The 144,179-nt window shown below is 47.8% G+C and overlaps 1 protein-coding gene and 2 long non-coding RNA genes across 5 annotated transcripts in view; 1 reads left to right on the top strand and 2 right to left on the bottom strand.

Moving 5' to 3' along the window:
* KCTD16 (potassium channel tetramerization domain containing 16) overlaps positions 1 to 51,138 on the top strand; it is a 60,462-nt gene extending 9,324 nt beyond the window's left edge. For both annotated transcript variants that reach the window (XM_048057335.2, XM_013175794.3), the window contains exon 3: positions 50,556 to 51,138. In XM_048057335.2, the coding sequence (XP_047913292.1) occupies positions 50,556 to 51,007 (452 nt within the window). In that variant the 3' untranslated portion in view covers positions 51,008 to 51,138. The remainder of the gene's footprint in view (positions 1 to 50,555) is intronic.
* On the bottom strand, positions 4,043 to 10,300 carry LOC106032735 (uncharacterized). Its single transcript, XR_001205015.3, has 3 exons — positions 10,211 to 10,300; positions 4,807 to 5,049; positions 4,043 to 4,209 (listed from the first exon to the last, which is right to left on the bottom strand). It is a non-coding gene; the product is annotated as an uncharacterized lncRNA (long non-coding RNA).
* Positions 51,139 to 78,732: 27,594 nt separating the features above from the next.
* LOC106032656 (uncharacterized) lies at positions 78,733 to 143,400 on the bottom strand. Of its 2 annotated transcripts, none has more exons than XR_010834968.1 (5): positions 143,344 to 143,400; positions 94,738 to 94,968; positions 92,616 to 92,833; positions 85,554 to 85,647; positions 78,733 to 84,225 (listed from the first exon to the last, which is right to left on the bottom strand). It is a non-coding gene; the product is annotated as an uncharacterized lncRNA (long non-coding RNA). The 2 variants fall into 2 exon arrangements; XR_010834969.1 differs by having other exon boundaries at positions 78,733 to 84,213.
* Positions 143,401 to 144,179: the final 779 nt, after the last annotated feature.

The following is a 144,179-nucleotide window of genomic DNA, read 5'->3' as shown; positions in this document are numbered from 1 at the left end:
GGCTGTTTTTTATTTTGGTGCTATTGGCCCTTACTAAAGCCTTCCTAAGAACTTTGGACTTTTCTTTTGGAGTGAATGGCCTTTGGTTTTATCTCTGCTAGTAGTGGCAAATGAAATAGGGAGTGAGCAGCATACTGGACATCAGAGTACTGTGTAGGCTGTTTTCCTTAATTTTCTCAAATTATCTTGTTACATTAGTTTTCTAATAATATATTTTTTTTTAAGTGAGAAGCCTGGAATTGTGATAATACTTTTTACATTTCGATAGCTGGTTATGAGCATTGTTGAAATAGCCATAAATATAAACTGTTCAATTAGAGTGTGATCCCATTGACCGCTTTGTATCGACTACCAGTCATGTAAAATACCTTCCCGTCCGTAAGCCGGGTGTTGGTGCGAGCACTCTACAGCTGTAATAACTGGATGGGCTTAGGAAGCTGGTTCATAAATTACTGGCGTTAAAATTTTTTTAGTACTTGTTCTGAATCTACTAACAGTGATTAGCAATTTATAGGAGCTCATTGATTAGCTGCTAAGGCAGCTAAAATATTCCCTTACCCAAAATGCAGTGAAGAAACCCCTGGCTGCCTTGGTTTGTAATCCACGGTGAAAACCTCACGTAGAAATGACTTGGTTGAACAAGTGCTGGGTCTGGCTGGCTACCAGGAGTTGTGATCACTGGCCTGTGCCTCGAGGGGCTGGGTGTCCTGGCGCCTCGACATCCCCGCTGCCTCCTCGGGGCCCTACGGAGAGCCCTGAGCTCACCGCAGCGCCGAGCCCCCAGGGAGGCAATTCCCCTGCAGTGAGTGCGTATTTCTCCAGAGAGCAGTTGGGGCGCCTGGAAAATTGCTGTTCGAGTCCTCCCCTTTCTTAGGACCCTTGTTCCCTTTATGATGTGAAACCATTCCCAGGCACATCGGCCTCATGCACCCCCTGACTGCCCCGGCTCTGACCGCAGCCTGGCACCTGCCTGGCCTCGCGGTGGGGAGTCGCAGCCGCTGCCAGCCTGCAGAGCACCGCCTGCTTTAAGCCCGCGTCTGAAAACCCCTCCAGGCCTGCTCCAGACACGGGGGTTTTCCCAACGGTTGGTTGGGAAAAAAAAAAGTACAGCAGCCCCAAATCTTCCATTTCAAACACAAGCGTGAATCCGAGTTTTGGTCTGCGTTCCCAGCCCAGAAGTACTCCAGAGGGAAGAGCTGCACGAAGGCGCTGCCCCCGGCCTGAGCTCCGACTGCACGTGGGGATGGGGCTGCAGCGCTTCTGCTCCCGCACCCGTCTTCGTCCAGGGCCTGAGAGCCAAACCGAAAGAAAAAGTTCTCTGTCTCTGCATATTTTGGAGGAATCTTATTTTAAGAACTTCAGACTGAATTTCCATCAAACTGAATCAGAATATATTTTTACACCAGAATTAAATCAGGCTGAAATAGAACCCAGTGGAACATGCTGGTTTTGGCTGAATTTTGCACTTTAAATATTCTCAAGGCCAAAAACTCAGGGCAAAGCTTGAGGGAGCATGCCATCAGAGAGCTTGAAAATATGTTTATTTATGCTCCTACGAAGAGCTGATTTTTTCTCAGCTCAGGTTTTTCACTTGTAGCATGGGGAAGTTGAACATTTTGTTCCATATAGGAACAGAAGGATTACAGAGGCTAAGCTCAAGCCTGGAAAAAGAAGGCCTTTTACAAATTTACTGTTTGCATACTCGTATGAGAATTCGACTACTGATCTTCAGTTAAACTAAATGTAACACCTGTATTGGTAATGGATGCTTTCATATCGAATGAGAATTTTCTCTTGCAGTCTTTGCCTTAGTGTGGTGTCATATGGCAACCGAGCGTAGGCTGGGCATCAAAGCAGAAGGCGGGGGCTGCTGAAAAAATTGGGATGCTTCATTGAAAACCTAAAGTCTCCGTGCTTCTAACACGCAGACATCAGTAAGGAGGAATTTGATGAATAGCTTTCTTTGGGTTTCTCTCTTAGTTATTAGGTCATCAAAGCCTATGCAGGGAACTGGTCATCAAGTGGGTGCCTGGTTGTTGTTGTTTAGCACAACATTGCAGTATAAATGTGGAAAAAAGGTTTACCCCTAGTTTATAAGCAAATCTTCCTTAAAAATGAAGACCTTCTTGTAGAATTAAGGGTGGGAATTGTGTTTCTGAATTAATGGCCCAATACAGATCAGTTGTAATATTTTTATGCATGAGTAGTACTATATAAGATTTTTTCCATTATTTTTAATATGTAGTGTTATTTGATATATTGATAGATAGAAGAGTAAATACAAAGACCTCAGGTTAATTGCAAAATCTTTGATGAGCTCAGTAAGGATGCAGCAGGTGCAACAGCTGAAGGACCAAGCATTTCTGCAGGGCATTATCCCTGTCTGGCTCCTTTCCACTGACAAAAGTGGTTGCTCCCATGCAGCTTGGCTAATTTGAAGGCTTGTTATGGGAGATCTCATTGTTTCACACAGTAAATTTATTCAGTGTACTTAAGTACAGCTGTGCTTTCTTGATAGGTCAGTATCTGAAAGATATCACTGACAACTTCTTGAAGGTGGGTTGCTTTAGTCTCATTAATTTTATCAGGACATGCTGTAGCCTGAAAGCTTTTTTGTCTGATTTACCTCTGCCATCCCTGGCATTTCGGGATAGAATGACTTTCTCTCGATCCTGCCATTGTCTCTTAAACCCTTGAAAGGTTAGAGGTTCTGCACCCATAGCTTGATTAAACTTTTTCATTCTTTTAGATGTTTAACCTAAACCATGTGCAGGCCCCAGGTGCTGTTACTTGCCCAGGTGAAGTCACAGTTATCAAGGTGTAAAGGCATGTGTTTCCTAGCTGGGAGGGAGTTGTTCCTGGGTGTGCTTGATTTCATTCATTTGTGAGCATTCAGGAGAACAAATCCTGTATTCTCTCAAGTCAATGCACTTATATTACCTGAGGAATAATTCATTCCCTTCTTCCAAGGCAGAGTCTGCAGATAGAAAGCTGGTCTCCCTTATTTTAAGTAGACAAAGAATATTTAAATAAGGAGGCTGATGAAAATGCTTCCACAAGTAAAGATTTGATTAAAGAGTCGGTTGCTTTGAAGAGTCCCCCAGGTGGAGGCAGAAGCCACAGTCTGTTGCAAAGGGTTTGAAAGGTCAGTGCCCGTTGGGTCTGTGGGCAGAGCTGCCACACCTTGGCGAGATCCCCACCACCGGGAAGAGGCCAGGCTCCTGCTCCCTGTGCTCCTTGCTGATTCCCCCGGGGGGCTTCTGCCAAGGCCATGGCACCTCTGCCAGCCCAGACAAAGATCATGGAGTCATTAAGGTCTGGATGTAAACAGGCAGAAGCCACTGCTCCCATAGCATCCACATCTGCTGCAGCAGAACTGGATTTTGTTCCTTTTCTTTCCAACCAGGACCTCATACTGTTCAGCTATTTCTTCTTTTGGGCTTAGCATTACAGATGAAACAAGCTGAACGGATGCAATGCTACACATCCACATCCTGCAAAGAGATGAGTTTGTGGAAACTCAATCCAAGCTGACAGATTCAAACCCCTGTGGGTTTTGAAGCCAAATCCTGGATCTAAATATCTTCTCCTTTGGGAAAAATTACTGCACGAAAACATGGCAATTCAAAAACAGAAAGATAAAAACAAGATAAAAAAAGTCATCTGCTTTGTCTCGAGAAACGTGACATCCATATCTCTTCAGATTCTGAAAATCTCAGCCTTCAAGGAAAATAGTGAAACTTGCCTGGGGGAATGGGGCAGAAGGGCACGAAGCAGTGGCTGGATGGGGTCAGCTCACCCACCTGTCTGCGCGATGTGCCGAGAGGTCGGCTGCCTCCTGGGCTGCCGCATGCGGCCGGTGGCAGCGCCTGCACATCCCCGGGGGCTCCCGCTGTAGGATGCGGTGCAGGATGCGTCCTGGTCCTCTGCGAGCAGGGAACGTCCCCCTGCGGGCTGAGCGCCACAGGGAAGGGAGCAGGGGCTGCGCATGGTGCTTCATGCTGGCACAGCCCGGGGCCTAAAGCTGCAGGAGTCCACATGTAGAAACCTGTGCTGGTGGCTTCGATACAAACCACATCGTACTCGAAGCACACCTAAACACGGCCGTAGGTTTTCTTCGTGAGCAGGCAGTCGACTTGCAGGCTGGGAGAGGAGAGGAGAGGAAGCCTTCCCTCAAACCATTTGAGTTGCTGCCTCCTTGCTGCGCACCTGCTCACGAAAATGCAGCGGAAACCGATCGTTTTCTGGATGAAAGCTAAAAGCTACATGTCAGACAGTAAATAAATAATTACACTGAACTATTGCACATGGATTTCTTTGAGGCACAGAACTTAATTAAATTTCATGAACATGCTTATATAGTGCCATTGATCAGGAAAAAATGTTTGCGTGTTATGTCTTTAAGATTTATTCACTTGTCAGTATTTTGCCTTCCTTCCCTCTCCTGCCTCAGTTTCTTTCATTTTACATCATTTAGAGTGGAAAAGGAACACATTTCCAGTTCTCTTGCTTGAAGAAATTGATCCTAGGACGTACAGAACATGATGTATGGCTTGTAACTATAGAATACTGCTAAGCAAAAAAAAAAATCACTGAAGAAGGCTTGACAGATACTATATTAATTTCCACTTTTCAGTGGATTTTTTCCCCACTAGAACCAATAAAAATTATGCAAAGGCTTTCACCAGCCTCCCTAGGACTAATTAGTTAAAAGATGGTGTAAATCTTGCTTGGCTCATTTGTCAAAAGAAGGTTTTTTTTAGACACTTCACAAAATGTACATTTGCCATCAAATTCAAACTCAACCTGCATTCGCAGTGCCAGCCGATCTGGGTCTTGCTGGGATCCCTTTGGTGCATCACAGGGGCAGACACAGGTACGAGAGGTGGCTGCGGCGGATGCCTGGCAGGTAGCGAGCTCCGAGCCACGACGAGCAGCGCTGCGCGGCGCCGGCTGGCTTGGACCCTCTCAGGGCGGTGATGGATCTCTCCCCTGGAAGGGCTTCACCGAGGCAGCAAGCTCCGCAGGATGGCAAATGCACTGCTGGCACTGCGAACAAATTACATTCCGTGAGAATCCAGAGGCTTTTTTCTGTTTGCTTTTTAGCCTTCAATTCCTGCCCAAATCACCTGGTTACGCTGCGGCTGCGAGGGCGGCTCCCCGGGTCCCACCGCCCACCCGTGCCTGCCCACCCCGTGCCAGGGGCAGCAGCAAGCAACCCATTTCGTTTTGCTCCCAGTTGGCTGCTTTTAGGTCCCCTGTCTCATTAAAGCATGGCAGCGAGTTGTTGGTAAATGAGGAGGCTGCTGTCCTTGCTAACGTAATTGTGGTTTGGCATATTGGTACAGTATTAAAATTCCAACTGAACAGATGGTGTCAGGATTTTAACTTATGCTTATGAAATGCAGATGGTCCACATAGTGAACTTGTTCGCTAGCTATTTTTATTTTTAACAGGTTAAGAACAAATTACTTTAGGCTATTATTATTGCTCTCCTTGTCATTTTTTTCTTTTCTGTGTGTGCATGCACACGTGCCCATGTTCTCATCTCTTTTCCTTGTAACTTTAGATCAAAAACATCTACTTCTGCCTGAAACTCCTCTTTCTGTGTACTGGCCGTTTCCTTCCCAGTGGCCCTTCTGATTCCCCCTGGGCCTGGTGCTGCGCTCCCTGCGACCCGCGGGAAGGGGAAGGAGCGTGGCTCCGAGCACAGCCGGTGCCCTGGCTCCGCTCAGCCTCTGCCCCTCAGCAAACCACTTTACACCTACCACGCAGCACTGATTTTCATGCAAAGATATCAGTGCTTTGCATGAAGCACCTGTGTGCATTTTCCATACAATTTCTCTGGCCTCGTGTCCCATAATCCAGAGAAGGGCTTCTGCACATGTTGAAGGCCAGCCCCCGGTGTGCCAGCCTTTATTCTGCTTTGGCTTCACGTCTGCTGGGGACCAATGCTGGCAGCACATTCTCAGCAGGGCGAGGTTTGACACAGCTCCCTGATTTCCCTGCTCAGCGGGGGTTTGTTGTGCGCTGCTGACAGCTCCCTCCTGCCTGACCCTTTCCTGTCGGGCTCAGGGCATCGTGCTGCCGCCTGGTCCCCACAGGCAGGCACGGGTGCCAGCTGTGGGATGGCAACGAGGAGCGGGGCAGAGGCTCTGCTGCACAGGGTCTTCTCAGCCCCCAAATGCTCTCCTGACAGAGTCCATGTTTACATTCCTCTTCCCACCCCAGCTTACTATTCCTCAGCCTCTTCCCTCCTCGGGATCATTTGTGCAGTATTCTCATCATCCCCAGCATGAAACAAAGCTGTTGCTCTGGCTGACTTTTGAGCTGGGGACAGCTTCAACTGCCCTGTCTAACCCATGCCCTGTCCTCAGACTGGTCACTGGGAAGTTGGCACTGGTCTGTGGTGTTGGAGTTTCATGTAGAGCCCAATCCACAAAGCAGGAGAGTCCCAGCACCTCCTGGTTTTGAAATGAGCTGCAGGCAGGTGAGATCTCTCAGCTGAGGAAAGCAACACATCCCAAGGGTTAACTCGGTGAGCAAACATCTGCAGGCTTACTGCTAACAAGAGAATGCATTTCTGAGGTCTGGCTGTGGCCAAGTGACTGGACCAGCAAAAATAAATCTTGGTCTATTACCTGTCCTTGATGCATTTCACATTTACATCCTGGCAATAACAGCTGCAGAGAAGGTTTCCACGAAAAGACAACGCAAACATATGGCATAAGGGCAAAGACGATAGTTGCAGGTGTAGGTATAATCAGGTTCATTTATCCTCCCTCATGCCTGCTGCCATTGCTCATTCCTCTTGCATGCAAACAAGCCCCAGGCACTCGTTAGGGCCCACAGTGTTCAGAAGATGCTGTTCCCATCCCAAAAGGCAGTGGCGGTGCCCAGGGTGTGGGGTCCCTTCCCCTTCGTCCTGCTCCCGGGGTGCTGCAGGGGCAAGTGCCCAGGCTCATCCCTGCAGGGCAGCCATGCTGACGTGCAGAGGGCTCTCGGGGATCTCCCAGAGCACAAAAAAATCATAACCTCCCACCCATTACTGATAATTAGTATTTTCCATAATTATCCCGGTTAAGATGACATTGACTGAGCAGCCTGCACAGTAGCCAGGGGTGTTTAAGCTAATTTGTGTTTTCTGGGAGCACTGGGGAGGAGCGGCTGTGCAGCACCGTTAGAGCAGGCAAGGGCATACGGCACCACTCCTGCTCCACAGCTCCGGCAGGTGCTGAAGTACTAATGGGGATGGGATGAGTTATGAATATTTCATGAAAAACCATTACAAGACTGTATATGAGAGCAACTTGACATCACTGCAGCCTCACAGCTGCTTCCTTACTGTAGCCAGCATGTTTTTCCCCTTGTTACGGGGTCTGGAGAGGGCCAGCGGCAGAGTGAGGACACCGTGCAGTGACACACCTGGCCACCTTCTCCCCCAGAAGGGGAAATGTTTGAAAGTTTGTGTTGCTGCTTCTGAGTGGGGAGATTAAGGAGCTCGGGACTGTTAACATCTTGCTCTTCACATCACATTTGAAACATTGCCTTCAGAGACCAAACTGCTGTGGGATGTGAAGGATGCCTCCCCCTTCCCACCAAGCCTGGCTTTGGCTCAGGTCTTGCAGCAGGATGCGGCCCTTTGGGAGCTGCGTGGTCCCAGCTGGTGCTGGCAGCCACAGCCCCAGACCCCCAGGAGCCTCCTCACACTGTTTCCTTTTCACACTGCAGAGACCTGCTCTTCGTGAAGCTGCCAGGCAGCTTCATGTGCTCCTTGCAGCGCTCATTTCACAGGCAGGAGCCATCTCCTAGCTTTCCCTCGGGCCACTGAGGCTCCTGCCTCTGTATTTAGGGTCCTTCTGTCTGGGGGAAAAGCCATCACTTGACCCTGACTGCTGCTTGGCAGGGGCCCCATAGGCAATGGCAGTGCTCAGGCTACAAAACCGAGCATGTCCAACAGTCCACCCCTAACACAGATGCTCCTGGCACATTTATTCTTCAAGCCTAGGACAAGCAGTGAGCAATCCACACGCAGATCTTCCCATGCTCCACTCCACCTACATCTCGAGGGCTCAAAAATCAAACTGCTCCCTGAGATCCGTGTCAGCACAACTGCTTACACTCTATAGCCATGAATTAAAAAACAAACAGGAGACATCCCACAACTGAATTCAGGTATCATATTCTGGGTGTCCACTATACTGCTTTGTATAACAAACCATCGCCTCGGGGAGAAGGATTTTGCTGCACCTGGATTTCATCAGTCTGAATTATGGTCTTCCAGGGCTGTGCTTCCATCCTGTGCTGCTCATGAGCAATTGGCACAGGGAAATGCTGCATGGAGGAACCCAGAAAAAGAACCAGTGATTAAGACATTTGAAAGTTGTGTCCTGGCTTTGAATATATTCCAAAACAGTGAAATAAGTAAAATATTACCTAGAATGTATTTGTTCAGCTGTGGTGACAAGTTTAGTTACATACTGTAATTTTTGTTTGCAGATGCAGCTTCTACAGAGCCATGGCTATAGAACAGATTAAGCATTGTTTGAAAAAGTGATCAGAGGTTTTGTTTGCAATCACGCTGTAGCCCTCCTCTAAATATGGGAAGCATTTTAAATTGGTTTGTATTGATAATGACACTATAATGCCTTTTCTTGCTTGTTCAGATTGTCATTGTTTTAATGTGCTTATTCCCAAGAGATGAAGTAACTGAAGAGAACAGATTAAGTTAAACCTTAAAAAATGTTTTGTTAGGAAAAAATATTTCCTTTAAAACTGCTTTGCATAAGGTTATTGGATATTTGATCATTTGTGTTTCTAACTGTTTATGTAAACAGTGTTCATTGCTAGAACATTGTTATCAATTTTCCGGCTGCGATACCCTAAGTCCAAATTCATAAATATGCATGACTGAAGTCAGGGATATTTCAACAGCCTTTCCAGAAAGGCTGTTCCCTTCTGTGTCCTTTCCTCCTGGGGAGCTGTGGGACCGAGGCAGGAGACAGTGCAGGAAGGGCAGGTGCCTGAGCCCTGCCGCTCATCTCTCTCCCTTTCCCTGTGGGGCTCTGGGGAAGCCAGTTCATCACCTCCAGGGCTGAGAGGAGGTAGCCTGGAGGCTATAGACCTTTCCAGACATTGCATTTTTAATCTGAAGCATTTTCCTGTACTCCTAGCTGAAAATGCAAACCAGGAGATGCCTGTATGTATGTCAGAGTACTCATCCATATTTTTGCCTGTCATCGTATGCTCCATCGTGTTCAGCACTGACTTGGCGTACAGTGACACAGCCACTTCTGAAGGACACGTCAGCTTTGACAAATGCACAAAGACACAGCTTGCCAGGAGCTGTTTGGATGTACAGCATTCACACCCTTACTGAACTGTCCTGACCACGTCCACCTGGATCCAGCCTTGTACAAAGCAACGCCCTTCTGTAGGGCAGGAACACATCCCGTATGCTCCCAAAGGAAGCCGCTTCCACCTGACTGATCCTTGCTCAGCAGCTGCTGGCATCTACTAATCTCAAGGCCCTCAGTAAGAGCACAGAAATCTCTTAATAGTTTTAGAGTCAGAGAGGTTGCTGTGTCCATTCACTAGTACTGGGAAATTGAGAGTTTAACTGCATTTCAGTGTCCTTCAATTATTTTTAGCCTGAATACCTGAAGCTTTATTTTGTGTGCATTGCAGACCCTGGGAGCACTCAGAGCTTTTCTTGCACTCCTGACCCAGAGCCCAGCGCTTGCTGCCACAGCCACACAGGCAAGGGCTGAGGCAGCCGCAGGGACAGGCAGGAGGGTGCCCAGGGCAGCGGCTGTGGTGCTGCTCACCCCCCCGGGAGGCTTTGGGCTCAGGCCCAGGGCAGCACTACACTATCTGTGCTCGTGACAGTCTCAGAAGTGCCAAACAAGGTCTGTACTCGCTTATATCTTACAAGCTTACCAGAAATACAGAGCTAGCTTCTACAAAGGAGAGGAGAAGAAGGGTTTCCCTGTGCTTAGAGCCATTACTTCAGTGCAGAATAACACAGACCCTGCGTTGGCTCCCTGCTTTCTCCTTAACAAGTTACCATCAAGCATTAAAGACCACCCCATGCACTTTCTCTGGTGCATCAGTGGTTACTGATAATAGGAAATACAGAAACAAGTTAGATGGATCTTTGAAAGGACACAGAACAGCCGCTTTCATTTGATACCCCATGGAACTTACTTACAAGAGCAAGCAGAGGACCTCCATCACCAGGGACAACAGCTTCCTCCTGCTAGCTGAGCGGGCAACACTTCCTCCTGCTAGCTGACCTCCTCCAAAAAGCCAGAGCCCTCGGAGCCTGTGCTTATAAAACAGGTGCCTCGTGAAGCAGCTGTATTGTCTTTGCCATGATTAAAGAGCCCTTACTAGTAACCTAGCCCCCAGATGGAAGCTCACAGGTGTTTTCTGCAACCCCAGGGTCAACACTTGTTCTTAAAAATAAATCCTGAATCCTCCAAACCGACAACTACCCTATCTCTAGACAGGTGGATGAGCATAAACATCAGCTGTCACAAAGTGCTAAGAAAAATTACAAGAGTTGGCAGTGTTGGTACATATGCGATTCTTTGTTTATGTTTATTGCAATAAAGAAGATGATAAAAATCCCACATAACCAATATTTCAGCTGATCAAAAACTGGTTTATTTGTTCATTTTTATTGATGCTCTGATCTCTGGTGAGAAAATAATTGGCTGAAGAAACAGAAGCCTACTCCTTTTAAAACCACTGACAGCTTTGTTCGGTGGAAGCAGTAGGTGACCCCATGTAGAATAAACAAACAAATATTCTTACTTATGTACCAATTATGTGTTAGATCATTTAAGTTCCAAACTATCTAGTTTGCTTTTCACTAATTATGTGCTGTCTCTTTGCATATGTCTGCACTTGGCTAATTGAAGTTTTTTTAAACTTTTGATTGCACTGTAAAATATCTGCAGGTTTGCAGGGCTGTGGGCTGCAAGCTCTGCTGGGAAAGCACGCTTGTTCGAAAGCAGTACACACACACGTGTATATATTTGGCTTACAAATCTCTCTGTCGTGCATAGGATAAGAATGTTCCATGTTTTAGCAAACCTCAGGCTGGGAGAGGACAGCCAAAGGGCTGAACCTGAGCTCTTTAGTTTGTCTTTCAGCACAAAAGAAGTCTGCATTCGCAGCGGTTGCAGTGCAGGGGGCCAGCAGTGGTGCGCAGTGAGCGGCTCTCACGGGTGTGTGCTGGCATCCCCTGGAGAGGGCAAAAGCGGCGTGAGTCACTGGGAGCCGGTGAAGTTGTGTGAACTGATTGGAACATTGTCGGCAGCGAGTCGTCTTCTAAAAATAAGCATCTTGTTTTCCTAAAGTCATTTATTTTTGATAAATGCCTCAGCCTTGCATTTGTTTAGTACCAGGACAGTGTTCCTGCATTCCACCGGCGTTGTCTTAGTTGCAAGTTACTCCGGGTACCTAGAAAGAGCCGACTTTAACCACATTGAGGTTGGAAAAGCCCTCCAAGATCATCTGGTCCAACCGTCCCCCTACCACCTACATCACCCACTAAACACTGTCCCCAAGCACCACATCCAACCTCTCCTTGAACACCCCCAGGGACGGTGACTCCACCACCTCCCTGGGCAACCCGTCCCAACGCCTGACTGCTCTTTCTGAGCAGAAATGTCTCCTCATTTCCCACCTGAACCTCCCCTGGCACAACTTGAGGCCATTCCCTCTAGTCCTATCGCTGGTTATCTGCGAGGAGAGGCTGACCTCTGCTCATTGCAGAGAGCAGCGAGCTCTGCCCTGAGCCTCCTCTTCCCCAGCCCAAACCCCCCCGTTCCCTCAGCCGCTCCTCACAGGACTTGTGCTCCAGGCCCTTCACCAGCTTCGGAGCCCTTCTCTGGACACAGTCATCCACAAGCGTTTGAGGCCCTCCACCTGCTGCTAGTAATGAGTCTGTTTTCATCTTTTTATTGAAATCAGGCTCTATTGCCACTGGTAGCTCCGTGTGTTCTCTGTGCCGTGGCTGCGGCCCGGGGAGCCCGGCCGGCCGCCGCGCGGGGCAGCCCCGCGGCTCGGTGGGGGCGCGCAGGGGGCAGGCGGGCTGCGGGGCCAGGCCGGGCTGCCCCAGGGCTTCACGTGTTGTACGTGCGATCGGGGCTCGTCTGCTCTAAATGTAAGCTCAATTGCAGTGTTGTGGTAGGGACTAGATCTGCTGTCTGTGTTCTCATAACCTAGAAGTGCGAGTTAACTTCATGTAACTCTTAAATTTCGGTGGATGAAATTTCAGTGGAGGAAATAAGCGACAGTGCTTAAGTAAGAACATAATGAGTCTGAACAGAGTAGAAATTTGACTTTCTGTTAAGGTAGTCCAGAGCCATGTACAAATTTATTTTTTCAATAAGAAAATCTAATCAAAGCTGTGGTTTCTTTGCTGCTATTGCAAGAAGAAGAAAGAGCTTGTTTCAACATCAGCTTGGAGGGGTTTTTATACTTAAGAGTGAGCTCAGACTGATGATCAGAAAAGCAAACTCTTTCCCTGGCTTTTCAAGCTGTGCTGCTGGTGCTGATGGATGCAAGAAGACGTGCTGCTGTCCTGCTCCCCCGGCCCAGGGTGCAGAGGATGGGACGGGACGGGACGGGACGGGATGGGATGGGATGGGATGGGATGGGATGGGACGGGATGGGATGGGACGGGATGGGATGGGGGGATGGGACGGGATGGGGGATGGGATGGGATGGGATGGGATGGGATGGGATGGGATGGGACAGGACGGGATGGGAGGTACGAGCAGCACAGGCTGGGCTCCGCAGCCTCCCCTGCGCCATCCCACGTCTCACCACTGCCTGCCCAGCTCCCGGCTTTCCCTGCTAGCCTCGTCTTCAGTGAGGCTCTTTCAAGCAAAGTCCAGCAAATCTCATCTAGCTCCAAAAAGTAGTTTTGACTTTGACTTAGCAAACTGGCAGCTCTCATTCCCCTCAAATGTAAGCATTGCTCAGATAACACAATTCACATGAAAAGATTTCTTGAAATTCTTTAAGTGCACATTAAAATGCAAATCGTTCTTCTTATTAAAGATTTCTGGAAGTTCTCTGACAACACATTTAAATGCAAATCACTGAAACGTAGACTCAATATTAAAATCCAAACAATTATTTGATCCACAGGATGAAATTAAAATGGGACCCTGTTGTATATCTCTGCAGAACCAGGGCCGCGGAGGCAGCTCTGGATGGGGCAGCGTGGTGTTTGGGGGTGCCGGGGGGGCTGGGCATGTCATTGCCACTGCAGCCCCGTGCCCGCCACCCTGTCCCTGCGAGGGGCCCGCAGGGATGCACAGGGCCGGGCTCACTTGGTGCGGGCACCTGGTACAGATCGGGACTGGTGGAATGACAAAGCCTGGCTGGAAGCTATAATGGTGTCCCAGAGGGCATCAAGTCCTCCTCGCATCCAGTTTGGACCCAGATGTCACCAACACAAATGTGCACATGGGGAGCAAGGGCAGAGGTCTCGAACCCAGCCCACGGACACTCAGACTCTTGAATATCCCAGAAATAGATCTGGGAGTGGGAGACAGCAGAACGCATGAATAACTTACCCTTAGTAAGTAAGAAGCTATATCTAGATTTCTGAATTCTCCCCCAAATTATGCACTCTGAGGTTAAAACCCTGCCCCCAGCCAAATTGATGGTAATGATTTGATGGAGTTTTAATGGGAGTACTCTAAGGCCAGCTCTAAAAGTGCCTGGTGTTATGGGATGCAGCTCAGCTGAATACGTCGGAGCTGGTTTTATTTTAAAGTATGATAATCCATTAGGAACAACATGCTTTAAATATCTTTAAAACTGAATGAGGTCGTTTTTTTTTCTTTTGCTCTGCTGTGCTTATTAAGATCCTTCAGAAAGACTTGAGAGGAGCAAAAGGTGCTTTTCCGTCGCTGCCCCCTGAATTTATTTAGCTGCTTCCCCTTGGGCTGAGCTTTCACTGGGAGAGAAGTCAGCACAGGATTGCTCCCACCTGAATTTGTCAGGTCCATTTTCATTAGTGGCTGGTGTACTGCTGGCACTTGGAAGCTTATCCCTGCACCCCCCATTTTTGGGGGGGGATTCTTCTCTTGAGTTGAATACCCCACAAACAAGCTTTGCCAACACCCAGGGTTTATTTATTTGGGGTGTTTGTATTTGAGAGATCTGAAGCTCTGCTTTTCTTTGGCTCTTTTATGTTATTTCATGTGCTAATCAGGGCTTTTAAACTCAGCTCTATCAGTCAAATACTTCTTGATGATGATGAGCAAAACCAAGCAGTTTAACTGCTGAGTGGATCATCAGTGAATTTTAATTGTAAGGGAAAAAGTGGTTTTTTTCATGTCTTAACTACGATTATTTAAAAGAAAAAAAAAAAAACAACAGGATCGTGATATTGGACCGTCTTATAAGCGAAATTGAATCCAAAGTAGAAAAACAAATGTCGCTGTTCCCCCACTCCTCCATGCACTGTTTGTGTTGCGTGGGAATAAACGTCATGCCCAAATAATTCTGAGTGACACACGAGGACAAAATGTGCTGTAGCTGGTATCTGTGTTTGAAAGGAAAGAACGGGAAGCCCTTCGGGTCGTGCTATTCCTCTGTTACTCATCTCTGCCCCGTCCTGCATTGGGGTTACTTTTTGTTGGGAAAAACTGAAAATCGGATAAAAACCTTCTTCTGTCACTGTTCGTGTGCAGGTGGGTGGGTGCCTCAACGGAGGGGGGTGAAATCAGTGTTCAGAGAGGAATCCTTGTTTCTCTCGTGTGGAACCACACTGCGATGCCCCGTTTGGGTGTGGGGCTGGGGGAGGACGGGCAGCGGGGCTGGGCGGGCTTCACAGGGGCCCGCAGCCCCGCACCTCCACGCAGAGGGGCACGGGCACTGCAGGTGTCACCGTCATCATCATCATCATCGTCATCGTGGTGCACGCCGTCTGCCTTGTGCCCTGGCCCCGGCACCCTCCCCCCGGGGGCCCCCGGGGGCCGTGCGCCCATCCCCGGTGCCTCGTGGCTGCGTGGTGGGGAGCCGGTGATGGGTGGCAAAAAGGCAGAGCGGGGTTCTTCTGAGCCGAGGGGGAAGAGCTTCTGCTGCTGACCGCGGGCGCTGAAATCCCTGACGTGTGCTCTTTGTTGTGGGCTTACGGAGCCTGGAAAATCGGGGAATTGGCAATCCCTCAGCATAATACATGTGAGCTGCAGCACGCAGTACAAATTATGCTGGAAAAATGATATTATTTTTGAGCCATTTATCCGTGGGTTTCATGGCTAAGTTGGTGCTTTCCCATTCAGAAAAAATCAGGAATGTGGAAGTGCCTGTCCTCTGCTGTGCTCACATCTGTGTGGAAAGCATCTGCTTTATCCTGAGCCCATCCCTTAACCTTGTTCTTCTCCCAGCTCAGATCCCCATGTTCTGGTTCAGTACTGGAGATGCGTTTTGTTGGTGTTGGGAGGTCACAGACAGGTCCCAGGAGCGGTCACCTCTCGGGGTGGGTCTTGTTTTCGGAGCTCATCCCAGGGAGCAGGGCTGCTCACAGCCCCTCTGCTCTGCTACGGGCCTTGGATCTGACCCCCAGCCTCCAGCCCGCCTTCGTCCCGGGACAGGAAAGGCATCTCCCAGACAGAGATCACCCAGCCCACTCCAGCTGCCCCGGAAAGACGGCCCAAACACACCTTTACTGGGCCCAGAGCAGTAGCCAATATCTAACAGGAGCTCTTTAAAGCTGCTTTCTGGGCTCTGGGGAAAAGTCCTAAAGAAACAGTTTGTAGGAAATGTATTGGAAAATTAACTTCATGTTCATCAACACATCATTAACAATTTTCTCACCCTAACAATCAAAATTTCCATGACTGTTTCCATCTTGGAAAAGGTGAACCCGGTGCACCAGGCAGTATGTTCTCCCATCACTTGCTTGCGGCACTGCTGGTCCCAGGGAGCTGCAGCCTTCCTAATGAGCGGGGACAGCAGAGAAAAGGCACCTGGCACATCTGTGAGCATGTTTACGGCACAAAGCCCCAAAACATTCAGTCTTAAAAATGATTTTCTTTCCTTTTTTTTTTTTTTTTAAGAAACAGAAACCGATGCCATTTGTGAATCCCTTTTGCAATTCTCATTTTGCTTTCCTTCTCCTTCCCCCTCTCCTTGGCCACCCAGTGCAGCGTATGATCTCCTCTTTGTTTTTTGACGTCTCCTTTCATTCTGTGTCAGATTTCTGTGCTGCACGAAGAACATCCTTTTCTTTGGATGCTGGCCTCTGAATGCTAAAGGTGCCAAAGCTTAGTTTTCCTTTTACTTGCATGGGATAAATGCGAAGACAACCCCCCCCAATTTTTGATGAGTCCTAAGTGAGTTATCTTACAGCCTGCCATTCTCTTTGTTGCTTCCTATGAATAGTGACAGCCAGAATTAGCAGATAACTTGGCTGATGGTCCCCAGAGCAAAACTACTGAAGGCTGGCAGGCTGGGTGTTCATAGGGATAAATGTGGGCTGCGGAGCTGGCTTCCCAAATCGGTCCCTGCCCGCAGGTGTCAGGACGAGAGGCTGCTCCCCGGCTCTCCATGGGGTCACCCCTCCATGCGCTGTGGCTCTGAGCCACAAACTCTGTCACAGGCAGGAGGAGCGAGGTCAGGCAGCAGCTTATGTTCCTGGAGACAGGGCTTGCAGGGTGGCACAGCAAGTGACACCTGGGGGTGTCACCTCCCCCAGGGCCCTGTCAGAACAGTAGGACGGTAAAATAGCCAGAAAGTCCTGCAGTTACGGGGAGGAGAATTTTGCTTGCATGGAAACAGATGAGATTTCCTCTTCCATTACCGGGATAAAGGACTGGCAAGGCATAGATATAGCCGGGGTGGGGGGCCGCAGGGATACCCAAGAAGATGAAGATCCCAGAGCGAGAACGCAAGTATGATCGTGATGGTGACTACGACGATGGGGAAAAGTGCATGGTGAACGCAGCGAGAGGACAAGTTCAGTTCTCAGCTGGCCCTGAGGCGCTGACCTCCGCGGGGATGGAGGGAGGTGAGGTTTTCGTTTGAACTGAAGGGAAAGTGTCTGGAGCTGGAAGGTGCATCCGTGAATCATCAACACAGAATTCGTAATTAAAGATGTGTTGGTGGAGGAAATTATGCAGAGGCAAACGAGAAGCAAAGGCAAGCCAGGCAGTTTGCTGAGAACTGCACAGAAAATTAATGAAGGTGTTGAAGAGGATTCTTCAAATGCCAGGCTGCAGGAGAGATCTCATGTAAATGTGTGGCGTTCAGGGGAGCGGCGAGAAGCCGCCTGCATCCCTGTGTCAGCAGGGCTGCCGGCCGGGCATCCGCTCCTGCGGCGGGTCAGGAGGCTCCGGGGGGCAGCCTGGGGGCTGGGGCTGAGGCTGGCGATGGTCTGGGGTGGAAGCGAAGCTTCCTTCTGCGGCACTGCCTGGGGACCCGCATGCTCCCGGTGCAGGTCGCTTTGCCACCCACGTTTTAAATGTGCCGGCTGGGGCAGGGTGTTTGGGGGGCTGGGGCCCCGCGGTGGGGCTGGGGGCGGCTGCATGGGTGCTGCGGGGCTGGGGCTGCCCTGGGCCACCAGGGAGAGGCTGGGACGCGCGGTTCTCTCGCTCCACAGATGGCGTGCCGGGCAGTCCAGGTCGATACCATCAAGGTGAACATGTCCTCTGGTTAACAGCCGGGGAAATGTTTTTCCGTTTCTTTCTGTTTTTATTTGCATTTATAACCCTAGCAAGTGTTCAGGACAAATGGATCTAAAAAAAAATCAATGCCTGTAAGCTGTTATTGTAGAAAGGCCACAGGCATCGCAGTAGACCTTATGCTTATAAAGTCTTTGAGGATCTCAGCAGACTTGTGATAAGGTCTCTTAAATTTCTTACATGTTTTTTGCATGCATACCACGCCGTTCAGCCCTTCGGTTCCCTCCTTGGCTCCCGCTATCCGACATCCCAGCTCTCAGCCAGGAGCGAGGCCAGGATGCGCAGCCTGCACTGGCCTCTGGGGTCCCCGTGCCCTGCAAGCGCTGTGCCAGGTGAGCACCGAGGTCGGGTTTTGGGAAGCGCAGACCTGGTGCCACGGTGCTGCTGCAGACACCCGTGGGAGCAGCAAAGCCCAGCGCCCCGGGTGGGCGCTGCCCCTGCCTTCATCCCACCAAACCGCTGCTGCGGCACCTCCAGGCTCCCCCCCGGCAGGGGGGAGCCGTGTGTGCCCCCTGCTTGCCCATCCCCAGCACTCTCTAGACTTGGTTTACTGGTGAGATTTTAAATCGAATGATATAAATAACCTATAATTCATATCTGTGTACATAAATTCTTCTCTTACAGGGTAGTAGTGATAGTGTAAAGTTATTTTATCACTCGTTTGGACATAAAGTTCAGAGCAAACTAATCAGGAAAACTGATGTTGCCAGTGAAAAGCTGTACGGGTGTGGGTGTAATGTACAAACCGGGGAAAACAGTGGAACAGAGGGAAGATTCCTTGGCCCTGAGTCAGCACTGGGGCAACAGTTCTGGTGTTGGACGTTGTGCTTGGCCCTGGGGCAAGCCCTTGCCTTTAGCAGGGCTGAACGCCTGGGTTGTGCTGGCAGCAGGCAGTAGGTTTGTTCCAAGGCCTGGAAGCAGCTCCTGCACAAATCACACCAAGGGCTTCAGGTGGGGTCACTTTGTGTCTGTACCTGTGTAACTGAAACTGAACCTGTCCCGGGCCGGGGCGCTGCGCCCCGCGGGGTGTGCGGGGTGTACGCGAGCATCCGGCAGCTCTGTGGGGCTGCTGCAAGGCCCTGAGTGCTCCGGTGGCTCGCACGCCCCGGCCAGCCCCTGGCGGTCTGCGGGGATGCCCAATTAGGCTGATGAGCTTATTTCCATCTGCGGTCGGTGCAGTTATGTTTATGACTGCCATAATTACATGCACAAGCTATCTGTTCCCATAGCATTGATCATCAAGCCCTAAAATGAGAGCAGGTTTTCTTAAACCTCTTTTCTGTTTAAAAGAGTTGATTTAATTCTTGTCCCTGCTTGCAGAAATTGGTACTATATACATGATGAGCATGAACAATATATGCATATATTGCCCATGGGAAACATTGTAGGGAATGGTGATGCTAGGATGTATGTGTGAGAGCTGAAAGAAGCTGCAGAGATGTAAAAATGTGCTCCATCAAGTGCAATTCATCCCAGGATGAGGTGGGTATGTGCGCCTAATGGGATTCTCTGTTGGACACCTTTGTTACAGGACGATGGTTGCATTATTGTGCTGCTGTTTCCTTGCTCATCACGCCTGCTGCACCAGGGCCGTGCCAGCTTTTTGGGCTGCCTCTCCTCCATAAAGTCCCTGCCCTGAGATCATCCTTCAGCACCTGGCTCGGGGACTGGGGGCTTTGGGCGCTGTGGCTGTGCACGGGCAGATGTTTCAAGGCAGTCTGCAGTATATCTGTATATCTCTGTGTATCTCCTGGTTCCCACCAGCCTTTTAGTGTTTCCATTTTTATGAACGCTGATACCTCCCTGCTCACAGGGAAAAAGTGCCTTCTGGGGAAAGGCGGGTGGAGGGCTGTGGGGCAGCAGCTTGCACTCAGGGATGTGATTGCTCCTTTTCTACACCGCTGTTGTTTGGAGGCAAAAGATCCCGCCGTAAGCCAGTGTTCTTCATCTATAACCTGCCGAGTACAAGAGTGGCTTTGTAGTTCTCAGAATGCCTCCTGCCGGGGCAGTTGGCAGCACCAGGCCTTGAATCTCCACGAGTGACCTCGACAAGCACCCGGGTCCGTAGTGCGGAGCGGAGGGCACCCTGCCCGTGCCTCCTGGTTCAGCTTTGTCTCCCCTCTCGGCACAGGGAGCAGGACGCGGCGAGGGGCTGCAGCGTGCTGCTGGAGGCGTTCGGTGAGCGGGAGGGCAGCTCTCCTGCATGGGCCGCAGCAGGAGGCCATGGGCGAGGGCGGAGATGTACAAGTGGCTCCGCAGGCAACAGCAGGTAAAAGCGGCCTTGTAGGGAGAGCTGGGTACCTTGTTTGTGCTCTGCGCTCATTTATTGATTTCATCCACCCACCTGCTTTATAGCAGTGAGGTGCTTGCTTTTGCTTGTAGAGAAGTGTTGGCACGGATTTAGGCTTGAAGCAGGAGGCCTGGAGCGCTTTAACAGCTGCACCCGGGGTACGCCGAGGGGGTCTGGCCCCGCGGTGAGTGCTGCTGGCGGCGGGGGAGCTCCCCAGCAGCGCTGCCATCGCCGCCTGCTTTTGCTCCTGCTGCTTTTGGGGGAAAGCAAGACAGTCCGGTTCCTATGGAACTGCTCCAAAATGGTACGTTTGTGTACATGCAAGCCCTTTCTCAATGAGACCGCAGGAAATAACCAGCACAGGGACCGGTGCAGGGCGTGGGAGAAGCAGCACTGGGTGGGTGCAGACCTGTGCAGCCCTGGCACGTTACGGGAGTTTTTCACCCGGTTTCCATTTCAGTGACAGCGGCGTGCCTGGGCTGCGCCGCCTCTGCCTGCGGAGCTGCAAGCGGGGGTTCGTAGGTTTAGTTTCTGTTTGTGTTTGGATACACATCAGTAAATATTTTTCCTTTTGAATAGATGCTCCAAGTCAATTTGTTTGGATCGCAGTTTTAGGTTATAATTTCAAGATCTGCTGCCGCCAGTGGGGAGGTGCTGACCGTGGAGGGAGCTGGGCTGGGCGTCGGAGCCGTGGGAGCTGGGAGCAGCTCCGGGGCAGGGCACTGCCTGTCTGTGTGTCCGTGCCGCCTGCTTTTTGGGTCACCCTGACAGCACTGTGGCTGTGTGCAGCTTGTATAGATGTCTCGCAGCTGGTCCGTAGCCCCACACGTGGGGTCCGTACACCCAGCCTGCACGGTGCCAATCTGGCACGCAGAGCCAAGGCACTCTTTATTTCACAGCTGTGCAAATTTGGGTGCCCGGTGGAAAACCCACAAAGCCAGCATGGCTAGCAAAAGATACCAATGTTATTTATACAGCACAGCTCCGTCAGCACCTCTGTGTCAGTGCCCATTGCTCTGGGTCTCCAGCTGGTAATTACGGGCTCTGTAGGGTGGGCTCTGGTCAGAGCAGGCTGGGCCGGGCAGCGGGCGGTGCAGCCCCCAGGTCCCCTCGTAACGCCCGGTCAGCCACAAATAGCGACCTTCCTGCTGCTGCTGGGGAAGAACTTGCTTCGTTTTACTGCAAGCGTGTGACCGTGGTTCCAGTCAGCCTAACGAGTCCGTGGTCATAACTCATTTTCCTTACTTTCCGTGCTTTTTCAACTGTAGAGTTACATAATGTAATTATCTTGTATTTTCATTTGATGACCCTGTTTTATTAGTTATGGTGTGCTAATTACTCTGCCTCTGTGTTGATAATTACTTCGTATTATGATAATAGGTTAAAGATCACAAATTACACATAGCACCTCATCTTACGAGCCGTTATTAACTTGTTCTGTAGCCCACTGAAGACTTTAAACTCAGTTTAAAGCTCCCATTGCCTGCGTAGAGATAATGTTGTAGCTGTGATAAATGCGATAAAATCCTCATCTCCATGCCCCTTCAGATTTCTCTGCAAATGCCTAATTATTCCTCTCCACAACTAGACCCACTCTGATCTTGCTCGCTCTGAAATAAAAAGCCAGTCTATTACGCTGTTTTAAAAAGGACGGCAGCGACCCATCCGGGGGTGCTGGGGCCAGGCGCGGGAGGAGCGTGGCGGGGCCGGGGATGCTGCTGCCCCCGTCCTGACGCTGTGCCCGGGGGTGCTCGGCTTCCCCGCCTCGCCCCGGGAGCCGTGGGCACCCGCTGGGGCCTCGCAGCTTGTGCTTTCACTGCAGCACAGCCTCGGTGGTCTGCAGAAGTGGGTCCCTGGTACGAGAGAAGGAAACGTGTCCTCACAAACGTCATCACAGCAATCGGTGAGAAGACCTTGCCAAACATTTTCTGATGGCTTCTTTGACTGTCAAAAATGGAGCAGAGGAAAATTGCACAATCCCATTTACCTTCCACATTTAATTCTCATAGCTAAACTTCTGAATTTCTCTAAGTTTGGGTTAAAAAAATAAAAAAAAGGCAGTGTCACTATTTAAGGTTAGTTTCTTCTTAAACCGTGACTGCCCAGGAGAGCACAGACCTGCCCAGGAAGCTGCTTTGGTCTCTCCCTGAACTTACAGCATACTTGCACTCTGTCGTTTAAACCAAGATCAGTATCTCAGCTTCTGACAGATGCAAATGCACTTAAATTCTCTCTCCTGAATTTCACAAGCTTAGAAAGACTAAAAATACGATGTATAAGACAGAAAACAATTACCAAAATGTATGTATAATTACTGAATATATAGCACCAGAAATAGGAAACAAAAGAAAAAGCTGTTAATAATTGGGAAGGGATTAATTAATCTGGATAAAATTAGTTAAGCAGACATTAAATGTTTTACTCAGAGTATATGCTGTCTTATTTCTTCTACGTGGAAATGTTCCTTGTTGTATTTGCGCATGCTACCTTGAGATTTGTATTAATTTCAGTTTTCATTAACTACCTGTAATTGAATAATCTTGTGGTATAGTATGTTCCCATTTCTGTAAAACTTGAATATGGGGAGGAGATCGGTCCTCAGGAAGCAGTGAGGGAAGAGGCGCAGAGCTCGGCGCAGCCCTGGGCTGGCTGTGCCCCGCGGGGCCCAGCGGGTGCCGATGGTCGGCACCGCCGGTGCTGCTGCATCCAGCGCTTGTGACCGGGCCGGGACCGAGCGGTCAGGAGAGCTAAAAACACAAAATGCAGCCGCAAGGAAGGGCAAGCCAGGGCTGTTTGACACAGCAGCAAGCGTGTCCGCCTGCGCTATGCTGGTTTTTGTTTTTAGTTAATGTCTTCTGTTGGGATATGCGCTAGTTTATCACGAGCGGCGGAGCATTTAGCATTTGCCCTCCTAAATCACTTTGTCAGTGTTTGTAATTCAAGCTAGTAAAATAGATGTGAAATCTTCCGTGGTAGACCTCACAGGGCCATAAAATGTGGGAGGTTTCGTTAGATTTAATTAATAACGTGCAATGGTCCCCGTCGGACTCCTTCCTCGCAGTTCACCAGCTGCCTCCCTTGCCACGCTCGCCGAGGCGATGCCGTCCTCGGAGCAGAGGCTGATTTTGCTAAGGCTGGCTCAGGGTGTGCGAATGCGCTGGGGAAGGGGATGCTTGGCAAAAGCGGATCGTAGCCTGGTCCCGGTGAAGCAGGACGGCCCCGCGGGACGGGGCCGAGTGCCGGCAGCGCGGCGCTGCCTTCGTCCTGCTGGAACATGGTCCTGCGAGGACGGAGCGAGTGCCGGAGGGTTGTGGTAGGATCTGAACAACAAGGTGTGAGAGGGAGCTTGAGAACAAAGGGGAATTGATCAGAGACCAAAATAGGAGGCGTTTTGCCTTTTTGATATTGATTTCGCTAAGGCTGTATCAAGTGGAGCTGGTATTATGTAAGGCGAAGAATTCAGAAAACAGTTCTGGCTGATTGGCTTAGAAGTAAGGCAGCCTCTCATGTAGGCAAAAAACTCAGTAGCTAATGCAGCAAGGTCTTCTTCTATTTCAACAAGTAATGCATTTTTGTTTAAATAAAGGAAAGAATAGACTATTTATTGCTATTCAGAAATCTGAATGCCATTAGCAGCTGTGTAAATTAGTGTATCTTCATTGACTTCAGCAGAAATAAGCCGATTCATCTCTTCCGAGAGACTGGTTAGATGGGACTTAATTTCTTTTTGAGCTGATATATTTATTAGTAATTATTTGTAGGGTTCAGACAGTACCCATCAAATGTTTGCTTACTAGTCTGCACAACAGTCTTTCTAGGTAAAGCCGGTTATTGCGTGTATATAAATCTAGGAAAGCGGACACAAATGTGGACGTGACCTTTGTATTTAGCCAAAGGTGCGTTGTGGAAGGCGCGGCTGCAAGAAGAGCTGCGACGGTGCTGAGCCGCGGCCGGCTGCCTGCGGGCCAGGGAGGCAGCGCCGTGCTTCACCTGGAAGGCTCCGGGTTCAGCTCCGGGAGTGCTCGTGGGATGGACCTCAAAGATTCAAGATACTGGGTTGATTTGGAACATAAGCACCAAATGGACTTTATTTTTAAATCGTATGTGATAAAATGTGCATAAAGGAAATGTTATCTGGTGCAAATTGAAAGACCCGTGGTGTTTCTGCCAGTGCGGTTGCGAGGATGTCCCGTGCGTTGCATGTTGTATATAAACTTTCAGGAAATGGGCAGGGACAGAAGTAGGAAGTGCTGTGGAAAGTGAAAGCAACTCCCCTTGCTTGTTATTGAAAGGCGAGACGCTGAACCTCACTTACTATTTCTTGTTTCCAAGTGGGTTTTAGCCTCAGAAAACTGTCAGAGTCATTCTGGAAAAGGAAACGTGCTTTTTATTAGTCTTTCCTCCTTCTAAATTTTTTTATTTGGTTATTTTTATTTTTAGACACTCCTGGTTCTTAGCAAACGTATGGAGGGCTCCCTGCCACTGCCCCTGGGCTCGTGGCTTGCAGCAGAGCAAAGGGCTGCGAACGCCCTGCTGCCAAGCTGCCGTACCGAAATCCCATCCACCTATCGTGCCTTCGTGCTGTACGTCCAGCACTCGCTCCCCGTGTTGGTGGGGTCTGTTTTTCTGAATGTTGGTACAGGAAAGAGATGTGGGAGGCAGGCGGCCTTTATTCTAGGTAACTCCTTAGGCAAAATGACTCCCAAGAATGGCCTCCTGCGGTGCTGGGAGGCGTGCACACTGCAGCAGTGCTTGTTAAATTGTTTGCCCTTTGCTAGGTTGGGCAGCCTGAGATCTCTGCAGGGCTGGCTTTTCCCTTGAGTTTGGGATCTTGGGAGCGTCATAGGCAGAAATGACAAAACTAGACACATACAGGTGGATGTTGGGTATTATTTTCCATTTTATTGTTATTGTATTAAATGCTGCTACTGTAGAAACAAATGTGTTGTGCAATAATTTGGTCGAGAGCCAAGAACAGCATCTGCATTTGCGTTCTGTGAATTAGAAAGCAATCTGTTGCTAGAGGGAAGCTTGTGTATTCATTTCTAGCTCAATGTACTCCTGAGATATTTCACAGAAAATCCAGTGTGTCTAAGGCCTTTCCTTCCTTATGCCTGAGATAAAAATGACCATACAGGTGCGCTCTGAAAAGAGCAATTCATAGCTTCTTGTGTCACTTCCCATTCTTGCTCTGGAGAAACATCTGTTCTGAGATGGTTCTGGGGAAAACCAGATTTTTGTATGAAGCTTTTATTTTTAAAACTAAATGCTTGGATTGCTTTATCTTTCTGTTCAGAAAAGGGCAAAATTTTTCTTAGATTCTTTCTGACAGGTGTAATATACCCCGCGGTGCAATAAGATCAGATCTGTGCTGTTTGCAACCAGCGCTAAGGTTTTTGTTGCGACTGAGAGGATGATGACGGTGGGCGGTTTGGCCTGGGGCCATTCTCCTGGCTGTTTGTTTCAGTCTGTGCTGGGGGGACATGAGGAAAGTTTGAAGTTCTTAGGACTGAACTGTATTCCCAGCCTGCTGCAAACTGGGGTCACCTCTCACCTGGTACTGCAGGAAAGGGAACTTGGGGTGATGCTGAGGTGCAGCCCCTACGTGGCCCGGATTAGCTCTTCACGTTGTGAGCATCCTCAAGCACCTTCCCTGAACGTGGTCTAGATTTTGTTGTGTGGCAATATAAAAGTTGTGATAATCCAAGTGATGAGACGAGGGGAAATGGCCTCAAGTTACACCAGGGGAAGTTTAGGTTAGGTATTAGGAGCAATTTCTTACTGAAAGCGTTGTGCTGCGTTGGAACAGGCTGCCCAGGAAGCGGTTGGGTCACCATCCCTGGAGGTTTTCAAGAAACGTGTAGATTTAGAACTTAGCAGCATGGTTTAGCGGTGGACATTCGTACTAGGTTAAAGGCTGGACTGGATGATCTCAGAGGCCTTTTCTGACCTAAATGATTCTGTGAAAAATAAGCTGTTCTGAGCAGGTTTGCATCGAAAGCTTTAAGTACATCTGCGATGGTCTGCAGGAGAAATTACGCTGCAATTGCCCTGCGGACACCCGCCTGTACGCTGCTGGGGCTCGTGGGCCAGTAGTGCCACGAGCCCGGGCGGCGTTCGGGCACACACAACGCTCCCTGCGGCCGGGAAGCACCGCGCGGTAGTGGTGTGCCCGCAGCGTGCTCTTTTCCTTGTGGGCACCTCAAAGTGCTGTGATGACGACAGCCCTGTAAAGCACGCTCAGACTGTGCTCCCACGAGGGCAACACCTGAGTTCATATGTAAGCGTCTGTACTTTGGAAAATGACAATGGGTGTCTGAACCTGTAAATAGTAGCTGGGACGGCGAGTGCTGTGGTAGCGGGTTTTATAGGCGGTCTGTGCTGGAGTAATACTGTACGTGACCTAGATACGAGGATGGCAAGTGGGGACCTAAAAATGATGCCCATTTTCGTTCTGCCCTGGAATAAAATCTGTGGTGACGACTCTTCCCACCGAGCCTCAAGCTGCCGTGGCTGTAACTTACAGCATTGCTGGCCACGTCGGTCCCGAGACGGCAATTTCGGGCTGCCTTGATTAAAGCGCTGGGAAGCTGGGAGCTGCTGCTCGCTCTGATGTAACCGAACCACAGATGTGTACGCAGAGTAGTTTTTCCTCCCACTCTTTCAACTAAAATAAGCAAACCATTGCAAGTGACTGAATTCAGTGGAGCAAAAGGAACGGCATAACAAAGGGGAGCGGTACCCAGCGAAAGGCAGCCGGAGGCTGTGGGCACCTCTTAAATCGTGTCTCTTCTGTGTCCTCTGCTGCATCAAAAGATGAAAGCCTCCTGTCTCCGTTCAGGCTTACTAATTAAACTGGTCTGCAGCTCCCAGAGCGGCAGCTGGATCAGCCCAGCCTCTGCCTTTAGCCTCTCTGCCAGGCTGCACCACAAGATAATACAGGCTCCGGGAAGGGTTTTTGAAAGCATGCTGCATTAACTTGCGCTGCTTCCCTTGAAGGCAGGGATTAGAGCGAGCCAAGTCCTTGGTGCCTTAGAAAAGTCTCCCTCTGAGCAGTCTGGAGCATCACGCAATGGCAGGGTTAAAACAAAGGGTGAAAGCCCTGGTTTGGGCGATTTGCAGTAGCAGCAGAGCTGTGGCAGTTCAGACCAGGAGGGAACCTGGCCCGGGGTGAGGAGGCAGTAAAGGGAACAGCCCTCCTGAAAAACATAAATGTTAATTGTTATGCAGAAGTGGTCCAATATTTTTCAGCTCTCGAAGATCAGTGCTCATAGCTTTCCCATAAAAATTGCAGATGGACAATATTTTTTACTTGCATGAATTGCAAATGAAGGCATTTTTCTCACTCTCATGTGAAACTTTGAAAGAGAACATCTTGAAATAAAACCTTGGGGCTCTGCGCAAGCTTGGCTGCACTGGTGCTGGTTGTGGGATTCCCTCGGCTTTTCCTGTTCTTTGAACCATTTACCCCAAACTGTTGGGCCGGGCCTCGTGCTCCCCTCCTCTCCTCCCCATGGCAGGGAGGAGTCAGAGCAGGTCTTGGGTCTCTTGAGCTCAGCCCGAGCAGGCGTCAGCCCCACGGGCAGTGATCACCAAGCCTCAGGGTGCAGTGCAAAGCCTGCAGGTGCTGGTGGAGGACTTCAGTGAACGTGGGATCCTGCCCCAGGTGCCGGGTTTCTTTCACTATGGAAGAACAGATCCTGATTTTAATGCCTTTTTTTATCAGCATCCCTGGAGGTTTTATTTACTTCAGCTGCTTTCTTTGCAAACTGTGCCGATTCATTTAGCTGAATCCTTGTCAAGTTGCTTGAGCTAAAATTGAGATGCAAATGCATAGCAGCTATTCCTGGTTTTTTCAGATGTAGAGAGCAGGCTTTGGAAAGATAAATCACTGTAGTTCCCTTTAAGCACATATTGCTGAGAAGCAAACACTAAAACATCAAAATAAAGCTTTTTTCTCCTTCGCTCTTCTTAAAGCAAGAATATAATTATGCTCTGCAGATCTCACAAGAGCACAGATCAAAGCAATTAAGTAATTGCTCTTGGCATTTTGGCTGGGGCTCTGAGTGGCAGCACGCAGTGCTCACACCACTGCCGGGGACGCGGCCGTCACGCCGAGCAGCTCCCCAGGGCCTGGGATGGGCTCGCTGGGTGCGCAGGAGCCGGAGGGCGAACGGGGCTGCCCTCTGCAGCAGGCCTTGTGTTCACAGATGGAAGCGTAGAGCTAGGGGAAAACGCCCGAGGGCTGCAGGTAAGGGGATGCTCCTGCGGGAAGTCTCTCGCAGCTCAGCTGCTTCGCTCTCTTCTCGTTTAGCACAAAGCCTCTGAATCTTGGGGTGTCTGAAATGCAACTTCCATGGCTCCTGCTTTCCAGTAGGGCAAACTGGATCCTAAATCCAAGCATTAGGGACCCTCAGGTTGGAATTCGGCAATGGGCACTGGGTCACTTTTACTAGGAAAAGGAGGCTGAGCAGAGATAAGACTGACCATAACCCTTCACATAGGAAGACCTCGTGCAAAAAGAAAAAAGTCATTTCAGAATTGAAAGCATTTTATATTTCCCCACTGAAATGTTCCCGTATTTTAAAAATAAATTTGTGCCCTTCTTGCCTTGCTCCTCAATGTGTGGCCCTCTCTCAAGGCAAGTTAGAGCACCAGCTTGTTTCTAATTTTAGGGAAAGTTCCTATTTCCGACTCATGTGATGGTATTTGACAGACTTGGTGCCACTGCTCCTTCCCGGCACTGCCGGTGCCCTCGGGGTGCTGGGGGAGCCGAGGCGGGGTGCCAGGGGATCCATCCCGCGTGTCCCTGCCTGCCCTCGTGAGGCAAGGAGAACCACGAGCTGCGGGAGGAGAGATGGAAAGAAAGGATAAGAAGGAAATGGCGTGGTCTGAACGGGGGTGGTGGGGGCGAGAGAGCTCTGCTCGTCCCTGGTTCCTGCCCCGTCGGAGCCCAGGTGCTGAGCTGCCCCCGGGGCGCTCAGGGAGCGTTGCCCCCGCTCATAGCACACGCAGGGCTCCCTCCGGAGCGTGTCTGACTCGCAGGGGTGCCGTGCAGCCGTGCTGTTCGTGCCGTACGAACGGAGGGAACTGGTCACAGCTGAAGCCCCCTTGCAGATGCGGGAGCTTGGTGGCACAACGGGGGCCTGGCCTTAGGCTGCCAAGAGGGAGCCTTTCACAAACACGGGTGTGAAAAGTAGATTGCTGCTTGTCTTGGCTTAAATTCAAAATTTTAACGTGGGGGAAAAAATAATTCTTAAATGATGGACTTTGTCATTTGTACTTCTTCCCAAGCTGTAGCAGGAAAGCTCTCAAACTGTGGTATGGATGCCATTTGATTGCCAAAAAAGCAGTTTTAAAACCATAGTTTCTCTGAAACGAACAAGAATATTAATTAAAATCTGTAATTGTGGAGCTTCCTTAGAAAGTAATGATAGGATGCATAATTGTTCCTCTGATTCTTGTTAATCAAGAGAAGAGCCAAAGAAACAACATATTAATCATAAAGGTGAAGATTCTGAAGGACATAATGACTCACAAGGACCCAAATGTCGTTGATTATCACTGGGAGTTTTACACACAACAGTCTTTTGTGTCTTTCAAAATCTGCCCGAAATGGAAAAAACATGAATCCTTTCTAAATCTGAGTGATGAGGAAAGGATAGCAATTTGTATGCCATAATTGCATGGAGGTTTAGCAATAGGAGGATTTGAGCTTCTATCTGGGCACCTGCAAATCTTGAATTCCTGCCATCGCTGCTGGTTTGCTAAAATAAAAAATGCTTGCCAGATAGCTCGGCTGTAAACAGTTTTACCTTAGCTAATTTAGGCTATCCTCTGTCTGCTTTAATCAAAAATCTCTTCAATGGAGCTGGAAATTGTTATTCAGCAGAGTACGCGTAACAAAAAGTACGCTTCTTGCTGCTCCCGGAGAGGCACGTAACGCAGCACTCCCTGTGACCCCAGCGGGGACAGGATTAAATTGAAGGACTTGCGCCTAATTTTTGTGGTTTCAGTAAATGCCGGGGTGTTTATCGGTGCACAGGCAGGAGCTGCAGCGGGGCTGTGTTGTGCCCGGCATGCAGCGGGAGTGCCGCCGGTGGGCGCGAGGCATTGGGCGCAGCAGGTCGGGGTGCCCGTGGCACCGTGCGCTGCGTGCCTCGAGTAACGGCAGCCACCAGGAAAAGAAAACCAGCAGGTAACTGCTCCGTAATTATTTGTGGAAACAGCTGTCTCGACAAGAGCAGCTGGAGACGGAGCCGAGCTGTTAATTCGGCAGAGCAAACCTCGTGGCCGCCCAGTGGGACAGGGACTGGGGCAGCCCCGACTTGGGGCCGTTCCTGCCCCGAGGGACAGAGAGCGCTGAGAAGACCAGGCTGGCCTGGTGGGTTCTCACCTGTGTTATCTGATGCTCCCCTTATCTCCCAGTTAATTCCCTCCTTCTAGTTTTACTTCTGCTTTGAAAGGTAGCTGTTGAGCGAGCAGTGAGTGTTGGCTTTCCAGCAAATGCTTAATTGAGCTATGCAGTCCTGGGACGTCATCGTTTCCTTTTCAGAAGATAAATCCCCACTACCACCGCTCCCCTTCCCTTCATCCCTATAACGCTCAGGACACGCAGGCAGTTGTTCCACGCTCCCTGCTGGCCGTGCCCGGTGGCCGTGGGTCGGTGGCACAGGGACTGGGGGCGCTGGGGGCCCGGCAGCTCCGGAGGGTGCAGGGCTGGGACTCGCCTTCCTCGGGGCCGCTGCTGGGCTCTGTGGGGCATTGCTCCTAGCGGCTGAACCACAGCACCGAGGTGTTGTCAGAGGATGTGCTCTGTGAAGAAACACGGCTGTGGGCATGAACACTTCTGGCTCCTCTGCTGGCTGCGCTCAGCCCAGTTACAGCCTGAAATCAGGGTCAAGGTCATTAAAAAAGGCAGACCCCAAAGGAGCCAGCTTGCAGACTCCAGTGAACCCGGCTTAAAGCTGCCCTCCCCGGGCACGCCAGCGTGTGCTCTTCCAGGGCCCCTGGCAGAGTGAGGCCCTGCGCTCTCCAAGTCGCCTGGTCCCCAGGGTGCTGACGCTCAGCCCCCGGGGCCGGCTCTCCCACTGCCTCTGCACGGCGGCGTGGGGCTGGCAGGGCTCTCTGTCTGTAACCAGGAAGCTGCCAACAGCCACAGGAAAAAGAAAAAAAAAAAACTCAGAATTTTCTTCTCTTACTGCTAATTAGATCAATAGGGATCTTATTCACCAGTTATTGAGAGAGACGGTTGTAAACTAATTAGGATGCACTCGCTGAGCAGACGTGCTTCCTCTCGGGCCCCTGCATCTCCTGTGTGCAAGAGTTGCCCTGGGTTGCTGCAGGCTTGGCTGGCAGCACAGGCCACTTTCTGCAGGAGGGTGGTTGCTTTCTGCAAGCTCAATTCCTGCGAAATGCTCGTGCTGCCTGCGGTGCTGCAGCGGTGAGATGCGGGAGGTGGTCGGGCTGCAGCCTGCCGGGTGCTGCATTTAGATCCTTGCCTGTGGACAGCTGCGGAGAGGTGAGAGCTGGCTGAATGCAGCCCGGCAGGGCTGGGTCACCTGGGCCCCCAGCCGCACGTGTAGCGCTCTGCTGTCTGCATAAAGGCAATATAAACTAACCTGAATATGCACATCCCAATGAGCGCCTGCTGGGATGCTTGCCCATACAGTGATCTATTGCATTAGGCTAATTGGAGAACAATGCTATTTGCTGTTACAATAATTTTCAGTGTCAAATATTTTACTGTTAATTTGAGCACAAGGCTTTCTTTAATGCTGTTTAGGGCTTTGAAGTTAAATTGCAGTTTCATCAGTTGCATGATAAATCATTTAGCAGAATTTCCCAGATGGCTTAAAATTAAGTTTGTATTTTCCTAAAAGATTGCCAGTCTCGCTGCTGTGATGGGAGGGGGCTCGAGGACCCCTCACGCTTTCCCAGCAGTTCAGGCTCCTCCCTGCAGCCCCCAGCCCAGCTCCTGCTGAGCGTTTTGGCGTGGGGCCGGGCCAGGTCTTGCCAAGCTGTGTGCGGTGCTGGTGGCCGGTGCCTGTGGCCAGCTCGTGATGCTCCCTGCTCAGATCGTCCCCGATTTGCATTTCAAAGCAGCACAGAGTGCTAGTGCAGAGTTAGGACCCACTTGCAGGGTAGTTTTTGCTCTGGGGAGAGATCTCTCCTTTGACCCGTCGAGTTGGAACATGGCTGACATCTCCTGTTCCCGCAGAGCAGCGATGTGCAGAATGTCAGCAGTACTTCGGTTGTCTTCTGAAGAGTCTTTGGGGTGGTTTTAGAAACATGTTCGATCATTAACGTGCGAACCTGAGAGAGAAAAATCTCACTCCGAGTGAAAATCTCAATGCTCTTAGCAGATTCATAATGAAGAAATAAAAATAAATGAAATAAACACTCCTGCGAGCGTTTTGGTGCCGTGGGACCGCGGGGAGGCAGTTCTTGCTGGTTTTCATTTTGTTGAACTCAGCTTCGTGGTGTGCAGAGCGGTGCAGGTGAAGGCAGCGCCCAGCTGCTGCCTGGCAGCAGTGCCAGGGCCGGGCACAGCGGGGACGGCGCGGAGCGGCGGCCCCAGGAGGCTGGTGCGTCGTGCTGCAGGCTGCCACGTACCGCGAGAGAGCGGGTCAGCCACAACAACCGGGCCTGGTGGCTTTCAATTCAATAATCACAGTGCTTCGACTTGTTTGGAAGTTGCCTGTTGGCTGTGATCGCCTCAAAACGTGATAGTGCATAGACAAGGCGTCAGAATTCGGACAGATTTTCGGGAGATGGGTGCAGCGTGGCCGTGCCAGCCGGCTTCGAGCGGGCGCGTAGCCAAGGTGCGCGCCTGGAGGGCTGCTCGGGTGGCCCTTCAGTTCTGCTCCAGGGGAGCAGGCGGCGCTCAGCCATCCTGCTCCGAGGTTCATTACTGATGGCGTTAGACCCAGCGCGTGAGGGGTAAACTACAGGATTTGTGAGCATAGCAGCGGCAGAGAGCACGCAGCAGGGCTGCCCTGCCCGCCCTGCCTTCGCGTGCCGGAGCCTTCAGTTAAGCCGTTAGCGGTAGGCTTCAGAGGGAGGGCCGGTAACGCAGCCCGCCTGCTCGTTAGCACGGTGCTTCTGATGACCCGGATTCAACTCCAGGCTCAGGTTAATTGGGCAATGTCAGCGGGGTGGCCGCCTCCGAATCCTCTTTTCTGCCTCTCACGAAGCTGCCAAGCGTGGCTCCGCAGCTGCTGACTGCAGGGTGGGCGGTGGTGCTGGGACGGGAGGAGGAGGGTGCCCAGCCTGAGCCGAGGGCTTGCCTCCCATAGGAGCTTTGTTTCCCTGGGGGGTTCCCACTGTGTGCTTTCCGGTATGGAGATACACACGTGTAATGGTAGGCACAGGGACGTTGCCTGTGTTCAGCTGCTTGCACAACCTGTCACCAGCACAGGGCTGGACGCTGGTCCCTTTGGTCCCGTCTACGTGACAGATCAGTCGTGCCACGAGTTCTGCTAGCGCCACGCAGGCTCTGAGAGCATCACCAGGACAGCGGCTCAGCTCTGCTGGCTCTTCCCTGGGCGTTAACGGCTGCCTGCAGCACGCGGCTTTTCCTTGCGCCCTCAGTCAGAACGTTTCAGGCAGGGGGCTGCCAGGCGTGGGCTAACGGCTGGTGGTGGGCTCCTGCTGCGAGCTGTGCTCCCTGCAGCCCCCGGGAGCTCTGAGCTGTGCCGTGCAAATGTGCGGGCTGAAAATCACTCTGGGGCTGGAGCTCGCCAGGCGCTAAGCTTGTGCTGGCTGTGCTGGCCAAAGGCACCCTCGAGCCCTACATGGTGCCCGGAGGAGAAGTGCCTGATAGCACGTCGGAGCAGTTGTCCCCGAGCAGAGGCTGGGGACGATCCCAAGGCTGGTTCGGCCGCAGTCTGGGACGTGCTGTCCACCCCAGGAGCACCCGGTGCCCACAGGGGCATGTCCTGTGCAGAGGCGCAGGGACTGGTGTGGTCCCGCTCCACTGCTCTGGGCCCGTGCTGGGGCGGAGGTGAGGGGCAGGGGGGCCGCCCGCTGCCACCCTGGGCGCCGGGCTGCGCCTGGGGACAGGACGGGAGCGCGGGGCAGTCCTGTGTGCGCTGCTTCACGCACCGAGTTCCTTGCCTCAGCCCCGGCGCTGTCTCCAGCGCTTTCATAACTGCTCCAGCGAAGCCATCAATATTTAAGGAGGCTGCAACTGCTCATTTCCAGAGCTCCCTGTACGCAGGCAGCAGCATTTTGCCAAGCATATGCTGCCGCCCTGCACATAAAACTTGTGCTGAGCCCTCCTCCCTTTCTTTTTCCAGGGCTGGATTTGGCTCTTTTTATGTATGTCCTGAAATGAGGATACCAGGAAAACATATATTAGACCAATAGCCATATCATAAATATGTATTTGCACTGGAGTGGACAAATACATCTGCTGAATTATTTTTTTAAACAAAGTAAATTCACAGGCTAAATTATTCAGTGATTAATATTTGACCAGTTGCAATGTATGCAGAGTTATCTTAATATGTTTGTAGACCAAAAGCGACTCAGTAATACATAGTGTTTGTTCAATATTTCTTTTACGGCTGTTAAATATTAAGGGCCTGTCGGTCATGTGCACTGAGGCCCCATAAATCATTTTGACTCTATAAAAGAGGCCTTGAAGCAGAAGTAAATTACTTTGGTGCTTATTTTATGGCCCTCATACGCAGTAAGAGAGGCATAAAAAGGCATAATGCGTGCGCGAGAACCTGGCTGGGCTGTTTTGGGCTCGGTGGAGCTTCCCAAATGGCAGGCTCCCCGCGGCAACACGGGGCTGTGCCGTGCACGTGGGCAGCGGGGCCGGCACGGGGCTCAGCGCCTGCCCCATGGCTCTGGCTCCCCGCGGGTCCCAGCAGCACAGGGTGACCCCGCTCCAGGGGCCAGGCTGGGGCTGGGGCAGCTCTCGCAGGGCTGCGATGGCTCGGGGCAGCTCATCTGCAGTCCTCAGACCTTGTCTTCGATGTGTGTCAAACCTGGAGTATTTTTTAGGCTTGGCAAGTCGTTAGCCTGCGCTCCTTAGAGCCCTTTTCACCCCCTTCTTGAGGACCAAGCATCTGCTGTATAGAACAGGCTCAAACAAGCCGAACGCTGCCCCAGGGCCGCTCTTCATCCCAAAGACACCGTGCTCCATCTCATGTGCTCCATGCCCTGCTGCGGGGCTGGGCCCTGCTGCCCCTGCCCCTCTGCCTCATGGTGTACGCCGGGAGGCTCCTTCCCTTCACATACAGCCCGTCCTTTGTAAGGCTAAATGACTGTAACGAAACGCGTGCGTCTTTCCCAAATGCAGGTAGCATTTGTTCTAATCTTATTTTCATTTAATGGGTGAGAGAAATCCAGCAAGATTTGCCGGGTGGGCGAAGTGAGAACTCTTTCACCCGCAGTGTCACTGGGATATCGTAACTAGCGCGAATGGCTTGGGATCTGGTCACGGCGATGGAGCAGACCTTTGGCAGTAAATTATTCATGCAAAGGGCTAATGCAGAAAACATTACGGAGCTACGCCAAAATACAAGTTGGCTATTTGTTATGCTTGACTAGCACAGATGAACAATTGCTTTATCTTGGGCAGCATTTAGTTGCGGACCCGTATATCTCCAGTGCTTGTCATAGCACAAACGCAAGTACCCATGAAATAAAACTTCACTGTATTAATTAAATATTTTGCATTAGGCATTAATCTCCCATGGTAAATACTAGCTTGCTCTATTTCTGGCCTGTGGCTGAGGGCTGGGAGGAGCTGTGCGAGCGGTGCACCGCGATGTGTGGGCCCTGTGCCGCGTTACGTGGGTCCAACACCTCCATTTAGAGGTTACTCGCTGGGTTTGCAGCTTCTTGTGATCGCTGCAGAGCTGTCAGAAACTGAGTCCCCTGGAAGCAGGACGTGCTTTTGGCTGGATTCGCATCTGGCTGACAGCAGCTTTACGAGGGGGCAAGGCCACCGGCTTCCAGAGATGGGTAAGAGTGGAGCTGGGCTGAGTCAGGCCCCAGCAGCTCGCGGGGAAGATGAGAACGGTGTGAGAAGCAGCTTTCCTTACACTGTGACATGCTGAGATCAAGCTGAAACAGTTAGACTCTTTAAACTGCAGTTTAGGCTTTTTTTTTTTTCCCAATATACCCGTGATATTTCTATTCCTCTGCAGCACTCAAAAACTGGGCTCACTGCTTGCCTCATCCTGATTTTGGCCGAGCAGCACAGGGTGAGGCTGGAGCCGTGCCCTGGGGAGCAGAGCTGCACGTCCCCGGCCACGCAGGGCGCTGCCGCAGCTCCCGTCAGCTCTGAACCCGGCTCGGATCGCTCGGAGAACCAGATCTGAATCTCCCAGCCGATCAATCAGTAAAAACCATAAAACGCCCAAACAAGTATCTTGAACAGCGGGTCACGGATGCCTTTAGAATATAATTTATCTTTCCTGAAGAAAGCCTGTAGACCGCAGCGTCTGGTTTTGTGTGCTGGCACCAGTGGCTGATGCAGGTCACAGACGTGCCGTGGCCGGCGGCACAGCCCGTGCCGGGGGGAGCGGGACTTCCCCGTGCCCAGGGCCCAGCAGGGTGCTGGGCAGAGGGGTGACAGCCCCCGTGACCGCGGCAGGGCACCTCTCCGGGCAGGCTCTGGGAGGTGTCAGCAATGCTGAGCAAGTGACTCCCGTGTAAATGCTAAGTAAAGCCGCATTCCGTATTCAGTTTTCAGTTATCTGTTCCACGGACACTCCACTCCCTGCTGCTCAGGCAGCAGCTCTGGGTGCCAGCACGTAGGTTACAGACTGACCTGCAAACTCCTGTGCAGCTTTCCACCAGGGCGGTGACAGCTGTGGCACGGGTAAGTGCAGCCAGCCCCGGGGGCGAGCGCCGCCGGCCATCCTGTTTCCGATGGCTCCTGCGGGCTGACAGCGACCTGGTCCGTGCCGTCGTCACACCGGCTGCAAGGCCGCATCCTGCGGGCAGCACGGACGGGGTGGCAGTGCGGGGACAGGGGGGAGCTGGGGCTCCTCTGAGCCGTGGTCCTTGGGGACGGGGGGGTCACCCGTGCGTCCCTGCCCTGGCATCGCATTGGGAGGATGTGGCTTTGGGTGCTGGCAGGAGGGAGGGCTGCTCCCCTCAACCCGCGTGAGGTGTCTGAGTGCTGCAGCGCACGCAGTCCCCTCCACGAATGGTGCTGGGTGCGGGCAGGTGCGGCCAGTCTGGGACCGTACCGGGGTCGGGCTGTACCGGGGTTAGGCTGTACTGGGGCTGTGCCATGCCGTGCCCCACAGGGCTGTGCTCCCGGCATGGGAAGGGTTCTTGGCCTTGCTGTTTGCCCATCCAGCCTGCTGGAAGCGCAGCTTGCAGTCACTCCAGAGATGCCTCACAGGCACTTCTGACCAAACCTAAAACGAATGGTGGAAATGAAGAAAACACAAGCTGCATCTTCAGCCGCCCCTCAGCTCCACCACTGGGAGCAGATGGAGGTGACGCTGGCTGACTCCAGGGCTTCTTCAACACCTCTGTCCTTTAACACGACGACAGCAAACCTGGCTGGTGTATATTGCTGTCTAGGTCTCGCTTCCTGCCCGGGGAAGTTTCCTTTGCAGCATCTGCAGGTCTCCTTGTGCAAGCAGAGCAGTGTCCCCCTGGCCGTAGCCAGGTTGCTGCTCCCCGGGACCTGCTCCTGCTCCGTGGCCAACCTACTTGGTGCCGCTCTGAGGTGTCGGTACTAAGCCTGGGGGGCCTGGCATAGCGGCCCTGACCTTCACTCTGTATGTATTTTTGATTTCCTCTGAAGATTTTTTTAGACTCTGCCTGCCTTCACGATCTCCCTTACTAGCTTTAGGATAGCTGCGAGGCGTAGTGATTCCTAAAGAACTAGTGACTATGAGGCACAGAAGTACATCGCGGTGCTGCAAGTGCAGCTGCTGTGCTCTTTTGAAGTCTTTCAGGCAGTAGAAATGCTCACATTATTTCCAGAGGGATTAGGATCAGGCCCTTACATAGCTGAGAACTTACTTAAATTTTCAACATTTCTTCTAGGTCAAAGGACAGTTAGTCCAATTTTCCCATGTTTGATGCATTTCCACATTACAGCTTGTAGAAAAATCCTTCCAGTATAATTATTTTGAATACATTTGTAATGCTCTGAGATTTCCTGTGAATACATTTTTCATCCACAGAGATACTGGACTCATAATCATTGAGATTTTCTGCTTTCTTACGGAGAATTTATATGGAATTTAATAATGCTGATGGCGGTAGACTATCTGTAAATGGCACTAAAAACCCTACAGAATTTAATAGGAACCAATAGCATCCCTAAAGAGTTCTTGCATACTCCTGTAGAAATATATGGAAGAAAGAATCTGTTAGATTCTGCAGGAGAAAAAAAAATATATATATATATTATTTTCTTCTACAAATGCAGAGCAGAGGTGGTATATTAGTTAACCAAACTAGTTTAGTATCCCAAAACTGATCCAGCCCAGTGTGCCACCTCAAAACAATAAAAACTTCCTCTGCACAAATTAAAGAAAAACCCTACAGCATCCATTAGAAAAACCTCTCCCTTGGATGCATACCTGGCTGCCCATGTGCACCCAACGTGGAATCGCTGCTACAGGATCGGTGGGGCAGCTCCAGAGGATGCTGTACCCCCGCACCTTCTCTTTGTGCCTGTCTCTGCCTCCCTTCCCGGTAAGAAATTTCTCTGGTTCACTTTGTTCCAGCACCTCCGTCACCTGCGCACGGGTGCTCTGTTTTCTGTTGTTTTCCATCTCTAAATGTCACTTACTCCAGATTTCACGTGGATTTACTCCCACGGAGCAGGTTCCCAAATGGTACTGATTCATTTTGTGGAAATACCGGTCTGAAGGCCCCCTTCTCTTCCGTGCCGCGCCTTCCTTTAAGTCAGAAGCAATGGGTCAGTTTAGGCTTCGGTTTCTACCTTTATTTTTCACACGCTGGAGACGTAGAGCCAGCCAGGTGTTTCAGTCGTGTCCGTGCTGCGCGCTGGGGAGTGTCAGTGACCTACACAGAGACCTGGCGTGCGGGGCGAGGAGAGCCCCTGCTGGGCTGCTGCCGGGGCTCAGCATCTCCTCGCCCCTCGGGCCCCTGCCTCACGCAAGAGAAGAGCTCTGGATTTCGGAGCAGGTAGGATTGCCCAGACGTGGGTAATTTAATTGGTCGTGAAGCTGGTGCTGAAAATGTTTTGAGTAAACTGCTGGATTTTTTAAAGCAGTATCTGGAGGATCTCCCACTGCATGCATTTATTTGATGCAAAAGTGCTTTGGTCTAGATGCTAAAACTGATAAACCAAACCATTCATTTCTTAAAGTTCAATTCACCACTTACAGGATAGAAAATAAACCAAGCTAACCCACAGCAAGATTAAACTGCAAGATATGGGATTTAAGGCAAAGCCCACTGTGGCTGGGAATGTTTCTCTCACATAAACCAAATTTATCTCTATAGAGCAGAAGGCTATTTTATGAGGTTCAGACAAGAAAAAAAAAATAAAAGCTTCCAGAGAGAGTTTCTTAAATAGCTCATAAAAACCTAGCATCTGCCCCTCTGGAAAGGGCTCTCTGATTCTCCTACAAACACAGCAGCCAGGCGCTGGGTACCACCATCCCCTGGCTGTGGATTCAGGCTTTTCTCCTTTGTTCTGCCGGCCTTTGAATGCATTTGTCAGAGTCATGCTCCAAATAATTAATAAACAACAGCCCTGAAGGGCTACTTCCTTGCCTAGCATCCTCTCACACTCTGATTTTCCCCGTAGCCGCAACGCTTGCCTTGAAGCAAGGGCTGAGCTGCGGGGCCAGCTCGGGGGTGACAGCCCCTGCCCGCCCCGGCGATCGATGGGCAGATGTGCCAGAGCCACACGATGTTGTTCTTGAGAAGCCATTTATGAAAAATGAGGCTTGGTTCGATGCTATCGAAAATGCACTGCTACAGCAAAGAACATGAGTTATTTATTAGCGCCCGTTGTCAGAGTGAAATACCACAAAGAGTTTTCTGTGATTCTAAGCAATAAATAAGCAGGGAGTGCATTGCAAACACCCCTGGTCACGCTCTGCTCCTCTTGTAACGTTGATTCCTGGTAACTAGAAACGTAATTTGTGACTTCAATCAGGGATGCATCCTTACAGGGCAAGAACGGTGCTGGCATCAGCCGGTGCCACCAGCCCGGGTGCAGCCTGCTCGGTCAGGAGGTGCCACAGCCACTGGGCAGCCCCTGCCCATGCAGCCGGTGTCCCGCGGGGCCAGCTCCTTCCTTTGTGAAGCGCTGAACAATGAGTAAAGGATGCTAGATTGCTTAAAATAAGTCTAGGGTGAGAAAACCGTCTCATGGCAATTAGGAGATTAGCCATGACTTTGAGCAGGGAAGAAAAAAGTGTTTTCCAAAATAGTTGTTTTCAATAAGCAACTTTTTCAGCGGTATCTCACTGGAGGAGAACCATTTCTGGCCACGGAGCTGGTCCCCTGCCCTCGCCCTGCCACCTGGCGCAGGAGCCGCGGTGCGTCCCGCTCCGCAGCAGGGCCGTGCACCGCAGCGCTGCTCAGCTCGCAGGGCGCTCGTTGTTCCTCCCCGCTCTGCCAGGGCCGCCCGGGCTCGGGGCGCAGCTCCAGCAAATGGGGCTGAACTGGGCAGGAAAGAAATGCCGTTCATGCGCTCGCTCTGGGGTGATAACTGCATGCTGCTGCTGCAGCCGACCCCGTGCCTGGCCTGGCAGTGCTCGGCCTGTCGAGCCCGAGCGGGCGGCGGGCACACCGGACTGCAGCATGCTGCTCCTGCTGTAGCCGCCTCTTGCCTCCAGGAGTTGTGTCCTGCTGGACCTGCCCGCGCCACCAGCTGCTGCAGGAAGCATCCAGCCTGTTGCTCAGCGCTGTACAGTTATTTAGGTCATTTGATTTTTATGTCAAAATAACTCTGTCAGGATTTTCCTGCCTTTGGTGCAAAGCCAGGCAAGTTAAAGACGTAAACCAAACCGCTGTGTTGCCCAGGACCCGACTCCAAGCGGTACTTCCTTTCCTTCCTTTTCTGGGTACGTGCACTTGGCTGTGAAAGCAACGCAGAGCCTGTGTGCAGCTCGGGCAGGCCCAGGGCAGGGCTGTGGGGCCCCTTCCTCCATGCACCTGCTTTTGGGGAGCACCACGGGGCTGACGCGTCTCCTCCGCTGCCGGCCCTACGGCGGCACCGCTCACAGCTCCCATGCTCTGCTTCACCTTTGCGCTGGGAAATCATGAAATGGTTAATAACGCACTTGTTGAATACGTTGGTTGCCCAGAAATGTGCCTTTCTTGTTGCCAGCACGGGCAGCAGGAGGAAGCCTGTGCCTGCATTCCTGCTGCCAAATGCCTGCCCAGTGTCCTCCTCCTCGTGCGGTGCCGCCATGGGTCTGGTCTCCGTCCGAGATACTTGTGCTGCCTGGAAATCCAAAGAGTGGGTGAATGTATTTATTCAGTAATATCAGAGCCGACATTTTGGGAAGTTTTGAAGGGAGAGGTCCAGCAAGTGCCTGAGATCCCTTGTCTCCTAGGTTTTTAAATCCTGAGCTCCAAATTTTTGCCCTGTCTGCCAAAAAAAAAAAGCAGGAGGAAACCGAAAAGCAGGCTCCTGTGGCTCTTTTTGATTCTGTTTCCCGGGAGTTCTTTGCACCCATGTCATTTGTGGTGGGGGTAAAGAGGACCACGCAAATTATTCCACATTATGTTCAGAGTAATGGCAAGTCTTAAAATAGCTCTCAATTAGCAATTGATTGCAATTAATTGGAACAACATAGACTGACATGATGTTTTCATATCTCTAGAGCATTCATCAGTTCACGAGTCCTAATTTTTAAAAACTCAAAAACTGTGGCTCCCGTATTATCATAACCATCTGTCGGCAATTTATAATGTATATCTTGAAGAAGCAGGAGTACTGCACACTTTGTCTTTGCTAATTAGAACGGGTTTCCAAAAGGCAGCTCAGGTTTGAATGTAAACTGTGAAGGGTTTAACAAAGTAAAACCTAATAGTGGTGGGTTTTACCTATATGTATGTAAAGACGTGTGGTTTTATATGCATGCACCCCAAGGTGTTTTGTGCTGGCTCCGAGCCGGGTGCTGCCATGGCTGCGAGGCAAGCAGAGGGCACCCAGTGCTGCTCTGGGGCCCTGCCGCTGGCGTTAAGGCTTGGTGACACCGGTCTAATCCTGAAGTCTTTGCGTTGGCACCTGAGGAGTCAGCAGTCACCCTCAGGTGGGTAACTCCAAAATCAGGGCGCTGGAAGGGGACGTGCTTTCCGATTACTCAGCCTAGTCCTGTTGTACCTGTGTTTTAATTAAAGGAGGATTTGAACTTCTTTCTTCATTAATATCTTGAGTATGTCAGTGCCAAATGCCTGTGAGGGTTGAACCCATGACCCGTCTGCATTACTTCGCTGGTGTCCGGCCTGGTCAGCTCATGTGCTGCCGGGGGAGTTCACATCTTCTGAGCCGCCATGCAATCGAACTTCATTTTCAAGAACTTGAGTATGAATTTAAAGTCACAGAAGGTAAAAGGAAAGATTATATTAAGATAAAGTATTAAAACAGCAGTAATAAAGACACAGAACAGTCTTAAATTTGAGGAGTTAAGGCTGGACTCGATGATGGAAGGTGATGTTGGTAGTGGCAGCTATTAATTCTAGGTGCACCAAACTTAAACAAGCTGGAGATGTTTGACAAAGGACAGAAAGAGCAAATACTATTGGCGGAAGACTTTTGCATCATTTTTTTCATTTCAATGTAATTTTCCTAGAGGAAGATAAATGCCATAGTCCTGATGGCCAAATATTGTTTTCAATCCCAGTATTTGGAGAGGAAAATACAGAGCACAGAAGCCAGCAGCGCTAACCTACCCCTTGCCGTACTGGAAATGCTGAACAGTCAGGCCTCTGCAGCTCTTCCCCCCAGACGGTTCGTTGTACTTTTCTTTTTCAAGCCGACTGCTTGCTAAACTGTCGATGAAAAATACAGGCGAGTCTTGAAAGAGTATTGCTTAGGTGTGCTCTTGCCATGGTCTGGCCAAAGACTTTATGTTGTGGATGAGAAATAAAAGGTAGAAGCAGATAAATCTGAGTTGCACCAGCCTGAATGATTTCTCCAGTGCTGCCAGAGAAGGGGTGGGTTAAGCAGGCAGTACGGTTAGGCTGATAAGGAGGTTTTAAAAAGGGGTTGATTTGAAGAGAAACAGCTAAAGGCAGCCAGCTGACCTGACTGTGCTTGCTGGCTGAGGTGAGAGCAGCTGCGCTGCGTCTCCGGGAAGCCAGCGCGGGGGCTCCGGGAGGAGGCCGAAACGTTCATCGCACGGCCCAGGGGTGCACCAAAGAATAAATTGACCATGGAGGCAGTTTTCCTCTGACAAAAAGGCTTTGGCTGTGAAGTGCAAGGAGTCTTGAGGTAGTCACAACTTTCAGAAACAGCTTGACGTCAGTGACCACATGGGACCGAGTCCGCCAAACGCTTTTTCTGCTTCTCACCATATTGTTGCTCATATTTTGCACAACTTTCCACTCCGAATTTTAACTTCATCACATATGAATTTGAAAAAGATCCATAGAAAAATATTTTGTCTCCTTTATAGGCCCTCTGCAATTTTAACATCATCTCTCATATGTTTTCTCCACCATTTGGGGAACTTTTTTTTTTTTCAAACAAACCTTATATTCTTAGAGAAGTCCATTTCAAGAACTGAGCGTCTTAGGAAAGATCACAGCAGTACTGATAAAATGACAAAATGCTGGGAGACTCCTGATAAAATTGTACGTGCTGGCTAGGGACTGGCTGAAATTGTCTTGCACAAATGGTAGACTTCCTCGGACAGACATTGCTGGTTTTTACACTGGTTCAGAAATCTTAGATGGTTTAAAAAAAAAAAAAAAAAAGGGACTGGGAAGGAACCAGGTGTCTGCAGAGAGCAGCTCAAATCCTGGCAGTGAGCTCAGCCCAGAGCAAGATGCAGAGAGGAGCAAATGGAGGGGCTCCTGGGCTGCTGGCACAGCCACGGCAGCACCAGGTGTCTGCAGCTGCTCCCAGAAGGGTAAAAAATGGTGTTGCCTTTGGGCAGGGCCTGGCAGCAGCCGTGCCCTCGGCTGAGTCCCGTCCTCCCCCGTCACTGCTGTCTTTGCACACATGGGAGAGTTCAAACCAATAACGTTACTGTCAAGTCCTTCCCTGGGTTTGTTTGCCTGCTGAAATTTTACTCGAGATCTTGATCCTGAAAGCAAATAAACCTATTGCATGTCCATCCTGCTGCCAGCGCTGGTACCAGAGCCAATTACTTGCATGGCATTTGTCATTGTTCCTAAGCTTTACCTTGGTAATTTTATTTAGACAGGGGCATTTTCTGCTGATAAATCTGGCTAGATTACCAAGTCAGAGTGTATTTATTAAAACACCAATTAGACCTTAGTCTCTCATCAATCACAACACCTTTAATTCATGCATGGATGAAAAAACTGTTTGAGGCGTTGTGCACGCATGAATGAGTGATCTAAATCAAATTGTCACTTCACCGGCATTACCTTATCTGCAGACCTAGCGGCAATCAATTTTTTATTTACCCAATGAATAATGTGTGATATATTTAAATGCCTCAACACTTTGCTTTTGTGGTGTTGAAAGGAGAACACTTGCTTCATGAGGTTGGAACGAAAGTGAGGGTGGAGGAGAGGGCACGGGCCCCTCGGATGCTCAGGCGATGGGACCCCGGTGGGACGGAGGTGACGGAGGTGGTGGGAGCTGGGCGTGGGGTGGCTCCGGGGCTGCGCTGCTGATTTCTGCTCGAGCGGGGGCTGGCCGCTGCGGTGACCCCCAGCTGAAGAGAGAGTGGGGAGAAGGCAGCAGAAAGGGAGAGCAGAGAGAGTGCCTTCGCTATTTTGGAAGGAAAAAAAAATATATTGAAATTTCTTGTAGAACAGTAATTTGTGAGAGTCTTGTTCTGAAATATCACAACATTGTGTTTTTTATAAATCTGATACGTTATAAAAGAAAATTAGCTGTATGTAGTGTGATATTAAAATCATTATAATATGGATGTCAAAATGAAAGGAGGTGTTGAAGTGATCTAGCTGAGCGCTTTCCCAGTGCAAATGTCATCAAACTCACCAACTGCTTTTAGAATATTTCAATTTCAAGAAAACAGCATTTATCTGTGAATAATTACCTGAAAAGTGTTCATCTGGTTCTCCAGGGATCTGTCAGAGGTTTCCACACATCTGATTCTGCTCCCTCTGCCTCTCCCAGGCGGGCTCGGAGAGCCGGGGTGAAGGTTGGCTCCCAGAGCAGCAGCCGGGTACCGGTGCAGGAATGACATCCGTGGCTGCCCGGGCCCCGGGCTGAAATGCCCCACGCCAGCCCCAGCAGGGGATGCCCCTGCGTGGAGAAAGCTCTTGTTCGAAGTTACTGGGTGAGCTAATGCCAAAACCTACTTCGCAATGTGGCTGGAAGTAGGGGAGCGGGGGATGTCCAACCTGCTGCAGCAGTGGGTTTTGGGGCAGTTTTAGGCACTTCAGAGTGTTTCTGCGAAATCTCCACTGTTGGAGCATCACGGCTGGCGAGGGAAAAGGGAGGAAGGGCAGTGCTGCCCTGTGGCACCTGAGGTCACTTTCCCCATGGTCAGCACTTTGGCGCACCTTTGCGTCTGAGATGGACTTAATGACAGCTAGTGTTAGGGTCTATGCACCACTTCCAACAACAAAAAACAAACAAACCAGCCCTTTCATTAATTTTGGTCTGAAGGTCCCATGCTAAGCTTATTTTATGCCATAACCTCTCTCTCCTCATGGGGTTTTTGCACGCTTGCTGTCCCACTTCACAGGATTTCCCATTCCCTGCTTGCAGTGTATTTGTTGTAAAAGCTGGAGCGGAGAAGAGAAAACCAGTGGCTGATGGGGTGTGTGTCAATTATACATCAGAGGCTTTACTGCTTCTTCAGAAGCTTCTAATAATAATAATTACAACTAGGGTAGTGGAAGAGAAATGTGCTGAGATCAGGGAGAAAGGCAGGAGAGCAGGGCCAGAATTAATTAGCCCCTTTTATCCAAGAATCGCAAAGCATTTAGACATTAATTAAGGAAGCCTGTGGTTACATCAGTGCAATGCACGGTCTGGGGGCTCAGTGACTGTCCTGCTTGGCCGTGAGTCCTGTGCAGAATGGTGTTGCTGCAAAATGCAGAGAAATATTTTTTTTCCTCTCTTCTATCCCTGTCATCCTGACAACTCCCAAAGCCAGGATGAGGAGACCTGTCCCCCCCACAGCATTGTGGCTGGGCAGGTTCACACCGCTGGGGCCCAAAATCCCACTCCAAGAAGCGAATAGGTGGGTGCAACACCCTGTAAGAGTAATCTGGAAAATGTTTGGCAAAGCACATGAAAACCACCCGTGCTGTCCTGGCACAGGGGACAATCATTTGTCTTAGTCCTTGTCCGAGCCTGTGGTGCCTCTCACTTTTTAGCTGATTTCAGGTCGGTTCTCTAGCATCAGTCTGCGTTGTGGGGCTGTACACAGGTACACATTTCCTTTCTCCTGGCTGCTCCAGCACATGCAGAGGCACGTGGAAGGCGTGCAGTGCACTGCTCCACTCAGCACAGCGCGGTGCAAGGAGCCAGCCGAGGTTTGTCCAGCTTCGGGTGTGCCCAGGTGCGGGGGGTACCTGGTGGTGACACAGGGCACAGCCTAGAGTCAGGAGCCCTTTGCCTCCCATTCCCCTGGCCTTGGAACAAGATTATTTTCTTGACTGATGCCCTCTATACAAAATCCTTATAATTTGTCTCTTGTTCCCTGCTGAAGTCCATCTCTGCTCTTTTTCTCCCCCTTTTACCTCTCCATTTGGGTTCAGCAGAAATGTCTTCTGTTTCATTTTGTACTAATTCTCGGGGAGCACCAAGTCCCTCCGCAGAACCAGTGAGTGGGACTGAGCGTGCTGTGCTGCTGGTCTGCAACCTGCTCACCACGCCAAGTCCCCAGGCCCTTGCTAATGATCGTGTTGAGGGGCTGTTCCTAGCAGACTGCGTTACGACCATGCACGCGGTTATCCACAGCTCTGGTCCGCATCTCTGTCAGGCTGACCGATCGTTCTCCCTAGCTTTGATGTCAACTACTTGATGTAACACCGAGGGTAATTTAGTTATTTAAAATTATAAAATTGTGTCTTGTGTGATATGTCTAAAATCTCAAACTTCCTTTCCTTGTCAGAATTTCTCTGTTTTATTTCCTCGCTTCATAGTCTCTGAAACTCTTTTGGCAGCACAAATGCATCCTTCAGTGAGTTCATTTAGCTGGTGAATTCGTTTGACTGATAGCTGGCTTTGGATTTAGGCTCTCAAATTTGTTTTGGCAAGACTGCCTCTGAAACGCCCCGCGTCCCCTGGCTCCTGAGAGGGGAAACCGCTGCTTCGCTGAGCCTGTGCCTGCAGTTGTTTTGTCAGAGCGTGGCGGGAGCAAAGGCTTTCACAGCCTGGGTCTGGCTAAGGCAAAATTAGGCAAAGGGAGCTGGCGAAGCAGGAAACTCGACAGCTATGCCTGTGATTTGCGTTGTACACCTGCAGCATGGCGGAGCCCAGCTTGCTTGACTTGTGATCAGATAATTTGAGCTTTAACTAACAGAAACAACTTACTGGCGTAGCAATTACTTTGATCCGGGTTGGCACAGATGCATTTTTCATGTATTGTTGCTTAATACTGGAACATTTATTTTTTTTCTTCCCCTGTAATCTGAAGATAGCCTAATGATTTTTTTTTCTCCCTACTTTGTAAGAGCTAAAGGGCAATTCAACATTCTCCATAGCATTCACACTGTCTTTAGGATTTCCTGATGGACTGCTCTGGCTAGCCTGGTATGTTGTTCTGGTGATGAAAATATGTAGGCCTTTTCTGCACACAACAAAAGCTTTGCCCCTTTGGTAGCTAAAGGCCAGGAGCAGCATGGGCTGGGCAGCAGTGCTGGCTGCGGCGGTGCTGGTGTGAAGGCTGCCGGTGCGGCCATGCTCAGGAGTGGCCGGATGGTTTTGGAGGTCCTTTATCTGCGTCTGCAGACTTCCCCACCCTTAAAAAGGTGTCAAAATGTATATATGGAGAAGAGATCTGTTTCCAGCACCTGGGTCTGGCCTAGTTTTTGCTGGTTTGCCTCACGAAGAGATGCTTTTCTGCCTCCCAGCTCGCATGCAGTATGCCCACAGTTGCTGAATATTCATTAAGTGAAATTAGCATTTATTAGGCCTTAATTAAGTTATAAGAGGTTTATTCTGTGGTAATGAAGCGTGCACTCCAGAGGTGCCGAATGGCAGCAGGTGGGTCCCTGCCCGCACCCCATCTCCTCCCCACTGCTGCGGGGGGAGGCGGCTGGGGGCCAAGCCTGGCGGGGCTGCCGAGCGCGCTGCGGGCCCCAGGGTCCCCACAGGACCACAACCAGAAGAGTGAAGCACGTCGTGCAGAAATCCCCGCGATTCGCGGGTGTGAAACGCGCTTCCTGGGGAGACGTGGGCAGCGTGGCCGGGAGCTCGTCAGGTTTCATGCTGAAGAGCTGCAAGGAGCGTGCCTCGGGCCCACGCGGGGCCAGCCCAGCCGCTTCTGGTCGGCAGAGGCTGCCCCGGCCGCGCTGCCCGGGCGGCTGGTGTGGGCGAGCGCCCGTCCTGCGCCTTCAGATTGAGGGGAACCTGGGGATCAGCCCGCAGTGGAAGCGGTGGCAAAGCACCTGGGCTCTGTAACCCAGCTTGTTGGTGAGGTCTGCCTCTTGTTCACACTCAACTATTGTCCATGGTTCCTCTCTTTTCTTGAGCCTCGGCATTGGGTACAATAGCTACTAATTAATTAGACAATTTCATTAGGTGGCTGTAGCGATGTCCTGTGCCACGGCAGCGGCCTGGTGGTTGGTGTCTGGTGTTCGCTGTCCGGGCAGCGTTGACGCTCCAGGTGCACGCGGGAGATGTGCTCCTCGGCTGGGCGGTGGCAGCGGTGGTGCTCACCAGATGCGTCTCCTCCGGGATCCGCTGCTGTCCTTAAGCACACGCAAGCATCAGGGGAAAACGTCTGGCTATTCGGGAGAGCAGGAGACAGCAGCGGGGATGCCGACAGAGCCTGGCCGGAGGGAGCCAGCTCTGTGCAGGAGCAGAAGCGGCAGTGCCCGGTGAGGCCAGGCCCTCGGGCGGCTTTTGCAGGAAACCCTGGCCAAGCTGCCGTGCAGCACGGCTGGCAGGCGCGTGTCCGAAGCACACGCCTCAGGTTTTTAGAAAGGCTCAGTGCATAATGCCTTTGTCAAGGCAAAGCAAATTATAAGTAATTTCAATTTAGCCATTATTGACTTTTTTTTTTTTCAGACAACATACAGAACAGGTCTTAAATTTAATATAGCCACACAGCTCGCAGACTGAAAGACTCCGTCATCGTTGTGGAAGAAGAGCAAGGAACAGTTGGGGAGGGGCTTTCCCCTGTTTCTGTAAATTATGTGCATTGTATTCACGGCTACAAAAAAGTTGGAGAAACGGGAGAGCAGGGCAGCTTTGTAACAACGTGCCTCCATGGGCTTGCAGAACCCCTCTCCCCAGGGTCTGCTCTCCCAAGGCGCGGGGTTTTGGGGGTGGCAGCGACACTTCCCCCTGTTCCTGGGGTCTCAGGGGGCCGAGGACAGAGCCGCCTCGTGGTCCCGGTGCTGTGCATCCCCCCGGCCTGGTCACGGTGCCGTGGCTGACAGAGAGCTGCCGGGGCTCATGAAAGCAGTGGAGTTCTAGGTGTGCAGGACCGGCTGCAGCACCCACGTTTCCACTTTATGGGAGAGAGCAGGGCCTGTGTGGCTCGTGGGAAGTTGCTCGGCTACATTATGCTTTTCTTGATCTGGATAATATTACCAATCTGCACGAGCTGGAAATGATAATTACATTTTAGTGGGAAGATGGATGCTTCCAAATGACGTTTAAATCCATCATTATCACAGCAGTTTGGTCAGGGAACTGTTTTTATCAATGCCAGCTCTTCCCTTTACCCTGGATTATTGCATTCAGGCAAGTCTCCAGCTGAAAAAAAAAATCGAGCCGTGTGCTATATGAATCAGGAAATAAATTAAATTCTGTTCAGGGGTTCCCATCACCGATGGATTATGCAAACGAAGGAGCAAGGTTCCCAGAAGCCTCCCTTCTGAGCGGGACGAGCCCTCCCGCGTGGGCGGCAGCAGGAGCAGCGAGGGCAGGGGCCGGGGGGCTCCGCTGGCCCAGTGCCCGCAGGACAGGGGCTGCTCCGGTTGCACAGTCCTGTGGGCAAAGGTATTATTGAGCCCCAGTGAAGAAAAGATGTCTGGAGAAATTAGCGCTGCTAATTTTTTTTATTGACAGTAATTGAAGAGTAAATTTCCTGAATGTTACTGCCAGGAGGCTGGGACGGCTGCAGGAGCTCGAGCCCTGGTGACGGTGGGGCCCCGAGGGCTTTGCTCTGGTCCAGTCGAGCAGCCCACCGTGGGTGAACGTGGCTGTGGGGAGCGGGGGGTGAGGCTGGCAGCTGGCAGGGCTCGCAGCAGTCTAACCCCGCTCTCTCTCCATCTCGCAGGTGAGCCATCCCGCTGGTCCTCGTCCCACTGCGACTGCTGCTGCAAGAACGGCAAAGGCGACAAGGAGGGCGAGAGCGGCACGTCCTGCAACGAGCTGTCGACATCCAGCTGTGACAGCCAGTCGGAGGCCAGCTCCCCGCAGGAGACCGTCATCTGCGGCCCTGTCACGCGCCAGCCCAACATACAGACTCTGGACCGGCCGGCCAAGAAGGGCCCGGTGCAGCTGCTGCAGCAGTCCGAGAGCCGGCGGAAGAGCGACCTGCTGCGGACTCTCACCTCGGGCTCCAGGGAGTCCAACTCCAGCAAGAAGAAGGCGGTGAAGGAGAAGCTCTCCATCGAGGAGGAGCTAGAGAAATGCATCCAGGATTTCCTCAAAATCAAAATCCCAGACAGGTTTCCGGAAAGAAAGCATCCCTGGCAATCGGAACTGCTGCGGAAGTACCACCTATAGGCTCTGGGCAGGAAGGCGTGGAGCCTTATTGCCATTAGAGCGAGATGCTAAGTGATACAAAAATAATTCCCAACAATAATTATTTGTTAGGTCACAAAAAAAAAAAGAAATCCATCTCTAGTACTGCCTAATTTGCCTATTTCACCTTAACATTTATAGTCATAGGGTAACGATATTTTTCCAGTCGTGGAAGCACAATGACAAACGCTTTTATTTGCAAACTCTGAGTCTTACACAAGCTGAATACCTTAAGGGCACAACAATACCGACAACACAAGATGCTCGTGTGCAGATGCTGCTGGTGCCAGTGGGAACCTAGCAGGCAGCGGCCGGGCGGCGCGTGGCTGCATGCCTTCTGCATCCTCCTGCTAGCTCGGTGGTTTAGAGGGATGTGCACTGCTCAAAGAAGCAAGTTATGCCATGGCAGTTTACCTTAAGCACGTGTGTATATATATATGTGCATATATATATATGTGTGTATATATATCTCTGTGTATATATATATGTATATATATATATCAATATATATTGCTTAAAGATTTTCTGGCTCTCTCCTTGTAACTGCACTTTCTCAGAAAAGAGCATTTTTTTAGCAGCTGTAGATGTTCCAGTTCTTCTTCAGGTCTTTGAGGGTTGAATAGTAAAGAAACCCCAGGAGAAACCCCATCACGCTGCCTCTCACTCTCTTTTTCTTTTTCCCCTTCTCTGAGACACTGTAAATGCATTTCAGTGGAGACCAGGGACAAGCGTGTGGGTCTTTGTTGCCATCAGCAAAATATCCCATTTGTTTCTGGTGAGCTCATTCCATCTGTGTCCTCCCCACGCCTCTTGTTGTGTTCCTCAAGGCTTTCTGGTGACAGTGGGCTGAACCTGTAATGATTCCACTGGAAAGACAGAGGAACGTTTCCAGGCGGAGCGAGGGCAGGTGAAGCAGCAGCGCGGTGAGGATGGCGGGTCTCTGCCCGCCTGCCAGGCACATTTGCCAGCAGTGCTTGGCTCGAGCCTGCAGGGCGAGCAGACGCTCGGTCCCATCCAGCACAGAAGCAAATACAAGAAATTATCAGCCTAACAAGATCCGTTTAATGCTTTGACTGGCAGGGAATCAATTGCTAGAGGACAGGAGCAGCGCTGTTGCAGCTACGTGCATTTCAAGAGAAAATTGAAAATCAAGAAGGACGTAGCCATATTCCGTGACAGAGGTGCTGTCTGCATTCGGGTCCTGTTCATGGCCCGTGGCATGAGCCAGCAAGTGCGCTGAGCATGCCCCAGGGCCCACAGGGACGTGGGAGCCCACGGAAGGGCAGCGGGTGCATGTGCAGGGCGCTAGCAGCAGGGGCTGGGGAGCACAGAGCCCTGCGACCGGGGTCTGAGCTCCGTGGGGAGCCCAGGGTGCTGGGGCTGGCCGGGGGGCTGCGGAAGAGTGAACTGCTCCAGACAACTGGCTTTGGCTGGGAACGAGCCGTTAGAGTACTTGAGAGAAATTATTCATTTTCTAAAGGCAGAAAAGGAAGGATACATATATATGGGAACTGATAGTGCTGGTAACACACCACTTTGGTTCTGACTTATTTAGCATCCTCCAGGTTCCAGAGCTCTTGAATTTCAGACTGCTATGGGAGATGATGTCAAGTGTGCACAAATTATTTCTGCTGATCTTAATGCAGTTTCAGTGAGGTGGTTCTTTTGTGCTCATAAGGCTCTGTTGTTGCCACACAACGGGCAAGGGAGTTTTTGTTTTGCCAGAAGAGTCCTAAGGTCCACATGAGCAGAGCTTCATACTCATCGCTTGGCTGCAGATGTCAAGCAGGAGTTTATTGGTGAGGATGCAAATTTTACCAGCAAATAAAGGAAGCAATACGTGTCCAGAGCGATCCTGAAGCACAAGCTGGCTGCAAGGAGGGGAACAAAACCTCCCAGCGATACCTCTCCAAGTCATTGGAGAGCACAGTTTGGAAGTGGCAGCTTGGCATCATCTCTGCTGTGGTTTTTACCAAGATTTGACATGTGAGATGCTCATATCTGCCTCCTCTTAGCAGTTTGTTGGTTTATAACATGTCCCCCCTGCCCTGGCACCAAGGCACAGTTTTAACAGGACTGGGGAGCAAATGGGGCTCTCCCACAGGATTTCCAGGCATGTGCGCAGTTCAGGGTGGATCATGCAGCTGAAACCTTGCAGCTTCTCTCACTCCAGGGCATTCCCTGGCTGCTTTTCACATCATAAGTATTTGGGCTATAAAATACAAGTGACAGGGTGAAAGAATGGTGCTGGGTGTGAACGTGTGTGCCTTCCCAGAGAGACGCTGGGGGTGCACAGGGCTGCAGGATGATTAATAACCGTGGAAAAATTAGACCCAATGAAATACACCCAAATGGGCTTGATTTATGTGACCTTCATGTCTTCAGTTTTAGATGAAATGGTTATTACTCTCCAGCACTACAGAAATAAAGGTCTTAAACCTCAGTAACCATGGGCAGGCCCAGCCCGCAAGGAAGCACAGAGCTGTGTCACCCGTTGGATGGGTGTGCGAGGAGCGGGGGGTGCCTGGGCACACGTGGGTGCACACGTGTGTGTGTGTGCGTCCCTACACACGTCTGCGTTTCTGCAGGGCTCTAACCCCACTGTAACTTAGGTTGCAGTAGTAGTACAGGGTAGTTTAGCAATGGGGGTTGTGCTTCGAGGCTTTTTGTTTCAGGCTGACTGGCAAGCTCACCCGAGCCCTTGTGCAGATGGCAGGAGCCGTCTGCCTGCCCTGGATGGGAGTTAGGCGACACGTGGGATGCTGCAGAGCATCCGCTCCTGCCGCCCGCCCTTGTCCCAGATGTCCCCTTCCCTGTCCCCCTGCCACAGCTGCTTTTCCAGAGCCAGGCTTTGGGCACGTCCCTCTGCACTGTCACCAGCTGCAGGGTCCCCCCAGGCATGGAGCATTACTTGGGAAGACCTCTTCCCTAAAATAACCTCATACATACGTACACATGCATATACACATATATACAAACATATACACGTATATAAAGCTGGAGAGATTTGTACATGCACCTTGGGATGCAAGGCGTGAATTCCTGCCTCGGTGGCAAGGTTCGTTCTCCGCCTGCAGGAGCTGGCACTGCTCACCGACCGTGGGGGCGCGAGGCACCTGCAGCAGGGGTACCGAGCGGCTTGCTGAGCCCCCCGCCGGGACGCAGCAGTGAGGTGGGGTCACTGCTCAGACCCCGGGGCACTGTCCTCCCGCTGGGCTCCTCCCGGGGTCTGCGCAGGCGGGTGGCAGCGGGCAGGATGCGGCCCTGCTCCCGCTTGCGGCTGAGCCAAGGCAATGAGGGCGAGAGGGGAGACGGAGGTGATGCAGTGGGGAAATGGGACTGGAATAACAAAATTGTCTAAAACATAGCTGGCTTTTGACTCTAAAAATATTCGGCTCAATTCTAATTTGTTTCAGTGGAAGAACCTCTGCTGATCCGTAGGACATTTTTGGTCACTTACTGGTAGCAAGCCAAAATGACACTCAGTTAACAGAGGACTTTATTCTTTCTTAAACATCTGGGGAGCAAACTGGTCTTTGAGCTACTTCCCATGCATAACTAAGACCAAATATGAATTCTGTTGAAATTAATTTGAAAACATACATTGACTTCAGTGGGACTGAGACTCCTAAAATGCCTTTTCTCACAAAAAACAGGCAATTGTGTCGGTGAAGATGAGAGAAAGCCATTAAACTGTAATAACATTCACATCCACTCACCGTTCACTACATCTACGTGCAGCAAGCGGGCCTTGCCGTTCAGCGGAGGGGTTGTGGAGCCAATTTTTGGCTGCCTCGGTGTGCCCGGGGGGCCTGCTGAGGACGCTGGCAGGGGGCAGCTGCGTGTGGCCGGGGGGGGCATGGGGCCGGTGCGTGGCGGCACCCCCGGCTTGGGCCGCTCCTGGTGCAGCCCCACGCAGCCCCGCCAGCCGCGGCAGGTCGGGCCGCTCTCCGCCACAATTAGCGGTGTTTGCAGGGCCGCTGCTGCAAACCCAGCCACCTCGAGGACTCAGACATCAGAGGGAGACAGAGGCAGAACGTGTGAGTTTACATAGACCCATGTGGACCAAATTATTTCTTTCCCCTAGGTCACGCATGCCCCATATAGATGCTTCACAGTACTCTGATGGAAATGTTCTGGGTTAATTCTAGTTTTGTGAGGTAGTTTGTTTCTTCTCTCTGCAAAGCTGTGGGCTGAAGGAGAAAACTAGGTCTCTATTGGCAGAGACCTCAATGTAAGCAAGAGCTTCAGCCATCTCCCATTGCTCTCCTAGCCCTAGGAAGGCTGAAGAAACCTTTCCAACTTCCTACCTGGCCGTGAAGCCCTTTCCATCGTTGCAAGTATGCACGTGGACTTGACATTCAGAGTACTTTATGCATAAGGCCCCATGTATATCATGGTACAAAATAATTGTCCAGTCTTATGGATAGTTTATGCCCCAGCGGGGTTTTGTAGATTAATAGTAAAAGAACAAAAAAGCACTTTTAAATTATTTATATTATAAAAAGACATTCTTTATTTTTCTTGGCATCGATATCACTTAGCTAAAAATCAGTTTATAAGAATGCTATTACAGATTTTAAACTATAGCAATGATAAAGCAAACACGAAAAAGCGGAGTTCAGAACTGAGCAGAGGCCAAACCTCCCGGCGCGAGGCAGCGGGAGCACGGGGCCCGCCGGCGGCTCCCCTCCCGCCCAGGTCGCGCAGCCACGCGTGCACTCGGGGAGCAAATGCCGCCAGTGCAATACTCTCACGGCCAACACAGGATGTAGACGGGGGTTTGGTGACTTGTGACTTTGTGATCTCTACGGGGCCTTGCTCATGTTACATTTTCGGACCTCATACAAGCACTTAATGACTTTGCCGAGGCTGAGTCAGTCTGTTGCACATTGATGTAGATTAAGTGGCACCCACTGAATTACCTCTTCTACTTTCCGACGTGGTTCACTTGTACATAACTGTAATGTCAAATTGTTTACAGGTTATTTTGTGCGTAATTGTGGAAACAAAAATTTTAACTACAAATTTAAAGGAATTGATTTTACTGGAAGGTGTTAAAAAAAAATGAATGTGCTTAATACAGTATAGACATCATTGATTATGGTCTCACATGAATGCATGTATCTCCGTGTTGTCAGTCCCCACCAGTGAGGTTATTGGCAATATTCTGCAGTCTGTGAATAGCAAATATGCATAAACTACTGTGACTCTGACAAATATAACTCAGTAACTGTTTCTACTGTGGTATGTGAAAAAAAAAAAAAAATCAACCTGTAGCTTTTAGCCTGCTGTATTTCCCTGGTAGAAATAACACCGAGACAGAAAGAGACAAGCTGGGAAAAACCAAAGCAGTCACATCCGTGACCTGGGCAGAGTCACTTGCCCCGTGGCTCCTGCCAGGTGGCTTTGGTCCCGCTGCCAAAAAAGCCTGCATGCAGAGGCTCTGAGGTGGTAAACCACGTGTTGCTGTTGCCCTTCTGCTCCAGCGTCACTGCTGGCAGAAGAGCCGACCTTTTGTTTAGGATCCCGGTAAATGAAGAGAGGAATTATATATTCATGGCTCTCATAAGTAGGTTCAGTGTTACACGATATGCTGCGGAAATGTACAGCCATCAGCACTGTGGTGCTGGGTGGCTGAAATCCGCAGCTAATTTGTGTCTGCCATCCAGATCTGTGAGTATACACTGCAAGGGCACAGACAAGAATAAATAAGTTGGTATCCTTTGCCTGTCATCTATACACACACACAGATATATATAGAGATACATACATGCTTTCTTGCCCACTGTGATTTAGCATTGCTTCATGTTAACCAGTTCCTTACAGATTGGGGATAATTCTCCGATGAAATTTTGGGGTTTTTATTTTCCTCATTTATGTCTGTGAGAGGCTGAAAGCACCAGTTCAGTGATCGCAGGCTGGCATCCTTCTTCCTCCCCACCTTGAACAGGGATTTTCTGATGCTGTGATTGGAAAGTACTGTCACCAGCAGCAATACCTCTGGAAGAGCCATCGTTGCATCAGGGGTTACCTACCGGAGTATTTCCAAGAATACTTTGAAATACTTTATTGTGCTTTTAAGGATGCCCAATGAAGGGAAGGAATGCAATTGTGCATTCTCGGAATGACAGACTTGTAACTTGGGTTCACTGTCACGTTTCCTTCCACCCTTCTTGGGGTAGTTGCGGCATGGCGCCGCTGGTCTCTGCACTCTCATCGCTCCTCCACGTTAACACGACTCGAATAGGGAAGCATAGCTGTAGGCAAGCTGGGGCTGGAAGAGCCAGAAAAGCAGGCAATTGCTCACTTGTGTGGCTGAATATCCTCGGATGATTTTTTTTTTTAATTATTTTTAATCTTTGGTACTTGGCTGATCTCCAGTGGAGCCCTTTCTATCGGCCTCTTCCTGGGAGCAGGCGAGCAGACCCTGGATTTGCGGAGCTCGTCCCATCTGGTGCCTTGCTGAGCAGGGATTTGGGTGCTGCAGTGTCTGCACAAGCATATGGGAGGCAAAGCCCTTCTGGAAGCTCATCTCCTCGGATGGCAAGGCGTGTGTGAGCAGCCACAGCTGCCAGCAGCCTGCAGATGCACATTACTTTTCCAGGTAGGCTTTTCTGTCCTACTGACATATATCCAAATTATTGCAAGTGTTCAGAGCTGGTAACAGCAACCAGTAACAGCAAATAGCTGGGCTCCAAGTATCTGTGGAGGTGCTGCACCAGCGTGTGGTATGGATGAGATCTTTGTGACTAATGGACTTTGACTTTGCAGAACAATTTTTTTTTTTTTTTTTACAGACAGTTTGGAATAAACAAAAAAGTATTTTTTTTGTTCCTTTTTTTTTTTATGTGAAACTACAAATCTCATTTTGGCTGACCTGAAATGACAGCAATGTTTCACTTCAAATGACAAAAAAATTAATAACAATTTGTTACACCCCTCTTTGTTCTTTTGTTTTGTTTTGTTTTAGTTAGACCAGTTTTGAACTGTTGGTCTTCTGAGTACAGAAGTTGAAATCTTTCACTTCTAAAATGACAAGTTACTCATTTTTTGCACATTACACCATGTCCCCTTGGGTCCTTTTTCCCAGACTGAGCTTCCTCCCAGACCCACTGTGCATTCCCTGGAGGGGTTGGCCTTTGCCCCCCCAGCCTGGCCACCGCCTCGTGCCCTCTGGCTGCGAGCCCCTAGCGAGCACCACTGCTGCTCCCAGAGCAGGGCAGTGCTCCTGGGGGCTGGCTCCCCTGCACCCACAGCCACTTCTGCTAGATGCCCCTCACCAGCAACCATGACAGCTCTGCGCCTTCCAACAACTGTGTCTCTTCATAATGCACTGTGGCTTTTTCGAAACAGCCCATTTTTCTGAAAATATTTTAAGCAGCTCTACTTGTTTGCCTGTGCCAATGTAAGCCATGCTCTGAGGTTTCGCGTATCACGGATGCACACAGACATCTTGCCTGCGATGCCGCAGGCGGAGCATACTCATTTGTCCCAGGAAAAAGTCCTGTAAAACTGCCCAAGCTTCTGGGAGCAATAGTGAAGTGTTCTGGACTGTTTCCATTGCCCAGAAAGACACAAAGAAAAGAAGAAAGAAATCAATTCAAGATCAAAGTTTGTTTTGTAAAAATTATTTGCTTTCCTTTGCTGGCTCAAGAGATCACAAGCAGAGCAGTAGCACTCTACCTGTTCTTTCACTTCTTTCAACTTCATTTAATTATGCTAATACTTCATTATGTCGAGGCAGTGCTGGGGGTAGCCACGGGGAAGCTGAGCTCTAAGAGCATGCCTCAGGTACGAGGTGCCAGCAGACAGCTCTTCAGCACCAGCATGCTTCGTGCTGCATAACAAAAGCCAATTAGCAAGGCTCCATCTCCCTGGTAATAAATCTTAAGAGAAGCTGAACTGTTCTGGAATATATTATTGTCTTCATTTCTTTTCATGTGCAAAGAAATCAAAAAGCTTGCTCTTTACTGATAGCTGAGGTGCAGCCAAATTCCAGCAGTCACGAGGAAAAGGCCCTGTTCAGAGGCGTCTGTCACGGCTCAGCCCAGGCCTCCCCTGCTTGCCCCTCTCCAGCACGCAGAAGGAGCGCTGTGGTGTCTCATCTCCCTTTTCATCTTGCCCAGCCCTTTCCGTCTGCAAAGGAGGAGAAGGCACCGATGCAGCCGCCACAGCTGGTGGAGGCCTCCTGCCCGCAGGGCACAGCTCTGTGCTGCCCCGCGCCCGAGCAGCGGGGCGCTCAGCTCCTCAGGTGCCCACAGGTTTCTAGGGCAGGAAGCTGAATTTTTGCTATTCCTAGCACTTCTGAGTACTGTCTTGTCTTCTTCTGTAAGAGAGGGTGTGAAAGAGCAGTGGATATTCAAATTAGAGTACCTGTATGATAATTACTGCAGGTTTAATTACCTCCCCTGCACACTGCGCAGTGCGCATGGAAAGTAGGAGTGATAAGTTTTGATACCAGGTGGTATCAGAAAATAATTTTAATCTGCCTTACAACTATATAATTAAAGGATCTTATATAGAGAAATATATATATATATACACACACACACGTATATATTTCTGTTTCTTGCTGATCGATTCACAGCGGTTCGGGCCTGTGAGAGCCAGCAGGGCCGGCAGCGGCAGGCCAGGCGCGGCTGTCTCTGCACGGTGCTGGGTGCCATGGGGAGACCGGCACCAGCCCCCCTGTGCACACACTTTGGAGGGGACGACACCTCTCCTGGATGGACCGTCACCCAACATGACATGCCATCCAAGCAGTTCTCATACGGGGAGGAAGGTCTCGGGGAGGGCTCCGCTGCCCGTCTGCTTCCTTTCTGCCCGCTGACCTCAGCAGTTCCACCAGACCAGCGGGCAGGCTGGGCAGGGAGTAACCGAGCAGGCCATGGGCTTGGCAGAAATGGGGATGAATTATGGCTGTGCCCCAAAACCGGAGTGAATTGAGCTCAGCAGCGTGCCTGGTGGAGGAGGAAGAGCCTCCCCACAGGCAGGCAGAGCCTGGGGGGCCGCAGGGCAAAGACGAGCCCTCCTGCAGGGAGCTGGGGTGGCAGGGCTGCCGCGAGGCCGAGCAGGGAGCAGCAGATCCTCGCTGCTTGCACTGCTTCTCCTGCTCCTGAGAGCTGAGGGACCGGTGCTGGCAGCAGCCGCCCCTTAGGCTCCTCCAGTCAGAAAGAGTGTAGGGGAGAAATCTGTAAATACAGCAGGTTAAAAACTGGCAAAGTAACTGCGGATCTGTATTTAAAGCAGATGTTTCCCATGTTTTGTAGTATCGTTTTATTGATAAATAAAAATCGACCAAAGACAAAAAGGCATTTGGCATTGTGTGTGTGACCTGGGCCAAGCTGCTCGCCTGGACCCGCTCGTGGCGAGGGGCCGCCCGGTGCCGCCCGAGCAGCTGCGCAGCGCCAGCCCCTGCTGCGGGACCGGGGCGGGGGTGGCCATGGGGGCCCCTCCTCGGCTGCTGGCGGCACCCCGGGGGGCGGCGGTGGTCCCAAGGGTGCTGCTGAGAGCGCTGCAACCAGGCGGTGCGGCTGCTGCTCCTCATGGGCCTGACGCGGAGCCAGCATGGTCAGCCCCACGCAGCTTCCCATGCAAAAAACGAGAGAAAAGCAAGACACGGGCCTGATCCTGCTGCTTAGCAGAATTTTGACAAGGGAAGAAAATACCTGGAATTAGCAGTTTAGTCCCTCAAAATTTGGAGAGGAAGAATCAAAGTGCAATTTTGATCACGTCCATTCCCAACCTGAGAGGAACACTGCATCATTTGTACTGAAAAATAGCCTGCTGCTGCTGCCTCGTCTCCGCAGAGCAACATTTGCGTGCCTGACGGGAGAATGACAAAGCGGCAGCTCAGATGCTTGTGGAGGTGGGTGTGAAGCGGGGGGATCAGATCCTGCGGGCGGCAGGCTGGAGCTGATGACCTCCAGAGGCATCTTCCAACCCGACGTGCCGCGTGGGACGGGGAGCAGAGGAAGGCAGAGCCGGTCAGTCGCTACGAGGTGGGAGGGAACCGGAGCAGGAGCACGGGGAAGGGGGCGACAAGAGCGGCCCTGCGGCGGGGTGAGCCGGGGTGCGGGGTGGTGGCAGGGGAGCAGGGGGGGCTCCCTGGGGCCCAAGAGGTGTCGGGGGAGCGAGCCCCATTGTGAACGACACCGGAACCATCAGCCTCGTGGCCAGCTCCTGCAAACGCCTTGGCACAGGCTTTCTAACCTTGGAATCGTGTTATTTGCTCCGTGTTGTTGGACATGGAAGCCCCATGGAAGGTCCTCCAAGGGGAAGGACAAAGCTTGCTCGGCCGGAGGGCAGTTTGTCTGCGGGCTGAGCGCTGCCCCGGCTCTGGCATGGGGCCATGAGACCCTTGCCGGTAACTCTGCACGGGTCTTTGCTGGCACACGATGTGTAACCAGCACCTGGCGGGCAGGCTGAGCACATGGTGGATGGACGTCAGTGCCACCACAGCAGGATGGTGCGGGATTGTTGGTGCAATACTGAGTCACGGAGCAGGACTGTGACGACAAAAATATCGCTAATGGCTGACAAATTATCCCCAAATGTTCAGGATTTTAAGGCACATCAAGACACACAAAACTTGAAGCGATGTAACCGCATATAAATTAGCTGCATCCCAAAGAAAAGCTTTGTAATGGTTTCATCAGAGGCTCATTAAAATCACTAAAAATATTAGCAATACAAACATACTTCATGTGACATAAACTTTGCACCTTTGCAGATGTAGTTTTATTATTATGCCCGTATTTTGTGAGGGGAAACTGAGGCACAGCTGTTAGAATTATTTTGCCTTAGAGATCACAGCAAGCACTATCCAGAGGTACTAAAAGCATCTCATCTTGTCTAACTCCCAGTCAGGTGTGCCTGTGCCGCACCAGGCTGCCAAATCTAAACCCTTTATCAGATTTTATTTAGTCTTTACTGAAGCAAAACATTCACCAGCTTCAAGATTTAGTGCTGACGGTGCCGGGAAGCCAATACCTGGGATCCTGCGAATGTCCATTTACCCATGAAATAGAGCTGGGCACATAGAAAGAGTGCAGCAAGAAATCCTGTTTCAGATTTAACCCCTTTAACCACCTGGGGAGCATTTACAGAGGTCTTCTCTCTGTAGGCACTGTTGCAGTGTCAAAAATTATTTAGCATATTTTAATATAAACATATTTTTGCATATCAGTTTGTTGACCTTCTGAACATCAAATGACGAGATTATTTCCATGTTTGCTCTGTCATCTTAGACCTCATCTAAAATCCTGGAACCCAGATATTAGCGCATCAGGTACCCGCTGCCCTGTGCTACAAGGCAGCATCCCCGGGAGGTTTCTTCCAGAGGAGGAAGGCTGCCACGTTAGCCCCAGGCACACCAGCAGCCTGCTCTGGCACCGTCCCTTCCCAGGCTGGCTGAAAGACATGTATTATCTGAAATGTAATTTCTGCTTTCTCTGTGATCCTGTCCATGTTAGTCGAAGTCATTATTAAGCTACTCTAATTATTTTTAAAAATCCAATAAAGACATCTAATATGTGCAACGTTAATATAAAGTATTGGGAATAGTATGTAGTTTAGTGATATTAGCAGTGCTAAAATAAATGGTGCTACTCATGTAGATGTGCACTTTAATTTTCACCATTAGCTGAAATAACTGGTCTTGATCTGTTTATAGTTATTTATTAGGACATTACATCTGAGCCCTTCTTACCTCTTCTATTAGACACTCTGTCCTACTGTGAGTGCCGTCAACACCCACAGAATTTTACTCTCCAGCTGAAGGGAAAAGGCAGCTGGGGGTGCCCCTGGGAGGAGCCCCCGAGGCCGCACAGCCCCTGGCTCGGACAGCAGGGGCCGGAGCTGGGTCCTGCGTCTCCTGGGTGCTTGCAGCTCCTGCAGGAGAGCCACGGCAGTCCCCAGCCATCACCATGGGCAGCCTGACACCATCCAGCAGGTCCCCCGGCCCCTGCAGGATTCTCCTCGAGTTGTCATTGTTGTCTGTGGTTGCAGGAAGGAAAAATAAAAAATAAAAAAATAAAAATCCTTCCTTTCTTTTTTGGTAAAGGCATTGTTTGAAAAATTGTCCCTGACTGCAGTGGCAGCAAGACTTAGCCCCCTACACTCCAGAAGTCTGGATGCCTTCAGCCACACTTCTCCCTCTGCCCTGAGGTCTTCACTTTGCCCTGCAGCTTTGTATCCTGCTTAGGACTGGTCTTCTTACCTGACTTATCCCCCACACAGTTACTGCCACATTTGTCACTACATGACAATTTAGCTTTTCAAGCTGTCCACAAATCTAATATATTGACCTAATTATCTACAGAAATCATTCCATCCTGTGCCAGCCTCTTCATGCACTTGTGCAGCTTTTAGCCAAAACAGAAGACTGAAGATTTTCCCTCATAATGTCATATATTTTTAATCACTCACACCTTCATGTCATATCTAATACCTTTCTTTTTGTCTAGGGCAAGCTTCCCTGAACACAGAAAATTCTTCACCTCTTTACCTCTGCTAGTGCTTCAAGCTGCTTGTCATGCCCGATGTTGCGCTGCAGTATTCATACTTATCTCTCAGTCACAAGCAGGTTTATTTTTTCAGCAGCAGGGATGAGAAGTAAATCCAGCTAACAATGCAGAACTAAAACCTGGCAGTTTAATTGCGGTTGTTCAGTATGCCTCCCCAGCAAGGAAAATACGAGTGAGAACATTTCTTTCTCCACCTCCCTGGTGCAGCAGGTACTTGTCACTGCGACTGCTTCCCCTGTGCCGCAGAGACCCGAAGCGCAGGCTGCTGCCAGCTCCCCGCCTGCTCCAAGCTCTTACTTACTTTGCTTGCCTACAATGAAGAACAGATAGCTTGGTCACCAGCTGGAGATAACTGACTGGGTATATCAAAGAGAAGAATGGAACAGTGTTGGAAGTGATCTTGAAAGGTACCTGGCCTGGCCTCCTGCCACCGGACAGCTGCACCCAGCCCTGCTGAGGTCTGAATAGCCTGGTTTTAGGTATTTCCAGAGAGGGATATTTAGCAGTTTAGTAAACCAATATCACTGGGCTAACACCTCACCAGGAGAACATCCCTGCTGTCTAACATCAGTCTACTGTGCTGGAATATAGAGCTAATACCTACACTGAGCACTAAGGACAATTTTACCATGCAGCTTGTTGCTAATTTCAATTATTCAGAGATTTCTCAAGGCTTCCCCCAGCCCTCTTTTTTTTTTTTTTTTTTTTTTTTTTTTTTCTGGTGAGAGCTGCAGTTTGCATGCTTTCTTCATAAGCCATTTTCAGTGCTATCTGGAAGAGCTCCAGCAGAGTTGGAGATTTGCTTTCATTTTTTCCTAAAGACAATATAAGCTGGCATTTGGACGTCTAAGTCTCAGAGGACAGCTCTCGAGTACCAGAGATGCTTTAAAAACCCCCAACTGAATCTGTTTTGGAGAATTTGGTTTTCTGTAAGCCTGTGCAGAGCCTGGATATGGCAAAGATGTTCTTGGCCGAGCAGACGGGCAGGAGCCCACCGCCTTGCTAGCACTGGTGGCAGCTATCCTAATGTTGAAGTCCATGGCAAGGCCCAGATCCTAAAGCACAGACCAAGTGTGCTGAAATCCCTGCAATGGGCTGTATTCAGCTAAAAATCCACATCTGAAGTAGAGGCACGTGCAGTTAGAAAGGGGAAGCTCAGCAGCCTTCAGGGCTCAACCCCAGCACCCAGCTCGCCGCGGGCGCAGACTCCGCGAGATGTTACAGCAGGAACGGGGAGGTTTTGTTATGCACTGGAGCTCTGCAGGGAAATGAGACTCACTGGGCCAGAAAGTTTAAATATTCAAAAAGAGTCCAACTAAGTGAGCAAGTAGAAGCATTATTTCTGGTCTCTGATTCCGCCTCAGGAACTGCCTGTGCATTTTCTAGTTATTAATGAATGAATAAAGCTTATAAACAGCATTACTTTCCCTTCATCAGTAACTCTGGCCTAGGTTTACTACAGCGTGTCCTCGCGTCAGCAGGAGGGGCGAGGATGTCCCCAGCTCTGGACCAGGCTCTCTGTGCTCAGGCACAGCTCGCAGGCTGCTCTGGGTCGGGGGGGTCCTGCAGAGCTAAGGCTCGCCCTTCCTGAGCCTCCCGCACTGAGCGCTCGTGGTGCCCAAGTCCCTGACGCGCTCAGAATTAAACAACCGGACAGCAGCTGTTGTTGCCCCTCCTGCTGATCTCTGACTAAGCAGACGCCCCAAGCACCCTGGAGAAGCAAACCTCTTAGACCAGCACGGCTGGCAGGAGCTGGATCTGTGCTGGACACCACGCCAGGGCCAAATAGTAAAATGCACTTCAGGTTTCTGACTTCAGCGTGCACAAGCTGACATTTAAGCATTAAAAAAGCTTTTTTATTTTTTATTTTTATTTTTTTTTTAACAGTATAATGCCATCAGCCTTAAAGCATCACCTATCAGTTTGGTATCTACACTTCCAGAGGTTCCTGTATTTTTAAAGTTAATTAAGTATTAAATGCTACATCAGGACCTGGATGCTGAACCCAGTTTCAATAAATTAAACTGAATTTGCTCCTTTGAGTGGCCTCTTTATCAAATATTAAATCATTTCATAACATCAAACACAGCGAAATATCAAGCTGTTACAGCTTGTGGGGCAACAAGTTCCTGGCTTTGCTCTGCACCCAGAGCTGCGGCTGCAAACAAGCGAATTGGGCGGGGGGCAGCCAAAGCACCTTCTAATTTCTTCCAGTTACTCATCTATGCCCTGAAACAGGAAAATGGATATTCACTTTAAACCTAACTGCTAGGGATACAAATGTTATTCTGCTTTTTATAATGCTGTAATGCTGCAGTTAAGTCCTTCCCGAAATGACGGAACAGGTGAGCTGTTTTCCAGTGATCATTTCTCCAGGCAGACCAGATTTTCATCCTGCAGCCGTACTTAGCAATATTATAACAAATATCCTCCTCCAGGTTAAACCTTCAAAGGCATCCCAAACCATGTATTTAAATGATAGCAAAAAAATTCCCCTAACTCCTTAAAGGTAATGATCTTCATTTTCATTTTCCACGTTTCTCTCCTTATAATAGCCATGTGCTAAATCTTCATGAGATTTTTATAGTTTCACTGAAGGAATATTTGCATAATTATTAGTGCATAATCTACTTTAATAGTCCCACTGATTTTACTATTATAGGTAAATGTATGTGGTGTCACATTTAATCATCTAAAGTTCTGGACAGTTCTTGGACAAATACTGTGCCTGCTGGAAAGAAAGTCAGCCTGTTTTGTCCCGGAGGGGGGGAGGCCTGCCCCAGTACTGCGATCCCCCCTCCCTGCGGCCGGGGCTGCTTAACGCTTGGCTCTGGGGACCGTGGGCATGGAGCAGAGCCAACAGAAAATTGTGGGCTCGGGGTTCTGGGTGGGTTTCACGCTAGCCGAATATGCTCTGGTTTCCTGCTGTCCTTTTTTGGAATCTTCCCCCATGGGGCTGACAGGAAAATATATAAAAAGCATCTACTAAAATAAGAATAGTGAGGGGTATGGATGCTGTGATGACAGCAAATATATAAGGAGGATATATATATATATTATTTATATATATATATGAGGAGGAACTTTTGAGGAAAAACATTGAGCTACTGATATTTTCCAACCAGAGCATGTTCTCTTATAAAATGTCATTTCTAGAATTATTATTTTTTTTGACCATTCTAATAGAGACTGATAAATGTTCTTTTCCTTAGGGCTTGTCAAGAACAGAGGTGATTGATACTGTGCTCAGAAGTAGACAAAAATGTTCAGTACGGCATCTCCAAGTATGAATAATGGCGTAAAGTTAATCTGGACTAAACTTTTTTTTTATATATTTAAAATTCCTACAGCAGCAATTCAGGTGTAAATCATAACTCTTCATGAAAGCCATAGTAAAGACTTTTAACTCATAAAATCTGGAAAATAAAGAAAACAAGCAAAAATATCTCAAAGTGTGTAGGCAAAATTATGGTGTGAATACAGTCTTGGGGCAAACAACTTTTCTGCATTGCTTTTGAAAATGTCAATATACAGTTACTGCTATTTACTGAAAATGCTAACATTTTAATTGAGAGATCCCCTCGTCCTGAGCCTGGAGACTGGGGATGCCTCTTCCGTCCCACATCCAAGCTCAAGCCTGAAGTTAAGCTCATAATGCCTTATTACCAACAGAGAGTTGACTGCAAAACGCTCTAGTCTTCAAATGATATATTAAATTAACTTTCCTTCTGTAGTTTCATGTGGAAGTTAAATATTTCTGCATAACTCTAGACAGCCGATGACAGTCTGGTAGGATTAGCTGAACAACTTTTTCTTCACCGAGTGAAGAAGCCCAGGGCGCGAGTGGTGCCGGAGCCTCGCAGCAGCACCCCAGGCCCCGGTGCTGCCCCGCGCTGGGCTCTGCCCTCCTCATCCACCGCCCTTCGCTTCCACCTCGCAGCTCCATTGGCGCCCGGGAGAACCGCTCGTCCGAGGGGCACGTGGGGTCCTCTGAGCCAGAGATGAGCCGGGGAAACGAGAACTTGGCAGGGGAGCAGGTGCAGCCCGACGTGTGGACAAAGGGGCACCGCAGGGCCGGGCCTGGTTTGGGCTCTTCCTTCCCTCCTGGTAAATGCTGCTCGCGGCGGGGAAGGCAGGAAGGGGCCAGCACTTGGCCCTGTTCCGCCGGCCTTGGTGCAGCTGGTTCTCCCTGTGGCACCAGGAGCGCCAGGATCTTTTAGAAAGCACTTCAGAGTAGTGGCAAAGCTGAGATCCCAATGTCCTCCTGAAGGAGCTCTTTTCCATTACAGAAGAAGCATGAAATTTTATGTGAAGATATTGTCAATACCCATTTCGTGTTTAGCTCCTGAAATAACTCCATTAGCTGCAGCTCCAAACATATGACAAAATGAGGTGTAGATTCATAATTTTATCATTTTCTGTTTTGAGTACTAAAAGTTCTCTTGGTTATTTCAGAAGATCCTGTGCTGGTTCATGTATATGTAAATACAGTTTATGGTTGAGAAATACATCAGCACATGCCGGGAGTTGAGGCATGCAGGGCACTGTTGCTTTGGCTTGGTAGAAGAAAAGCACTCCTAGCAATGCACACCCTTCTGCTTGTTGTATTACCTGTTCTACTCAAGGGATTTTGGCCTCCTGAGACACCGTACAGTATTCCAAATTTGTTATTGCACAACAGCTGACAAATAACCTTAATTGTTATCCTTTCAGCTATATGCAGGCAATGACAGTAGAAGTTTGCAATTTTTTTTAACAGGACCTGTCAGAATAACATGATTAAATGCTGCTGTCATATCCCAAAATTGTGCCTACTGTAATCTTCAAGTTTTTTCAACAGTTTTGATGGTACCTTATTTCCATAACAGCAGATAAACAACCATGTAGTACAAGGCTATAATTTCATTGATTGTTCCTGGCAACCTTGTATACTGTGACAGCTCCTGTAGCTCGAGTGATTTGTCACTTGGATCTCAAGATTCAACTCTTCCGTCTTACGCGGGCTCATATTTTACATATAAACCGCTGACATTTCCCTTCCCCAAAATAAAAATGTAAAGATCACACAGAACTCTGACGCTTCATTTTACCACATCTGCAGCGGGTCAATAAGGGCACCGAGCAGTGCCCCTGCTGCACGGGCAGCAGGAGGCCGTCACCCTGCTCCCCACTGCTCCCTCTGCTCCTTCCCCACCCTGGCACCCGGCTTGGACTGAGGCACCCTGGGGAAGTCAGGAGAAACTTGATGCACAGAAGAGAAGAACGGGCCCTTCAAAAAGGAGCCTGACCCGCAGCTGGGAAACCTCAGCTGCCCACGTCCATCCTGAGCCAGCTCCTGGGCTCGTGTCCCCGTGGGACCACCACAGCCCGGGCGAGCGGGACGGGGTGCATGTGGCGGTCTGGGGGTGCTTGTGGAAACCACCACTGCCACGCGGGTGCTGAAAACGTAGCCTTTTTGTCTCCGTGAAAGACAAACAATCAGCGTCCGCCTTTGTAAATGATGCAGCTGTAAGAAATTAGGAAATAACTTCTGGATAAATAGATTTATTGGTGCAATTTGGTTTTACATGGCTAGAATGGTGTGTTTATAAAATATTTATAGAGTTTTCCTCTGCAGTGATGGAATGAGAACCAATTAAACAATGTGTGGGTCTTCATTAGTGCTATTTCACATGCAGGTTTGTTTTCTGCCTCATCTTGTCCCTTCATTAAGCTTGCCCTCATAATAAGTTGACCCAGATCATTAGTTAATAATTAACTCTTCAGTATAAAATCAGATTCCTCAAGTTAGCATTACTGGTTACAAATTTAAGATTATGCATAAACCTGTACGCATTTGTCTGTTCCATATTTAAGTCATTCCGTTATTCATCCAAAACCTCATCAGAACAGATAATAAACTACTTCATGAACAGATGTGCCACTTATTCATCTTGTTCTATAATGATAATGAAGAAAATTTAATCTGGAGTGTCTATGGAAGATGATCTAAAAGACAGATTGGTGTGAATAATAAAGACACTACACAAGAATTTAAAAACTGACATGAAAAGGCAATCATTAACTACTCTACAATGCTGCCTTTGATATAGTCCGATAGCGTATAAAAAACAAGCACCTCTTGGGTGTTGGACTCCACAAGGAGCTACTGTTTCTGCAGATGTAAATGCTCTAAATTGCTTTTCCTTTAAAGAAATATAAAAGATAATTTCTCTTACAGCTGGAAGCAACATCTGACATTGCAAAATGCTGAAAACATGTTGGAGAGAGACTGGAGATTTCAGACACATTCAAGGTGAGTGAGATAACATGCATAGCGGAGTATTTAGCCAAAAAATAGAAAAAGGCAGAGACAAATGGAAATCTGTGAGACCAACGTGCTCTGAAGAGCCATTTACCCCTCATTAGCTAGATATATATTTATCTGTTTCCTCATATATGCTGCTATTGATTCCTGTCAATAGAAAAAAAATCAGGAATGCAATAGAGCCGGGAGGCACTTACTGTAGATGAATATTTGCAAAGACGTTAATGGAGATGCACAGCTACATGGTTGCTGTTAACAGTCAAAAAGATCATTTAAAATCCCCAAAGTGTCTTTGAAGAAAAAAAAAAGGCATTGCATTCAATGTTGGTGAAATGTCCTAGATTGACAACTGTCTTCTGTTTATTCCCACGGCAAGAAAAGCACAAACTGCTCAGTGCAAGCTCTCCAAGCAATGAACTGGGGAAAAAAAAAAAAAAAAAGAGAGAGAGACTATCTGGGGGAGGGCGCAGGGGATAGGATACCACAGACTGATGCCCATAAAGTTGCATTAACTTTGAAGTTTACACTGGCTGCACATGAACCATCTGCAGGTCATCACGAGCACATCAGGCAGACCGGTGGCAGAAGTCACTGCTTGCTTCTGGGAAGCCCAATGCGGAGCCCTCGCACCTTGGTGGGCAGGCATGGCATGGGGCAGTGCTGGGGTCGTGCAGCTGGAGCAGAGGTGTGAAACCATGCCAGAACCCATGCAGAAAACACCTTTGGGCTCATGGATGTGCTCCAGAGCCTTTGAAGATGTGAAGCGTTCCTGGTGTGCGTTCAAACCCTCTCCGGAGCAGAGGCCTTGCCCAAAGGAGCACCACAGCTCCAAGGAGGGCTCCGGTGGCCGGTCCCTTCCCATCTTGGCTGTGTGGGGACCGTGTGGGGCTGCCCCCTTGCTCGGGCTGGGCACCGAGCCCATGGCAGCAGCAGCAACCGCACAGCCCAGCCAGCTCGCCTCTCACCTGACCCCAAAGCAACTGCAAAGGAACTTGGCATGAACATCCACCGCTGGGCAAACCGCTGCTCCGAATGGCTTGTGCAACAACGCGGGACATCACTGTCCCTTCCCCAGGGGCTGCTATCTGCACGTCCCCGGTGCTGTGCTCCCATGTCCTTAGCTGACAGAGCCAAAGTCATTCCCTGCAGAAAATGACCCTGAGGGGAAACAGCCCCATAACAGTAAATCTTTTTTTTTAACAGTTTGTCAACAAAGAAGTGCTGTTTTTAGCACCAGAAATATTGCCAGCCTCTTCCAGCATCTGTCACAGCAGCAGCCGCCACCACTACCACAAATTCTGGGTTAAGGAGACAAGCAATATAAAAGTGTCTGAGAGGGCAATGTGGGAACTGGGTTTCTCTTTTATGTCAGGTCCTTGAACGTCACGCAGACCCAGCAGGGAGGGGGGGAGGATCCAGCCCGTGTACACAGGTCTCAGAGCTTGCTGCAGCATTGGCCTCTGGGGTTGTGGTAACCGGGCTCTGCAGGGGCAGAGCTTCTTCTCCCTCTGCTTCTTCCTTACCAAATTCGGGAGCAAAGCCCATTGTGCCAACTTTCCTGCAGCTTTCCCTTTGGTTTCAATGGAACTAGGGTTTGCTTTGATTTACCAGACTCTTAGCTGACGCCTTTCAGGTTCAAGGTGCGCCCCCAATTCTGTACGCACTCTGTACCTGTGCCTATCTCCTGGATTATTCAGTGGCATCTTGGAAAGGATCATTCAGAGCACGTTGCTGAAGAAGCCACACAAACGTGAGAGCACAGCGGTGAAAGGGCTTGCGTCTCCACCAGCGCCCCAGGCCGGGGGCAGCTCATGGGAGCCGCTCTGCCTCCTGCAGAGCCCAGCTGGCCGCGGAGAGGCATCTTCTTGCCTTCGAACCCCAGAGAGAAAGCGGAGGGAGCGCCGCGGCCTGGCAGCGCTGGGCGCCTCTCGGCCTGGGCCCGGCACAGCACACTGCCGCCAGCCCGGCCGCTGGAGACACGGGGAGCCACCGGCGTTGTGTGATCCTTGGTGATCGCCGTCAGACCTAAAACATCACAATGAAGTGAAAGCAGAAATGTATCAGAATTAGTTCTATGCTTTCGGATTAGTTATATGCCTTCTCTAACAGCTAGCCTTTCTTGCGGTAGATTTTAGCACTTCTTGCAAGATTTCTGCTTCTCAAGGACTAGCCTGAGCTGGTCAAAAGGATAAGCATTTAATCTTCCAATGATAGAGCAGACATTTTAATAGTTAAGATTGTTTTACTCGTAGGATAACTTCAATAAAGGACATACATCTTCCCAAGGACAAATAATTACTTGAGCAGCCTACAGCAATTTGTCAATGAAAATGACCCTGGGACTAGTTAAAGTTCATAAGGTGCAACATGAGTCACCATTAGAAAATAACAGAACTATTTCTCTCGGTGACACAGGGTGAAAATCCAGTAACAAATTGGTAGGAAATATAATGACCTCTGCTAAATCAGAGATGAGTAGATGAAGAATTACAATAGTTGCTCATTTGGGAAGCAAATGCGAGACGATGTATTTTGAGTGCTTGAGAGGAAATTTGGTGTCTTTGGTAACACAGATATAGAGATATAAAGGAAGATCATCCGAATGGTTGCCATTTATTACTATAGTCCCAGAACTTGAAGAGGCAATGACAGGGTCTGACAACAAGCGCTGTCCTCACAAGCGCTGGTTAGGCACGGCCTCGGCCAAACGCCCCCTGCCCCATCCCGTGGCCTTGTCTGAAGGCTCACCGACAGCTCCTGCCCTCCTGCACCCCGCTGAGGGGAAGCGGACGGGGCAGCGGCTCTGTGCTGCTGTCCCTTCTGGGCTCTGCCCGGGCCCCGTGCTGGCAGCAGCTCTGTCCCAGCAGCTCGGTGCGGGTGTGGAGATGCGTGGTGGCGTGCATTGCGCCCTTCCCAGGCAGCTCCCCAGCCGTTTGCTCCTCGCCCAGGAGCAGGAGCGCCGGGCAGCCGGGGGGCGAGGCTGCGTTCGCTGCCCCTGCAGACTCTGCAGAGCCGTGCTTTAAACCGGGCGGCAGTGGCAGGGCGAGTATGGCCGCTGATCAAACATGCGCTCTGATGGATTACACGCAATCTTAAATATTATAGGAGAATGTATTTCATCTAGACAGGAAACTTTAAGTAGGACACAACAGACATTTTTCTTACAATATTAACAATTTACCATCTGAACTTTATCTTCTGCTTGGATAATAACCACTAGACATTTGGTAAGGGAACAATTGATTTAAGATCTCAATCAAAAGGAAGCATTCCTCTTATCTGTATAGCCAAGCAATGAAGCAACAGTCATCTGGGGTTATTGTACATTTGTCAGTCCATTAACAGCATAGACTCAAGATCTATATATGGAAGGTAAGACATTTGCGGAAATGACTCTTGCAAAAATCTTTAGTGGTTAAGAGCTTGCAATCTAAGCCTTTCCCTTGATTTCCACAGCATTTACTATTAAAAAAAAAAAAAAAAGGAGAAGAAAAAGAAAAAGAAAAAAAAAAAAGATCATTTTCGTGCTTCCTTATGCTCAAACTCTCTGCTCCACTTTGACATGCTTTTTCTTGATGATTTAGCTGCTGCTCTGATCCAGAGCCATGTGGTGCACAAGGTACGCTTCCCTCCACCCCTCTGCAGTGAACCCGCATGCCCGCATCCACTCTGGTGCAAGTGCAGGGAACCTCTCCCACAAGCTTAGAAATAAGACCACACAGCTTAGCAGTGATTTAGGCTGCATTAGTCTGTGTTCTGAAATATTTGCCTCTGTGGATTTATCGGTGACCTATTCCTAAGCAAACACAGGAGCCCAAGGTGCTGGGCAATCTGCTCACCAAAAAAACGGAGGAGTATTTGACACATCTCTTTTCAATCCTACTCATCTGCTGAAGCTGGTGGAAGAATTCATCACAAGTTTACAAATGAGAAAAGCATGTCAGGCTTGTATTGCATGCCCACCACTGAGTGTGAATGCGGTTTGAAATGCACAGACCAACGAAGAACAGCTGGTTTCAAACAAGACCAACTCGATAACAATTTTTCCTCACATTCTGCTCTGTCTTGTAGATGCTATACTGATGTGAGGCAGAAATATCAGATCCAAACTATTCCGAATTTTAAATCACAGTATGTTTGTTGACAAAATGAAAGACCCATATCCCTTTTTCTTCCTAAACTTATTTCTAGCAATTATATTAAGTCACAGCTTGCAATCTGTATTTGGGCTAAGTGCACCCTCGACTGATCTTATGTAGGATTGCTAAAAGCAAGAGATTTGCTATCCAAGGTTTGCCCTACTGTAAATGGATGATGCACTGTTATCAATCAAATCTGAATTATTACTGATCTAGGCCAATGGTTATGAGAGCAAACATTGATTCTAGCTGTTTTTGCATGGCTGCACATGTGCCACGTTAGATGCAGTAAGTACTGCTAAAACACCAGCTACTTTCTTCAAAAGCTGTCTGGAGTGGAAAAATAGCTGTGCTTAGTAGGCAAATGCGCTGACGTACCAGTAAATCCAGAGAACGTTAAGGATGTCTCTAAATGACGTAAGAATGAAATAAAACCAGTAACAGCCCTTAAAAGGAAGACCGTGGCGTGTTTCCGCCTGCACAGAGGTTACCAGCAAGGACCCCTGCTCCAGCGCGGGAGCACAGAGCTCAGGCTGCGGTGCCAGTACTGAAGAGACCATGCCTGCCCCCGCTGTTACACCGGGCCTGGCTTAGACCAAGGCTGCAGTGCCACGAATCCCTCCCAGGGGCAGCCCCCCAGGGGCAGCCCCCCCATGCCTGCAGAGCTCCGCAGCTCCCCGGGCACCTGGAGCTGCCCGCTGCCCTCATCGTCCGTCCGCAGAGTGGGGAAGGGCAGGTCCCCGGGGCCCCCTCCCCAGCCATGCGCTGCCCCTGCTGCCGCCCCCACGCTCCTGGGCGAGGGGGACCCACAAAGGCCCCCACTGCCCCAGATGCCATTCAAAGAGCAAGAGGCCACTGCACAGGCCTCGGCGTGCGATGCACTTGCCCAGCCTGAACCCGGCATCAGGCAGGTCTCCCACACAGCACGGAGCGAGGTGGCTGAGGAATCTGGTGCAAGCCATGTTTATTTTTAACGTGACTGTTCTGCAGAGATAATTGTGTCAAGCTGAATGCACAGCACACGGGTTACATTTCTATTCAGTTACCATGGTTGCTAATACTTAAAAAATTGCCTGAGAAAGGACTAGAATTGTTCTCTCCATGCCGGGAAACGTATCCCTGTCTCCTTCCTGCCCACATCGTGCAGCAGCGCTGCCGGCCTCTGCTTCGGATGTGAAGCTTGTGGAGATCCGCTTAGCTCGGTCTCTTGCTCAGTTAATCTCCTCACCTCCACTTTTGTTTTATGCAGGGAGAAATCTTTCTTACTGTCGCTGCCAGTAGGCATCTCTGGGAGAAAAGTGCACTTGTGTCCCAGCCTGCTCTTGTATATTTGATCCGAGCCAGTAACAGCACACACTACCACACATACCAGAACCAGGTAAAAGCCTAGAAGAGCAAACCAAGTGGAAACAAAATTCACGCTCCCTTAAGCACAATGCTCCTCACTGATAGCAATTAATGCTCCGAGGTAAAAACCTAAGGTGGACAGAGAGCTAGTATTTCCAAGATACAACAATCTGAGCATAACAGAGTGAGTTCTTCAGCAGCATGAGCCCTTGCCTTGTCCTGGTGCTAAGCAGAGGCTGCTCAGCAGCAGCAGCTCCCTTCTCGGTGGCACCTCCAGTGTGCTGCGAGCAGTGCCAGCGTGCCGTGCCGGGGCACAGCGGGTTCACACTGCATGGCAGGGCCCCAGGGTGCACCCAGCGCAGGGGTCCTCTCCCCAGTGCTACAGGCTGGGCTCAGGATGAACCCGACCCATCCCAGCTCTGCAGTCACCACTGGCAGCGTGATACCCTTCCAGCTGCCAGCTGCCTTCAATATTCCCCACAGTTCAGGGCAACAGGAAAGTATTGCACCAGTACAGGTTTGAAAAGCCTTCTGACTCCAGGTCTGCAGCAAATCCTCCAGCAGGCTGATTTCCCTCTGGCTCTCTACCTCCCTGCATCCAAGAGATGATTGCCTCCATACAAAGTAAAGGAAAATGTTGCACCAGAACCCACCCGAACACTGCAGAATTAAAATTCACAATGAATTATGCATCATCAGTTAGGAAAAACAATTAGCTTAGTCATTAAATCTCTCAAATGGTTTCAGAATCAAAGGGACTTTGGTTCAATTTACCTTCATTTGGGGTGTCAAAAGAAGATTTAGTGCCAGTTTAGCTAAAGCCACACCTTTATTCACTTCTCTGACCATTTCCGTGAAGGTGGTTGCCTTTGTCCAAATGTGTGCCTTGCCCAGGAAGTGTAACTGGGGAGTGCTCATTATCAGTGAGCAATTCTCCTTTCTGCTGTTTTAGTGAATTCTTTAATATGATCCAGGTTTTACAAAAAATGTGGGGAGAAGTTGTTAAACTGGATGATGGAACAATAACAATACTCATTTTCTTTATTTCAGCTTTTCCAGTTGTACCTATTCAATGCATTAAAACGTCCTCATAAACATTTTCCAGCAACAGCCTTCGTTCCCAGGCAACTCTTCTTTTCAGGCTCGTCTTTAACCTGATTCCATACAAACGTACTCCTACTGGCACCCCAGTTTTCATGTATCACACAGCAAACTCTCAGAAAGATGGGGTGGTAGATTTGAGATTATTCTTTTATTTAAAAAAAAAAAAAAAAGCAATATTTTCAACTGTTTTGTCTAGATGTCTGTCTCCTATACAGGCATCCCTCTGAGTCTTCTGCAAATTGAGAAAAATAAACGACAGTATTAAAGCTATCTATTGCCAAAATTAATTCATTTGAAGAAGCATCACAAAAAGAATGTTTCCACTTTCGCAGACTTTCCATTAATTGAATTAAGTTCTACAAACTGAAAAATAACCTCCAGGCAATGGCCTTGACATAAAGTGCTCCAGCAGCCCAGCAAACTGAGCCTCGCACCCGCTGCGTGCGCTGCCCCAGCCCGAGGGCAGCAGGCCGGCACGCAGCTGCAGGACAGACACCCATGGGGCACGCAGCTGCAGGACAGACACCCACAGGGCACGCAGCTGCAGGACAGACACCCACAGGGCACGCAGCTGCAGGACAGACACCCATGGGGCACGCAGCTGCAGGACAGACACCCATGGGGCACACAGCTGCAGGACAGACACCCATGGGGCACGCAGCTGCAGGACAGACACCCATGGGGCACACAGCTGCAGGACAGACACCCATGGGGCACGCAGCTGCAGGACAGACACCCATGGGGCACGGAGCTGCAGGACACACACCCACAGGGCACGCAGCTGCAGGACAGACACCCATGGGGCACGGAGCTGGGGCTCGCAGCTGCAGGACACACACTCATGGAGCACACAGCTGCCGGACACACACCCACAGGGCACACAGCCAAACGTACCCAAGAGCAGACATGCATTGTCGTGCATCTATGCTCCACTTTAAGCCCCTACAGTGGGTGCTTAACATTCCTGCCCATCTGTCCCCATGCTTTACTCTGTTACTCTGTTGTTTTTTTATTATTATTGCAGCTGTTAACAAAGTGCAAGGTGTTTACATTACACAGCATCATCTGCAGCTCCAGCGCCACCGAACGCCCCGGTCATACCGCATGGCTCTGCCGCACGTCACTCGGTATGTGGCACGTTTGGCTGCGAAGCGTCTGGAGAGGGCAGGCGAGACATCACAGTGCTTCATTTTGCTTGCTGAGTCTGCCAACAGAAAAAAAAAAGCAATAAAACCCCCCAGATCATTGACATTTCAGTGAAAGAGAGTTGTGGAATTAAGGCTCACCTGGCCCTGCTCTCGCAAAATGAGTGTATGGTTTATTGCTACCTATTCATAAAGTTATCCATCATTCCTCACAAAATTTGGTATGAATTCATGTGAAAAGTCATTACACGTGGCAATACTCACCTCCCGTTATTCTCCTGTTGTTATGCTCACCCAACCCAGCTGCAGAAAAAACGCTGCACGACACAGCGGCGGGGACGAGCCATGTCGCGGGGCGAGGCGGCCACGGGGACGGGGACACGTGCCAGCGGGTCCCGGGGAAGACGAGGACACGAGGCAGCGTCTCGTGTCTACGCATAATCTGCTCTGTCTCAATTACACAGTTCACAGGCAGCTAATAGCCCAGTAATGACACGCTGAAAAGAACTGGCGAGTCCTCGCCGGCTGCTACGCCAGCAGAATACCAAGATGAAGCTGGGAGCTGCTGGCCGAGCGAGGGCTGATATTCTGGGTGCAGGGTGTTGCCGTCAGCCACGCTTGATCCAAAATGCTCTCCACTGATGTCCCTGGTGAAAACCCAGGAAGGGTGGAAATAAGTGGGGGGGTGTGGGGACAGGGCCGTTTCCACCCCGTGGCCAGCAGAGCACCCCGCAGCCCGCCCCGAGGGGTGCAGGGCATCCTCCAGGCAGCCGGCCGGCCGGTCAGAGCTGCTTGTTTGATTATTAGTGCTCAGCCGGTTTGAGCAGAGGCTCCTTCTTGGAGAATGGTGCTCCCTGGCCATCTCTGGGGAGAAAAGGGGCATTGACGTCAGCCTTCAGACATCTTGAGATACAGAAAACGAGTTATAAATAATACGAAATTCTACTGGCAGTGCACTTAACGTGTGCACCAAGCATGGGACAATGGAGGGCACTTGAGACCCAGGTCACAGAAAGTGTTCCACGTGCAGCATTTCACATGAGCAGATCAAATAGTGCTTTAGGGAAAACTTATAAATATTAATCCCGCACCTGTTTCAATTACTTGCAACTAGCAGGAGCAGCCGTGCCCGGTGTGCGTGGTGACACAGAAAGGAAGCAGTTCATGACAAGTCTCCCAAGTTTACTTTCATGCTCTTCTGTAGAATTGCGGGGGCTTCTTTTTTAATTGGCACTCTGAGGTGAAATCAAAGGAAATCTAATCCTGGGCTGAAGGAGGTAAAGCTGCACAGACGGGCACCACATCCTCGCCAAGAGAAAGAGAAGGGTTCAGCAGGTACCGAGCTTGAAAAAGGGATCTCATGAAGGCGAGCAGGTTTGAAGCCCATCCTATGCCTGTATCTAGAAGTGCCTTTGGCTACCTGAATTATTCACAACTGCTCAGCACATTGCCTTGCAAGAAAATGCAGTAGATACTAGATTTTGTTTAGTGCCAATATAGAATTTATTGCTCCCTCTGTACCCCACGAGACACTGCTTTGTTACTGGTCAGAGCATCCGCGCTCAGAGGCTGTCCAGTTTAAAGCTCTTTATACGCGCTCCTCTTCTGTAACAGATTGCATTATTGGGTAAAGGGCAATCCATTTGGTTCTGCCCACCTGAAAATTTACAACGCTTGAAAGCAAGCTGCTGTATTTCACCTGCTCCTGAAGCCTTGCTTCATCCACGGCGTCCAGGTGGAATTCAGCCTCAGCACGGGGAAGGGGCTGTGGACCCCGAGCCCCCCTCACCTCCTGCCCCGTGCTCCCAGGAGGTGCGGCCGCTGCCTCTCGCCCAGGGCAGCGCTCCCCGACGGAGCTCAGCCACTCGTCTGGCTCAGCTGGTGACACAGCGCAGGAGTGTAAAACAGCAGGGGGAGAAACAGAGAATAGCCACAAAACACTTTTCATCAAATCAGCTCAAGGTGCTTTTATAGCCGTTACTCATGCCATGAGGTACTGCTGCGATACAGTGATTAACACATCCACCCATAAAATATTATGCCTTTGCTTTTTAAGTCACCTCCAAGTACTTCAGTGCAGAAAACATTTTTACAATGTCACTGTACTGCACAGGGAGCATCACCCCGAGCATCGCGCCGTGTAATCCACGAGCGCCTGCCCCTCGCTGGCTCCTGCTGCACGGCAAGGGGCGGCAGCAGCCGCTGGCACAGGGAGAGCAGCAGCACGAGTGACTTGCCAAGGTGACGGAGGCACACTGAGCACAATGGAAACTCGCTCCCAGAGCCCAGCTCCTAGCTGGACCCTGTTTCATCTTGAAGGTGCTGGAGCTCTGTAAGGAGGCACCAGGGCAAGCGCTTCAGAATAACCCCAGTCTGTGTGGGAGGAAAGAAAACACCGGAGGAAACCACGTACTGACCCTCAGCAACAGATTAATTTTGATGCGTGCCTGTAAACTGATAGGTAATCTAATGATATTCAGAAAAGATCTCCTCCTGACCCTGTAGTGAAAGCACTGGAAAAACCCCGACTAGCAGAGATGTTACTTCTCCTGCCTCTATCTTCACACCACGAGACTGGCTGTTCGGCTGCGTTGCCAATTAAATTTTCTGGAACGGAGACACAGGAATAAATGTGTGCAAGGATAATGCCTCCTATGGCTATTAAAAGATTAGAATCGCTTCTGATGCACACAGCATGGGGAAAGACAAACCTTCCTCCGCAGCCCTAAAGGGAGCCAGCGAAGGAGCCCCGGACACTTCTGCGCTGCGCCTGCTGGGCTCCAGCAAGCTCCGCGCGCCGCTGGGAAGGGGCAAACGCAGCGGGAGGGATGGGGCCCCCTGGCACGACGAGGCAGGGCGGCTTTGCTTTGCGAGCAGGTCTGACAGCCCAGTGGGCAAAGCAAGAAAGCTGCTAGATGGCTGCAGAGAGACCAGGGAGCAAGGACAGGGAGGACAGTAAGGCAGTTTTGGACGCGGCTTATCCTAAGGTGAGGGTTTCTGGATGATAAGCTGACATTAGTTGATATTCTGCGTGATCCCTGCTTATTCCCTCACCTATTTCTCTATCCCTCTTTTTCAGCCGAGGCCCACATGCACCAAGGTAAACATTAGCACTGTGGTTTGGGTACCTCTGAAATTCAGTCTGTTATGTGAATGTCTTGGGACCGACATCCAGATGTTCTCATTCTGATCTCCCCCTTTTTGTTTCTTCCCTCCTGTTTCAGCCAAATGGACTCCTGCTATTTCTTGAAGCTGTATTCAGTTTCTGATGCATTTTCCATGAACAAAGGGGAACTTTTTTTTTTTTTTTTTCTTCCATCAGCAATTTTCTACAGTAAATAAGAAAAGGAAATGGAAAACCTTGTAGAAAGTCCCAGACTGCTGAGGCTTTTAAAATGGGCTCAGAGCTCAGGCAGAAGGCAGGTTAAACACAAATAGATGTGTTGAGCCAGTGCAGACGATGACATTTCAGACCCACCATAAGGAAGAGGAATTAATTGAATAAAAGGACTAGCAACAACAAAAACCTGAGCCTGGACCACAAGGAAGAGAAGAGGCAGGATGTGACAGCACTGACAAAATTCAAGAGAATTAAGTGCAGCCATGGAATAGACTTCTTTTGCACGAGCACTGTGATCTCGTTTTAATGTGACTGCAAGATATCGCAGATTGAGTCATTTCCTTATCCCGACCGTAAGTGAGGTACTTCAGGGAAACCATGTTTCTGCTGCTGCCCGGCCTACAAATACAGGGCATCAGCCACTCCAAAGAAGCTTCAGTAGGAAAGAGGATGGGGTGCGGGCAGGACGTGCTGGAGCAACAGGCAAACCAGGTAATATTCCTGGTGTCCCCTGAAATATGTCCCAGTCCTCAGAATAACGCTTAAAAATGTATCACTTGGAAATGTGCCCCTCATTTAACAAAAATAAATAACTAAAGTCAAAGAACAGGTTGCTGTTGACAGAAAGCAGCACTTGCCAAATATAACGACGCCTTTTCACGCAGCATTAGTGCTCCAGAATGGTTCATCTTTGCTCAATGGTCCCGTTACGCTACAAACACGTAAGATGCATTGCAGCATTTTCTCCACCAGGAAACCTACACATAATATTGCAGTCATCAGAACGGAGATTCAAATCCCTTTGTCATTTCTTCCCTCTCATTTGCCTACAAGAGATGCGAGTTAGAGCCAGAAAAAGAACGGGAGGAGCAGCAGCAGATCCTCTGGTGCCGCGGGCGTGCCCTTGCTCAGCGCAGCCGGAGCAGCTCCGCTGCTGAGCAGCTGGCTCCGCCGCAATGGTTCATTTGCGTGTGATTACCAACTGTGCATCTCCATGTATATCCTCAGCCCCAAATATTTAGATTTCTTGGGGGCTGGAAGCGGTCTCAGAGTACTCTGTTTTTACATGTTCTCTTTCTACTTAATTATATTACTCATGAATAAGCAAAAGGAGGGTTTTACTCCTGCCTAAAACCAGGCAGGTAAGCAAATGTTCCTTATCAGGCACAGAGACAACCTTTCCGTAACGTCTTATCTGGTGCTGGAATATCTGGAGCACGCTTAAATGGCTGCTGAATGGGGTAGTCCGAGAGTACGATGTATAGCTAGCTGCCTTTTTCTGTACGTTTATCACTTCCCTGAGTCAGTCAGGGAAGGAATAGCTTCCCAGAGACAAATATGCTGAGATCTGAACTTAAAAGGTGTGATTTCGACTTGTGTGTCATTCTGAAAGCCTTCCCATCAATCCATGACTTCATCTCGGATTCTCAGCATCACTAACTTGTCCTGAAGCTGCTATTGATTTACGGCTCAATCTCGGAGCAGTTTGAAGAGTGTCTCCCCAGCATACAGCCTACTTATTTGAAGGAGAAATTGAATCTGATTGGAAAACTTCTTTTAATTTGCAAAACCAGAAAAGGTTAAAAGGGGCAGGAAAAAAAAAAACAACCTCCTCAAACCTCCGATTGATAATTTTTGACAGAGCAATAGAACAAGTGGTTCCCGTACTGATTTAAGAAAGACACACAGCTCTCTTCAGCTCTTGCCTCACTACGACGTGCTGAAAGGTCTGCCAAAGCCTTCCTGGTGCTGCGTGGTGCTGTCTAGCTTAGCACATTCCTAGAGCAGGTACTGATGGGCGAGATTACAGCCTGCTCGTGACCTGCTGCAAGGTTTGCTTCCGTATGTTTACGGTGCGTGGTGCCAGATGAGTTGGTGCTGACCTTTGAGCTACGTTACCTTGGACATTTCAGAATGCTTTACAGACATGAACAGAGTCCAACCCAGCGCCGCCTCCCTTTTCTCTCTCCCATGTACGATGCAGGCAGCGGCACACCACCTTCCCTCACCCAGCGGGGGAGGCTCCAGGCCCGGCTGCAGACCTGCAGCGCCGTGACCCCGAGGCCAGCATTAAGTGGTCAGCCCCAAACCAGGGCTCTGCACCTTTCCCAGCAGCTCCAAACCGGGATCCCATTGCTTGCCATCTGTCACCACTACTGCACTGCCGTGTGCTCGTATTTTCTGTAAGGACCACGCAGGGTTTCAGAAGGAGCGCCACTGTTACCAGGTGAAGTACCACTGCTACCAAACTACAGGAACGAACCAGCTCCAAAAGGAATTAACGCAGTTCTCATCTGAAGTGTGCAGAGACACCTTACCGTGTCATTTTCCACTAAATACACAATGTTTCTTTTTGCTGAATGTGTTTTCCATTTACCCAAGTCTGTACATTTGCTTTCTTTGTTGTTGCATTATGTCTGTAATGAATTTTCATTTTGTACATTGTAGAGAAATCTCTCAGTCATCACACAAATGCTGGCTCTTGTTTCTTCATCTAATAATTCAAAAGCAGAGACTGTAATTTTCAAGTAGAGACAAAAATGATGGTTTTGAAGCTTGTGTTCTGTGCAGAATAATTCAAAGTACATCACATTTCTTCCACTGCAAGATCTTTGATCACTGGTTTCTTCTTTGTGTTAGCAAGCTGTTACCAGCAACGCTGATATTCAGGTTTCTGGGTGAGTGCTGCAAACCCAGACGGGAAATATCTGGAGCTGCTTTTCTTTGGCATTTTCCACTACCGGCTGCTTCCCGAGGAGAAGGACGTCCTTCGTGCACAGCTTTGGCTTGAAGTGGTGTTTGTGTTCTGCCTCAGCATGGGCACCGGCCCCCCGCCGGCTGTGGGAAGAGCAGAGGACTGGTAGATGAGGGGCCGATGTGCGGCAATAGAAGGTGCAATATTCATTTAAGAAATGCAGAAGTAGGGACGGAGCTGGCAGGCAGCGAGCAGTTCTATCTCCTACTGTGCTGCATATTGTGATGGCTCGCTGTTCTGGAGTTAAAATTGCTGTTTTGGATATTGTTAGCCTCCATAGTTCAAGATAGGACTAATTATGAGTAACAGGCTGTACTGTTCTTTTATCACAGGTTTTTGATTAACATGAGATATTGTATTTGGTTATTTCCTGTGCCAAGTTATCCTTTCAACTACTGAAGCTTACATCTCTGGTTGTTCTTCTTGTAGGAGAACAGAAAGAAAAGGATAAGAACTAAACTTCAGCTCTCTTCTGGCTCCTGCCCGATCGCCTTCCTGGCATCACACGAGTCTCGCTCTACCTGCAGCGGGAGCTGAAAACAGTTAACCAGCGCTTGGGTTTTGATTCCAGCTTATCACCTCCTAGTGCAAGCCCAAAGCAGGGCTCTGACCTTCAGGACGTGGAACTGAATGCTAAGGCAAGACACGTGCGAGGCTGAACAAGTAACGTGCAAATGGACTGCAGCCTGGGAGAGGCAATGCCAGCGCACCTCAGGCGAGAGGGGACTGCAAGAGGATTAACACCCTACAACGAGGGCTTCTGCAAAACGCTGTGCGTGAGCCTGTGCTGCCCCAGCAGCAGCGCAGGCAGGGACACCGCGGGGACGTTGCCCCTGGGGACCCTGTGCAGGGCCGCGTGGCATCGAGCTGCTGCAGGCTGCACCGCTGCCCCCAGCCCCTGCCCAGCCCCAGCCCCGCGCAGCCGGGCCGTGGGAGCAGCCCCCGCAGCTGCTGCGGCTCCAGGACTGGAAGGAGGTTAGATCAGATCGGGTGGACCAGATTTCTGGTCACCCGAAAAACAACAACAACCCTCCCTTCTCCCTCGCAGCCCTCCCACACGCACATCTGCCATGCCTGAACTGGAAAATTAAATCGCTTCTCCGCTCAGCTGGCAGATTCAGCCGATAATTCAAGAGAACAACAGCGTTTTGAAGCGAGTTAACCACTTCAGTGGGGTGGTTGAAGGCAGGAGCTGGGAGCAGAGGGGGCTTGCACAGCCATGGACATGTGCTGCCCCTCTGCCAAGCAGGAGAGGCACGGGGTTGGCGAGGCAGTGGGGCAGCCAGGCTGCAGGAACGAAGTAGCAAAGGCCACGAGGAATATGCCCTGGTGCGGGGAAAAGTCCCCAGGCACAGCGTTGCTGGGCCAGAAGTGGGAAGAGTGGGGAAGGGCCAGGCAGATCTCTCCCCTTTCAGTATTTGCAGTTTCCCAACTCAAAAAAAAAAAAAAAGCTTAACTTTTTTTTTTTTGGTAGTGTATTTTGTGACAATGGATTAAATATATTGCAGGGAAACTACAAATACTAACCATAATTAATTTTTCTCAACCCTTACTCAATGCTTTCTCTGCTACTGAGAGCTGTAGGACCGCGGAGCTGCCTGTAACTCGCACCCAGCTGCCATCGGAGGCACGTGCACTGCCCGGCTCGTTTGAGATGAAATGCCTCCTGCCACACGCTAGATGATCGTTTTATCTTTCCGGAGCTGCACCTAAATGCAAGCGCCTGTGTCACTTCTTGGTTGAACTGGCATTTAGGTGCACCCCCAGAAAGATAACACTCCCAGGCTGCAGTTAAAGTTCTCTCTATTTAAGGAATTAACTAGTTTTGTTGACCTCCTCCCTGCATTGTATTTCCACTTACCTTGTGCTTCATTAATCTTGCATGAAGCTATCTAGCCGCCAGTGGCTGGTGCTCAGGCTGCCAGGAACCAATCTGACAACAGATTGGAAACACCCTGTGAAAAAATAAGCAGCTTTTACTGGAGTTATGAAAATACCTGTGTCATGTAAGGCGGTGCCATCAGCAGGGAGGCAGCTGAGGTCCTAATGGTGAGATTACGACAGACAGAGACAGAGGTAAGGCATGGCCTGGTGACAGCGCTGGGGCTGGCTGGAAGGAAAAATGGGTGGGCACAGAACCACGACACTACCGAAGCTTTTATTAGTCTGCATTTCCTTTAGTCTCAATCGTGAATCTCAATCTAGAGAGCATAAAGCATTTATGGAGTGTCACACCTGGTCTCCAGCACTGCGGTGAAGCGCGGTGCCCTGCGAGCACCCCTGCACTGTGCGGGCAGTGCGGGGACAGCGCCAGCCCCAGCGCTTTGTCCTCACCTCTCACCTCCGTGGCAAAGCATTTCAGTGCCGGGCAACGTCAGCTCTGTAAGCTGTGACCACGGCGATGAAGGTTTAGCTGCGACAAGCCTCCCTCATCTATGAATTTTTCTGGAAAAATGTTTTCTGGTGTGAAGCGAAAGAAAATTTCAGAAATTGTTGCTCACTTCTGGTTTAAAAAAGTTCTAAGGATGAACTCGATAAAAATTTCAATGCGATAACACCTAAATGAGATGCTCTCATTGGAAAATCAAACACGTAATGCTGAATATTGTTTCAGGAATTTTTTTAGAATTTAAATTTTTCTGAGTGAGAAAAAAGTTGACATCTCAAAAACGTACTCCCCATCTCTCCCACCCACATCCCAGTGTTGCTTCCAGGAATCTCTACACGTTTATTTTTAGCTATCCATTTTCACATATGATTCAAGTCCAAAGCAGTCAAGCTCGCTGTTTTTAACAAAACATGTTTAGCATTCAGCGCTGAACTGGAGGGCACAGAACAGCAGGCATCTAAACAGCTCACGCTGCAAAGCTTTCCAGCAGAAGGTGGCTTGCCCAGAGCCAGCCTCATTGCGTTTTCAGAAGTTTAGACCAGGTATTACTCCCTCAAAGACATCAGCTAGGAGAAATGGCTTGAGAACAAGACTACAACAATCCTTGGGGGGGGGGAGCCTGACTCATGTAAAGTCAAAGGAAACCCCCAATTCTGGTAATTTTAACATGCCTGGGATCTTGGTCTTCACTTTACTATGAGACAGTTAATTTCAGCAGGTAGATGTGAGTTAAAAAATAAATAAATAAAAAAGGATGTCTTTTTTAAGCCCTCTCTTAAATTAATCTATATGCTGCAACAAGCACAGGGGAGCCTGCTCGCGAGTATACTTGCACCCAACAGAACACAACAGAGCATCAGCAATCACAGCAAGAACAAATTGGCGCAGACTTAACATCGCTAACAGGAATGCAAACATGCAGACCAGAGGCAAATAACACCAGGAATGCAGAACGAAAACTAGTCCAACCCCGTTTCTGTTGGACCAGGGGGCTGATTTCACACTGACTGCCATGCCAGCAGGACTCTGCCTTCTGAGTAGTTTCTCAAACTGACCATCAATGGATGTACAGAACAAAATCCTGTCCCATTTCAGGAGTACTCATAAAGTCTTGAAGGATAAAAACCAAATTAAGATAAGCACACAGAGACTGATGGCTGAGTGACTGAGGTATCCGATCTTTGTTCTAATTATAGTGAGGAACAACCCCAAAGTACCTCATGCTGCATCTGTTAACTTGGGTCATTTATTTAAAACACCCAGTCAGGGGCATTTCTTTTCATTTAGCATTAATCAAGGCACACAGCACATTCTGTGTGGCACACCACACTACATATTCACAATACTCCTAAATGCTTGCAAATCAGTAAGCTCCGAGTCTCTTATTCACACTTAAGGAGATACCAGCAAAAATCAGAGTACCTGGGAGACCAGCCAGGACATAGGGATTTTCCAGAAGGGCACCAGTGTTGAACGCTACCCCTGGACAAAGCACTTTTTGCAAAGCAGCCCTTCCCCAGGAGCACAGCAGCCAGACCCTGGGAGGATCCCCAGCTTTGTGACCACAGCTGAACCCAAGTGAGCTACTGCCATCAGTGCACAAAGATACACTGGCTACATTGCTAAGAAATGCTACGGGAGGCATTCACATACTCCTGTCTCCACATCCCTTGGAGAGCTACATCTCTCAGGGCTCTTCCAGGGGAATCAGGCATTCCTCAAGCTACTTCTGGCTCCATATTTTTAGCTTAAAATCTATTATAAGCTTTTTTTTTTTCTTTTTTTTTTTCCAGAAATGATTCAAGTAAGTCTTTATGCAAGAATCAAGTCTGCCCCGCCAATATATATAAGGGTGTTCGTGATATTTCTCCCCCTCAGAGCAGGTGGCATTGCTGCGAAGCACGCATCCGAGGCCACCCTTGCAGTGCTGCTGCCAACCGCTGCAGCCACGGGTGCCATGGCATGCCAGGGCATCGCCGAGCCGGCCGTGGGAGTGGACGAGGGTTGATTCGCTGCACGCCACGCAGCAGAGGCACGACAACCCAGTGCATTATTCAGCAGAGCCCGTGATGGCTTTCTGTTTAATCTATGTGAAAATTGGATTTATGGTATAGGAGTAAGAGCTATCTGAACATGGCCCATAAAGCTGGAAGAATCATATTTTTCTCTTCAGCAAGCAACTTTTAACAGCTCTGCTGGGTGCTTATTTGCAGTCACAAGGCAAAAATTTTGTCTCTGCTGTTTATGACCCTTTTACTCATTTCTGTGACAGGGGGTGGTGGTTTGGAGTACAGTGCCAGTGATGCTCTAGTTACTGGGTGTTATTTGCTCCAGGGACTCTTTTGATATGCAGTCTTCTGCTGTACTAATGTTCCCATTAGTCTTGACTGCCTCTGCAGGGGGTGGTAAAGACTTCTGTAACAAAATGCCTAGAAAAATCCGTCTTGAGCCCTTGATATTTTCTTTGCAATATTTTCCTCATCTTTGACAAGATATGAGTTGGACTTTGAAGCCATTTCCAGTTCTGTTGCTGGCATTACTTCATATTTCTACTGGGTAGCTGGATGGTTCTTATGGGGCTGCAAGGAGCCAGCAAACAATTCTCCTTTCTGTGTTCCTCGTATGGTCCTGATCTCTTGAGTAAAGCTTCTTGTTATTGAAAGCATACTGCCTAAGCCCACAAGGCATTAAAATGCAGGCATCAACTGCTACAAGGTATTGCTCAAAGCTGCTGCCAGGAAAAATGAACAAAAATATACATGTGGAAAATCGTATACGTAAAACAACCCAGTGAGAAAATGGCTGGAGACCAAAGCTGTTTAACAGACAAAGAGAAGTGGAAGGTAAAATTAATCCCCCTCTCCTACAAAAAATATAGTTATTGGCCTAAAATATTCAAAGTCCAGCTCTTTATTTAGAGCATGGTAGTGTGGTGGGTTTAGGGGGCTGAGCTGAGACAAAGGGAGGTTTTCTGGTGGAATTTAATAAAATTCCTGTTCACGGCTGGACTGAAAATAATCAGAAGATATTTCTTTCTCCAGAAAACTATGTAGGAATTGAAACAAAAAAAAAAAAAGAAAGATGCTTGGGGTTCTTCTCCCACCTCTGCTACCTGGAGTAAGCAGCCCTCTGCATGAAGACTTTATAGCCCTGTGATAACATTTACTTTATAAGTATGTCATAATTGCTGTAATTTTCATTGTGATTAACCACAGAAAGCGTATTTTAAAATAGCTAATAAGGAAAGAAAAGTTAAATGAACTTTTTTTACTACGAAGATTACTGTGAAACCTGGGAGAATTCAGAGCTTATTCAGAAACGCTGCGACACGTCTGCTGCCTTGCTGCTGAGGAAACGGCTCTGCCTCCCGCAGCAGTAGGCACGCCGGGGGAGAGTCACGCCAGGCTTGGACCTGACCTTTTCAGGAGCAGCGTGGAGCTCCAGTCCTGGGCAACGACTCAGGCACGTTTCTGTAACGTGCAATTCACTGAGCCAGACACCAATTTGTGCCATTATACGCAGTTCCTTTGGTTCAAAGACAACTAACATTAGTTCCCATTACAGCTCGTGCCTCTAAAACACAAAGCAAAAGCCAGAACAGAGCTGCAAGCAGCACCTCAAAGGACAGCACAGCCCAAGAGCAGTGCAAACAGCAGGAAGCACACCTGCACCGAGCTGAGCCCGGGCCAGTGCCCGTCCTTCCCGCGTACCCCGGGGCGGTTGGGTGCCAGCCCCCAGCCCTGCCCTCGCTGACACCCGCCTGGGTTCCACGGGCACGTGCTGGGAGCCCATGGGTGCCCCAGGGCAGCCGGGTGCAGGAGGGGACCAGAGGGCCATGGTGGGACCATGGCACTAGGCCTTGCTGCAGATGGGGAAGGGGCTTCCTCCTGCCCGCACCCCCTCTGCTACGGCTGCTGTTGCTTTTGTGCACTTGGAGGATGCAGATAAGAAGGGCATCGAATTTGAATGTTATGCTAATAGGAACATCTGTGTGCTTAAATCAATGCTGAGCAGCTGGTACATTTAAAACAGCCCCCAGCATGTCTAAACACTCTGTAAATACAGAGTTAATATCTCCTGAGATCAATTTATCATTAATAAGTTATAAAACCAGGATCTGATGCACACTGAAATAAAAATAGAGTGAAAAAAAGACTGTTCTTTGTTTCCATTTTTCTCTGCTAAAATTCAGTAATGTTTCTTGTGTGACCAAATCTATTCAGAGAAAGCAATTACTATAGGTAAGATGTATTAGGCTGTAGTCCAAGCAATAGCTTTAAATATATTTTCCAATATATTTTGTCCTAAGTTGGGCATATTAGGGCTTGATTATAATTCATATAGCAACAATTTTCACAATTGAAAATGTGTATTAAAAATTGGCAGTCGCTGATGTTTTAATAAGAATTGAACTAAAGATTTCAGTAAGTATCCATTTCAGTTCTGGGCAACTATTACCATCCATCAGTACATGTCATTCTGATTAGAAATCATTGTTAACGATTACAGAGAAGAGATTAAAATTGAACCTAAGTGCTTTCTGGTTGCGTGGTTCATCCCCACCACAAAGAGCTGCAGGAGGACGGGGGCTGACGTGTGGCACACACACAGCATAGTAACGTCCCCATGGCCTGCAGAACACGAGAGCGGCTTCGCATTGAAGCCAGGGTTCACAGGCAGGGACAGCTGAGGTTGGAAGGGATGTCTGGAAGTCGTCTGCACCAGCCCCTGCTCAAGGATTATAATCCTCATATAAAACATATAAAAGGAGCATTAGGTTAGCATTAGAGAAGGCCAAGAAAATCTGAGCCCTTTGTTCAGACAGAAGTAATGGTAGGTCTGAACACGAGACCACAAAGCAATAATGATCGCCCAGGGCCAAGGGCTGCTCTGGTGCCAGCTCCAGAAAGCATCGGGACTTATTTTGAACATTTTGAGATTCCACCTACTAAGTCATAAAAATTAATAATAGTTACTGTGATGAAATGGATACCTTTCCCTTTCTTGATCTCATAACCTGCTTCAGGTATGTATATACTATATAGGCATCAGGCATGTATGTTCTGTACTCCAGATCTTAAGCCTCCTGCATCCACAAACTGGCGACTCCATCATGTATTTCATGCATTCTGTAAGCTCAGGGAGACTGCATAATTTGGAGGTATCAGCCAGGCTGTGCAAGTGGCATTTTGATCAATATTATGTGCATCTGTAAAACTACGATACCCCTCTGCTTATTTGCAGTTTGGACTTTTTTTTCTCCCATCCCTCTTTTTCCTGGAACACTTTTATCTCACTCCGGTAATTGCCAGCAAAATCCCAAACAGTAAAGTACACGAGTAAACCTTATCAGCTATGTTACAGTCAGCATTCCTCTCCACTTTCACATGGGTCACATCTTGAAAGACGAGCACTACTCTCACAGCCAAAGGTAGTCACAGGTATCGCCATCTCACAGGGTCTGGTGCACTGCAGAGACGTACCTGGAGAAGGGTTCCCGGGGAGGGGATGGTATTTTGCAGCCTGTGGTTTTATTGTGGTTCTAAGCTCTGTACACATGACGATCTGCTATACAAGGCAAATACAGATAATTTGTAATTTTGTCTAGCTCCACCCTTGTTTGGAACAGGAGAACTGATAAATAAAATATGCCAAAGCACATTAGGTTGGCGTGTGATCTTAAATCTTCTCATGTTAGAAACTTCCAGGTGATACTCCAAAACCTCCAAAGCGTTCAGATCAATTGTGCCGCAGAATGCCAAAGTCCTGCCAGCACTGATTTTCTGAAATAGCTGCACAGCTACTAAAGCTCCACTTAGTCTAAAAGGCACATGAGATCTTTAGCGGGGCAGTATAAACCCACTGTTATTTGTATGATTTGTATTTTCCCACTCACCTGCACTGCATGAATAACATTACCACCTGGCAGAAGTTCCTGTAAACAATGAGAAAGTGGTCCTGGGCTGAGCAATTTTCTCTGGGCAACTGATTTGATTAATTTTCTGGAGAGTGCCGTCCTGCCAGCTGGCCTGGCTGGGGAAATGTTAAGAAGTTTGTTTGCCTGGTTATCTCTTCCCGGGGGCCTCGTTGGGATTACGACTAATTGAAGTTTCTAGGCTAATTTGTTTCTTAATATCCTTGTGTGAAATGGGGAAAGCTGCATTCAACTTACCACAGGCAAAAGGGGAGGAGGGTCCCTGTTTTGTGTTCTCAGAGCCACACCAAACGGTGCTGCTGCTCCCTGTTGCAAGAGGCCGTCCCTCTTGCCTCCTCCCAGCAGCTGCCTCCGGTTAACCTGGTCCCTGACGAGAAGCATGGCTGCAAATCCGCGAGTGCTGCCCTGCACGCGCCTTTGCTGGTCAGCCTTCTAACGATCCCGTTTTTCCTGTGCTGCACCCAGGCTCCAGGAGCTCTCCCTGACACCGAGGGCCATAGGTGAGCAGCTCTGCATGACGCTTTGTGAGCTTCACAGGGAAAATGAACAGAATGTGGAAGACAGCACGTAACTGCTGGGAGAACAGAAGAGAACGTTACCTCTTTCATACGTACGGGCCCAGCCCTTCCCTTCAGCTTTCAGAGCATTCCCACGGGAGAGAGGTGAAACAAGGACGGAGGCCGGTGCGGCGAGACATCACGGCACGTGGCGGCTCCGCGGGATGTGGGCTGCGCAGGTCCTGGCTCCCGTCCTTCCCTCTCAGCGTCCATCCCAGTTCTTCTGCCGAAATGGCACCACTTTGTAACCACTCTGAGAGCTGAACATAAGAAATGTTATAGATAAACTATGTACTAATTATCATTGCTGTTTTCTTTCAGATCACCTGGAAAGCAACCCTGGAGATTAAGTAAATAAAAGCATCGGTGCTGGCAAAGCCAAAGGGACACACTCATCAGAAAACCATCAAATACAGATGGGCTACCTGGGACTGGAAAATTTATGTACTTCTGATGCTGCGATCCAATAATTCCATTCTTTCTGGCTCTTCCTATTGATTTTTCCACCAAAGGGGTAATTCCCACATCCCACTCAGCTCCCAACATCTGCTAGAGATGACGTTTGAACTTTCTTACCCCACCGTCCATTTTGTGTTCTGCTCCAGCACTGTTGTTGTACCAGAGCTGTTCTTATCTGCTCAAGTTGCGTTAATCATAGCAGCCCTTTTCCTTCCTATTTCATCCTGCTCTGTCTTTTTAAAATTTGCTTAAGTTCATACAATTCCATATACAGCTGCCTCTTTAATGCTAGTCTGCAGGCAGCCAGATACAGTCTGCTCTGTTATATTGTGGATGCTTTGGGAATACCTACTCCTCCCTTACAGGTGTTTTTTTTTTTTATTAGGCCATTGATATATTTTTACAGATATAACATCCCAGTACTTGTATTGGGATGTCACAGTATCATCTTTCTTCCCCAAATACTTGGAAGACACTCAATTTTTTCACCCAACAAAATGTTCTGCTCCGTGCTCTTTAGTCAGCAAGGTTTTGATTTTTTTTTTTTAAAGTCTTCATTGAGAAATTTTTTGAAGGATGTAACTAAGGTCTTTATAATAATTTTCACTCAAACCAGTTCATGATGCTTCTAATAAAGGAAAAAATAGTTCTATTTGTACAGGAAAAACTCCTCTTTCTGCAGTTTGCTGGGAGAATAAATTGTGATTAAAATAAACTTTCAGCTGTTATCCCTTCCTTCATCCAGAATTGATGACAAATTCGTTTTTTTAAGGTTTCCTTAATTACTGTAGGATGTGGAAGGGCTAAATGCTGACTTATACCTTCTGACCTAGGTGCTTTTCACAGCAGCAAAGGTTCGATATTTCCTGTGCTCGGTGTGGTCACCCCACAAGCGGCTGGCTGGCGGCAGATGGCGGCAGGCGTGGGAGGCCCGCAGGGCACCGCGCCAGCCTCGCCTCTGGCCGGGAAGCCAGGCTGCAGCCTCACGGGAACCGTGCCCGAAAGCAAAGGGACCCTTCTCCAGGAACCTCGTTAGCAAAAGAAGAGGAAGGATCTTGATTCAAGTGTTTGTGTGTTTAATACTTATTTTTTTTCCCCTCATTTGTGTTGCGTAATGGCCATTGGATGCATCTGGAAAGAAGCACTTTGGTCCTGCATTGTTCTGGTTCTGTTCCTGCATGGTTATGAGACCCTGCAGGAATACATCCCCCAGCAACTACAGTACTGCTGATATACTGAGATAACAGGACATCTTCAAAGAGCTCTGTGAGTGAGTGGTGGAGAAAGAACTGATTTCTAGCAAGCTGTAAATGTACAAGCAAGCATGACTAGTGCACTTATTTTTTCCAGGTGATAAACTAGTGGTTTTCCTGTCTATAAGAAAGCAAAATTTCTCGATGTATCAGGATATGACATACTGAAAATCTGTTGTGTATTAATTTGCAGTTAACATTCATTCTCTCTTCCTATCTATCAGCTAAGCAGCGTAGCATTAGCTTATTAGCTTGATTCTCCGCATTTCTTTAATCATATTTGTAAGAGAGCTTTCCCAATGCTAAACTCCTGATAAAATAAATAGGCAATAGTGGTCATCAGGTCCATATCAAACAAAAGAGATTAACTGAAGTGACCAATTAAAACTGACTACAGCTAAAAGTTTTTTTTTTCCCTTCTATACATCCGTTTTCTACAAGATGGATCTTACCTCCTTCACTTTACATGCTATTCCTGCTGGAGATGCCTTGACAGCAGATGGGAATGAGTCCAAAGCCCCCAAACAGCAACCTTGCCCTTATCCCTTCTGTCCATAGGATATTTCTGGACTGCTTCTCAGTCATGTCTGGCTGAACTTGTTCCCACGCTCCTGGAGAAAGTCCAGGACGGCCGAGAGCTCCTGAGGACAGCACTGACGGGCCGCTGCCACCTGAAGCACCCCCTGTGCCAGAAAGACAACAGTCACTCAAAAATCACATCCTGTGTTCCACAGCAGTTATGCTTGACCCAAATAATGTAAATTAACCAAATGAACAAGTTTTGTAACAATTTGAAGTATACAAACAAACCCAACTTGCAAAGGAATGCAACTTTTGGATAAATAAGCAAGGATTTCTAGTAATATTTTGGTGAGATAAACATAATTTTGTCTGACTTCAGTGTGGTTTTTCCAGATGTGTTATACTTCGGGACTTATCTATGAGGAAATGTTTGGGGTTGAATTACTGACCATTTCATTATTTCTTGTACTTCCCAGCAGTCGGTTATGGCTCTGGACACTGACAACAGCCAAGAGCCATCATCTGCAATTACCTAGCTGGTTAGACCTTGTGACAAAGAATGTGTAGTGGAAACAAAAACATTACATATGTAAATAACAGAGTCACTAACCCTCTTTAATTTATCTGCTCTAGGAAAATGCAGTACAGGCTGCAAAGCAAGATAATGCTCCCTGCGCCAGAGCAGATAGTGCTGGATGGCAACTTGTCCTTACTGAGAGAAACAAGGATGAACAAAAACCTAACATGTGAGTTATTTGAAAAACGTGAGTAAAATTGTCTTGATCTGAAAGAAAATGGTGCTTTTCCAGCTTTCCCCAGTGGCATTTGGGATGCTTGCAATTCTTTTCTTCTTCTGAGAAACCTTGTGCTTTGCCAGCTGCAACTCCATCATCTCTGCACCGCCGCTGCTGTGGCACCTGCTTCCTGCACGTTAGATTCTTGGCAGAAAAGACAAAATGCTGCCTACTGTCACTGGTTAGCACTTCCTTCCATTGTCCTATTGTAAGTGATCTAAAATTTTAAATTCTGCAACTGGAACACAGAAACTACGCAATAAATGCTGGTTTTTTTCACACAAGCAGATGAAATGAAACTTGCAAGATCACTCTGTTCTGCAGGACTCGCGCAACTGCACAGCTTGAAACACCGCCCTGCTCTGCCTCCATCCCGACCCTCTTCCCTGTAAGTCCCCCGAGACCCCTCCCAGGTAAGTCAGCCATGCTTCGGGTTCTCCAGATTTACCCCAGTCACCTTCCCAGGGGCTGGCAGGAGACAAAAAAGCAGTCAGTAGGTCAGAGACAGGCTTGAACCCCCACCAGCACTCTAGGAAGGATTGGCAAGCACGGGAAGTATTTCAGCACGTGTCAGGGAGGCGCAGCCCCGCTGGGTGCTGACAACTCTGCTCTTCCTACAGCACCCTCAGAAGGTGCACGCACCCCCCCTGGGGCACAGAGCGCACCTCCGTGAGACATCCCTGCCCTCCGCTCACGCCCTGGGGTGGCAGCAGTGACCGAGGGCAGGAGCCGCGCTTCCCAGCCCGTTGAGGTGCTCTTCCAAGCGTCCTGTGCCACCTGTGGGCTTCCCTTGCCCCCCTTCGCTGCTGACCGCCTCCTGCGGCACCGAGCACAACGGGGGGGTAGCAGCGTGCTCCCAGAGGGAGGGGGGCACCCCGAGCAGCGCTGATTGCAATTCAGGAACATTTCACACAGCGCACCAGGTTCTGCCATTTAGTGCTGAAATGCACAGTTCGGCCTTCAGAAAGCAGGACTGAAGGTACAGCACCATTTCTCGTCCTTTCGCTCCCCTGTAGCCACTTACCACAATTTACTCACAATGGCACTTATTTAGTGCCATAAAAATACTTAAAATACTGTTTGTGTAAACTGGTGTCCTCAATCTCCAATTCAACTTCTAATCAACCAAATTACTGAAACAGGCAGCTCAGACTCACGCAGAAACGAATTTTCCATCCAATTTTAGCTATAAAATTGAGAGGCTATTTTCAGCCTTAATTAAAATCTATACAATAAAAATACCCTTTTCCCACTGCAGGCAGCATCACTGTAAATAAAATAAGTGGATGCCCCTGCCTTTCCAGCACCACGCTGCACAGATCGATTCACATAAGCCAACTTAAGAGTAATTTAATTCACTCATCAGAACGGGAGCAACCACCTCCCTGAAGCCCTCCGACTGCAGCAAGGGGGGGGTGCAGCCGCTGCCCTGCCAGGGCAGAGCCCCCAGTGCCCCCCCCCGGAGCAGCCCCGGGCCCCCAGCGGTGGGCACACAACCCCGGAGCGTGAGCAATGGGGCTGCAGCTTCCCTGCAAGGGAACAGACCCAAATCCCTGACTTTGGGGGGGCGCAGGAAAACAAAGCCAGAGAGAGAGGCAGAATCAATAGCTAAATACAAAACAGGTCAGATCATTAGTTTTAATATTTTATTCATCGACAAAAGATATTGACTTTCAGGGAGCTTCATTGATGTTCTATAATATGCATTTAAAGAGCAGATGATGCCTTATGGAAATCTTTGGAGTGCATTAAAAAAAAGGATGAAACCACCCATGACAGAAAATCTATTTTTGTCATAATTTTTTTTATCTGGAGGAGCATTCCCATCAAAATATGATGCATCAATAGGCCGATCTCCTGTCTGAGCTTGCAGTTGGTATACCTACTGATCAATTTTATAGAATAATTGCAAATAACAGATTTTTGTAGATTTATTGATCATTAAATAATTTAATCAAAAACTGCATTAGTGCTACACAATTCACCTCAGGATAAAGATGATGATTTTACATTGTACAATATAGATTTTTGATAAAATCAGGAAAATGCCATTACATATAAGAAATTTCATTCTGCATTAAACTATGTAGTAGTGATCCTGAAACACCTACACAAGGAGGACTAGCTACTTAAATAACATTATCCTGGTGCTTTAGTGACTGTAGAACCCAAATCCTACTTTTCTGTAGAAGCTGTATGAGAATTGTAGCTAAATTGCACAGGCAGACATTTACCTCTACTTGTATGCAACCGTTACAGTTCATCACATGAAATCAGAATGTAATGTAGTATTTCTTCCAATATATCTTACAGTTTGTTTTCATTTGTAACACCGAAAGTTGAGTTCCACTGTGTATCAAAACACCTTCAGGAATGCTGATTTGGAAGAAAAATTTGTTTTGAATCAGGTCACTAGGGAACTAATATTCAAAACGCTAAATTAATATAGTGATTGTCGTTAGTATAATAGCCTTACTTACTTTGTAGAGGAAAGGTTAAACGTTAAGAAAAAATGAATTAACATAGCGTTACCACTGGAAATTAACCATAGGATAGGTATGCTTTTATATTTGTGTACATACAATTGTCTAAACTATTATGATTTGTCCAAATTTTTTCTCTGTGAATGGTCAGAATGAATAAAATAATTAAGTTCAATTTATGTTCAATCTCATTGTTCAAATCTCAGATAATTAACCATGTTATGTATAGCGTTCTAGTTATTGGTTAAACATTAGCATTTAACTGGCAGACTCGCATCTATTGCATATACACACACTGACATATGGAAGCGTGCAGTAAACGGACTGTGAATCAATTTAATATGGAATCACAGTGAAATTTCTGCATCTAAAGCAGAAAGCAATTATGAAAAAGACAGGTGGTTTAAGAAACAAGTCAGCATTTAGAATTAATGCCCTAACTGTCCACAATGAGGAAGTGCCTAATAAAGTACAACCTTAGCAACACTGCCTGCTGTATCAGGTCTTTGGCCGTCAGCTAATCCATTTCCAAAACAAGTCTATCGTATATTTTCATTGAGCATTTATTATTTTTATACCCACTGAAACTACTGAGATGTAGCTTCTCCTTCAGCTCAAAGTGCGTAGAGTACAGTAAATCACAGAAAAGAAAACCTTCCTTCAGAGGAGCACGGTCCCTCGGGTTTGTACAGGGCACCGTGCGGCCCCGTTCGCGCGCAGCAGGCTGCTGTGTGAGCACCCACAGCGGTGCGGCAATTCGGAGATAAGCAGGGCACGCCTGGCAGCTGGGCAGAGCACAGTGCAACCTCCTTACGTACAGTGCAAATGTGAGGATGTGCGCCAAGGCCCACGTGGATACAGGCACCGAAAGGGATTTCTAAACTGAGCGGCGCTGCAGAAGGTGGACCTGCACCCCTCGACCTGGTGCTTTGCAGAGCACTCCGCTTCGTGGAAAACTCACCTGACCTCCCCAACACCCAGGATATTAAATCAGAGGTCAGTGAGGGGCTTTTTGCAAAAAATCATGATTTATGACTTTTCGCAATGGACTAATGACAACTGCACATGGTGGATTTCACAGTTCATAAACCTTCCATTAAAGGGGCTGATGGCAGGCACTCTAATGGGGGCAGAAGGGGAAATAGAAGTTAAAATACAGCATGAGTGAGAATGATGAAAAGCACAGTTACATATAGTATGTCAAATACCTTTCCGATCATCCTTGTCTCAGGGGGTGTTTTTCCCATTACACATAGCATGCGCATTACAGCAGCGCCCTGAAACCGGGAGCCCTGCGGCAGGCGGAGCTGGGCCCTTCCCAGGGCTCTCTTCCTGTGACACGCGCTTGTTCTTTCCTGTGAGAGCACTGCTGGCGTCTGATTTACAAGGGAAACCGGCATTGTGCATAATCCAAAATCACAGGAGTAGATACCAAGCCAAAGTTGCAATTTCACAATTTTTCAAGACGTCTTCCAGACATCTCCTGGTGACGAGCAGATTATCCAGCCACGGGTCAAGCACTGTGGCTCGTCACAAACCACCTCGGTGCAGCAGCCACATGCATGAAACGAAGCCACAAGGCAGCTGTGGGACAGCGCTGGCTCCTCTTTAAAGCCTCCAACCAGGGCAGGAGCCCCCTGCCCGCTCCCCGTGGCCGCGCCACCCGGCTGCCAGCTCTGCCCAGGGGCCGGCGCCTGCCTGCTGCCGGGTTTCTGTCCCTGACAGGGACACGGAGCTTGCAGAAGCGCCGAGCAGGGCAGCGGTGCCCTTTCCAAGAAGGCAGGCACGCGCTAAGCACTCAGAAAGCTGGGCTACCTAAACCTGCTGCCTGAACACGGAGTTAAGAAACAAAACCAAAATAACACCCTGAGCTGCTCACACACAGCTTGAAGTATTATATCGCTGTCCTATTGATAAAGTTCACTGCTACAAAAGTCTTAAAGATTACTTCTACAGGAAATACTCAGTGCAAACAAAACCTTGGGAATTTATAATTCCAGCAGTGCACAGGACCGAGAGTTTATCACCTGGCAATTACTTGCTGAGCCCTAACTCAGGGCCTTTGGACTCGGAGCAGTTATTTTGTGTCTTGATGCAACTAAAATGCACAAAGTGTCAGCTGTAAGCTTGCTTGAAGGCTATAACAACGGCTTGAGTGTCTTTCCTTTAAACGAGGGAAGATAAAGATCAGTTGCAGATCACACCGTTTTCCTGATGTTGACAGATGCAGAGGGAGATGCACCGGGTCGGACGGTCTGCCCGCTGTCAGACCCCAACCTTTTAAAGCAGGGTGGCTCTGCACCAAGGCAAGACCAAAACCACTTCCCCGAAGCCCCGTCAGTCTCTTGCAGAGCTCCCGTGCATGGCGGAAAGGCAAACCGCCAGCCCTTCGCCCCACAGCAAACCCTCAGCCCTCCAGCCCGTCGCCCCAGTTCCTGCAGGACAGAACGTTTAAGCAACATCACTTCTGAAGGAAAGGAAGGCTGTTCCTGGAGTTAGGGCCTTCACTCAATCTGCCTTTCCCCCCCCCCCCCCCCCCATGCTAGCGCTGACATCGGGGACTTTTCCTGTCTTTTAAGGAAGCTGTGGGTCTATTCCTTGGTAGTGATGTCTGAAGAAATTTGATATGAAAGGAAATCTCTAAGTTCTGACATTAACAAATAGGAAAATCAATTTCATTAATGCAGAAGTCTTCCCCCCCCTCAATTTATCTAGGGGATAAATAAATACATCAGAAGGGTGGTGTCTGGGACTGCATTTATCTCCTGGTCCCTCTGGCACCCCCAGCAGAGCTCTGCACGGGTGCTAAGGGTGCACTGCGGTGAGATGCTGCCGTAACGCCCAGCCCAGCAGCCCCTTCCCTGGGGTGGGCCGGGTGATCCTCACCGCGATGTTCGTGTCCTGCACCGGCTGTGGCTGTTACTGCTGCCCGTCTGAGGATTTAGGGTGACAACACGATGCCACCGTCAGCACGACACCCCTGCTGCACACCCACCTGGGGTGGAGGATGAGGACAGCCCCTGCCAGGACAGCACCGAGCACACCTACCACACGGTCACAGGAGGAGCCGGGCTTTCCCCTTCCCTTCCCCAGGTCAGAGGTTTTTGCTACACTTTTTCCCCTCTTCAGGAAAAATGGAGTGACAATACTCCACAGCACTAATTAAATCATGTTTCCTCCATTTCTTTTCCAAAACATACATTTTGCAAATAGGGCTTGACTTTTACTTAGATCTAATATATTTCAGGGGAAACTGTATAATTGTCTTCTACCCTGAAGTTACTCAATGATGGAAAATAAATGTTAAACAAAAAAGAACAATTTGTCTACTCTTGCGTTCCCTCTGCATGTGAACTGTTTGGCTAAACAGTGGGATAAGAAGGATGTGAGTACTGCTCTCTCCTTGTTCTGCTGATGTAATGACAATGGGAGGATTATTTCTTAATTTCCAGTGTGGTAAGTGGGTAATTATTGTCCAATTAGACTTGCTATTAACCTCTCTGTATCTCATTTTGCTGTCCATGAAACAAAAATAACAGCACTTACCACTCTCACTGGGATATTGTGGAGATTTATTAGTTAATGTACGTACAGCACAAGGAAAATGAAAAGCAATGCACATTGGCTAAGCAGAATTATTAATAACGAGTCACTGTTAGCATTGTTAGCACCGTTATAGCTCCAGAAACTTGGTGTGGGATTTGAAGCCTGGCAATAGGGCACACCCAGAAGCAGTATGTACTAACGCGCAAACATCCTCAGATACCAGTAGGGAAAAAAGAAACACGACGTATGGGTTAAGATAACATCACCTAAAATTTCATACAAACGTTTTCTGACCTCGTGGCAGCCAGCAGTGATGGACAGGGAAGGCCCCAGCACTCTCCAGAAGATGCACAGCGATGCCAGCCCCCCAGCACCAGCTGGGTCCCGGTTCTGCCTCAGCCCCTGGGATCCACGGACCAAGAACCGTTCCGGCGTTAGTATTAATTGCTGACTGCTCATGCATCACAGGTGACATTTCATGGGAAGGCATGGAAGAGGTGCCCGCAGGCATGTGGTCCCCACCAAGGTGACCGCTCCGCTCCCCACCACGCACAGACGGGAGCCCCGTGGCACTGCTGCCCGCAGGGACCCCCGGCCCTGGTGTCGGGGCCAGCGAGCCCACGAGTGCCCTTGGTGCCCAGAAAGCAGCACAAGACCAGGCGTGCAGCTACTCTGCGCTGTAGCTAATGGAAACTCAAAAATAAATTCATCACAGCATTTGGCAAGAGATTGCAGCCCATACTGCGGTCTCTGAAGGGGAGGAGCTCACAGCCCCAAAAGGCATCTGCCTTCTCCTTGTAGGCTCCCGGCCTGGGCAGCCATCCCGCCCTCAGCACAGGAAGCTGCGGCATGGGCCTAGGTCAGAGATGCTCTGCAGCGTGCTCTTTGCAGCATTTGAAAACCAGTTTTCTGCTATGGCAGTGGGAACACCTGTGCCCAGTGCTGCTGGTCAGGCAGGGACTGATCTACCGGTCTGCTGGGCATAGTCATGGTCTCCATCGCTTGTCGAGATTTCTGTGCTGCAGCACGAGCTTCAGCTGCTGTCTGAGAAACTATGACACTACATCAGTCAGGGATAATTTAATTAAAGACTATACTAGCTGATGCATGCGAACACAACAGTAATGAGCGTATTTTATCCACTAAGGAGCAAAGACATTTTCAGAAATGTTCTTTCTTCAGTTCACTTTTCATTTAAACATTTGGATAGTTTCCAGTGGTTCACTGCTGCTCCTTCTCCCATCTGTCCCACTAAGAAATACAAAACATTGCTCTGCTCAGGCATATATGCGTGCACATACACGCCCATACGCAAACCCAAGCGGTGTTAAGCCTCCAGCCATGCCACCAGTGCACCACCAGGCCGGGCTGTGGCGGGGCGAGCGGGGGCCGGCAGCTGGCCGTGCCGCCCAGCCCCAGCACCAAGGCAGGCAGCTTTACCCGTAACGCTCCGGGCTGTGCGCCAGAACTGTGGCCGCTAATTAACAGTTCAGTGTCTTATTCCTTCCCACATGCCGTGAGAAGACAAAATTCCAACTAGCCATGCAAACACCAATGCCGTATTTTCTCTACGAGCAAAAATAGAAAAGATAAATATTACCCGGGGCTACGACCAGCTCTGCCTAGACCAAAGAGAAGAATTGATCTGACTCTCGGTCCGTAGCCTGCTGTCTAAAGAAAAGCGGTGACTAAATAACTCCCCTTTTGCAATTATCCTACCAACAAATCACTTCCAACACAAAGACGTATCGATGCAGAACTGAAGTGTGATCACTCCTCCAGCACAGGAGATTAATCTGGTGACGCATATAGGTGTAGCAATAATGTGCTAATGAGTTATTGATTTTTTTAATTAAACTTTACTAGTATCGTATTTTCAATCTAAATGAATGCATCATTAACGTAATTAATAGCACAGCGATAACGAGAACAGCCTGAAATTGCAATTAATCTGTCCTCCGTAGCCACCTACGGGTAGAGCAGGAGGTCTCCAGACCCCGCCACCACCGCCAGACACCCGGGCTCAGCTGCAGCCACCCGTAAGCGGGCAGCAGACCTTTCAGCGGAACCACAGACCCGTCACTCTCGGGCTGTTGGGGCTTTTTCTGTTCTGTGCTGTTCCCGAATCCTGGCCCCTGCTGCACGAGCCCCAGCTGGCAGCCCTGGCTGCAGGACCGCGCTCCCAGCCCCAGCCCCGAGCAAGCAGTGCTCCCCCCGGGCAGGGCACCGACACGCGGGCAGCTGCCTCCCTCCTGCTGGCCACTCACGTTTGGAAGGCAGCCTTGCTGAGCCAGCACGTAGGTACCCCTTCTCCCTCCAACACAGCCTTTTTTCTTTTTTCTTTTTTTTTTTTTTTTTAAAGGGGAGAGAGGGGCATGATGAAGACAAAAAGAAAGGATTTAAATGACTTTTGTAAATGACTTTTGCAAACACACAAAACTATGTTTTACAGAATGGCTACCTTTGAGAGGAAATCCCAGCTCACGTCCCCTCTTGCTATCATTCTTGTCGCTACTTTTTCTTCCTCTCTACAGCAATCTCGAACAAGTGGCCCAGAGCTTTTGTCATCCCTGCCTAGAGAGGGAAATCTGTTTGCATGCATGAAGAGCCCTCACCCCAAGGGGGACCTCCGTTTCCTGCAATGCTCACAGGCTGAGTGCACACAGCGAGTGTCCCGCTGGGGATCAGATTTTGCACCCCCAGCAGTGGTAACGGTGGGTGCTCGTAAAAGACTGTCATTATCTTCCTGTCTTTCTGCTATGACGACATGAAGCAGGACTAAAGAGCCATCAAAACGCTGATAATTCACTAAGACCTAGTGCTGCTTTTCTCTGTTCACAGTCCCACAGAAAATATTCCAGTTACCAACCTGAAGCAGTTTTTTTTTTTTTTACTCATCACACCTTGAGGACCTTGCTGTGTCCCCTGGGGTTAGAAATTCTTCCTCTTGCCTCTGCACATCTGCCCAACACGTACCTAAGCCCTCGGGTTGGGAACAGGGCTACAGAACTGGTTGCTGATGCTCATCAGCTTCTAGCTCTTCCACAGAATTAACATTTGTGGAAGCTAAAACCTCACTGGCTAGTTTTAGCCTGGCTTGAAGTCATTTTTGTAATCATATCAATCTGTGGCAAACTCAATGGCAGATTCACCTACAGTTATGATTGTGGCTTTTTTTTTTTTAAGATTTGTTCTGACCTTTTTACCCTAAAAGAGTAGTGCAATAAAACATTCTAAAATGCTTCTGCTATAAACCAAAGAAACAAATATCTCAGCTGAATGAGAGCTGGACAGCAGGGCTATTTCATAGCCTGCCCCATCTTCTTGATGAAGACATTGGACTTCCCGTGCTGCGTGGCAGTATTTGACACACTGCAGAACCTTATAATTGCACTAATCTGACCCTGATGAAGCTGGCAGGCCCCAGGAGAGAGGGGTACAAATGAGCAGGGAACCTGAGGGGCAGGATGCGTAGAGGATCTTTTGTGCTCCACAGAGGTTCATTTAAAACTCACCTTAAGAGCTCCTTTACCAGTGGTAACTTTAACTAGTATCTTCATTTCCTTCTTGGGGAAGAACAAAACTGTTGTCCTATTTTGAAGCAAGTGCTTCCTTTAAGGTTAATTAAGCTGACAAATAACACTTCCAAAGACTGAGCAGTTTAACTGATCACAACACAGTGATGCTGGGACCCCAGAGAGGGCCAATTACTGCTGTGCACAGCTGGGAAAATTCCTTGTGCCCCCTCTGTATCAGGACATTGAGTGAGAGAAAAATAACACCTCATTAATCTTCCTAATGAACCTCTTCTAAACAAGATAATTCAAAATTTTATGGTACACATGAGCTTGTTGTGGAGATTTGCCAAGCTACCTACCAACCTATGAATCAAAGTGCACAAAACCAGAAATCATCTGACAGCAATACACTCAGCAAACCCACTTGTGGTCTTCCCCTCCTTCACTTTTCAGTAACGTTAGCTTAAAACTGGGGGAATGGCCAGACAAACCTTTGGAGAGCTAGTTTTAGTTTGCGTGATTATGCGATAGAGGATGCCAAGTAGCACGAAGTGGGGAAGACGAGCATTGTGAGTCAGGAGCTGGGGTCTCTGCCAGCACCGCACACCTCCAGGAAAATCCTTTCCTTCCTGCTCACCTTGCAGACACTCTAGGAGCGAACATGAGTGCCATTGCAAGGCAGGTACATGGTAAATGTTTAAAATTGTAGCTCCCCTTGATGCAGACTAAGTAATGTTCTGCAGTCTGGGGACAGCCTTATTCCTATTCCACAGGCAAAAGCACTGAGCAATCACAGATGGTGTCACTGCAGTTCAAATGGCTCTCGTGGATTTCTCGTGGTCCGCTGTGCCCTTAAATCATATACATTTAGATTTGCATATTAAGCTTCCTGACAATCTAGGTGGTCTCATGGGAGCAGATAAGGATAAAGCAACATCAAGTTATGCTTCTTTTTTGGTTTTCCGTAATGGAAATACAGCTATTATCAGAACAACACAACATTAAGTAAATGATAGTATTGCAAATATCCACCAATTTCCATAATGCTTCAATGGTGCATTTCCATAATTTCATACACTCCTCTTTTTCCTTTTTATTTAATGCTGTTTCTTTCAGATGAGCTTGGAGCTCATGATCATTTCTGCATGCTGGAGACATCAGCAAACGGAGCGGAGGTGAAAAAGCCCACCTCCGAGCTCCATGCCAGGCAGCAGCTTTATCTTGAAATCCAAAATTGAGGCCGTTCTGCTGAACTCATCCACCAGCTGCTCGCCTGTGTGTGCCAAAGCACTGCCCCTCTCTGTAATTTAGTGTAGTCTGTGAATTACTTCATTCTGTGAATTTCCAATTTATTTCCAATTTGTGCACATGCTTGGCAGCACTACCAGCACCCAGGGACCACTCTGCATGGCGGCCAGGAGCCCCCCATTCAGGCCCCCAGAGCTGCTGCTGCTCTCCCAGCTCCAGGCTGGTGCCTGAGCAGTGCCGGCCGTGCCAGGGGTTGAAAGCATGGGGCTCATCCCACAGGGCTCAGGCTGCATCCTCAGAACATGGTTTGGGCCGAGGTGACGGCGCTGCAAGCAGCTGCCAGCAGGAGTGGCACTGGCTGTGGGCCCTCAGCAGCTAACGCGGTGACCCTGTGCATTAAGCACTTCACTGGTCGGGCAGCGCACTTCTGATGGGGCCTGGGCTGGCCCTGCAGAAAGGACACGCAGGGCATGGTTCACCAGAAATCAAGGAGCCACTCCAGGTGAGTAAGTCACTGATATTATCCGAGATGCTCAGGCTTTATATGGGGCATCTTATGGAAAGTCTTCAACAGCAGCCCAGATCTTTGGTCCATGCAGGAGTCTCAACCGCAGACTACCTTCTGCAATCTCATTTAAAGGTTCAAGACATGAAATTAAGTTACCACTTATTTTGCCTAAAAGCTAGCATTTGAGGCACTAGCTCACAAAAGCACTTAGTCACGTGTTGAAATTTAAGCCTGCTTGTTTAGTCTTCCACTTCTTTAAAACTGCTTCCCCAAATGAGGACTCCCTGAATTTCAGGATGAGCAGCCCTGGATCTGCCGCATCTTCCACTGAACAGAGGCTCAGGGAACAACGCCCTAACTTACAACAGGTGACAAATTCCAATCAATTTCTTATCAGCTAATGTACAAGCAAATCATTTCTACTTTACTTCCCTGATCAAACATACTCAAAATTCATCGTGTTGCTTATTTTATTTTTTTTTCTAATCACTCACAAGGCAAGATTTGTCTTCCCTAATTGAAAATCAGTGCAAGCAATTCCATGGTGTGCTTTTCCTCTGTGTGTAAATCTCAGAGTCAGTAACTAGAAATTGTGGTAAATGCAGCCTCAGCATTCGCCTTCTGTGAGTGTTTTGCAAGTGAAGTTTCTTCAAACATTACAGAGTAAACCCAATCTATAAGGGGAAAGTTAATTAATCTGATGGATCGAGCTGACATTCCAGACTTCCTTATCCCATAAATATTCATCCTCATTTATTGTACAGAGTTGTATGAAGGGGGAATGTACTTTACAGACCCCTCCGTGACAGACACTGGTGAGGGTAACTTGCCAACATGTTGCCTGTTGGGTAAGTATTGCCTGAAGAGTACAACTATGCACTATGAAAAAGCCTGAAAATCTCAGTCAGATGATGCTTCAGAGCAGGTAACCTCGGGCAGGATGAAGGTCAGTACCCATCTTCCATTTGTTATTGTTTGTATTCCCAAAAAGCCCATGACATGCTAACCAGGCACATGAGGCTAGAACTGGTATCAGAAATATTTTGAACAAGGACTTCTTTGTAGTAGGATTTCATTTCAGATACAAACATCTAACATTCCATGATGGCTTTTTAGCTGTAAGTGCCAACACACCGCTAACCTCTTCAGGGTCTGCAGAGGTACGTTTCAGACCAAGACAATAGGCTATCAACTAATCTGCAGCAATGCCAAGCACTGGATGATTCTGTATGTTTGCAAGTTCACACTTCCCAGCAGAAGCTCAGGCCATGCTAGTACGAGTCACTTAAGGAAACAAGGAAGAAATACCAGTTAAATACTAACATTTGTCCACATATGCATTACTTTCATCTATTATATAGATGAAAATTATATATATTATATATAATATATATAATTATATAATATATAATAATATATAATCTATAATATATATATTATGGATTATATAAGCTGGAATATACTATTCCAGCCTATATCAAGCCATTACTTCCGTACAGATAAACTGCAAGCCATTAACCTATATTTTGATTTTGACCTAGAAGCACACGAACTACATGGATTAGACATCACTTAAACATTCAAGCCTTTGTTCAAGCTTTTATTCTTTTCTGTGATACTTCACAGAGAGCACTGCAGAGAGCAATGCTGGGGAGAAACTTGCTTTTGGTCTGCATCCATTTTCCAGTCCCAAAGTGGCACTACCAGTCCAGGCTGTCACTTTTACTGATGAATTCAGTTTGTTTCACTATTTCCTTCCCCCTCCTAGCCCTTCTCTAACATAATCTTGTTATCTTTGGGCTTTGCATGGTTTTTTAATTATCATTATTTATATAGCATGATGCATGCAGACAAATTTAATCATGTTGTTTATATGAGATAACCTGACAGACTAACGGAAAAATTAAGCATTTTGTTCCCACTGTTGGCACAAATGCCATTTCTTTTTTCACTCATTAACAGTGTTTATAAAATCTGATGGTGCTGGAGATAGAAGTATGTTTTCTCCAAAGAACAAGTAAACCATAAAAAAATAAATTCCTCCCACTATTCCTAATCCCCCTATGAAAGTTTCGATCCCATCATGGAATAATTAGGCAAAGGAGACAGTGTGTCAAGTCTGGAATAATGAAACACCATGAGGAGCTACTGGAAATCTCAGGTAAAGGTCTTGAAAAAAGGAGGAAATTACTGAAAATGTGACGTACAGAACTTCAGACAAAATGTGGAACCCAATCCTTCTGTAAAAAGGAAACAATACTAAGAAGAGGTGATAGCTAGAATAAACATTCAGTAGAGCATGAGACAGAAGATCACACAAGAGCAATCTAGATGCTAGGTTAGGAAAAAAACTAAAGTGTTTAAACAAAGTATAAAGCCAATAATGGGCAAAGAAAATGAAAGAAGAGCAAAACCTGAAGATATTCTTGCTGTCCTACAAAGTTGCAAGAGGTCTTGTGCTGCTTCAACAGATGAGTCTGAAGTCTGCCGACAGGAGCCGTGGACTGTATTTGCTCAGAAGGGCCCAGCCCTGGTGAAGAGGCACACCAGGATGCAGCACTACACAGGTGCTTAATGTGAGCGTGCCCCTGCGCAGGCAGACTGCAGCCCACGTGCCTCGTGCACAGATGCTTCCTCTCCTGCCCCTTTTCTGGCCAACCCTCACACCATTTACCAGTTAATTCTGCTAATGCACAGACTCCAAGCAAATTGGAGCCAAAAATGAAGCAGCACTAGAAAGACCCTTCCCCCATTATTTCAAAGTATTTGTTGAAGACGTCTTACAGTTTTTGATTCTAAAGGTTTATTCAGTGACCAGAAACGGAGGGCAGGCTGTTACCACATGTAGGTCAGTGCTGGCTTCAGCATCGCCCTGGCACCTCCAGCAGCAGGCAGCCAGGGATCCCACCTTCCCACAGCACTCCCCCGTGAGCTTCTGTCACAGAAAAAAATGGCTCTGACTTTTAATATTTATATGCTGTACCTCATGAGCTGGAAGACATGGCTTTGATAAATGCTTACATTTCAATATATTTACAAACTTTCATTGGAAATCTTTTGAATTGAGTTTTTAATCAATTCTCTGGTGAAACATCAAGAGAAGGCTTTGCCTAACTTGTAAAACTGAGTACAGAAAAGGAACTTTTCCAAAATTGCCCATGCAGAAAATCTCATTAGTGCACAGATTTCCAAAGCTACAAGGTATCTGGCTAGCTTCATCCCTTTGCTATCTGTACAGCAATGGAATAATTAAGCAGTTCTACTGGTTTGCTAGAAAGAGAAATGTGACTACTCCACCAAAAATAAAGATGACTACAATATGGCAGTAACTGGAGAACAATTAACTATCAGCAGCACAAGTTCTTCACGTGCTTCTGTAATCTTGTGTCATTTAATTTGCCTATCATTTAAACAAAGGTAGCGAAGACCTTAGAATTAGACATCAGTTCCAGAAACACCATCACATCGAGACACTTGGACACAGCCGAGGTCAAGAAAAGCTTGGCCACATACAGACTGTTACTGCTCTGAGCAGCTGACTGCAATACCTGTCTCCTATGGATAGAGAAATCCCAGTAAATTTATGGAATAGATGACAACACGGAGTAAAAGAGCCTGAAACGCTTTTCTGGATAGGAATTAAAGACGTAGCTGTTTATCGGAGATAACTTCACCTACGTTTGTACCAGGGAAACCTGTGCAGCTGGGACAGCGATGATCACAGGCTACCTGCAGATGAGGTCGGAGCACTGCTGTCCAACACACTTTGAAACAACCCGCACCACGCCATGGCGCACGCTTGCCGACATCCCTGCAGCCACCACAGCAAGCCCCTCACAGCAAAACTGGGTCCCACACAGGCGGCCTGAGCACAGCGTGCCCGTCATCCACCAGTCATGCACCAGTCAAATCTCCGCCACGGCCACCACCCGCTGTCCGCCCTGGGGCTCATGGAGCCAGCACGGACACAGGCCTCTGCTCGCCCACGGCAAGCCAAGGAACGGCCACTCCACTGCCAGATTCTCGCTCATTCCTGTGAGTCCTCCTTCAAAATGCCTTTGAAGAATAACAACTCTTAACACTGGACACTAAAAATACGAGTCAGTACCATGCGGTTTTGTAAAACAGCTGCTTTCTGCAGAACCCCTTCAGCAAACTCTGTGACAGCTGCTTGCCCGTCCGTCTGTCCCGCAGGGAAACGGCCCTACCACTTCTCAGTAGGCTGACACCCTCCTCCTTCCTCAGGTGTTAGCCTTGCTTCTCTCTCATATTGCCTAGGAATATAAGTAACTATTCTAAACCTTTACTTACCTTGAAGTTCGTTTCAGTTTCATCCCTGAGGAACGGTTTTTGTGCCTGAACACTTGCCTGGGTTTGCAGTCCCAATGAGTTGATCTACAAGCCTGTCTCAAGTCTTTTTTCCACCATGGTTAAAACTAACCTCATTTCTGCAGTCTCTCCCCCTGGTTCCATGAATTCCACAATAACCCTGCAAATGTCTAAAGCGTGTTTACATACAGAACCCAGAAGGCAGGTTTTCTACATATTCTGCTTCTGGCCTGCCTCGGTGATGAACTGGCACACAGGTGGAGTGTCATTTGAAGTATTAAGAAAATACACTGCAAACAGTTAATGAAAGCCCATCCAGCATGGCCATATTATAACACACATAGAATTAGGTTGCTGATTATGTATTTAGGATAAGCATAATTTTGCAGAACTCATATGTAGTCCCCAAAAAATTTAGTTTTCAAGAGGGCTGGCAATAAATTGCAGTGGCAGCATTGGTTGTTAACTCAAAAGCTAGCTGGCAGCCAGTATTGGAGTTAGGTTTTCCTCCCATAAGGAGTTTCCAGCTCTTTCAGAAAAGCACACAATGCAAGTGAAAAGTCTGATTTTGAACAAATAGCAAACTTTCCTTGGTGACAAGCAGACCCAGCCTTATTTTAAAAGAAAAAGCAGAAAACCTTTTAAATAAAAATGACCACCTCTATGATGAGGCAAATCATAATGGCATGAGGGGATATAATCCAGTTTGAAAGTGTGCAGAGAAGGCAAGCCCTGGTCTGAAGGAGACAGCAGTGGGAAAAAAAATGTATAAGGTGGGTTAGCTTCTCATCACAAGGTTATTTTAGCTGGGTGATGTTAGAAGGAGCAGCAGGTGATAGAGAATAGTTTTTTTTTGTTGGATTATCACACTCAGATACCTAAGTCACATAATGAAAGTTTCCCTGAGAAGCTCTAATTAGGCACCCATTGTTTACCATATGTTTCAATTTTGCAAGGACAAACATATGCATAGATTGCTCGCTGGGCACAGATTGCCTTTGCTGTTCCAATGCACCCTCTGGAGACTGCCCAGAGTACTTGGCAGGTCTCCGGCACCACGTCTCTCCACACAGGAGCTCAACAACCTCGCAAGGTAGCGATTGAGAAGAAATGTTACTGCACGAATCTGTTACAGATTTTCATTAGGTGCATACCCATTGTGTCAATGTCTGTGCCAGCATTCAAATACTAATGCAGGCTTTAAAAACAGTATAGTATCACTTCAAGGATAATGAAGTTTCATAAGGAGAAAGAATTTTTGCTTTAAAGGTCTAAAAACATTGAAACAGTTTTCAGGCCAGCTGTGATTCATCTGCTTTGTAAAAGTCCAGGGTGTGATTTTCAAATTGCTGTCTTTTGACAGCCACAATTGTGTTGATTGGATTTTGTTACATTTCTGCAATTTTTGTATTAGATTCTATTTACAAGAAGACATAAGTAGGGTTTTGCCTACCTGAAACCACATGGAATGGAAGACTTCTGCATAATGGCTTTTAATCCAAGCCTACGTAAATTTTAGACTGGATGATCTCTGACATAATGAGATCTGTCAAGCACAAGTCATCTCACCGTAGCTGAAATATGAATAGACATTCACATTACCTAGCATACAGCAGATAGATATTGCTATTAGAGAAGAGAGGGAAGAGGTGACAAAAATGTCCCGTTCATGGTGAGCAGTGGTCACATTTCATTGTAATGTGAACAGGAGTCATTTGGCACTTTAATCAACACAGCATCTCCCATGCTGAGAACAAATAACTGTGGGAAAAGGGGCTGTGAGATGACTTGTACTTTTCTCTGCATCTCCTATTGAGAATTGTTTTATGATGCTGAAAGCAGAGGCGCATGTGGAGGGGTGAAGAGAGAATAACCCCCAAACAGTATCTGTCCTCTCTACTCCTGGTTACTGCTTTAGCACCTAACAGCTACTGTAAGTGACAAACGGCATTCATTTCACTTCCCTGCCTTGAAAAGCTGTCCTCTATTCCGCCTTCATTGATAACCTGAGCATATGATTTAGTCAGTGTTTTCTAGCTTTCTACATCCTGTCTCTCTCCCTCCAAACTACCCGCAACACCTGCTCTATGTCATCTTCTCCAGAGACTGTATCCTGCAGAAATATATAAAAACAAGAATTCCCCTTTGAAAAATCCAACAACTCCAGCATAACATTTTGAATAAACTAAATTATAATGCTGATTCCTTTTTTGTTGGTTTATTTGTTCTTCATAAGTATGGGTTAGTTTTTCTCCTTTTCTCATTCTCATGTTTTCATTCCAGTGAAAGTAGAAGAGAAAAAGGGAAAAGACTGTCTATGCTTCAGATTTACACTTTGAAGACATGCACATTTACAGTGCTCTGAACATTCAGGCTGAAGGCAAGTTTATTGGTGTGGAATAAGCACCAGCTCTAGCACTCAAACAGGTGAAACCGACTGATCTCAGCTCTGAAAACTGTCTTGCTCTATGATAAGTGAAACTGTGTAGTTAATGCACAAACCTGGTCTTCCAGAATGCACAGCGAGACTCCATAAGCATTATTTTGTGAGCTACTGTGCCAGACCCAGTACAGCTACACATGCACAGCTCTGTTTTCCCCTGATTAACTTACCTGTCATCTGTGTTCCTGTTTCTCAACTTTTTTTAAGAAGGATTTTTACAAAACCATTGAATCGTTGCAGAACATATTGGCCCCACGGAACTTGTTCCAATTTCAGTTTAAGCTGCACAGATTCAGAAAGAGGTGCATAGCCATATTTTCTTCCTCCCTATTTTCTGAAGATCACCCCCAACGCACCAATTCCTCCATCAAATGCCATCTCCATGAAAACGCCTTTGTCCCACACAAGGGGTTAGCAGTCAAACCTGACACTACACCAGCCTCTGCTCCTTGTGTTTCTCTCAGGTGGGCCGCTCATCTCTTTGGGATTTGGATTAGTTTCAGACATGAACACTGCAAGATATCACCAGTAAGTCTCTGTCAGGTGCTAGGCTTTGCTCCCCAGCCACTGCTGTTTGCTAGAGCAGCAACTCTGCTGCAGCGTTTCACCTCGTAGTTACTGTGCATATATATGGTTTCATGAGGTGTGAGGGGGAAATGCTGAAAGGACTGTACAAACTGGAAGTGTATTCAGAGACCTGACTTCTGTATCTAGGGGCTAACACTGGCTTTTCTCCCTACTTCTGTGCGGGATAATTCATAAAACATGCAGGAATCATAAGGTGCACAAATATTTAGCTCTCTACAGAAATGGTTTGACAAAGAAGATTAAATTTCTTGTTATGCTATTCCCCAGTTAACAGTCCACTTAATTCACAGATTCACAGATTTCTCTAGGTTGGAAGAGACCTCAAGATCATCGAGTCCAACCTCCGACCTAACACTAAGTACTCCACTAAACCATATCCCTAAGCTCTACATCTAAACGTCTTTTAAAGACCTCCAGGGATGGTGACTCCACCACCTCCCTGGGCAGCCCGTTCCAATGCTTAATAACCCGTTCGGTAAAGAAGTACTTCCTAACATCCAACCTAAAACTCCCCTGTCGCAACTTTAGCCCATTCCCCCTCGTCCTGTCACCAGGCACGTAGGAGAACAGACCAACCCCCACCTCTCTACAGCCTCCTTTCAGGTAACTGTAGAGAGCGATGAGGTCGCCCCTGAGCCTCCTCTTCTCCAGGAGGAACAAGCCCAGCTCCCTCAGCCGCTCCTCGTAAGACTTGTTCTCCAGACCCCTCACCAGCTTGGTCGCCCTTCTCTGGACTCGCTCGAGCACGTCCATGTCCTTCCTGTAGCGAGGGGCCCAAAACTGAACACAGTACTCGAGGTGCGGCCTCACCAGAGCCGAGTACAGGGGGACAATCACTTCCCTAGTCCTGCTGGCCACACTGCTTCTTATACAGGCCAGGATGCCGTTGGCCTTCTTGGCCACCTGAGCACACTGCTGGCTCATATTCAGCCGACTATCCACCAATACTCCCAGGTCCTTCTCGGCCAGGCAGCTTTCCAGCCACTCATCTCCCAGCCTGTAGCTCTGCTTGGGGTTGTTGCAGCCCAGGTGCAGGACCCGGCACTTGGCCTTGTTGAACTTCATGCAGTTGACCTCAGCCCATCGCTCCAGCCGATCCAGATCTTCCTGCAGAGCCTTCCTGCCCTCGAGCAGATCGACACACGCACTTAGCTTGGTGTCATCTGCAAACTTACTGAGGGTGCACTGGACGCCCTCATCCAGATCATCGATAAAGATATTAAAGAGGACCGGCCCCAGTACCGAGCCCTGGGGGACTCCACTAGTGACCGGCCTCCAACCAGATTTGACTCCATTCACCACAACTCTCTGGGCCCGGCCATCCAGCCAGTTTCTAACCCAGCGAAGCGTACGCCAGTCCAAGCCCCGAGGCTTGGCTTAATATTTGACTAAGCATTATAAAGGATCAAAGAGGACCAGAAAATACCCCCTAATTCACTTCCGAAAGAAAGAGAGCACGTTCAGATGGACTTGCTTACATCAAAGCTCCTGCCCCCCAACTTCATCAGAGAGATTTAATCTCTTGCATCCTCGCTTATCTGTGCTGACAGCACACACGAGAAGCTGGCACTACAGGAAGCAGCCAGTGGCGCACACGGTGCCCATCATTAACATGTGACTTTAAAATCCTATTACTGAGCATGGTGCTCCAGCTGGTGAAAGCAGTCCTTTTTCTCTCAGGGTTTCCATTTTTAAAACCAGTAAATAAACAGCAGGAGCCCTCAGCTGAGGACAGTCTTAACATCTGTAGTTAGCACCACCTCTCACACAGAGCGAAATAACTCGGCAGCTCCAACCTCCCCAGTACACCTCAAGCCCCATACAGGAGCTCTGGGCAGGGCAGGCAGCTCCGCCGACCCGGCGCTGGCTGTCCGAAGCATTGGCACTCAGCCCTGAGCACCGATGAAGGCAACAGACTCCAGGTTCATAGTATTCACAGCTCTCTGAAGTGATCTTTTTACCTAGCTCCAACCAATGCTGCCACTGCAGTTTATTGCCAGCCCTCTTGAAAGCAACCCTGCTTTTTCTCCTTTTACTTCAGCATGTATAGACTTAGGCCATAAACAACCAATAAACCATATCTCGTTATCTCCCTTAAGCAAAATTTTAATACCTGATTCATTTTTCTACCGATTCATAGAATCATAGAATATCCAAATTGGAAAGGATCCACAAGGAACAGAGTCCAACTCCTGGATCCCCAAAAGACCACCCAAAACCCAGACCGTGTGTCTGAGAGCATTGTCCAAACTCTTCTTGAGCACTGGGGCAGGCTCAGTGCCGTGACCACTGCCCCGGGGAGCCTGTTCCAGTGCCTGACCACCGTGTTGGTGAAAAGCCTTTTCCCGTTATCCAGCCTGAATTTCCCGTCACAGCTTCAAGCCATCCTATCGCTGGTCACGAGACAGAGGGGATCAGTGCCTGCCTCCCCACTCCCCCTTGTGAGGAATTTGTAGACCACGATGAGGCCTCCCCTCAGCCTCCTCTTCTCCGGGCTGAACAATCCAAGTGACTTCAGCCACTCCTCATACATCTCCTCTAGTCCCTTCACCATTTTAGTTGTCCTCCTTCGGGCACTGTCTAACAGCTTCATGTCTTTCTCACACTGTGGTGCCCAAACCTGCACGCAGTGCTCGAGGTGAGGCCGCACCAGCACAGCGCAGAGCAGGACAATCCCCACCCTTGACCCGCTACCAACGCTGTGCTTGATGCGCCCCAGGGCAAGGTTGTCCCTCCTGGCTGCCAGGGCACACTGCTGGCTCATATTCAGCTTGCTGTCAACCACAACCCCCAGATCCCTTTCTACAGGGCTGCTCTCCAGCGTCTCGTCCCCAGTCTGTACGTGCAGCCAGGGTTGCCCATTCCCAGGCACAGGACCTGGCACTTGCTCTTGTTAAACTTCATATTGCTGGTGATTGCCCAGCTCTCTAGTTTGTCCAGATATCTCTGCAAGGCCTTACCACTCTTTACCAAGTCAACAACTCCACACAATTTGGTATCAATGAAACCTTCAAGTCCTTCGTCGCTTATGAAAACACTGAAGAGGGGACTGGTCTGAGAACGGAGCCCTGGGGAACCCCAGGCTCCATTTGGATTCAGTTCAAAACCATTAATTTCCCACTAAATGGAAATTAAAAAAATCATGCTGGAAGCAATGTTTTGATATTTCCTTTATGAAGGATGCCCCACAGAGCCAGCACATGAAGTTAAGTGCATCCTCCCACCTTTCTCAGCTGTCGCTGCACAGCAGCCAGCAGCCGCTGTGGTTCTCAGCCAGAGCTCAGAGCCTCTCCCCAGGGCGAAACGCCAAGTTTCACAGATTGGACAGATTTCTGTGACACCTTTCAGTTTCTGTTAACTGGCACCTTCCAATGAAATCAATTTTGTTACAAAGTTCTCGACCTGCTCTTTTCACAAGTGGACATAATCTGTTGGAAGAATAAAGTCTATCACAAAATCAATGTTACATTTTTCTGCACTTAATTTATCTCTTTCATTGATTACACTGCTAAAAACTGATGAAACAGCTGCAAGAAAATTCCTAAACATTAAGGAAGTTGTAAAACCACGTAGTAAAAATAATGTTCCATACCTCAGATGGTGGGCATCAAATTAGCTGCACTGTTTCATGCCAGCCCTAAATTTAACTCAAATATGAAGTTCTATATGCCTTTATGCAGTAAAAAAAATGTTTTCAGTTGTAGCTTATTATATGCAGATACTTCATAAAAAATAATTAAGTTCAGCTAAAAAAACTTCATTCATAATCAAGCAGCATCCAAACTTCTGCAGATTAAAACAAAGCTGAGTAAATCCTAGCTTACATTTGTATTAGATTACAATATGTGCACATTGAAAAATCTAAACTTTCTATGACTTCATAGAGAAGCGTAGAGGGAATCCAATTTAAAACTACTTTATAATAGAAACCAAAAGCAGTGCATTTCTTGCATTGCTATAAGACTTACCAGCTCATTTAGCTGTTAAAGTGTTATCTACAAACCTAGCACAGAAGTGTTCTTGCAATTACTGTCTTGAAAGCTAAAAGTTCCAGACACAGTTTAGTACAGAAAAAAATCACCACAAATCTTCACCTTCCAGGGCACATAAGTCGTTTATTTGGAAGTTGGCTCAGATAATATCTGAATACACTATTTACGAGGCTATTTTGCTAGTAGCCCAGAACGAAGAACTGCGACAGGCAATTATGAGCACTAATGACTGAGCTCCTCAATCCCAAGAGAGGAAAAATTACCTCCCTGTTTGCAAGCTCATCTTATCCCAGTCACCTGACATATCTGCTTTGCTACCTAGAATCAGCAAACAAAAAAGCCTCCCCAGTTTCCAAACCTATGCAATCAGTTGAGCATGTTCTAATGTTTGTCCCTCATAAGAAAGGACAAACAGGCAGCATCCTTATGTGCCGTTCAAGAATTTCTATGTTCCTGAGAGACAGCAACACAGGACTGGGAGAGGAATAAACAAGACAGTACCAGAATGGTTAGTACCTGTCTCAGGTCATTTAACAAGATAAATCAAGCACACAGATATCTCAACGCTTCATTTTCTTATCAGACTCTGGGAGTTCACTGGTCTTTCCAAAACAGTGATAATTTAGATAATAAGTTGCAGTTATCTGCATTTTTGTTGTAGGGAGAAAAATAAAAATAACTATCTTTAAAAGCTCACAATCTGAAATACACCTGATAGATATGATCATAAGTGGATGGTATATACCTTTAGTTTTCACACTTCAAAGTTAACATGGGAATCAATTCAGTGCGTAGCTGAACACAAGTATTTCTGGAACTGCCACTGCCTGTGTGGTTGAAGCTCTCTTGAAGACTTGTCTGAACTACCCTAATACAAATAAGCCAAATAAAAACTGATTAAAGTAACCACTGGATTTTGCAAAGCAAACCACAAATTCCTCAGCTCAAATTCCTGCCTCAGTAACTGCAGTCAAGTATTCTGGATTAGATTTATTTTACATTATATCAACATAATCACAACTGCATGGCTGCAATCCACAATGACAATATTTCAGGGTTGGCAATCTCTATCTGCAAGTTTCATAATGGCCTTTTTATTGTACTCCTGTAGTTTCTGTAATTTCTTAAAAATGGATATTAACAAAATGTTTATAAAGAATATTAATAGGTTACAGCAGAGCAATCAGGGTACCTAGCAGCCTTGAACATACCACAGAGCATTCAAATTAAAATGGCATTTGCAGTGGTGACAATGCTGTAAAACCCAACGCCAGATCACCCATCACACAAAAGGCAACTCGGAACCACTCTCACGGCGTACCGCTCCACAGAGCCGTGTATAAGACGCTACAGTAAACAAAGGTATGAATGGAACTGTTTGAACACAACTCCAGCTTCATGAAGTCATTTATCTTTGTTGTTTCTTCATAATTATCTCAGCCTCCAAAAGCACAGCACAGCCAGCAGTACACCACACCCGAAGCACTGCTTGCAGATATAATGCCAGGATTCTCTGCGTAGATATCCTAAGCACGGTACAGGGCGATGAGCACTGCCTGTGCTCTGTTGTCATGTAAGCCAGACCAAGCTGCTCACCATTCAGATGCAAAGCCCTGACCCCATAAAAAAAAATCAACAGTTTTCAGTTTTATTAGGCTCCACCTGCCGTAAAGCAAGGTTGTAGATTTCCGCTAGCAAAAGCTGCATCAAAAGAACAGACCAAAGAAAAATTTCTAGGACTAGTTGGCAGAGAATGAAAATACTGGGAAGTTTCACTCAGAAGTGGAAACATTCAAACAGCATAAGAGACTGCACGGTGAACCTCAGTTGTTCAGCACCCTTTTTGTAAGTGAAGAAAGAAGAGGGTGAGTCTGGAGAAGCATCAGCTGCACAGATCATAAATTGCTCTGTGCCTTTCTGGACACATACTTCAATATAAATCAGCACTTTGTCTACTGCAAACGTAGTATGAGAGTCACAGAATTTGACTTCAGGATTTCAACCATTTTAGCCACTATATGTTTGCAAATCTTCCTTCATTTCTGCCCAAAAAAGCCAAAAAAAACAAAACACACCAACACCCTGGATGTACGTACCATTTTCTCAAGAGACTCTTAATGTTCACACCAATTAATGCCTGAATTCTAGCAGGTGAGCTGCTTCTCTTTTCTCCTGGGAATGATATATTCAATTACTGCCAGCAGATGCAAGTAGGGGAGCAAAACAAATTCTTTTTATTTCTGCTCCACACGTCACTGACTCTTTTCACCTCAGTTTTATGCAGAGATTTTGTATTTAAAAAAAAGCTATTCTCTCCCCCCTATACATTACATTGTGCATTCTTTAAAGTAATATAAATTACTCTGGGATGTTTCTGTCTCTAACAACCTACTGAGTGGTGCCAACCTATTCTTTGGACATCTGTTATCGCAGGGAGGCCTGCATGCAGAGATGACACATTCAGATCATGCATCATGCCAGGTCACGCGCAAGTACATATCAAAGCATCAGGGCATAATTTGCACAAATGAGAATCCTTGGGAATTTAGTTCCTGATCTAAGACCAGCTAAATGATTATCAAAATGTAATAGCATGTCTTTAAAGCTTTTTTTTTTTTTAATATAAGAATAACATTGGAATCAGCAAGTGAGCTGAGCTTGTTTCAGTTCAGAAGCCAACAGAGCTATCTCCACGAGGAAATTGTGCCTTAGGGACATGCCGTGCTGTTCTCTTGAACCCACACAGAATTAAGCTGTATTTGCCCTGATACCATAAAGAATTCTGCATGTGAAAACTCTTGGGCAGCCTTGGACCTTGAAGAATTTATCACTAGTGTTCAATTTCATATTTTAACCTCTCATGCCAAGCTCCTGGCCCTACACCACATCTAAGTGAACACAGAGGACGTCCATGGAAATTCTTCCATCAGAAAATGGAAGAATATCCTGCAAACGTGATCCAGGGTTGATGGAAGTCAGAAGAAATCTTTTAATTTCCTCCCATGGGCATGAGGATTACAGAATCATTTGTGCTGCAGGGGACTTCGGGAAGACCCCAGGCTTCTGCTCCAGGCAGGGTCAGCGCTGAGCTCTGGCCAGGTTGCTTCGGGCAGTCAAGTCTTGAGAGCCACCATAGACTCAAGGGCCAGCGCTTAGTTATCCTCATAGTCAAAGTCTGATCTTTGCACCCAGTCCAAGCCTCTCCTCCCCAGCTGATGGCTCTCATCATTCCTTCTCCCTGTTTGCAACTCAGCAGAGAGCCTGGCTTCATGTTCCTGATGGTCTCCTTGCAGTTATGGGAAGGCTGCTGCTAGGTCCCCCAAAGCCCTCTTCTTCCAGACCAGAAACACCCAATTCCCTCAGCCTCTTCTCACAGGACTCGTCCTCTGATTACACAGGAACATTGGCACATGCACAGCTTGTTACATTTCTGATTTGCTTCCCTAATAATCTATTTCTCAGGCAACTTTGCTCTATAGCCTCACAACTTGGAGGCAATGGAGCATGCTAGCACTTTTCCTTGCCTGTTTTGAAAATCAACAAGGTCCCACTGTGGTGATTGCATAAATTACCATGTCTTCCTGGGAAAGGTTTTAGAGAGTTATTTCAAAATGACAGGTTCTGTGCTTTCCAGAAATCTGCACCAATGTATTTCTGTATGCCCTGAAAGGGAAGGGGTCAGATGCTTAGCTGATGTAAGCTGTCACAGCACCATTACTCTTATGGAACTTCGTTATTTTTTACTCCAGTTAAGAATCAGACCAACAATTTCTTGTAGGAGGCTAGCCAGCATTTCAAATCACAGCCTTGTTATTTTGGCGGCTTATCTCTGTGTACAGAAACCAATTATTGCTGGAATGCATTCATTTTTTTGTTCAGCTTCATTTTAAAGATTTAGCAAGCCATTCTTTCCACTGCTGTTCCTAGACTGCTCAAATAACGTGGTAACTGAATAATCAGAAGGGATCACTTCGGTAAAGAAGTGGTGGGCATTTTCTTTTGAGCATTAGCACACAGAAATCCTTAAATACCTCAAGACACACAAGCCATCTGCTTACATGCACTTAACAAGAAAAAAGAACATTCCTCTACATTGTTTCCTTGAGATTTCGTTTCACAAGCAAGTCCCAATCTGATCACCACAAAAAGTCTCCTAAAAATGTCCCCATCCAGAACCCTGGAAATGCAGAGCTTCAGAGAGCTTGTGGGAACAGAGGAAGGAGCGGCTCACCCCGCGGATGACCGCCCCAGCCACCCTGAGCCGTGGGGCACCGATAGGCGAGGAATGCTGGAGCAGCCCAGCAATCACCCACATTCAAGGTGGTTACTAATCTGAGCTTCTTCCCTGAGCTCTAGGTCAGGCAAAAGCCACAACCATCATCCGTCATGGCAGAGGGAGAAAAACCGAACCCAAAGGAAAGGGTTTGAGAGGTTAGAGTCTTTGTCCTCCTTTCATCATTTATTTTCATATCTGGGGAAAGGAAGGAAGGCCTTCTAAATAGCATTTGCAAGAGTTTTGCCTCTTTTTTTTTTTAAAAAAATCAGTCTGCCATGTTCTTAATATAATCAATTTTTTTCTCTATACTTCCATGCAGCCCGAGATGATATACTCAGTGCCACCGAGCAACAGCATTAAGCATTAGCTGAGCTCACTTTGTAACATTGCACAGCCCTGTAACTTTGAAAAAAATCATTTTCTGAGACTTCTCATTTTCAGCTCAAGGTCAAAGCAAAAACAATATTTTTAACCCTTCTTGTGGTGGAGGGGGGGGAAAAACATGCTATGCACAAAGCACTGTTCATACAGAACTTTAGGAATGTTTGTTTCAGCAGCTGCTACTTAAAAAGATCTAGAAAATCGGTTCCCATTTCAAACTTCATCACCAAGTGGCAGGACACTTGCGTTCTCCCCAGGCTCCACGAGAGCTGGGCGCTGAGTGCTTCAGGAGACCGTGCCCGAAGGCGGACGGGCACATCAGCAACGCGGAGGTGCTGCGGGTGTGCAGTCACAAGCACACAGAGCCTGACACAAACTTCCCTGCACTCCAAAAACCAAAACAAACCCATGTTTGCATCTCAGTTCCTCTTTTTCCTTTGTGCCTTTTATATATATATTTTTTATGTGACAGAAGAAAAATTTGCTTGAAAAATATTAAGCTTGTGTAGTTTGAAGTGGAAATGTTCTCTCGAACTCTGAAGCAGGCTGGTTTGATGCCTGGCTGCTTTGATGCATGTTTGGATCAGGATAGCTCTACAGTTTAAAACCACTTCTACCGATTTCTCTTTTTGTGCTTTCTTTATATACAACTGCATGTCTCCCAGCTCTGAAGAGAAGGACTGTGTGGTCATAGAAGAAGTCAGCAAGAGAAATTAACATTTGGATGCCAATTACCATTACACAAAGAGCTACCTAAATAATGGGCCAATTCAACGGTGGTGGTAGGTGAGACAACTGCCCAGAGCTGGGACAGTGAAAAGAACAAGGCTGCCTCATTTTAAGCTGCTTTACCAGAACCAGCGCAACTTTCTAGTGAACAAAATACTCAAGTGGTCTGCTGGATAGATAATACTAGTTGCTCCTCTATCTTGCAGAGATTCTGCCCTTGTGCTAACGAACCGATTCGCAGAGACAAGATACAAGGACAAAGCTACAAGCAGAAACAGGTTAACTTGACATCCTGCTCTGTGATGCAACATAATGCTCACCCTTAAAAGAATTATCTTTTCAACTCTACTGCTATTAATACCATCGGCTCAGTCACTTACACAGCTGGAAAAGCCTCCTCACCCTGCTATCAAATTGTTCAGGAAGATTCTGTGAAAGACCTGAAAAAACAATGCACACAACTGCCAGAAGTCCCTACCAGCACAAAACATGAAAAAACTCAGAAAGGAAGCTTCTCCTGTCCTATGCAAAGTCCCTGTGACTGTTCTGTATGATCCACAACTGAATGAATTCATAAATGATAGGCATTGGTGATTTGAAATGAAAAACCATATATTGTGTGCTAAATATCCATTTTTGAGATAAAATATTTGCTCAATCATATACGATTCAAAAAGAAAAATGAGACAATGCAACACAAACAACTCACAGTTAGCAGTGGAAATATGATCAAATATATTATGCACATTGGGACCAAGCCAATGCCTATGGAAATCAGTGAACGCAATTACCCACAGCTCTGCAGTCCTTGTCACGCAAGGCCAAAACTCACTGATGTATCTTAGCAAGTCTTTAATTTTACCAAGGTGTCTGATTTTTAAAAGATCCAGCTCACTCCTTAATTCAAATACATCTTTTTAAAAAAGCTTATGAAAAGCTAAAGAAACTTATTTTACCATTCTTAAGTTTGGGTGCCTGTTTTGCAGCACCTGGGCTTCTCCACTGACAGCTGGGGGGATTTGCTTCCCCCCGTGAGTGCCAGGTGAACACAGGGTGCTGAGCACGGAGTGGGGTGAGGGGAGCACGATCTGGATGCAGAACACTTTTCTACTCAAATGGAAACATGATGTTTCAACTGTTTTCAATCGCACCAGCTTCAACACACTCTGTGCCCCCCTAAAAGGGCGACTAGAGATGCGGCAGCTAGATGTGCGTGGGGCTGCAGCAGCTACATGTGGCATTAAGCAGGGCCAGGGCCGTCCCCACTCTCGATGCTGACCCGGAGCCTCCTGCCCGCTGCTGTGCGATGAAATATTTCATTTCATTCTCATCAGGCACTGCAGTCTTGTGGAGCTACAGCTAATTATACAGGATTTATCTGTACGAAAACATGAGGATTAGGCAGGCAGGAAAGCAGCTAAAATTTATTTGGAGGCTTTGTTTAATAAAAAGGTATAAAAACAGGATTTGTACAGAAACAAATCATTTCTGAAACACGTATCTAAAGGCGAGCGGGGGGAGGAGATTAGCATTCAGTTTATTCTTTCCTCCTACCCTTTCATGCTGCTGCCAGGGAGGAGAAAAAAAGAGGGATCTGAACTTGCGGAGCAACGAGGAGCTGATAGCTCCTGGTACATGGAAGCTGCTGCTGCTTCCCATTGTTCCCAAGAGCCACACAGTCTGCGCAGAGCTAAAATTAATTCTTTTACCAATCTGTATTTCATACCAGATGTTTAGTTCAAGAGGAGGTCAGTCCCCATGGAGCTGGATCAAAACGCCATTCTTCAAGCCCTGAGATAACAAACACCAAGGAAGCTGACGTGGAACTGCGGGCAGTATCAAAGCCCTCCCCGGTTCCAGCAGCAGGACCAGTGGGATGCAGGGCGGAGACGTGCAGGTGACAACATACAGGCACTGAGGTCGCCACAACTCCCACTGTGTGAGATAAACTAAGCCCATTTATGCTGCAGACAGGAATGGTCCCAAAACCTCCAGTGGTACACTGCACTCCCATGCAAAGGTTCATTTGGTTTTACAGCTACAAGCAGCTGTGCAAACGGCCCTTTCACTCATGCTGGACAAGAGCTTCCCTTAATTGCAGTAAGAGATGAGAACACCTTAACTCACCGGACTTTTTTCCTCCCTCTACACCTTGGGCAAGAAATTTCAGCTACAATCACTTACACAACAACTTTTAATCCCAATCTCTTATTTTACTCCCCTTAATTTTAAAGGAGATAACTGTCTTTTTTCCTTAAAAAAAACCTTCCTCCCAAGCTCTCCCTGTATTTTCTCTTCCAGCTTCTTAGTAACATCAGTTTTACTGTATACCAACCATAATTCTTAACACACCTGAGAACCCAATAGTACTTCATCACTTTCTCATCACCTTCATTTACAACTCATTTGCATAAAAGAGCTTTGTAATAATTCTCTTAAAACAACATTTTGCAGGTTAACCACAAAGCAGAATTTAATTCGTCACATACTTTTATCATATTTACATTCCCTCACCCGATGAGGGAACACTGAACATCTCCATTTCATTGCCGAGAGCGCAGCGCTCCCCCTGAAAGATTTGCAGCGACTCCCACACGTGCTGGCTGCACAGAAAGCTGACAGCACCCTCTTCTCTGCACTTGCTCAACATCTCACAGTGTATTCTTGAAAAGAAGTTCTGCCACAGGATGACGCATAGGAATAAAGTAGATGAATAATGGAACAAATACTATCAAAAATACTCCTGTTTTCCCCTCCCTTCACTGCCACTTAACATTCTGATGAACTGAAACTGAAAAGTTACAGACAACTGTACTGGTAGCAGAACTGTTTGATACTGGTTTCATAGGTGTCTGCTTCCTAAAAAGTGCATTTATGGATTTATAATTGTCTTATAAACCCATTTGTGGACAGGAGGCCCAATATTTCTTCTCTTCATTTAGATTTCAAGCTCTGAGAAGCATGGACTGAATTTTTCTTCCGCATGGTGCTTATGGTTGGAACAAAGTACAAATCAAGGAATAATGAAGTGATTGTGAAAATGTTTTGTACAGATGACCTGAAAAAGCTGACCAGCAGGGCCCTTCCTGTCCGGGACATACCCGCTCACACTGGGCAGCCAGGTATGGAGGAGAACTGCCCCTTGCACAGCCCTTTTTAAAAAAGGGATCAACTTTCCCTTCTTTCCAGCACTTAACAGACTACCTGCTCACTGGAGTCTTACAGCAAAGCCAAGAGTAGGTGCAGAATAACTGTACCATGTTCTCTTTCTAAAATCTCAATTAAAAGATCAATAATGACAAATCAGGAAATGAGGGAAAACATGATAGTTTCCTAGTTTTATCTTTTCCTCATTTTAGTTCAATCAAGAGCCACAGTAGTAGTATTTAGTTGTAATTTCTTAAAGAGTCCTAAAACCATTGGAAGGCCGCTAGAGCTGGTGTTCCTGCACCCTGCACAACACTAATTTTGGTGAGCTTTGGTACTCCGCTCCCTAAGGTTTAGGCACACAAGACACTTGGCTAACATACATCATAAACGGACGCATGGCATCTCTCTATACATGAGCACTCACTTCACTAAAAAATAGAGATAAATAAGTCTGATTTCATGGAAAAGTGCACTAAAATTCATCACGCTTTCCACATGCATTCATACAGAGCAAAAGATGCATGTAACTGGGAAGCCTTCGTTAGCTGCACTGGGGGAGCAACCCCATCACGTGGAGCCAAGCCCGTGCCTCTGCACTGAAGTACTGAAGTAAGCAGTAGTGATGTGCACAAAGCAAGATATAGCAAAGTTGTATAAAAGTTTAAATGCAACCCAGAAGTGTTCAAGTCTCATCTCTCTGGGGTACACGGCATAGGAATGCAAGAATTTTTGGTAACATTAATCCTGCAAAACAGAAAACCTCAGGTGTCATTTTTGAGCTTTTGGGTTTCTAACAGTTTTTTAAAATTTTTGTCTAAGGTACTCCTGAAAATGAACTGAAAGAAATGTTGTCAAAAGACAAGTTAATTCCCAAATTAAACAATTCAAATGTTCAAAAAGCCACGTTTCACCTCCTAGGCAGTTCCAACAGGCCCCCCCCCCACCCCCTTAGCATATGACAATACAGACCTTATCTAATTATATAATCAAATAGTGCTCTTGCCATTACACGTTCACCTCATTCCAGAAGTTGTTGAAGAGATCTTAGAGAAAAAGGTTATTTTCTATTTGGTCTTTTTATTTTTGCTGCCAAGACGGAAATATCAGCAGTAAAGAAGGTGAGAGGAAGATGGAAGGAGCAGCTAGTGCTCCACTGAGAGTGCTGATCATAATGCTATATACGAGCAGCATGATCAATAGAAAAACAAGCAAAGAACAGAATTCTCAAACAGATGGTAGGAGAGACAGCAACCGGCAGTGCTCTGCGCTGAGCTGCGCGCCGTGTGGCATCAGCACAACCAAGGGGCAACAACGAGAGCCCTCCCGCTGCAGTAGCAGTGGGTCACAGGCACCTGAAGGGTACAGAAGAATGTGAAAGTGTGCCAGAGGCGATGCTGGCTAGGTTTTCACATGTGCACACAAGTGTCAGCATGAAAGACTCCACCAGCACAGTGAGACTTCTCCCAGCCTGGAAAGCATCTGAAACACTGCGGCGAAGCTCCAAGGAGTTTTGTAACCCAAGTGAACTCAGAAAGGATGATGATGATTATTTTGGGTCAGAAAATGCATGCTGTAAATACTGAAATGTAAAGCCAGGAAAGAACAAACTGAGCTGAGGCTCAGTGGTACGATAAGGATTTGTATAGATACAGCTGCACTGTTGGAGTCTTAAAGTTTTCGGTGCTGTGCTGGCATTTCTGAACTCCTGGTAAAAATAGCACCACTGGTGTGGTTACAGAAAGCTGTAAGAAAGTCCCAGTGTTGAACAGGTATTAAAAATATAACAGCCTGCTGGGAGTATGGATTGAAAAGCCGCAGGGAGAGGAATGAAGTTTGCATGTGTGAGAACAGTGACAAAATGCTGTGAGAAGCCTGGGGTGAGCAGGTCTGGAGCTGGACCTTCTGCACTCCCTCCAGCAGCAGCTGCTGTAACGTGGGCAGCCACACGTAAATTAACTCGTTCTCTGCAGTACAATACGGTCCATAATGTGCCACAACATATCTAGTGACTCTATTAGATTATTCAATACAAGTTCCTGATTTTAGGTGAAAAGATCAGAGACGCAATGTTCACTTGTGACAGCATCTACCAACCAAGAAAGCAAAATGTAAACTTCTCCATTCTGATCCTTTCAGTGCATCCCCATCCTGAAACAAATGCTGTTTACGTTGCAGCATCAGACAGGCAATGGACAAGGACCTAGAGAAGACCGCGAGCTTTACAGATCTCTAAATACACACTCACTTTTGATTGAGAAGGTACAAAGCTTTAAAACTGTTATGTATCAGTCTTCGTATCTACGTAACAGCAACAGATGCCATCCTTTAACCAAACAATGTGGAAGTTATTCCAAATCTATTAACAGACACGAACAGTTAGATGATAGCTCAAAAGAGAGCATCATCCTGCTGAATTTCATCCCACGAAACCTTTAACAGCAATAACCATTTTTAGACAAATGTTATTTCAGCTTCTACACAACCAGTTCCAACTTGGGCTTGTGCAATTAGTTCCCTAGCCCACCTTCTCCGGTCTGGAAGCTTTCATTACTGTGGAAAAGCAGACATTGGGAAAAGCTTTCTGACTTCAGCGATGGTATTCTGAGCAGCACGGGCCAAATATCCCAGTATGGCCCACAGATGTGTCAGAAAATATTCGCATGGGCTATCACTGCTTGCAGTATCACCGCTGGCAAGGCTGTGTTAGAATCAATGGTCCATCATGAGACTTGGTAGCCCCAGTGCTCTAGGGCCTCACACACAGTTGCAGGGATGCACTCCCATTGCCTCCGTGCTTAAACATCTGCTTACAGCTGGGTCACTTCGAGTTCAAGACCAGAAGATGGGTGTGAGCTCACATCCTCAGGTGCGTTAGCAAGATGCTGTCTCCTGTCTACCCCCCTCCCACCACCACCACCGGTGAGCTAAGGCACAGAGAGCACCATCTCCAGCCACCGCCTCAGGCATTTGGTAATACAAGGCGCTCTGTAAAGGGCTTTTCTGCAAATCAGCATGAGTCATTCCTGCTGCACCTCACCTTGTTGCTTCTTTTGACCTGCCATGAGCACATTCCAGAGCTATTGTCATTGCATCGTGATTCAATTAGCCCTCTCTCTCCTCACACCCTAATTCTCTCATTTGCTAATTCTCTAGCCTGGAACAACAGATGCCTTCCTATCAAAACTTTCAGCGCAGAGTGCTGACATTTGGAGATAAACAGAAAAGCACTAGACAGGCAGCTAATTCTCATCTCATCCTGCTCAGAATTTCGATTACAATTTGCTTTTAAGATGTCTATCCACAGCACTAGTAGGGAGATACGTCAGACATGCAGCGCTGCTAATAAAAAGACAACATCGCACTTTGCATGTCAAACAACAGCGCAGATAGGTTTAGAAATTTCACAGCACACGTAAAATCCTATTAACAGCACCTCCATTTGAAGACCTAATTTGAAGCTGCAGCACAAGCTCATTCTCCAAACTGATTATGGCATTACAGAATACGTTTATCCCTCCAGGTCTGAAGATTTTATTTAAGATCTCTGACCTTGGAGGCCAAAATTCAGTAAACTTTGTGGCAGGCACAATAATTAGACGTGCCAGAGCAGGCTCCCCGCACTCTCACTGCACAGACTTCATTTCACCTGGCACTCACTTCCCAAGCACTAGGCAGCACAGCCAGGCTTACACATGGCAAGTGCAAGCAGTTAAACCCCTTACAGGCACACAGGCAGCTCGCAGGGTCAAGGGGAGTGAATATCTACAGAAAACAATACAGTGCTCTGCTTACCAGTAAGGACCAAAACACGAGGAATGGCAAGAAATCGCTAGCACAGCTTATGGCTAGCTCATAAGAATTGTCTCTGACAGCAGACACGTGTAACTCCAGTCTGTGCTCAGTTTGAAGCATCTCCCTGACTTGGGGAGCTCATTAGGCTAATGTATCTGAAGGCTTCACACATCCTGCCTATGCCAACCCAAAGCTCTCAGGTGCACGAAAAGCTGAAGGGTCAGCAAAAGCTGCACTTACTTCTGGTTCAATGGCTTGGTGACCAGGTTGACAGCTACCAGACAGCGTGCACAGAAATGGGTTTGAAAGAAGCCTGAATGACCTGAGTCCCCAGCTCACACACGAGGATCTCTTGACCAACAATGGACTGCAAAAACTAGGTCTCTTGCTTGTCTGCGTGAATAGGAGCATACTGAAGCCATGAAGAGGCGTCATAAGCTCTGAGCATGAATACAGCAATCATTCCCTCAGAGGATTTATAAACTATATGAAATAAAAGCCTCTTTTCACCTGGGCATGTTGGTAAAGCCACTTGATCTGGGTACTTAAGACAGAAGTACCAGCTATCATCATATGGATTTGCAGAAACCTTCCTTTAAGGCAAAGGAGCAGGAAAGCGTGGCCAGCAGCAGTGCATGGTTGTGCATGCTGCTAAATGAAACTGACGGAACAGTGGTCTGCAACAATCCTTACCAAAGCTATGAACATATCTAATGTGATCTCAAACTCATTTAGCCTTTGGTCAGTCTGATGCAGTTGCCAGCCACTAGCATCATTTGTGAGGTTTGCCCTATGCAGACCCCTCCAAAATGAGGGGGAAAAAACAATACAATAAACAAATCAGCTTTATTGACCACTACACTTAATGCAACATAAAGCCACAGGTAATTGTCTTGGCTCTGAACGAACACTAAACTATTTTTCAATAGGTTGGTGAGGGCTTTTGTGGAATGAGAATTCAATTACTTATCAGTTAAGGAAAGCACAAAATGAGTACTACTGGGTAGATTTTCTAATAATTTGTGCAAGATAAGACATCTCATCTTTGCAAGAATTTACTGCAGAGGAAGAAATGACCAGTAGAGGAAACCGGTATACGCAGCATTGCTGCTGGGGTAATTAGGAGCACAAGCAAAAGCTTTCACTATTGGAAAGTCAGTTTCCTTACAGTTGCATTTCTTTTAAAAGGGTATACTGAAATCATTGCAATATTATTCTTACCCTAAATAAAAGCTGATTCCTAGCCAGACTACATCAGGCACAGCATTTCCACCTGCATGCACATGAAACTCCGTTATGGAAACAAGCTAGGAAACACAACCTGCTTGTAATACGGAGAAGGACTTGAGTTGGGAACTTGCAGGTTTTTAGAAGGAACTCTTGCCATCAGCATTCAGGTTCACAACAAGTATATCCATTCCCCTGAGCACCAGTTGGCAGCCAGATGGTCTGAACAAGCTTGCAAGGCTGTTTCATCTGGTCCCCCGCTGCAGAGAGTGGCTGGCAGGCCAGCAAAACATGGCTTCGTGTGTCTGGGAAGCTGGAAATGAGAGAGACGGTGGTCAAGCCTGGCAGTTTGTCAGCACGGTGCTTCAGAAACTCTGGCGAGAAGTGGCTGTGAGCACACAGGCTCTGGAAATGCAGAGCCTTGCCAAGACAGCTGCACACCTAAGAAGCGGCAGGAGGAGCAGGAGGCAGCGCTGCGGCTGTGTCACAGCAGTGAGCGAAGCCTTGTCAGGGTCCTGCACAGCTGCACGCACTCAGTTCAGCTGGCTTCAGATACATCCTCTTCTAAAGTTCTGGTTAACTGCAGGGGTATCCCAGAGGACATTGATGCAGCATCTCTAGCAAATTTCCCTGCCTCCAGTAGAGTTTATCACCTATTTGGAGGCTTTTGGAAGCCCCCAGAGTATTCCTGACAGACTTCTTGTAGCTAAGAAGTGTTTGACAGACAAGCTGCGTGTCCATGGGACAGATCAGGTTGTGCTGTACAACAGGTATTTACAGAATTTCCCTAAGAGCTATAATTCCATACAAGTTCTCCCTCCCACACCTTATTTCAAAGCAATATTTTGAAGACTCTCTACTAGCGGTCTATCAAAGACATTTTTCAAGAGTGCTTTGAACAAATACTAAGCAATAAAAGCTTATTTGTCAAACAGCATTACCTCCTTGGTTGCTGGAATTAAAGTGCTTTATTGTCATACAGAGACAAACAAATGGCTTTTACCCCACTCTCTGCAGAGGTACCAGGCTTATCCCAGCCTAACTATGGCCCCTTTTATTAAAAGCCCTTGTTAAAATACCATCAGTGTCTCATTGCCAGAGCAGGCACTGCCCAAGTGAAAGCCAGTCAGCTAATACCCTGAGCTTCGTTACAATCCTGATTTCTTATCTTCCAGTAAAAGCATTTCCACCCTATCAACAGACAGGATTTCCTGGGTACATGAGGTATGTAGAATATATCTGGTGTTGATTCTATTGGGCAAACCATGAAGTCAGACTGATCGGCATTTATGAGCACTGCAGGTATTTTCCTCCCCACACAGTTTAATAGATTTCTACCAGAGAATTCGTGCCATTTCTCACATGCCATATAACATGCCTCTGCCCTACACGCTGGCAGTTTATAGTGACTTCTGTATATCAGCAGCAATTGATACTTAGTCCAACTTGGCAATTTTCAATGAATCACCACTTTCCTATATCACAATAGTGTTCCGAGATGAGATTTTTGTTTTAATGCTGCAGAACAAAGCAGCTAGTTGCAGGTCCTATTCAGCTCAACAGCTGCCTGCATAAAGTAGCAGTCTGAGTTAGTACCAGAACAACAAAAAAACAGGGTAATAGAATATTCCTTCATAAAGCCGTCACAATGCTTGCTGTTAAAGTATCAGTAGAAGAGCAGGGTATGGCACAAAATGAAACAGGAATCCAGCCCTTTGTACCAACACTTATTCAAGGCTCCGGACTAAGCTGGTTATTGGGGAGAAGAGCTAGATCCAAGCAGAATGGGACTTACAGAAACAAAGAAGATACTTCTGCACATTTTTATCTCAAAGTACGAGCAGCTTGGTGCTGACTTCACCTCAGCACATTCTTACCAAATGTTTGAGAGGAAAATGTTGTTAATTAAAGCAGGACCCTGATGAACTGAAGAACGCATTTACCTAAAAGGCAATTAGGACATTCTCCTTCCACTTACCCAATATATTTTGTGAAACAAACATGAGCTTTGCTGCTGATTACAGACTTCTTCATAAATAAACATGGTTCAGAGATTGCCAGGTGCAGTTTTGTGTCACACTTCCGAGCACTTAACGGAGCATCCCTGATCCCCCACCGGAGGTCGTGCCCACTCCCCCTTTTGTAAGCACTGCTGCGGGAACATCACCGCCACTGCTCTAACGACAGCTGCTGCACACCCCACGAATTTGGCTGTTTGTACACACCTGCTCATCTCTTGAAACTAAGGGTCTGTAATGTGCTGCCACACCCTGCAGTTTCTGTACCCACCTGCAGAAGATTCTGCCTTATACTGCATCTTTATTCCCAAGGCATTCTCAGTAACTCAGGCTGGATTTTCAGACCCACCCGATCAGAAGAGCATCATCTGGATTTCTAAGGCCTACTGGAGCTCAGCTGCTCCACTGTTGCCCGAGGGTGCACTCTGCTTTTTGCCCGTGGCTGCAACGAAGAGGGGGAAGTGTGCTGTGCTCAGCAAGACTGTCACACAGACTTAGTTTTGATCCAGGATTTAGAGCAATGCTCAACATCAGGTTTCAGGTGGTATTGACAGTGCAAACTTCTCAGATTGGGATTTGTGCCAAGGCAATCTCAGAATGACATGAAAACCAAACAGGAACTTAATGACAGCAGCACCTGGACGTTGGTACATAGTGCCCATGCAGGTATTGCCAGCTGCCTGGGTATGCACTTCTAAGTATTTTCCACATTATTTTCCTCAGAGGTAGCTTTGCCCCTCAGCATCCTCATTCCCATTGATGCCTACTGAACTTGGGGTTCTCAGAGACTGCCACCCATTTTCCTCACGGATCTGCAAACACCACACATATCTGAGGTGCCACAATGTCTAACATTGTCTACAGTCCTCCTTGGAAGTAGCATTTCTGATACAGTTTGTTACAGAGCTAGGCACCCTTGAAAAAGTCTACAAAGCCCAGCTAGGTTGGGAATGCATAAAGGGCAAGGGAAAGAAACCAAACTCTGGTGCCTAAAAGGGGTGACCTAGCCAGAGACAAACATCTGGGAGCATCTCCCCAGTCTAACAGCTCTGAATGTTAAAAGAAAAAAGAAACCTCTCATCCATGCCATATAGTTTATCCTGTTACTTGTAGCTGAATCCATTTTAAAATTGTTCTCTTCTTGGCACTTGTACCCTTCACGCAGCAGTAGCTGATTATCACAGCCACTCTTAGTTGCTGTTTATCCAATTGAAACATTTTGTTCTTTTAATCTTTCCTTCTAAGTTTTTCAAGCTCCTTAATCATTTTTGTTGTACATCCCTGGCTTCATTGTAATACACAGCTTGCTGGCATTTTGGTACTCTTGATAATAACACTTGTAAGTTAATAGAGTCATGCCAAGAATGAATCTGCCCAAATTTAGATGCATTTTTAAGAGGCCAAAAATCCATAATCCCTCTTCAGACAACACTGGTAAGACTGCACCTAGATTTCTGCATTCACTATTCCATAACTAAATGCTAAAACTTTTAGGCTGATTAATGACTTAATTATTTCAAAATTTAAACATGGATGGTTCCATGGTTCCCCTCACTTCTTGCCAGCATGACTTGCTATAAACTCGAGCCAAATTGGCTTTCATCTACCATACCCAGATTTCTGTCGTCCCCCCTCACTTCCCAAGTCCCAGCTCCTGCCCAACTCAGGCAGCTCCTGATGGAGAGGCTGCCCCTGGGAAACTCAACCCAGCAGGGAAGCCTTGGTCCTTCCCAGGCAAAGACCATGAGTAGGTTAATTTTCTGCATAAAAAGAAGTAACGCTTGAAGAAGAGTTCCTTTTTATTTATTTTCAACTTTCTAACCTTTCTAGTGATGACTTTAAAATTATTTTACCTTCCCACGACTCACAACACTGCTCCACAGCTGTGTGCTGCACACAGTGAAAAGTGCCCTGGGGTAATGCTGAACGTAAGCCAAGCATGCAGGAATTCATGCACTTGTGCAGTGCCTACTCCAAAACAAACCAACTGAAAAAACAGGTAAACTCACAGGAAGAAAATTCTTCGCTGTCCTAGCTGAACACTATTGTGCCTTATGGCAGCCATTTAAATTCCAGAAAGAATGTGTTTTTAGAGGCAGCACACTGAATCATGTAGACAAAAAAGCTGCTTGAGGCTGTCCATTTCTTCTGGCTGTCAGAGTTTTTCAGTTTGGTTTTATAGTTTTCTTTGGCTCTATAAAATACTATGACATACTGCTGCAGACCTCTGGCTTGCTATCTATTCCATTTTTTCTGACTAAGTGAGATGCCACTTTGAAAGGCACCGAGGCATCCCTGTTAAATTACACCCAGTTTGTGCAGACAAGCATGTAGTGAATTTACTCCTACTAGTTCGACGTTTAATTCAGCTCAGGCCTGGGACGACGTGCTGCTGACAGAAGACCCATGACAGGCTAGACAGACAAGGCAGGGAGATGCTTGCAGCGCCTGCTGCCGCCGAGTTGGATGCACGCATTGCCCCTGTGCAGCACGGGGCACGCAGACACACGGGAGCAGTGCTCAGGGCACCCGCATCACGTTCCATGCACCCATTTACCTTGTAGTTTGTATAGGGCAGCTCTGGTTTTCACCTCTTTTGATGTATTTGTTCTACCTTTGCAGAGAAGATAACTCTTAACACATTAATTCATTTTTCCCCCCAAAGCTTTGCTTTCCCTTTAGTTGAACCTGTTTAATCGAACATTTGGGAGAGGGAGGGAGAAGCCAGCTACCCCATCAGAGCTGCAGAGCTACCACACCAGCAGGAACCACCCTGCAAGAGTGCATTTTTTCCTGCTTTTAAGGAGCTTTTATGTTTTACAACGTATTTTAAGCTCCTCTATCTAAATTTTTTTCAGTTAGAGAGAAACAAACATGTACTACTAAAATTTGATATTTACTGATTATTGAACAATTGTTTTTTTTTTTTTTACAGTAGACAAAGACCTAATGCAGCAAATTAGCAGTATGGAAAATCAAGTTAAAGAAAAATTAAAAATAAACAATATAATTGGATGTAACTACCTAAACCTGCATGCAGCTGTGCCCCCGTGCCATGCCTTGGGGGCAGCTTTAGAGAGCCTGGGGGCAGCCCTTCTACAAGGGAGGAATTTCCCTACTTCAGCCCAGCTGACCACATGCCCAGCTAGAAAAGCACATCGCTCTTCGTGGAATAGAAATAAGCCAAGTGACCAAAGACCCCGAATCAGCCTGCCGGCACTGCCATCCCGTGGGGGTAGCACTGTCCCCACAGGGCAGCTGGCCCCTCTGCCCCCACCCAAGGAACGTGGGCAGGTTTGCCCAGTGACTGCAGGAGCCCCTTTCACCTTTTTTCTTCAGCTGAGATAGCTGAGATGCCATGCTGATTTTTTTTCCCCATCTTAATGAGAAAAATGGTACAAATAGACAGTGCTATGAAAAGAAGCATGGCTGGGAGATGGCCAGCCTCAGGTGACATCAGTAACGGGGGCGAGGGAGAAGGGTAGAAAATGTACTCTCATGTACTACAGATATTGTTCTTCAGAGACAAATGATACCAGCAAACACCAGCTCCCTGCCAAGATATAAATATCAAGCTGCTGATACAAGCCTGCCTTTGCTGGTCACGAGTTCAGCCATTCAGAAACGACACCAGAGGAGGGGAGCAGAATTACAGATGTTGACTCCAATGTTGCCCACAGCAAAGGAGCTGAGGGGTCTATTTATTTGCCAGGAATAGCAGCATCATTACTAAAAAACTCCAGGATGACATTGAGCTGTTTAAGTTGCACCAGTTTACTTCTTTTAAAGGTAATATCAGACTTCGCCTGGAAATATGCTAAACAACAGCCATTTTTCAAACCCAAAGAGGCTGAAATAAAAGCAACATACTCTACACTGAGGTTGTTTTCAGTGTTTTGTTTTTTTTTCCATTTTAGCAAAATACTTGCCACACACCTTCATGCTCACCAACAAGAGCAACCATTTCTTACATACTGCACTGAAAGAGCTTTTCACACAAAGTATATTTCGGAATTCCCATCAAGAAAGATCTGCATGCAGTTCAGTACATTATTAATTAAATCAGACATGCCAAACAAGAAGTGAAAAGGAAACACTTAGAGCAGCTATCCTGTCAGTCTGCAGTAAAAGGAGAGTTGGCAGCTGAGATGCAGACATTCCTGGAAGAGCAGCTTCTGTGGTGCTAATCCAATCTCAGATATTCAAATGCTTTGATTTTCACAGCCATCAAAAACCTCAGCCGAAAAGAGAAATGGATGCATTAGCCAGACAAAGTCAGAGAACATTAGAATGGCTGAAAAGACGCAGAACTACAGGAGTGGAAGACCAGTTTATCCGCAGTACAAGAGGATGACATGCGGCTTGTTACTGCGGGTCCAATGTACCAAATTTAACACTGCGCGCGTAGGACTGTGAGCCTCCCCAGTGTATTTGCAGCTACATTTTAAATGAGTAGTTAGCCCATAAGATACATCCTGGCATCTGGAAAAAACAGTATGTACAAGTCTGAAGGGAGTGATTCAAAATGTGGACAAGTGTGCAATGGAGCTTTCCAGCATGCACAGACGACAGCCGGGCTGGGTTACCCAGCCGCAGAGCCGCAGCATTTCTCATGGGCTGGCTGCCCTGAGGGGATGCGGTCTGGAAGGGGAGGGCACGGGTTTGGTTTGGATTTTGGTTTCCTTAAGCAAATAGTTACAAGCTGTAATACCTTCGGGACAATTAGACGCACCTCTTCCCAATGGGTTCATTTAGACACCTGAGTGCTGTACACAGGCACGCCCCCACAGGAGGACACGGCAGTAAAAGTCTCCTCTTCTGCTGCAGGGATCCAATATGACCAGAGGTACTTCATGTGGATACATTACCAAAGCTGGCTGGCGGTATCACTTGGGAGCTAAATCAACCCCCTGAACATTTTTCTGCAGGGTACACATACATGCTGTCATGCTAAATGCAACCCAGTTCTTCCCTTACAGGCAAGTATTCAGCTAATATTTCAGAACAGCAGTTTGGTACCAGCTGAAATCTATAGATCTTAGCAGCTCAAACTGCACAAGATTCTTTAAGAAATTCTGTCATAGTTGTCCTGAAGCACACCAAGAATATGAGCAAACCAGAAAGTGGAATATGAACTGACAGAGTAGGGAAAACAAAAGTCTAAAAAAAAAATCGGCCAATTTTCACTCTATTTATGGTTGTATTTGTAGATAAGTTTTTTTTCTGATTTAAACAAACCTTAGATATGCTGGGGAAGACTGCACATCTTGTTACTGCTCTGGGTTTAAAGCTGGACTGAATGGCTTAGAGGATCAATTTCACAATTCTATCACAAAATCTGTCTGGCAAGGTGGGAACAGAAAATGGAAAGGATACCATCCATACTGTGAAATAAAATTCTTCCATTCCTATTAATCAGTGCAACAGCTATTAATAGCAATCACATTTCATCCAGTCATTGCTTCATAATATTTGGGTGTTCATCCACTTGTGTAAGATGTATTCATTAAGTACAATCACCACTCAGTGCAAATAAATTCCAAGCTACTTTATTAAAAAAATAAATTCATGATCTTCAGTCTTCAATTCCATTACTTTGCAATGAAAATCCAGCTCACTTCTGAGTCACCTCTTCAAAAATGGGAATTGCTTGCTAATACGGGAACTGGAAGAAGCATGCACATGCAAAAGGTAAATAAATGCTGAACGTGCCACCGAAGTGGATGCCCTAGCAGAAAGCTGCGACCTCAGTGCCTCTTCAGACCACCACCAAGCCCTGCCCCAGAGCAGCCCAGCAGGGGCCGCGCACCCGCAGGACACAGGCACCCTGTGGGCGTGCGGGGCTGTGCCCCATCCCGCCACCCTCCCTGCTGCCCAGCTCACAGGCGGCTGGTGAGAGGATTTCAGATCTGTTCAGAGATACGTTATAAATTGTAATTTGCTGTTTATTTAATGAAACTCATTGAGACTAATCCTCATTTTCTAGCAAGTGTAAAAAAGTTCCATTTAATTAAAATTAATGACCTTCATGCCTACAAAAGATTTTCAGGCTTGGAGGATTAGACTTAACACTTTGAAAGAGGCAAGCACACATATGATGCTCAATTAAATAGAGAAAAATCTCTAAAAAAACATCATTTCTGTTGATACTTTAAACTTTTCCTTGAAGGGGGAAAATATAGTCATTGGAGAAAAAAATCACGTTTGCTAATACTGGCTACTCTCTGCAATCGCAAAAATGTGTTTGTACTTTAATTGCTTCCAGTAAATTTACTGAAATAACATTCACCACTTTTTAATTTCCATTTTTCAGAATTAATATCACAAAGAAAAAATTGGATATAATGTCATTAAAAAGGCTTTCTTAATATGTGGCATTTCAGACATGGCAGATTTTAGAAGCTAATGGCAAAATTAAATTAAAGGTTCTGACATAAAACATGGAGATTAAGCAAATAGTGAACTACATTTGGCTGTGAAACATTTCCCTCATACAAAGCCTATATTGCATACTGTTATCTCTATGTACAATTTATTAGAGGAAAGTCATTAAAATCCTCTTTATATTGAGCTCTGGAAATTACTTGCAAAGTTGATGGATAGTTAGATTTAAAGAAAAGAACATACACTCAAGAGAAAATTTTGATTTGAAAAGTTTGCTTCATCTCAGCAAAAATCAAGTTCCACTTTGGCAGATAATGCCAAATTAAGACAAAATACCACAGCTGCTCATCCCGCTCTGCGGGCACACTCTAAGCATAACAGGCTCACCGAGCACCACCAGTTTTTATTATTGAACCTGCCGGTACCGCTGCTCGCGCTAAGCAGGAAAGCTGTGGGTTTTTTGGTGGAAGCTCAAGACAGACCTGCCTTCACACCTCAGCACCGCCAAGCAGCGACTAGGTGCTGGAAGGGGGGCACTGCTCCACTTCCTTCCCCTTTAAACTGAACTGCTCAGCCCTGGAGGAGAGGCCACCGCCTGCCCCCAGCACCACGCAGCCCTGGACCCTGGGGACAGGGACAGCCCCAAGGCACAGGCCAAGGCCACACGAAGCTCGCCTGCTTCAGTGCAACTGTAAGAAGTAACACTTATTCGTAAGCAAGTTGTTATGCATACTTTGCTGTGTTTCTGATTTGCAGTGGGGGACTTTTAGTGAAATAATACATTTCTGCTGTAGACAGATGCCTGTATTTTAGGCTGAGTATCACAATGAAATTCTGAAATCCCTCTATTTAAATTACTGTGGTAAAGCAGAACATGACAAATTGATGTGTGGGAGTTGAGTGTTTTTAATTTTCCAATTAGTGTTTAAAAAATAACCCCCTTCAAAAAAAAGCTTGCAACTAAAAGCCCAGCAAATACACGAACAACCTTAATACCATACTTGGACTAATGAGAAACTGAATCCCTCACCACCACTCTCTCAATACTGTCTTTTCTGGGGCCATATTCAGCCCCTACCTTTCACCCGAGATACTAAGGACTATATTAAACGTAAGCTTTTATAGTCTAAAACTATAGCTGCTTTCCATACTGATGATTTTCAAGCAGGAAAAAAATAGTTCCACTTCTCTAAAGCCCCCCATTTCATTTGGTGTTGGCATTTTACTTATTAACCACTGTTGAAGAAAGTTTCTCATGGCCCAGCTGATAATCTTCACAGCTTGTTGAATTTCGCCAAGCTGCAAATGTTTTATATATTTTCTCATTTATTTTAAAAAGTAACTTTCAAAAATTTCTCCTGAAGCAGCATCTGTGTTTGCATATATTTTAATTTCTTCCTTGAAGTTTACTTGTTAGTGGCTTTTCCTTCTCCACACTTCAGTGATAAAATCTGAGGCATAAATGCTTTTTACCATGCTGTCGTTTTGGTTTAAGGAAGGAATTAAATCTGCGTGAGCTGTGTGCCATTGCTCCTGCACCCCCCGGCAGCAGCCCCAGCACCTCACTGCAGGACCACAGGTTCGGGACAAGGACAGGGGAGCTTCTTCCCTCTATACGACCAAAACTTAGAAAATACAAAGTAACAGATTCAGAAGAGGTTTCTAAAGCTTTGCTTACCATTCCCCTTAAAAACAGAGGCTTGAAATCAAACAGACTCCTGCCAACTCCCAACACTCAGGCCCCGTGCAGGCAGTCAGCAAGGATTTATCGGGTGGCACAGAGGAACGCAGCACAGAGCACCTGGGGCTCAGCGGTGACACTGGCTACCTGCCGCCTGTACGTCCATAATGTGAGATAAGGAAATCGGGTAGCAGTTCAGACTGGGGTAGCCTCTAGAGGTTACAGGAGATCCTTAGCACTGTCCAGATACATATAGCTACCTGGGGACTTCTGACTGGCGGACCTGAGCTGGGAGCATGACTGAGCACTAAGGCCCCTCTTCAGCAGTCACTAAAACAAGTTCCTCCCACAACACATTTGCATCCTTAGCAAGGTCCTGGCATCACTGCATCTTGTGCTTACAGGAAAAAAATAAGATTTATTTTTGTATTATTTCTAAAGTCCAGCAGCAGGGAACTGTGCAAGGACGGGGCAACCATGAAATCAAAACGCAGTTCCTCTCTCCTGACCAAGGGCACATCCATCTTGGGATACAATATGGAGAAAACAAAGCAGTCCTCAGACTTCATCTTCTCCAATGAAATAAATATCTTAATGCATTATTTGGATAGTTTAAACACAGCACCCATAACACCAGGGTGCTGAAAACCTTCCTGATGTGAAACCAGGGCATGAGGTGGAGGTGAGCTGTCTGAGGCTGCTCCAGAGTCAGCGTAACATGGACATCCAGAACAGGGCAGAAGAGCTGAGGTCTGTAGGAGTTTTCCTGTTCAAGAAGCCTGTAACTACTTTAACATTTTTGTAACAATTTAAGTCTGTATTTGTTTTCGTTAGGAAAATTAACTAAGTTTTACTTGGTTTGAAAATGTTGGAAGACTACACTTAACATAACTTGGTCAGATTTCAAAAAAAATATTTCCTTTCTTCCTAAAAAATTTTATAGGACACATTTCATCCCTATAAAATTTCAGGTACTCCATGTACACATTTTGTTTCTCCAACTACTTTTTCCTCAGCCAGTTGCTCGTAACCAGCAACTAAAGTAAAGCACTAGTCATGAGGCTGAATGAATTAGTAAAGTCTCTAGTATCCAGCTTTGCACAGATCATTCACCCTGAAGCTCAAGAAAAATTGTTGAGGCCCTTTGCTGAAATATATCCCAATACCCATCACCGCTAATTACTTTCTGATGCATTTAGGACATCAGTCATGAATCATAGCCTCATCTGCTCGTTTCCAGAGCTCAATGCAGTACCAGGGGCTCTCAGGAACATTTTCAGGGAGCACCGAGATGTAACAGCTTCCCCAGAAAGCTCTCTAATGGAGCTAGGAAAAGAGTCTTATAAAAGCATACTCATGAACTGATCCAAAGACAATTTTGTTCCAGCATCTAAACAATTCTTCAAAACAGCAGCATTAAAGTTTAAAAGAAAGAAAACTCAAACAAACCTTTCCTCAGTCTGGCAGCTCTAATAAGTCACAGGTTCCCAGAGATCACACCTCGGTCCCAAAAACTCTCTCCCTGCCTGTGAGGCCCTTTTATACCTCTCTGAGGGAGCGGCGCTGGCTCCTGCCCTCCCCTGGATGGCCGGGGGTGCCAGGTGGCTGCTGTTAGTCGATCAACCTAATCATCACGGGGGGGGGGGTCAGGCTCCTGTTGAAGCTGTTACCCACTGCCACACTCAGAGGATTCGGATCGTGGGTCTGTAATTCACACTGCTAATTTCCACTACAGGTAGCTAATCTTCTGAAATGATCTTCAAAAGCCAGCGGTGCTCTTGGGCTTCCGGAATTATTGTGCCACTGCTGAGTAAAGCCAAGTAGCTTGTAATTTTCCATGCATGTACTTTGATTTCAAAATCCGACATAGTAGATAAGCGTTAGTTGAAATAATTGTAGAAACTGCTTCTACTAAAGCATCTTTAATACAAATGAGGTATCATTAGCAGCAAGACACTTATTTTATTACAATTGTTTAAGACTTAGCAGTGATTATTGTTGGCACACGTACTGAAGTAAAAATCCTTTGACATTATTTTGGTTAATACACTTAAAATGTTGTACTAATAGAATAATTAAAGAAAAAGAGAGACAAAAATAAACAGAAAGCAAAGCTTAGGCAACCAAAGAGAACAAACTGTATCGCGCGTGCAGGCGCAGCACCAGCTCCGCGCACCCGCTGCAGGCCGGGCAGCGCAGGGCAGGGGGGGCCTGGGGAGGCTCCGGGGAGACACGGACGGGGCACGGGGAGCTGGGGCACCGGGCACACGTGGGGTGAGGGGACG

The sequence above is a fragment of the Anser cygnoides genome, chromosome 14 (assembly GCF_040182565.1).
Source record: "Anser cygnoides isolate HZ-2024a breed goose chromosome 14, Taihu_goose_T2T_genome, whole genome shotgun sequence".
Lineage (NCBI taxonomy): Eukaryota > Metazoa > Chordata > Aves > Anseriformes > Anatidae > Anser > Anser cygnoides.
This window is presented reverse-complemented; position numbering and strand designations above follow the sequence as displayed.